Consider the following 144,179-nt stretch of genomic DNA (forward strand, 5'->3'; position numbering starts at 1 on the left):
AAGAATACCAGTTCTCTCAAGTATTTCTCAGAAGTGGACAGGTTTGTACAGTGGTGTGACAATAACTGTCTGACTCTAAATGAGAAAAAGACAGTTGAAATGATATTTGACCCTAGGTCTGTGTGGGACCACAGTCCAGAAGTAACAGGTGGTAATCCTATATCTCAAGTTTCTTCATTTAAATATCTAGGGGTCCATATAGTTAACACATTTAGCTGGTCTTCTCAGATTAATAGTTTAGCAGATTAATAATTGCAGCAGAGGTTGTATTTTTTGTGCCACCTTAAGGTATATGGGGTGAATCAGAAAATTATGTTTCTGTTTTACCAATCTGTTTTCGAAAGTTTGATAAGATATGGTATAATGGCATGGTATGGTAATCTTATCAGTCCAGTTAAAAAAGCTTAACCGCTTGGTACATTCTGCCTTAAAAATCATAGGCTGGAAAGAAAGCCGTTCCATTCAGTGGCTATATGAGCAATATACAGTGAGGCATGCTCATAAAATCATATCAGATCGGAACCATATCCTAAATAAAGAATACAGACTTTTATCTTCAGGTAGACGGGTCACTGTTCCATTATGTAAGGTGGACCGTTTCAAAAATTCATTTGTGCCAACCTCAGTCAGGCTTTTAAATAAGATTTCTTAAGAATTTTACATTTTATGTAACAGAATTTTATATGTGCACATATGTGCATGTATTTATATTTAAATACTATTTCTTAAGGTTTGGCACTATAAGTCCATGGGAGCTTGTACTGTATTTTGTATTTTTTAGATTGTGTGTAATGTACTAAAATTATATTGTTCTGTGTTAATATATTTTTTGTTATTTTATTTTATGTTGTTCATGTTGTATGTGTCTGCTGCCCATTTGGTGCTGTGCATTGAGTCCAAGACAAATTTCCCTATATGGGACAATAAACTATGTTCAGTTCACTTCAAAACCTGATTGAGATGCTGTGGCAGGACATTTAACGGGCAGTCCATGCTCGAAAACACTCCAATGTGGCTGAACTAAAGCAGTTCTGCAAAGAAGAGTGGGCTTAAATTCCCCCACAGCGTTGTGAAAGACTGATCTCCAGTGATCGGAAGCATTTGGTTGCAGTTGTTGCTGCTAAAGGTGCACAACAGCTATTAAATTTAAGGGGACAGTTAGTTTTTTACATGAGTGATATAGGTGTTGGATAACATTTTTCTGCAATAAAAACTGTTTAAGAGACTGTTGTGTGTGAAAATCCCAGGAGATCAGCAGTTACAGAAATACTCAAACCAGCCCGTCTGGCACCATCCATGCGATTATCTAATCAGCCAATCGTGTGGCAGCAGTGCAGTGCACAAAATCAAGCAGATATGTGTCAGGAGCTTCAGTTAATGTTCACATCAACCATCAGAATGGGGAAAAAATGTGATCTCAGTGATTTGGAGCGTGGCATGATTGTTGGTGCCAGATGGGCTGGTTTGAGTATTTCTGTAACTGCTGATCTCCTGGGATTTTCACACACAACAGTCTCTAGAATTTACTCAGAATGGTGCCAAAAACAAAAAACATCCAGTAAGCGGCAGTTTTGCGGATGGAAATGCCTTGTTGATGAGAGAGGTTAACAGATAATTGCCAGACTGGTTCGAATTGACAACGTCTACGGTAACTCAGATAACCGCTCTGTACAATTGTGGTGAGAAGAATATAATCTCAGAATGCTATTCTGTGATGCGGGTTGGCGCTGTTTTGGCGGCACGAGGTGGACCTACACAATATTAGGCAGGTGGTTTTAATGTTGTGGCTGATCAGTGTATAATGTCTAAATATATATATATATATCCAGTGCATAACTTGTGATAATATCTAGAAATTCCGTTTTTACAACATTGGCACATGGAAAACAGCCAGTGCATGAAGCACTGAAGCCATCTATTGGCCATAGTTGTCATTTCATGTAATCATTATTTTTATTCCAGCAGATTTCCCCAGAGACACATGCAATGCATTACATATTTTGATGTTTTGACAATCTTTCAATTTACTGAAATGAAGGTTTTTATAGAAGTGAAGATAACATAAAATGTGCTTATTTTATATGAATATGGAGTAGTTGAGTCATTTAGAGGTAAAGTCAAAAATATCATAAAATCACAAAAGAAATGCATAACAGTGCATAATAGTGTTTTTACATGATAGAAGTTGGTGTTATTACATTTGTTTCATAAAGATAAAAAGTTACATGTTTATTGTTTTCAGGAGAACAGTACAAGTTTGATTCTAAAACAAACAGCTAAAACAACAGGTTTAGAGAAACTAATCGAGTTATAGTTTGGGAAATGCTTCCAGTTCTACTTCATCAGAATTGTATTGAATTCATCAAAACTCTGTAATTTACATTACAAACATACATTGGCGGCCAAAAGTTTGGAATAATGTACAGATTTAGCTGTTTCAGAAGGAAATTGGTACTTTAATTCACCAAAGTGGCATTCAACTGATCACAAAGTATAGTCAGGACATTACTGATGTAAAAAAACAGCACCATCACTATTTGAAAAAAGTCATTTTTGATCTAATCTAGACAGGCCCCATTTCCAGCATCCATCACTCCAACACCTTATCCTTGAGTAATCATGCTAAATTGCTAATTTGACACTAGAAAATCACTTGCTATTATATCAAACACTGCTGAAAGCTATTTGGTTTGTTAAATGAAGCTTAACATTGTCTTTGTGTTTGTTTCTGTGTTGCCACAGTATGCAATAGACCGGCATGTCTTTAGGACAATATTAGGTCAAAAATGTCAAAAAAAGAAACTACTTTCTCTAGAAACTCATCTGTCAGTCATTGTTTTGAGGAATGAAGGTGCACACTACAGTCTTCAAAGACAAAGGACAACTGGCTCTAACAAGGACAGAAAGAGATGTGGAAGGCCAGATGTACAACTAAACAAGAGGATAAGTACATCAGAGTCTCTAGTTTGAGAAATAGACGCCTCACATGTCCTCAGATGACAGCTTCATTGAATTCTACCTGCTCAACACCAGTTTCATGTACAACAGTAAAGAGAAGACTCAGGGGTGCAGGCCTTATGGGAAGAATTGCAAAGAAAAAGCCACTTTTTCACAAAAAGAAAAGGTTAGAGTGGGCAAAGAAACACAGACATTGGACAACAGATAATAGGAAAAGAGTGTTATGGATCTTAACCCCATTGAGCTTTTGTGGGATCAGCTAGACTGTAAGGTGAGTGAGAAGTGCCCGACAAGACAGCCACATCTATGGCAAGTGCTACAGGAAGTGTGGGGTGAAATGTCACCTGAGTATCTGGACAAACTGACAGCTAGAATGCCAAGGATCTGTAAAGCTGTCATTGCTGTACGTGGAGGATTTTTTGATGAGAACTCTTTGAAGTAGTTTAAGAAGTTCTGAATATTTTTTTAAAATTGTAATAGTAATTTTTCATGTTATTAATGTCCTGACTATACATTGTGATCAGTTGAATGCCACTTTGGTGAATAAAAGTACCAATTTTTTTCCATAAGCGCAAAATCTGTACATTATTCCAAACTTTTGGCCGCCAGTGTAACTATAACGGATGTTCTTTCCATTTAATTTGTTTTGAATGTTGAAGAATGTTGTTTAATGTAATTCACAATGCGTGCTACAGTATATGGGCTACATACAGTATATGCATAGCCAACATATACCCACCCCACTTCTTGGCCATTTAAAACACAGATAAACTAAAGATATAAAGGTCATATTTATTGATTTTCTTTTTAGACTTAATGGAAATGAAAAAAGAAAATCAAGAACCAATTAAAGTGAAAGAGGGAAGTCACGAAGTGGAGGAGTAACATCAGGATCCTCATCATTTCATAACTGGAGAAACATCTTTTAGTTGCTCACAGACTAATTCCTCACTTACGTCCTCACAAAATAGAGCTCGAGACAAAACTCCTTTCACATACCATCAGTGTGGAATGAGTTTCATACAGAAAGTAAGTCTTAAGAGACACATAAGAAGTCACACTGGAGAGAAACCTTTCACATACACTCAGTGTGGAAAAAGTTTGCTTAATAGAGGACACATGAATGTGCACATGAGAAGTCACACTGGAGGAAAGCCTTTTGCATGTTCTCAGTGTGGGAAGAGTTTTGTGTGTAAAGGATCCCTTGACAAGCACATGTGATGCAAGTCAGAGTGGATAGTAACCTTATACATGTCATCAATGTGGAAAGAGTTTCAATCGGTCAGACACCCTAAAACAACATGAGAGATTGCATACTGGAGAGAAGCCATACCATTGCTCTTCATGTGAGAAAAGTTTCCGCCAATCAAAGTCTTTAAGAAATCACAGAAAAAGGTATACCAAGAGTTGTTTACTGAGCAAACTGCAGCTAATGAAATGTCATTGGCAAGACATTCAGAGAAACCCAAATGATAGCATTGCTCTTTTGAAAGAAATGCTATCTGAAAGGCTCAATTGCTACACTGCATTACCTGTATTGATGAATCAGCTGTCCTTATATGAATGGGGTGGTAGGAAATATAGCTGGGCAATATAGCAAAAACAAATAAAATTGTTCTGAAATTATTCAGAATTAAATCACATTCAAACTCTTTTTCTTTTTTTTTCTTTTTATTTATTTATTGCAATTTTGCTAATAACATTTAACAATAACATATATTGGAATACATTTCAAAAGTAACCCTCCCAACCCTGCATGTAGAGTTGAATGACATCTTCAAAAGATGGCTATATACTGTATATTAAAGCAATATCACACAAGCAAGAGTGCTGTATGTCCAGCTATCAGCACGGCTGTGATTCGGCCATGACGTTCTTGTCGTCGTCTTGTGTGTGATATTTTCTTACATTACAGATTCAGGATCTGCTGTTGCTAGTTTGAAAGATGCACCCAAACCTCCATTGCTATTTCAAAAACACATTTTAGAACTAGTAACGACAGCTTTTGCTATTAGCTATTTAGTTATTGGAGAAACAAAGACGTGTGTGTGAGAGAGAGAGAGAGAGAGAGAGACTGAGCTTGTGATTACCTTGAAGTGATGACCAGTAATGCTGCAGCTTTTAAAAAAATAAGCAAGATGGTGCCAGCATGTTGCACAGCAAGCCGTCTCATCCCATGTGTTTTAGCTGTCTTCTGTGTTTTTATGTTAATAGTGTGCTTGTTGACTCAGACTGTATCATCAGTATTAGTGTATGATCGCCAAACAATTTTAGACATTCAAGCCTCCATAAACTTTGTGTATTGTCAAAATGCTGATGGCCAAAATTTCACCTATTCCAAGCTCCTCTCGTCTATACCGATGGATCTACGTTGCTTGACTGCGGCACCCGTTATAAAAAGAAGCGGCACAAAAGACAGGAAAGCGTGAAATGCTCATTCTGACTGGCAGAATTACTCTTTGCCTCAGCGAACGTGGCTTTTACCCATGCTTCCGGAACAGTCTGCGCCAGTATTTCGGCGTTTTCCGAAAATAGCAGACAGAGTGGATGGACAGATTATCACTATCTAAGGGAGCTGGAGCTTTCATCATAAACACCAACACAGTCCTTGAACTCTACTACAGTTAAGGCTGCACTACTAAACATGAGATCAATAGCGAACAAAATGTTTATACTTCATGATTTTATTCTATCGCATGAACTGAACTTTTTATTTTTAACTGAGACATGGCTCGACCCTGCGGACACCTGCGTTCTTTCTGAACTATTGCCAAATAACTACAACATTTTTAATATCCCTAGAACTACTGGTCGGGGTGGGGGTGTAGCCACAATTCTTAAAGACTGTTTTAAATGCAGCCTACTCCCGGTGGAGAAATATTCAAGTTTTGAGTTTCAACAATTGGTTAAACTGGAAGCGACTCACACTGTATATTGTGCTCTTATCTATGGCCCACCCAAATATGATAAGGACTTTATACAGGACTTTTCAGATTTTCTTTCTTTCATTGTTCCCACCATTGATAATCCACTGATCATTGGGGAATTTAATATCCATGTATGTTGTCCATCTAAACCACTGGTAAGTCAGTTCTTTAAACTTATTGATTCTTTTAATTTAATACAGTCAGCCTGTGATGCCACACATAGGCATGGTCACACCCTTGACCTGATTTTATCCTTGGGTTTATCCATTAGTAATGTTTACAGAGGACAGTTATCTATCTGACCATATACATGTCTTTTTCAATGTTAAACGTCATCCTCTTACATTTAAAAGTTGACCTGCTGATTGTCATTTTCAACCTGTTAATGAGTCTATAGCAAATCTTTTTTGCTGAGGCTTATGTAGCATGCCAATTTTTCATTATTATTGAGGCCCTTAAGCCCTTCCTAGGCACAGAGAAGCTGACTGACCTTTTTAATTCTGTATGTCTGGACATTATAAATGATGTTGCTCCAATCAGACTTAAACGTCCCATATATTATTATTATTATTATTATTAATATTTAGACTTTTTTTATTTTATTTACTAATTTATTTACCTATATGAGCTTGAGCTTGAAAATGGACTTTTTTTACTTTTCTTTTAAATATTTTCTCAAATATTTAACCTATCCTCATAAATTATATTCCGTTTGAAAGCTTAAAGTCTCAAGAATCAAACTGTGCTGTCCGTTACAAAAAATTCAAACCAGATGAAATTACAAGTATAACCACTAGATGGCTACAGAGAGCTACTTATTCATCCCTGGTTGAAGAGAAGATGATTTCTAGATTTTGTCACAAGTTCTGCATTTAGATATTTAAACATTATCAAAGACTACTTTTGTCAAAGTTTAGCATTTTGTTTGATTTGAGGTTATTTTTGTCAGTTTTTGCATACCTGAAATTAGTAGAATAACAGGAAATATCCTAATTTATCCCTGGTTTTAAAAAGATGTGTGTGTGTGTGTATGTTTATGTGGTTTACGAGGACAATTTTTTAGGTTACAAACTGGTAATTACAAGGGTATTATGCTATAAATGTGGTTTATGAGGACATTTCTAGTGTCCCCATAATTCAAATCACTTAAAAAACATACTAAACTATGTTTTATTGAAAATGTTAAAATGCAGAATGTTTTTTGTGAGGGTTAGGTTTAGGGGTAGGGTTAGGGGATAGAATCTATAGTTCATACAGTATAAAAATCATTATGTCTATGGAGAGTCCTCATAATGATAGGTAGACCAACATGTGTGTGTGTGTGTGTGTGTTCAGCATTGTAGATGTGTTATGGTCTCACCAATTCATTCTGGTGTGTGTGTGTTCTGCATTGTAGCTGATTTTTTTTAAATATCATTTTATTGTTCTGTTTTATAGTCTGACCAGTTCAGTTTTGTGTGTGTTTGTGTTTTGCACACTTGATGTAGTCTCACCCCTTCATGTCTGTGTGTATTGTTTCTGCATTGTGGCTGTTTTTTAGATTTAATATAATAAATAATGAAAAAAATATATATATATGATTTTTCAATGTGATTTTTAGTGTTTCCCATTCATTTCCTCTGGCGGTCACTTTTGACTGGGGACAGTACAAGTGTAACTTTTTTTCTACCACTTAGACTGATCGAATCAACTCCTATTTCTTTGTGTGTGTTCAGATATCAAATGGACAAAAAGTCATCAAGTCTTGTACTCGTCAGATAAAGGAAACCAGTTTTATTTGATTACATTTTATTTGAAAAAAGAAACAAAATTGATTAAATTGTGACTAACATGTCGACAAACACACAGCTTCAGATGTCTCTCTCTCCCCGTCTGCCGCTGTCCTTAAATACTCCCACCGCCCTTCACTGGAACGCAGTGTAGCACACAGGTGGAACTGTGAATTCCCTGGCCTCGCTCTACCCAGACACCGATCGGCCCCGCCCTGCTCGCTACATACCCACATTGCCAAACATTTCTCAACGTCCTCAAACCATATTGAGACCACCCCAGGGGTGGTGGTTCGTTGTCTTCCTGAACACAAGAAAAGGATCGTTCAGGAAGAATTAGAGGTGATGCTTGAAATGGCCGTAATACGGGAGTCACACAGTGATTGGGCCAGCCTGGTAGTTCTGGTACTGCAGAGCGATGGCTTGGTGTGGAAAGTGAACTCAGTGTCCAAATTTGACGCTTATCCAATTCCGTAAATTGATGAGTTACTCGATCGGTTGGATGCGGCTCAATGCTGGACTTAACAAAGGGTTATTGGCAGATCCCTTTAACTCCAATATCCAGAGAAAAAATGGCTTTTTCCACACTGTTTGGATTACACCAATTCGTGACGCTTCCGTTCGGTTTGTTCAGAGCCCCGGCCATGTTCCAGCGCCTCATGGACAAGATCCTTTTCTCTGCCATCTAGATATACCATTGCATATCTAGACAAAATTATCATTTATTGTAATGACTGGCAGCAGCATATGCAACATCTGAGGGCTGTCCTGAGAGTGCTGCAACAGGTGGGACTCACGGCCAACCCGAAGAAGTGTGCAATTGGGCAGGTGGAATTTAGGTATCTGGGGATCCACCTGGGTCATGGGCAGGTGCATCCACAGGTTAACAAAACGGCAGCAATTGCAGCCTGCCCGATGCCCATGACCAAAAAGGAGGTAAGGCAGTTTTTGGGGTTGGCTGGCTAGTACCGGAGGTTTGTGCCTAGTTATTCTGCTGTCACCAGCCGCTGACTGACCTTACTAAAAAGGGGGCCCCCGATCCGGTCCAGTGGACAGAGTCATGCCAGCAGGCTTTCCTGAAGGTAAAGACTGCACTTTGTGGGGGGCTGCTTTTACATGCACCTGACTTCACTCTCCACTTTATTTTGCAGACTGGTGCATCTGATAGGGGGTTGGGGGCGGTGCTCTCGCAGTAAGTGGGAAGGGAGGAACGGCCAGTGCTGTTTAGTAGTCGCAAGTGACTCCACCGCATGAAGGATACTAATGCACGGATCAACCATTGGGATCTGGCTCTTCAGCCCTTTAAATTCGAGGTGGTCGACAGACCGGGGGTGCAGATGGTTGTGGCTGACTTTCTCTGCTGTATTCAGTGGTTAGTTAGCTTAGCTTACACACACCTAGCGTTTTGCTTCAGAAAACATTAATGAATTGTCTTTTACTTACATTTATGATGGCCGTATGTCCTTTTTTAAGATTCAGTGTTCTGTTCACCATTCACTTGGTGTGTAGTGACCTACAGAGCTGAAATATTCTTCTAAAAATCTTTTCATTTGTGTTCAGCAGAAGAAAGAAAGTCATACACATCTGGGATGGCATGAGGGTGAGTAAATGAGATCATTTTCATTTTGGGTGAACTATTCTTTTAAACTGTGCAAACAAACAAGACAATTTATTAAAAAAAAAATTAAGACTTAAAAATGCATAACTCCATTCAGGCTTCCTAAGCAACCAATTGGCCCGGTTGCTAGGGTGGGTAGAGTCACATTGGGTTAACCTCTTCGTGGTCACTATAATGTGGTTTTCGCTCTCGGTGGGTCGCGTGGTGAGTTGTGCATGTATGCCGTGGAGAATAGCGTGAAGCCTCCACACGTGCTAGGTCTCTGTGGTAACGCTCAACAAGCCACTTGATAAGATGCGCAGACTGACTGTCTCAGATGCGGAGGCAACTGAGATTCATCCTCTGCCACCCGGATTGAGGCGAGTCACTACGCCACCACGAGGACCTAGAGCGCATTTGGAATTGGGCATGCCAAATTGAAAAAAAAAAAAAAAAGACTTAAAAATGCAAAACTTTCAACTGTAGTTTATTAGCACAGGTATAACTGCTTCAGAAATACAAAAATGAAAGATTTTTTTTTAAATAGCCAAACACAACAATCACATGCACAAATTAATAATTAACTTTAATGAAATTCCAAGACTGTGTAAATTAAATTAAGTAATGTAAGGTAGATACAATTTACCAACCTGGTCTCACAGTAAAAACATGACTCATTTCTTCATTTTTGCAAAACTTGTTACATGTGTCTTCAGGTACAATTCGCTGCAGTTTCCAGATGAAATGAACACTAGAGGCGCTACAACAACTGTGTTTTATTCACTTTCACATAAATCACAAGTACAATGGCTGATTATGACTTTTCACTATATTACTCACACACTGCTATGTTATGATATCGACACACTTTTACTTTAACACATCATTTGAAAAACAATACATTTTAAAGCATGTATAACAGACCCTCATACATTTACAAACTTATTTCAATGTGGTTAGCTTGCTCAGTAGCTCATCTCATAGAGTGTTGGACTTGGGACTTGGGAGACCAGAGTTCAAGCCCAGCCAAGAATGCAAGGTAACACATAAGACGACATTGTCATAGAAGCAACACAAAATGACATTGTTGCTTCAGAAAATGTGCTTTTCATGTCTCTTATGCATTTTAAAACACTATCGGTTAGGTTTAGTCAGTGGTTGGGTAAGGATGACTTGTTCAGGGATGCAAACTACTCACCTTTCAGTAAAAGACACCATTCCTGAAGCTAATTTGCCCAGATTGTTTGGTAATATTTTCTACATTTTTCTAATTAAAATCACTTGAAAGGGTTACTTTAAGCTTAAACACTTAAAACAGTTTTAAATACAACAAAAAGCTTTAAATATAAGAAGCAATTCAAGTGAAAAGATACATCTGGAACATCTGCTGTGACTTTCTCACTTTTATCATCTCTCATTAGTTTGCATCTCTGCTTGTTAAACCTTCACTTATCTTTTTGAACACTAGTGGTTACGTGAAAGTTTTAGGTTAGGTTTAATCATTAAAACATCCATCTAACATTCACCTTAACTCTTCTGATTACATCAGAATTTCAGTTGCTTTTGGTGCCCCACGCTGGACATTTCACTGGGAAACTGCAACCAAATATGTTACACTGCATGTAATTTTGAATTGCAAACATGTTGCCATGGTCTTGTAAATTTCATGAGATCAAAATTTGCACTTATTGAGAACAGTGGCATATACTATTTGCACCCTGGTGTAAGTTGTGGCAGATACGATTTGCACAGCAGTGTATTATAGTGTATTCTAAAACAGTATATAATATAACAACACATTCAGTGCATTAAGGATGTGCCTGAAGCCAAATACCTTATTCGGAAAGGCACGAATAATGACTTCAAAATGAATAACGAATTCAACCGAATAATACAAAAAATATTAGGAAGACTGATCATCCAAAGAGCACAGGTATAAAGTGATACTTTAAATAAACACACCCAAAATTACAAAGCAATGATGAGTCCATGAAGCCAATATTACTACAGTGTAAACGTTATAAATGAAAATGCGCACGGTGTGATTTCAAGTTCATCGGATGGCCGCAGTCTCAACTCCGTTTCAGTCTACATTAATTGTGCGCGTCTCAGAAATCTAATCTTGTCAAGAGTAACATTAACTAAGATACTATATCATACACATTTTCCACTTCTTAAAATGTGTGTTAACACATTAACACCAACTGTTGCACAAAATTCACACGTAAGGATTCATAAACCAATCTGAGCGCAATGTTGAATTCCTGACGTGATGATTTTATAGCGGAGCTTGTCTGTCTCTTAAAGCTGACCACATTTATATCCACATCACCAATGAAGGTAATTGCATGATTTAGCCTTTATTCCCAAACAGTTAAAATGCTCCATAGAGGTTTAAATACTTGTAAATCTATTCAGAATATCCCTGCACACGGAGGATTGCAGAGAAAATAAAACATGCAAACTTTTCCCGCTTTTCTCTTCTAGAAATGTATAGAGACTCGCTCTTGCAATTTATTCCACTGCATTTAGCTAATTCTGCACATGTAATTTAACTAAATAATTATGTCCTTAACATTATGTTAAAATATGTGCACACAAAATAAGCTTCGAGTGTAGCCTATCATAAAACTTTCTGATATAAATTTACGGTGCTTTCACCTGTTTGTAGACTTAATTAATTTTTTCTCATTTCTTTTAATGTTTGTATTTGTATTTAATTGCATTTCACAATTGCTTGACACCTCATGCCTCCATAATAACATTGTTATACTTGCACACTGCACATAAACTTAAACATATACTTGCACATTGCAGACATGAACCAAAATTTAGTTTCAGCAAATGTCAAAAATACCAGGAGAAACCAAAGCTAAAAACACATCCGACAGTTAATGTAGCCTACATATCCAGCTTCATCTGGTGAAAAAATAAATAAATAAAAAATAAATAAATAAATAAATAAATAAATAAATAATAATAATAATAATAATATATATATATATATATATATATATATATATATATATATATATATATATATATATACAGGTGCATCTCAATAAATTAGAATGTCGTGGAAAAGTTCATTTATTTCAGTAATTCAACTCAAATTGTGAAACTCGTGTATTAAATAAATTCAATGCACACAGACTGAAGTAGTTTAAGTCTTTGGTTCTTTTAATTGTGATGATTTTGGCTCACATTTAACAAAAACCCACCAATTCACTATCTCAACAAATTAGAATATGGTGACATGCCAATCAGCTAATCAACTCAAAACACCTGCAAAGGTTTCCTGAGCCTTCAAAATGGTCTCTCAGTTTGGTTCACTAGGCTACACAATCATGGGGAAGACTGCTGATCTGACAGTTGTCCAGAAGACAATCATTGACACCCTTCACAAGGAGGGTAAGCCACAAACATTCATTGCCAAAGAAGCTGGCTGTTCACAGAGTGCTGTATCCAAGCATATTAACAGAAAGTTGAGTGGAAAGAAAAAGTGTGGAAGAAAAAGATGCACAACCAACCGAGAGAACCGCAGCCTTATGAGGATTGTCAAGAATAATCGATTCAAGAATTTGGGTGAACTTCACAAGGAATGGACTGAGGCTGGGGTCAAGGCATCAAGAGCCACCACACACAGACGTGTCAAGGAATTTGGCTACAGTTGTCGTATTCCTCTTGTTAAGCCACTCCTGAACCACAGACAACGTCAGAGGCGTCTTACCTGGGCTAAGGAGAAGAAGAACTGGACTGTTGCTCAGTGGTCCAAAGTCCTCTTTTCAGACGAGAGCAAGTTTTGTATTTCATTTGGAAACCAAGGTCCTAGAGTCTGGAGGAAGGGTGGAGAAGCTCATAGCCCAAGTTGCTTGAAGTCCAGTGTTAAGTTTCCACAGTCTGTGATGATTTGGGGTGCAATGTCATCTGCTGGTGTTGGTCCATTGTGTTTTTTGAAAACCAAAGTCACTGCACCCGTTTACCAAGAAATTTTGGAGCACTTCACGCTTCCTTCTGCTGACCAGCTTTTTAAAGATGCTGATTTCATTTTCCAGCAGGATTTGGCACCTGCCCACACTGCCAAAAGCACCAAAAGTTGGTTAAATGACCATGTTTGACCATGCTTGACTGGCCAGCAAACTCACCAGACCTGAACCCCATAGAGAATCTATGGGGTATTGTCAAGAGGAAAATGAGAAACAAGAGACCAAAAAATGCAGATGAGCTGAAGGCCACTGTCAAAGAAACCTGGGCTTCCATACCACCTCAGCAGTGCCACAAACTGATCACCTCCATGCCACGCCGAATTGAGGCAGTAATTAAAGCAAAAGGAGCCCCTACCAAGTATTGAGTACATATACAGTAAATGAACATACTTTCCAGAAGGCCAACAATTCACTAAAAATGTTTTTTTTTATTGATCTTATGATGTATTCTAATTTTTTGAGATAGTGAATTGGTGGGTTTTTGTTAAATGTGAGCCAAAATCATCACAATTAAAAGAACCAAAGACTTAAACTACTTCAGTCTGTGTGCATTGAATTTATTTAATACACGAGTTTCACAATTTGAGTTGAATTACTGAAATAAATGAACTTTTCCACGACATTCTAATTTATTGAGATGCACCTGTATATATCAATAATATGATTAAATAATAATTATTAATATTATTATAATTATTATTAATAATAATAATAATTAAATAGGCCTATCTGAGGCATATTTTATGTAGAGAAACTATAAATGTAAGAGAGTTACATTTTAAAATGAGTTTTGAGACACTTCCGGTTAAGCCACGCCCACATCCGGTTCTATCCGTCTACAGATAACTTTGTCATAGTAACAGATACAAATACAGAAACAGATAATGGCTTCGCTGCACACCCCTACAGTGCATGTAGTATTGCGACGGAACTTAAATACATCGCTGGCAGCGAGACGAAGCGCCCCTGATTTGTCACGTAAAGTTGTCTCGTTACTCCTAACTTTAAATGCAGAGAGCGGTTCTAGAAAGGTCTCACCCCCATGTGCGTATCATGATCCTCACTTTCTGTGAGTTTTCAAGCCACTGAAGAAAGCTGCCACCCACACTCCCTACCTTTATCAAACCTGCCCAACATTTAGTGAGCCCACGATCACGTGAGTACCTCATGTTTACTTTCAGTTATATCACACTCCCCTTAGACATTTTAGTTACACATTTTGTGTTCATTTTTATTTAAAAATAGAAAACCCTCCGATGGCGTACAGACACTGTCTGTCTTCACTTACATAGGATGAATATGGGGAGAAAAAATAAATTAGCAAAAGATGGATCTGAACCCTGGTTGGCCATACTGATAGCCACCTGTCTTACTACTGTCACCACACCACCTGTTAGGTCAACAGGAGTCTCATTTACATACTTATATCTTTATGCCTTTTTTTGAATGATTATATAATATTTTGTTGTTGTTGTTGTTGTTGTTGTTGTAGTTTTTAACTATTGGCATGCATATTGGCATGCTGTGCTATTTACACTTAGTGCATCTAATTATTTTGCCACACTGAACCTGTGGTATGGGGCCTCCTGGTGGTCACGGAGGCACTATGCAGTCACTTATGTCTCTTATATGGCAGGGCCGGCACTGCATGCACAATAAAGGCATCCTTTACAGAAGGCCATTTTACAGGCATAAATCACATCAAAACCAAAAAAGTATATTAAGGTGATAATGAAAGTACAAAATATGACAATAAACTGGTGTAACATACAGACACGTTTAGTTCACATTTGTTGGGAGTAAAATCAGATGATGAGGTTTAGTGTAAATCACTGCAACGAGCGACTATTGATGTTGTTATGGCATTTTTAGTTCATGTGAATGTTTGTATGGAAGTGTTGGTATTGGAGAGTTTTTAACCGGCTCTGCAACCCGTTCAGGACAGACAGATGATAAACTGATTGTCTTGCTGCTTCATATCTGATCATAAATGTTTAAGATGTTGCTGACTTTGCTATGTTAATGTAAAAACAACTTTGTAGATATCTGTCTGAAACCCTCCAAGATGTGGCGGTCCAGCTGCCTCTGCTGCTTCAGCCTCCTCTGTAGATGAATATCTGAAAAAGCCCACACCCTTTGGACAACCTGACGAGTCTTGATTGAGGGAAAGTCATACATGACAAGTCAAGTTTATTTCTTATTTGACTAGTCCATCACTAGTAAAACTCACCTGATCCAAGTTTATCGTTACACTTTCTCCAATGATAAAGGTTTTGATTGCCATCTTCTTTAATAAAAGAATCTCTGCCTTGGCTTTTGGTGAATTGGTACTACTGCATATATTGATATGGTCAGAATTAAAGGAATATTCTGGGTTCAATACAAGTTAAGCTCAATTGACAGCATTTGTTGAATAATGCTGATTACCACAAAAATTAATTTTGACTTGTCTGAACTTTGAGGGTTCAAAGGCAGAAATGTGAAGTTTATAATTTTATAAAAGCATTTACATTAACTCTTATGTTAAAGTCATGTAATATTTGAGCTGTTTAAATTGTTATTTTGACAGTCATTTTATGCTTTTAGGGTTTGTTGACATTACATCATCATAGCAACAAAGCTACAAAATTGACTATAGCTGTACAAGAAAAAAGGTTAATAAATGATGTTATTACACTAAAATTATGTTTACACGCATATAATTTATTTCTTGTGGCTATACTTTTGAAACAGTGAGTATTTTAACGTTCAAAAATTGGCCTCCATTCACTTCCATTATAAGTGTCTCTCTGTTACCCAGATTTTTGCTTTTTTTAAAGAAAAGGTGGGACGAGTCAAAATTATTTTTGTGGGAATCAATATAATGCCACAAATGGTGTCGAGCTCAACTTGTATTAAACCCAGAACATTCTTTTAAAGGAAAATTCGAACATTTGAAAATTCAGTCATTGTTTACTCACCCCTGTGTTGTTATAACCCTAAATTAATTTCTTTCTTTTTCTAAACACAAAGGGAGAAATTGTGAGAAAATATTGTGCTCAGTGATGTCATACAATGGCAGTTTATGGTGACCACCTCTTCAAGCATGAAAAGCACACTAAAGTATAATTCAGAGGTCTAATAAATTATTCCATGAGACTCACGATTTTTTGGAAAGCATATGATGAGGTATAATGAGAAACAAACCAAAATATAATGTACAGTTGCATCTCAATAAATTAGAATGTCGTGGAAAAGTTCATTTATTTCAGTAATTCAACTCAAATTGTGAAACTCGTGTATTAAATAAATTCAGTGCACACAGACTGAAGTAGTTTAAGTCTTTGGTTCTTTTAATTGTGATGATTTTGGCTCACATTTAACAAAAACCCACCAATTCACTATCTCAAAAAATTAGAATATGGTGTCATGCCAATCAGCTAATCAACTCAAAACACCTGCAAAGGTTTCCTGAACCTTCAAAATGGTCTCTCAGTTTGGTTCACTAGGCTACACAATCATGGGGAAGACTGCTGATCTGACAGTTGTCCAGAAGACAATCATTGACACCCTTCACAAGGAGGGTAAGCCACAAACATTCATTACCAAAGAAGCTGGCTGTTCACAGAGTGCTGTATCCAAGCATGTTAACAGAAAGTTGAGTGGAAGGAAAAAGTGTGGAAGAAAAAGATGCACAACCAACCGAGAGAACCGCAGCCTTATGAGGATTGTCAAGCAAAATCGATTCAAGAATTTGGGTGAACTTCACAAGGAATGGACTGAGGCTGGGGTCAAGGCATCAAGAGCCACCACACACAGACATGTCAAGGAATTTGGCTACAGTTGTCGTATTCCTCTTGTCAAGCCACTCCTGAACCACAGACAACGTCAGAGGCGTCTTACCTGGGCTAAGGAGAAGAAGAACTGGACTGTTGCCCGGTGTTCCAAAGTCCTCTTTTCAGATGAGAGCAAGTTTTGTATTTCATTTGGAAACCAAGGTCCTAGAGTCTGGAGGAAGGGTGGAGAAGCTCATAGCTCAAGTTGCTTGAAGTCCAGTGTTAAGTTTCCACAGTCTGTGATGATTTGGGGTGCAATGTCATCTGCTGGTGTTGGTCCATTGTGTTTTTTGAAAACCAAAGTCACTGCACCCGTTTACCAAGAAATTTTGGAGCACTTCAGGCTTCCTTCTGCTGACCAGCTTTTTAAAGATGCTGATTTCATTTTCCAGCAGGATTTGGCACCTGCCCACACTGCCAAAAGCACCAAAAGTTGGTTAAATGACCATGGTGTTGGTGTGCTTGACTGGCCAGCAAACTCACCAGACCTGAACCCCATAGAGAATCTATGGGGTATTGTCAAGAGGAAAATGAGAAACAAGAGACCAAAAAATGCAGATGAGCTGAAGGCCACTGTCAAAGAAACCTGGGCTTCCATACCACCTCAGCAGTGCCACAAACTGATCACCTCCATGCCACACCGAATTGAGGCAGTAATTAAAGCAAAAGGAGCCCCTACCAAGTATTGAGTACATATACAGTAAATGAACATACTTTCCAGAAGGCCAACAATTCACTAAAAATGATTTTTTTATTGGTCTTATGATGTATTCTAATTTTTTGAGATAGTGAATTGGTGGGTTTTTGTTAAATGTGAGCCAAAATCATCACAATTAAAAGAACCAAAGACTTAAACTACTTCAGTCTGTGTGCACTGAATTTATTTAATACACGAGTTTCACAATTTGAGTTGAATTACTGAAATAAATGAACTTTTCCACGACATTCTAATTTATTGAGATGCACCTGTATATGCAATATGTAATGTAATATGCACAAGAGCAGTATCTGTCGCAAGACAGGGTTTTCAAGCGAAAACTCATTTTGTATGTCTAAAAACAGGTCCACCTCAGCGATATTAACAACAAAACACAACACAGCTGCACAATGTTCTCAGTGAAACAGAGAGATAGACAGAGGAGGCTGAAGGCAGCCACAGTCATATCGTTTCCTACCCTGATGGCTATCGACACGCGATTAAAGGTATATTTAATATGTTAATCAGAGTTTTTGTCCTAACCAGCTGTGACAAGCGACAGTACATTCTGTCAATCGTTTGGTTTCTATTTTTGGCATCACGCCGGGATACCTTGCCTGCTGTGGACTGGCAATGGTCCATAAACTTTCTCATAACAATATACTGAAGCCAGTATCTCACTAGCCAGTTAAATCTCACTAACTACTTGATTTTGGCCAAGAATATTTTTGCTGAGGTATCGTTCTCTTCAATCAGAGGTCTGTCACAAATGCTCACCAGTTCATTCCCGCCTCCTCTGTTTCTCTGTTTGATTGAGTACTTTGTTTAAAAAAAAAATGAGGCTGGGCATAGCAATACACCTATTCTCAGACTACAAACTCAACAGACATATTTAGAAAGTTTGGTTCTCTGTTTTGTGTGCAGCTGTGTTGTGTTCTGTTGTTTCTGTCGCTATGGTGGTCCTGTTTTTAGATAAACAAAAAAGGTTTTTGCTTGAATGCCCCATTTCGCAACAGATACTGCTCTCGTGCAGTCTCATGAACGCGCAGAGGAAAGCAACGGTCAACAGCTTCCCCAAAATAATACATTCGATTTTGGTTTGTTTCTCACCGAACCTCATCGTATGCTTTCAGAACAATCATGAGTCTCATGGAATAATTTATTAGACTTCTGAATTATACTTTTGCATCCTTTTGAAGCTTGAAGATGTGGTCACCATAAAACTGTCGTTGTATGACATCACTGAGCACAATTTTTTTTCTAATTTTCTCCCTTTGTGTTTAGAAAAAGAAATAAATTCATGGGGTTATAACAACACAGGGGTGAGTAAACAATGACTGAATTTTCTTTTTTTGAGGGAACTAACCCTTTAATGAAAATATGCAGGTCTTTATCTAATGCGTCATGTGACATTGTAAGATGGATCATGTCATCGTCGGTGGACCGAATATTTTCTTTCTCACAACAAGCTTTGTAATAATATGAAGGTTTGCCTTTGAGGCAGGGGTAACTATTTTAAGAGAATTTGCCCAAGGGGCAAAATTACATAATAAGAATATTCTTAACATCTTAACAATCAACATTCTTAAGGTAAACAATTAAACTCACACAGATTATGAAAAAAAAATATATATATTTTTTTTTCAGTACACCTTAAAAATCAAACATTGTTTATGATTCAAATTTAAAATTTAGTAAAAAAAAAAACAAACAAAAAAAAAACATTAGGATTAAACAATATTCAACAATATAGATGAATATTTAACATAATTTTATAAAGATTTAATCAAATTTAATTGATGAGACCAAACTGAAATGTCTGGATGAAACTACCTGAAGCTGAATCCATACAGTCAGATATACTCCGGACGCACTACAAATCTAAATCTGTAGTCATCAGGACAGGGGTTCGGCAGGGCCATACTGCTGTTGTTTGAAATCACCGCCACATTATTCTTAAAATCTTGGACATGAAAGACATTGTTTTCATTTTTACAGCTGAGGATTAACCTGTTGTTAAAGCGAATAATGCTGGCATAATTGTACGGATTGTCATATGTGAGGAACCTTGCAACAGGGAGAGAATCACATCTAAAACCATTATTAGAGCATTCCTGACGGCTAAGAAAAACCTGTGCTTGCCACTGGACCTTTTGGTCTCTGAAAATAGCACTAGTGTGAATAGGAGTTGAGAATGTTCGGATTCTGTTATTTTGCCCGTAGTTGTTATGGTACCGGTAATTGACTATGGTGTCATTGATAGATACACTCCACTCATCTGCAGTGTAGATTCTGGGTAAATACTCATCACTGACGTTATTAATTTGCTTCCTGATCTTAGAGAAGGGAAGAGCATTAAACTGAAAGCCTTTGAGCATGCCAGTTAGGTACAGTTTCTCATGATTCTGATGGAGAATACTTGAGGTAAACTGCATGTCATAGAGTTTATCTACTGGGATCAACAGGAAGCGGATGTGATTCAGGAGACTGGCCTGTTGTTCTGGACTAACTGCATCGCCTTTGACTTGGATCCAGCTCTCCAGTGCTTCAAGAAGAAAAGCTTCATCCTTCACAACCAAATCTGAGCGCAACAGCAGAGCGTCCATCATGTGAAAGGAGAGGGTGCTCCATAACGGAGAACTTATGAGGAACTCACAGTTCCAGGAAAGGTACTGAAGGACATTCTCCTGCAGAACATGATCACCTGTGCGGACACCATATTCGTACATTGATAACTGGGTCTGGAAGCTGTTGTCTTCAGGAATAAGTAGAGTGAAGACCCTGCCAACATCCTCCATAAGCTTCTTCACTCCAAAGATATAAGCCAACTGATGGAGGCATTGAGCTGATGTGATGGAAACATCAACCTGCCGTGTATACAAATACCTGAGGAACAGTTGAGCAAACAGTTTAAATACTGTACTATCTAACACTGCTGTGAGAAAAAAAAAAAAGATACACAATTGAAGGGGAAAATCCATCAAGTATCTGGTAAAGTTACCTGAGAAAAGAAGAGACATATGGATGGCAAGTCTGGCTGACCTCCACTGTGAGGTTTCTGGAGTTGTTTGTTAGGTTTAGTTTTGAATAAAGCATGAGAATCAGCTTGTGTACACAAAACGTCAATTCTGCCTCTTCACTGAGGTCTCGTACATTAATGCTGAAATCACAACCATCTCCACTGTCAAACAGATCACCAAGATCATCAGACAAACCCAGACTGTTATCCACAGAGAACTGATGATCGCTGCTCATGTTTTTACCTACAAAGAAAGTTTAATAAAACACATTAAAAATAGAAATGATGTAGAAGAGTCGTTACCTTTAATTGCACTTTCATGTTTCTCCACAAGAAACGTGCATGATCACTTTAAGAACATGTGCCTGTTACATGAGTGAGTTATTTTGTTTAATTTTTGCAGAGCTGAGTATCATTCACGCTTACTACTTGAGAATATATCCTTTTTAGTAAAAGTTAGAAGTTCATAGTAGCTGCAGATAATGTTCAGTAGTATAGATGTCGTTTATACTACATCAAAGGTATACGCTGTACATTTGAGGGCCTCTGGTAGTTTAGACTCCACCAGCCACACCTGTCGTCTAGTTTGGGTGAAGAGCTCAAGAGCTTTCCCACTAATAAAACAAAGTAAGAGTTTCGCAAGACAGAGCACTGATGGTGGGTCCAAATTAAGCTTAGCTAAATCTATCTTAAATGTATCCTGCAGTGAGAAAACCACTGGTAATTAAAAATCTGCAGAAAAGACAATATAGCTCTAGACAATAGTATGTGCCACGCAGCTTGTGCACCTGTACATGTGCCGAATGCCATGTGTCCTAACTTAGTATTAATGCAAATGTGCCTTAACGGTGAACAAGAACGACTTCAATGAGAAAGATCCAGTAGATGGCTCACCAGTTTCACAGACAACTCCTGCATCCTCTTTATGTGTGCAGTCAGTAACACCCCAACCTTTGAGGCCACAATCAGACAATGAGTTCTCAGAGCCTTTACAGTTTATGTCATCCAGCCAAATTGGACCAGAGCCTAAAAAGGGAAAAGAAATCAGACTATTGTTCACAAAAACAAAGAGCAACTATCAGACTCTCTCCAACACACTGCAGAACTTGCCTTCACCATAATGTCCTCCAGTGGTGGCTGATATAGCTCCAGAAAAACCCAGCTGACGACACACCACCTGTGCCTCAGCCAGTTCCCATCCATCATCACACACTGAACCCCACTGTCCATCATGATACACCTCCACACGACCAGACGAAGGCACATTGCCCACCAATCTCACTCTGCCCTCCTGTGTAGGACGCTTTTGTTGGTCATCTGAAGCAATTGACAAAAAAGATGTTTATCCGAAGAGATGCTCAGAAGGCACATAAAACGTCTTAAAACCAGTAAAACTCAGCTAAAACATTCAATTTGTGTTTGGTCATAAAATTGCAATAGACCACTAAATGCTTAAGACTGAATTGTAAAACGGTAAACAGAGTCTATATGCTGAACATTAAACAAATATTGCCCTCCAAGACAATATTTAGTTAACAACACATATTCTCATAATTAAAGTTACCATCGAACTCAGGGCTTTTATACTATGATCTGTCCTGTGAGACATGTTTGGCTCAGCTAGACTCAGATTCAGAGAAAATGGAGCAAGACTATTTTGTATTCCACATAGGCTAGACAGTCAAAAAACAAAAACAAAAAAACGTTTCAGTCACACAAAAATGAAAATCATGTTATCATTTATGCTCCTTAATGTTGGGTTTAGAACTGAATTTCTACTAATTTTCCTACTATATTTTAAATATATATATATTTTTATCATAATTTTTAAAACCAACCAAGTGCAAATAGTTGCTTGCAGTGTAGAGCAGTTCTTATCAAATCTAAGTGCAGAGGTTTGTCGATATACTAACCAAACCTAGTCCAACGCTGTGCTGAAACATGAAGAAACAGCAGAGGCCATAAAAGATACATGATTCTGCTCATGCTGGAAAACTCAATACAGCAAACCAGTATTCAGTATAAAAGATGAAAAATCCTCACTGAAAGAATGACAAAACCTTTGCCTTTAAATATTTACCAAATCAGGTCAACCACTGCAAAACATCACACGGACCTTGCACTGTCCAATCACAGGGAAACCTGAAGTTTCATTTCAAGCAAAATCAAAATAAGGGAACTTGAATAGCTGACACATGCACATTTAAACAAAAAATGTCAGCATGTCTAGACTTGTGGCAAGCCACATGTCTTAGTAGACTCTGTGACAAGATCAAACGGGTGGTCAGGTCAAAGACAAGACTAAGACCAAGCTTACCAGATTATATACATAATAATATAAGATCAGTAATGTGCAGTCATTTTAATAGACGTAAACTGTCCGTATTCTATTCTTCTAATGCATTACATACAGCCTTTATACCAAATTCTTATGAATAGACTGTCTTCATTTATATCAATGTTGCTTGACAGGGAATGGAGTTTATAACAGGATGCTGATGGTGCAAAAACCGGAGAAAAACCTCTGAATTAAACTGCATATTACCCAGCCCATTAGTGCTTTGCATACACCTAGACTTTGCATATATGACAGATTGCATAGCGCTGCGCTTAAACCTTAGCGTTCTTAAAATAGGGTCTATAATCTTACAAAATAGTAACATTAGTCTATGTTTGGCTAAATGTAATAGAGGCATTAGAAAAGAACAAAAATTGCCAAAATACTGTAGGTTCACACTGTAGGGTCATTGTAAATTCTTCAATGGTAATCCTTTGTATTTTACCAATTTTAGCACTGGCAAAGTGTAAAATTCTGGTGGGTCAATACTTTGTTTACATTTACATTTATTCATTTGGCAGACGCTTTTATCCAAAGCGACTTACAAAAGAGGAAAACAAAAGTGAATCATCTTAAGGAGACATTGGTATGAAAAGTGCCATATTACAAAGTTTCACTAGCATCAGAATAGTAATCAAAACAGATTAAAGTGCAACAAGATTTTTTTTTTTTTTTAAGGGTTTGTTCAAATCCCAACCTCAAGTATGAGCAACAGTAAGTGATGCAAACACCATTAAACCTTTTATCATTGAGGCTGTAGAAAATACTTTTAAAGCATTTTACTTAGTGCCAGAATTCCATACAAAGAATCTTTCATTTAAAACAATTAACTGTTTCAAAGTTTTAAAAAAGCCCCATCCTGCTCTGGCTAAAAATGCATTAAAAGATAAACAAAAAGAACATTAACAAAGTAAAACATAATTTTTACTTGTAAAGATAAATATTATATAAGATGGGGAATTTTCTATTGGGTTTTTGAAATGGCAATTTTGGATTTATGAGTAATAAAGATGGTTAAAAATATAAATTTTTCTTGGGCACTCGGTTTGTGCACCATTTGATATGTGACTTGCTCTGCAGCTGCAGGAAAATGAGGCCATGTCTAGAAGGGAACCATCGATCAAAAATATCAAAATGTTTCTTGTAAAAGAAATTGTCAGAATACACAGTTATTTTTGAAATACCATGGGAAACATGCATTTTTAGCACCGCATGGTGTAGTTCAGGTATCTAAGCTAAGGGGGTTACACTAACCAACCAAATTCCTGACCCTTGATTAAGGCCTTGGCAGTAACGTAACAGTATAAATGTAAGTTTTAAAAAATGTTATTACCCATGTGTTTTGAAGTGATCCTTAATCAACCGTTATTTATTACTTTTACATTTTCATTTGAACTGATTCTAAATAAACAGAAAAATCAGGACAGAAACATACTCTTCTTGTCCCCCAAATACATAATTTAGCAAATGTCTTAAAAAGTGATTATGAATGCTGTCTACAAATACACTGATATGTATGTATGCAGCGTTTCTTGTTGAATGTGATTTCTTTTTTTTTTTTTTTTTTATAAAATCCCTATAACCATGATAAACACAGACTGATTCAAACAACTGGATAAAAAAACTTCAGGTACATCAATATTGTTCTTAAAAATAGTCTAGCAAATGTTTTCAGAAAACATTAAAAAAAACAATAAGTAACTCTGGTGCATCAATGGAAAATAATCATTCATAATTTTGTTACTGTTCAGATTTTGTATATTTCATATAGTTTTTTTTTAATGTATCTGATCTGTGTAGTTCATCATTTGGTTAAAAAACAAAACAAAAACACACATTATGAGAAATATGACATCGTCGAAAACACCTCAATAATTAGTGTAAAAGATATGTATGCAAATTATGTTGTGTTTTCTAATGTATATCACTTCAGTCTGTTATATTCATGACACATATGTACAGTACTGCCATGAGACCTCAAGCTGTTGGAGCAAAGGTCTTCGTTGAGAATGGCATTACAAAAAAAAATTTAGCTTCTGATAAAGGCTCTGACCAGTCTCTTAAACAAATGAAATCATGACAATCCAAAATCCTTTAGTCCAACCAACCAGAACCCAAGTTTACACAATGGCGGCCAACAGCCAGTTGACATTATTTGGAGTGTTAAAAAATGGTCAATTCTTCATCTAAATTATCAAAGAGACACCTTAATGTTCACATCTAGATGTGCATCATCTAAAAAAGGCATTAACCAGTTCTTGGCACGTATATGTCTCTGGCACTAAATGAACTCAAGTCCCTCATACTTCACGTCTCCAATCTTAGTTTCAGGAAGCAGAATTCGCCCATCCAGTGTGAAAACCACAATGTAAGTTGCAATTTTCCCAGCATCCTCCTCAGATTTGAGGGCAACAATAATCTGGTCATCTGTGTTTGGGACAAACTTGAAGGAGGAAAAGCCGTGGGTAGGATTCAGAGGTCCCACTTCTTTGGATTTGATGTCCTGGAAGTCCGGAGAGCAGCTGAGCATTATATTGGTGCCCCGCCGCTCATCCGCAGTCTCCTCGTACCGCTCGCTGCTAGCACGGCGTGGAAGGAAGAACCAGTGTTGCAGTGTGTCGCTCCAAGCTGCTGACTCATGTATGAGGTACCCTGAGATGGCCATAAAGAGGTAATTAACAGACATGAAGCATAATGCATCACCCGAAACCTGTCAAGAACATGTCCCAAAATTCACCCCAAAATCAAAAGAAATAATAAATTACATTTTGTATTAAGACAATAAAACTTATTTTTAGTGATATCATTATCAAGAAAATTAAGTATTATTCTCAAAAGTGATTCTTATTAGATTTCCATACTGTAATATAGTAATGAAATACTGAATAAAAAAAATAAAAAAAACTGTCAGGAGACAATAATTAAAAAATAAATAAAAAAAAACAGCATTAAGCCAATACAACAAATCCTGCCATGATGTTTTAATACTTTACTTTTTTTTTGTTGCATTATGGCAATGAGAATTAGATTTTTTTCCCCCCACATTGCAGTAACCAGGATTGGGGTGTACCTCACACAGACCAAAACACAAACAGAAATTCCGGCCCGGAACGGACATTTACATCACTGTAGAATATACTGGCTGTAGCATTGTTTTCAGAGAAGCCAGTTTTTCAACTTAGCATCTCTGATTCAACATAAATCTCTGATAACATATTATGATAATTTTATGCTTTAGTACAATTAATATATTACATATTGCACCTTTAAGCCACTTCTGACAAAATAATGGAGAACTTTGCACCTGTTTGCAGATGAGTAAAACCAAGTGCCAATACTCTTACTGGGATTTCACTCCTGTCTCTCATTTCACTTACTAATACATATTGGAAGTCAGTGAAATAATGACACTTACCGGGAGGACTAATGCCTGCAGCGCTGCGGAGAGAGTTGTATTTAGGCACCCAGTTCTGGTGCTGCACATCTCCGTGGAATCCCACCACTTTCACCCACTCGGGATTGTCATTGAGCACCTCTCCTGTGGTGGTGGTCCACTCCTTCCCCAAACCTCCCACATAGAGATGTTCGTCCTTCACAGCAAGCCACTCTGCCTTAAACCCTGAGAGAAAGAAAATGAGAGAACTAGGACTGAAAACCATGAGGTATTCTAGCTGTCCTTTTTTTTACAGAAAAGTGAGTGAGCTTTATATTTGGATAGATGTGAAATACATTTGGGAAATTGACATGTCTGGCGATGACAGTATAAACCTAATTTAAAACTATTTTAAACACCATTTTGCTAATTGACCCTTCGCTAACTATTCGCTACTGATGCGCGCACTGACAAGCTTTGCAGAACTTCCCACTGGAATGAATGGGAGATTGCTATGAACGGTGCGGTTTTGGGCATACTATTATCAGAAAATTGAATGGAATGAAGAGTGACGTTGTAAAACATTTTAATCTGAAGTTGATAAATTACACCATAATGTGATTCAAAACTGCGGAGACGTGAATCAGAATTGAGGCAAACGATTGTCACAGTCACTTGAAAAGAGAAAAGCGTCATTTGATAGCGCTTACACACCTGATGATATTAGTGTAAGTGAAAAGAATGGAACATAACGTCCCATAACACACTTACTATGATGCTGTTAACTCTTTAATTACTATTGCCTTTACTAAGATCGGAAACAATACATAAATGAATTAATGTACAGTTGTTAGCTTTAATTTTCAGCTCTAATCCAATAGGTGGCGCAATAACCAAATAATTTCAATTTGATCTCCTTTACAAATCCAAATGTCACTATTTTAGTCTATTTCGTTCGAACTTAAAGGTAAAAAAGACTGAGAGGTCTGCAACCCGACCCAAGTCCGACGGGACCCGAGAACCCGCTGGGTTTCGGGCCAGGTTCGGGTCTGTTTTTCAAGTAGGACTTTGGGTCGGGTTCGGAATGAACGAAAAAATAAACAGGCTTACCGAACTTGTTTCGCAAACGCACTCTCACTCACAGACACGCGTGAAGGGACGAGTTAGGGGCTGTTCACACCGAACGCGTTTTTGTGCCCATCTGTTCTGTTTTCCCATTGTTTAAAAACATGCTGGATGAATGTCTTTGACATATGCACCGCGTCTCGCTTTTTCTTCAGCGTCTCGTGCAGGACCAGCACTGTTTAAACACCATGTCAAGTTAAAAAGAACTTCAAATTGTCAAAAACGCATGTTGAGACACTTGCGCTCGGTTTCATTCTTTGTGCTGCGTCTAGATTGTTTTTAGCACAGTTGTCACAAAGATTCAACATTCTAAACAAGCTCAGGCTGCATAGAGGGGACTGTTGCATTGTTTCGTATTATTCCAGATTGTTCTGCACTAAGTGAAGTTTCAGCTTATAAACGGTAAGGAATGCTTTTTTCCCTTCTGCTGTACTGTTACGAATGTTTCCTGTATGCTTACATAAAATATAGCCTATTGCAACAGTACTTACTAGGAGAAGAAATTAGATAGTAAGCGATTTCGGGTCGGGTGCGGGCTTAAAATCTGACAGTATCGTTCGGGCCGGGTAGGGCCACAAGGTCTCATGTACGGGTCGGGTTCTGGTTTCATTTTAAGGCCCGTGCAGACCTTTATGCTGTAGTAACAATGTGAGTCAAGTCATCTGTTAGCTCAAGTCAGTGGAAATACTGGCCAGTTCTGAAAGAGGATCTGGTAATGGGAGTAGAGAAATGAACATTACACATATATAGCACTTTTCTGACACTACACTCAAAGCGCTTTTACACTGAACAGTGAACAGGTGAACAGGGGGCTCTCCTAAGTCAGGACCTCGGTTTTACTTCTCATCCAAAGGACGGTGCCTTTTTACAGTAAAGTGTCCCTGTCACTTTTACTGGGGTGTTAGGACCCACACAGACCGCAGGGTGAGCACCCCCTGCTGGCCTTACTAACACCTTCCGGCAGCAACCTTAGAATTCCCCAGGAGGTCTCCCATCCAGGTACTGACCAGACTCAAGCCAGCTTAGCTTCAGTGGGTAACCAGTCTAGAGCTACAGGGTGATATGGCTGCTGGGAACTAACCTTTTGAAACAGAGCCATCTCCATCTGGCAGTATGACCCAGGGCACTGCCTTCTGTCCTTCTATGTTATACACTACACCTGTACGATCATCCACACTGTACAGTTTCCCATTAAAGACCACTAATTCCGAGAGCTCCATGCCTCGACCCTTCTCTGCCAGGTGGCTTTCCAAGACCACCCTGTCCTGATCCCACTCAACCGCCACCATATCTCCACTCTCCGACACCAGAAGATAACCCTTCAGCATATAACTGAACCACGTCAGCTCCTTTTCACTGCGTGAGTTTGTGTCCAGGTCAGCAATGACCCCGATCCGGTAGCGCATGCCCTGGGTCGTGTGTTCTGGCGGACTGAGGGGGTACGTGTCATTGTAGTGATCCTCCGCTCGGATCTCTGGATGGTTCAACCTCAAGCCATGTCTGCCGTTGCGTTGAGGGTGGAAGGCTAGAAACTGCATGTAGATAAGGAGGATGAGGGTTAGCGCTGACGCGACCACGACGATGGCTTTCCATTTGATGCGGAAGCGGGGGTCCGTGGTGTTGGTCATGGAAGTGAGCATCGGGAGCCCTCCAACAGAGATGCGCAGAGAGTTCATAGGCTCATTTTGGTTAAGACGAGCATAGCCTGGAGAAACAGGCATGAGGGAGGGCACAGCAGCCACACCTGCACAGTGAACAGAGGGTTAGGTACATGCATGTAATTTTTTTGATGTTAAAATATTTTGTCCTATTTCAGCATATTATGTGGAGTCATCTTTTAGTAAACACTGGTGACATCAAAACATTGCTCTGTTATTTGAGCATCCACAGCAACATCAGCTAATCTAAAGCTGTGAGTTTGCGGGTGAACTATCTGTTTGTCCGTCCAGCGGAAGACAGGGAGATTGTTTGGGAACCTGTTTGAAAACAGTCATTTTTTAAAGTACTTTTTGGCCACTGTCTTCAATCCACGGTTCGAATGATTTATTGAAAAGAACGGACTCAAAAGAGCATTTTGCTCATAAATCAGACATCATTATGTCTTGCAAGCCAGTTTTACTCTAAACAAGAGCAACATCTAGCCAATGAAATATTTTATATCAGAGCATAGCCAGAAAAAGTTATATTCATTTTAGAAATGTCCAAGATGTCATTAATTTCCATGACTTTTCCATGCCTGGAAAACACAATTTTAAAATTCCCTGATATTTCCAGGTTTTCCATGACAGTGGGAACTAGGGTTGGGAATCGAGAACCATTTCTGTTTAAAAAAAACAGTTCAATTAAAAAAATAAAATAAAATACAAGAACCGTATGATTTCCGTGACTTCAGTTCCATTTACGGTTCCCAAACACACAATTTTCCACTGATGTAGACAGAACACCATAATAAAATACTCTGACAGTGTTCTTTTACTCTGTTTACTGAATACTGAATCTACACCGTGAAACATACAGCGCAACCGGTGTAGTCCAATCCCAGACGAATTACTCTAATGACCCGGTTCTTTTGAATGTACACAACGAAACATCCTAACAGACAAAAGTCTAACAAACTAAAGGCATTTATGATTTCTCCCAATCATTTTCCTAAAAGTGGCCCATCTTCTCCATTCTGTCTCTGGTCGCCACTTTGTGTTGCTGCTCATTTGCATTAAGGTAAACATTACTCAGTGTTGTGGCTTGATCTGCCCAAAGATGTTGCAAATCACTGCCAGTGTGAATTCAACCTTAAAAGGTTAGTTCACCCAAAAATGAAAATTCTGTCATCATTTACACACCTTCCTGTTGCTTCAAACCAGTTTGACTTTCTTTATTCTGTGGAATGTTGAAGAATGTTTCAGCTGTTTTTGTCCATACAATGAAAGTCAATGGGGTTGAATGTTGTTTTGGACCCCTTTGACTTTCATTGTATGGACAAAAACAGCTGAAACGTTCTTCAAAATATCTTCTTATGTGTTAAACAGAATAAAGAAAGTCATACAGGTTTGGAGTGAAATATTGGTTAGTAAAGGATAACAGAATTTTCATTTTTGGGTGAACTATTCCTTTAACCACCTTCTTGCAGTGCTGATTAACTTGTTTGACTTCTCTGCTCTACTATCAATTCCTCTCAATCTTTGTTCAGTTAATTAATTGAAACATTCCAGAACAAAGGTTTCACATTTACAGTTGAATATTATCCAAATTAAACACATTACTCCTCCTCATAAATTTGTAAATCTCAACGAACATTTATTATTGATTATATTCTCATATAACTAACCTTCCTAAACTAAAAAAAGATTTTTAAATGTAAACAAAATTAGACGCTCACATCAAAAACAAAAAAAGTGTTAAAAGAACATTCTGGTCCAATAAGACACTAAGCAATTTGGACTCAAGACACCAGACACTTACCAGCCTCTCTTCTGTATCTGAGTTGTCAGACTTTGACAGCATACATAGCAACACTTTTAGTATGAACAGTGTTGACGTGGAGGTAAGGAGTGGCTTAGTGACTTTAGAATAGGCAAATAGAATGAAAACAGGTATGGCTGGATATTGAACCTGCTTGGTGGTTTAAAACAATTGGTACTTAAATGAGTGGTTTTACAACTGGTTTTACTTTTGGACATCAAGTGGCGACCCAACACAGTAAAAAACTTCATCTGTACTTAATGTAGCATGGGTCGCATTTTCTTTTATCTTGCATTGTTTTGTTCATTTTCAAGTATAACAACAAAAAGATATAAAAAAAATTCTCTCTCCCCTTTTAAAATATGAGCCTAATATCATCCAGTTAAAGGGATAGTTCACCCAAAAATTACAGTTCTGTCATTATTTACTCACCCTCATGATATCCCAGATGTGTATGATTTTCTTTCTTCATCAGAACACATTTGAAGAAAATTAGAAAAATATCTTAGCTCAGTAGGTCCATAAAATGCAAGTGAATGGAGATTTCTCTGTTGAAGCTCCAATAATCACAGACAGTCAGCATAAATATCATCCATACGATTCCAGCAGTTAAATTAATGTCTTCTAACTTGTGTGAAAAAGATAAATATTTAAGCTTTTTTTTTAACTCTAAATCATGCTTCGGGTCAGCAGCGGTACACTCGTGTGACGTAATCACATTAGCATTTGAAACACACAAGAACTGAGGCACGTGCGTCACAGCTGTAAGAACAGCGCTGTTTACAAGTGAGAAGAAGGAACACTGTATAGAAGCTTTGTTGGTTTTGGTTTAGATCTGTATTTATCTGTTTCTTTACTCCCAATGGTGTGTTTGTGTACATATCCTGGATGTTTAAACCGAGTGGAGAATGTGAGATTACATCTGTATCCATGGCAACTTATCACAGTTCCTGTTGCTACTGTAAAATCGTGATAAACTTTAGTAGGGGATGATGGTGATGTGATGGGGCTGTGAACTGTTTAAGAGGTTTGACTTCCTCCATAGCACAAGATTCTCACTAGAATTCAAATGGGTCGCATCATTTTTGTGGTCTGTCCCACGATATCGAGGGAAGCCTGTGCGCCCGATGTGTGCGCTCCAGAGATACAGAGCAGAGAAGATCATTAGCGGGAGTGGTACCACAATGGCTCGCACAAAACATGCGTGAAAACCAGGGTTCAATTGCACTGCAAAAATATCACGTTGCCAAAGTTCCAAACTGGAGATTAACATTAAATTTTCCTCAAAATTTGGCTTAGGTGGCTGCCAAAACTTTTTCAATGGAGGGACAACCATGGCATTGTTTTTTCCCTGCTGTCCACGACCCTGTCTGAACAGATCTGTCTGACCCACATTTGGGTTGCAAATCCACCAGATGAGAAATAATAGTTAGCAGAATTAAGATAGTTTCTCATTTCAACAAAGATAAAATAACATCTTCTATTTGCAACTTAGAGGAATGGAACACTTTATTCTGCAATTAAACTGGCAAAACCTTCATTTTAATAACCAGAAATGGCATCGATTTGTGTTAAATATCGCACAAGTTCAATACACTATGAGCTGTTTAGGGCACTTATAAACCTTTGGCCGTGACTGCAGGCTAAAGGTTTGACCAAATTTCAAAATACGTATTTAAATTGCACATGATTACACTTCTGTTTCCTTTTCTTTGATAACTGAGCCACTGTTATCTCATTTCCAGTGACATGTCATTTATGCTCATGCTGGCCTGTGTCCATGTAGTCAGTGTTGGGTAAGTTACTCTAAATTGTAATTACATTATTGTACTAATTACTCTGTCTGAAAAGTAATTGCATTACTTATTACTAATTACTTTCTAAAACCCTTATCAACCTCGACCAGATGAAAAATACAAGGATAGACATGAAACTTTTCTTTTAATTCTTTCAGATAAATCATATAAAATCAAATAAATGATTCATGAACTGGCCAAAGAATTTGAAGGGGCGGCATTAAATTAGAAAACATATATTTTAACATTAGACGTTACATTTCTATAGTCTATACAGTATTTAATACAATAACATCAGAAGTAAATGTAATTACATTACTGAAAAATTAAGAGTAATCCCTTACTTTACTTTTTAAAAATGAAAAAGTAATTTAATTACAGAAATTAATTACTTAGTAATGCATTACACCCAACACTGTATGTAGTACAAAACTGTAATACATTTCTCTAGTCCAAAGTCCAAAAGAGCAAATGGCCAATGAACTCTCTGCGCTGTAGTTGGCATGTGCTTGACTGTCTGTTTGTTTGTTTTCTGTGTGTGTGTGTGTGTGTGTGTGTGTGTGTGTGTGTGTGAGTTGGTTTTTAGGTTACAAACTATATGAGGGTATTATGCTGTAAATGTCATTTATGAGGACACCCCCAGTGTCCCTGTAATTCAAACGGCTTAAAAAAATATACAAAAAAATGTATCTATAATAGCATGATCTATTATTTTTTTTAGTCCGATATATCGACTAATATTTGGCCATTCTGAGATGCTATTAGAAATGCTGGTGTAGATACGTCAACCTTTAACCTTTCAATGCTGCTCTGAACTTTCATTTCGTTGACCACGTGATGTAAACAATCACTACTGGACCAATCAGAGAGAGCTTGTGACTCTACGTGTATCCTCTTTCACTGCTCCAAACACACCACATAACACTAACATTGTTTTTATCTCTCTATCCTGTGAAATATTTGATCTTAAAGTGCTGGTTGTGGTTAAATAGTATGTTTCATATAAATCAAGCTCTCTACTGAGATCAGCATTCACTTCCTTTTACAATCTCACATATGCATCTATGAAATTATCGCATACACACGGAGAGCTATTGCTCTGAAATTTCGGTGAAATGTATTTTCACATATTCTTGTTTGTTTACCCACATTACAGTGTCATTGATCAGACATAGCTGGTTGCTGCATAAATAGGGCAGTTGTCTTGAACTCGACAGCTCAAGCGTTATTTACAGATGGCTCACCTTACGGTAGGGTGGAAGACAAGGTTAGAACTGATTCCGTGCTCTGCTGATGTTAAAATCGCGACTTTTTGATGTTATAAACTGTCATTCCTACAGACCCATTCAGGCAGCTCTGCGCATCCCGTTCACTTCAGCATTCGGGGGCGTGTCCGCGTGCCGGTAGAAACTGTTCTTCTTTACGCTCATACTTGCGTTGACTTTACGCATTCTTTATATTATTTAATGTAAAATCGCTGAGGGTACACAAAACAAACGCAGTTACAGAATGCAAAAGTACAAAATCATTACAAACAATGAAATAGTTCTGATAGCTTTAGAGTGGTTAGATGTAGTAAGTAACACGTTAGTGTTTCATTTAAAAATGACTGAATGGTATCCATACTACTTAAACCTTGTGAGTCCTCAGAGGTCCTTAGAGGACAAAAATGTCAAAACTGACATAAAAAATATTATATAATAATATTATTTTACACTTTCACTGACTTAGATGTTTTAACGAACATCAGTTCTGATCATAACTACCAAATATTCATTCATTGTCAGGATTTTAACCCTTTAAATGCCAGTTTGTTTACATAATGCCACTGTTGTTTTTTACATACAAATTTCTCAATACACATATACAAAACACACTCTGACATCCATACCAACACACCCACACAAGTTTAGCTGCATAATTTATTCGATTGGCCTGCAGTGCTCTATAATACAGCAAACAGAAAATAGGGGGAAAGCATGTATTTGCTCCATAGGATAAACAGTAGAAAAATGGTGCTATCTGGTGGAAAATATTAAACATTTAAATTTTGAAGCCAGGGCTGCAAAATGAAAGCATAATATCATAGAATTAATGATTTATGCTTAAATTTCACTGGGATCAAATATTGCATTTTTAATGGGTTTCAATGGGGACATTTTTGTCCTGAAGTTCCTGAGTGTAACTATTTTGTGTACACAGTTTATTACAGATGTATTATAGGAATGGAGGTTGAAATATCTAAATTCCCCCAAAAATACACACCTTTGACTAAATTTATGCCGTCGGCATTAACACTGCCAAAATTATCCAAAAAAACGAAAATGAAAAAGACAAAAATATCGCGAAGGTCGCACAAGGATTAAGTATATAAGTATGGTAGTATACTATTCTGAACTTAGCCACATTCATTATTTTTGCAATTCCGTTTGATTACACAGAAATCCCATGAGAAATATTGTGTATGTTTTTAACTTTTCTCTTGTATTTCAATGTTTGTTTTTTTTTTTTTTTTTTTTTTTATCATAATGGGTTAAAACTAAAGTTTTTACATGACCAACGTCCTAATATGCATACTTCCCTACTATATAGTATGCTAAAACAGTATGCCAATGGAGTAGCATGTCCGAGTCCTCAGTATACATAAAAGAGTGAGTGAGAAATACCCGGATAACCTCCTACTTCCAGTTTAAAGTGCGGAATGATTGGACACTAAATCCCTTAATCCCGCAGGAGTTGAGGAGACGTCACGCTTCAAACGTTGGATTTTGTTTTTTTAATCACAGAGAACAGAGTCGGGCAGCTCTTTTCAACTGTAAGTGCGATATATATTTGAAGAAAGTTGTTCCTTGTGCTTAAATGGTGCTTGTTTAACAAAAGCAGAGAGGATTCTTTCTGCGGTTGTTATTATATCATATATTCGGATAGCGGGACAGAACCCATGTTCCTGACGGAGTATGTTTGGGAATGTATTCATACATCTCACAGATTCATACCTAAAGAACATACTTTTTACCGGCCGAGAAGTGCGTCCTTCATCAAAAACAGTGCATACTTTGACAGTACGCAATATGTCAGACCCAACTATGATAAAGGAGTTCATATGTTTTAGCACTAGCATCTCCTGTAGCCACAACCAAATGAGCTGTGACCACTTTGCCATTTCCAACACCAAGAATATTTGCATATACCATAAGGGGGCGGAGCATGCTGAAAATGATAAATTACATGCAGTGGACAAAGTTTTTGTTGACTCCACCTCTTGAATTCTGTATTTAGACTTTGGTGTAAAATTGGATCTACCAGGACGTCTAACATTTTTATGATTTCCTTAACTAAACATTGAGTAACTGAACAACCATTTATGCAGTACGTTAAACATTTGTAACATGTACACAATATTTTCACCTGTTCATAGGCTACCCTGCTAGTTGGATGTTAATGGACATTTACATGATTTACCACTAAAATACAGAGCGTTAGTTTCCCTGTTTGAGCGAGCTCTTATTTTTTTTTTAAAGATAAGCCCAGTTCCTCACATTCTGACTAATTTCTCCTTTTGTGTTCCACAACACAAGGGCGAGTAAATGATGACAGGACTTTCTATTGCTACAATATACCAATGAAGCTATTCAGAAAGAGAATCTCTTGGTCTTTAAAGTTAGCCTTGTTGGTCATTTGTCTGTGCCGTTATTTTAACATCCGATTTCCAAAGGGATACAACAAGTCTTGGATATTTTTTAACATTCAATCAATCAAGGGTTTATTGGACAGTATTTTCTTACAAAAAAAGAGATTATTGCAATAACTGCTGTTTCAGGAACAGTTGCAAAAATAAAAGAACAGGGAAGCAAACCAATTATGTGCTTAGAACTGTGAAAGTGAAATAAAGGAAAGTTATCAGCCATCAACAAAACACAACCATATTAAAGAACAAAACAACTCTAATAATTACCGGCCAACTCAGATTCTTTCTTCAAATTTAGGGTACTGCAGAAGACAGTAAAAGTGGCCTAAAAAAAAGTCAGTGCAGAAATGCATTTACAGACAAAATCCTTGAAAATGTCAAGATACTAATTTCAATGGTAGGAGGTACAAATCTTGCAGAAATATTTGGCCTGACTTAAAAGAAAATCAAACATACATTTTCCAGCTGTAATTAAACAGCAACATTATATTTTATGATTGTTTAACATTTTGAAAATCAGGTGCTTCCAGTATACAATATTACACACTACACAATGTACACCATTGCCAAGCCTATTGTCACAAATGCAATAAAAGCATTAAACAGTAGTTTATTTGGTAGTTAACTTCTACCTCACAACATCAACCTAACTACTCATCAATGATGCATTCAGTGTGCAGTTATTAAACCCATTTGGCAATAGATTTAGTGCATAGAAATGTTCTTTTCCTTTTTATGGCAAACAAATTCAAAATATGGCGATGGTGTGAATTACTCTATTGTATTAATGTATTTGGCACATGGAGTCTGTTGACTATATTGTCTGTGTATCAGTAGTTTTGTTTTGATGTTTTTTCCCAACACTATAGTTTGGAAATCAACCTACTTTTAAGGAAACCAATTCATGTTAGTTCTGTAGTGATTGTTCAAAACATATTATATGATTGTGTATTTAGAGCATGAAATTGTTTGTCTTCTAAGAGTAAAACCATCTACAGCTGTTATTCAATCTATACAGTGGAACCCAATTTGGAATAAACCAACAATACCATTATTAAGATAATTCTGCAAACGTGCAAATGACTTTTGCACTTAGGGTCATGTTTAGCATTTACTGGAATCAACACAAAATAAAAATAAATAATGCTCTTTAAAACATGAAAATACACAAAGCATACCAAGTGTCAACCACAGGACACAATTTAAACTCTTATGGAAAAAAAATACAGTGGAGTTGAGCATATGAATCAGTCCACACAGGTGAGCTTTTCAGAATTGTGTTAAAATGCCTTCTTGACACTTGTTAGGTCACAAAACAGCCATCCCTTAGTAGGCAGGAGGCTGGTACCCTCCCTCTCCAGAAGATGTGGTTGAGAATGGGGACTGCTGGTAATTCTGTGGAGCACCGGGATATGCCGAAGGGTACGTGGAAGTGTGGTCACTTACTGGATCGGTGTAACCTGAATCAATACTGTCCAATCCTTGGCGGTATCGTTTCAAGGCAAACACGGTAAGCAGCGCCTTGAGAAAGAGGATGACATATGCTTCAGTTTATCAAATTGAACCAATACAAGGAGATAGGGGTGGATGATATGACTAAAATCATGCCGAGTAATTTTATATCACCATAACTATATATTAAGACATAAATATATTTCAGCTGGAGACAAAAAATTTTTTTATAAATTATATGGGTCAATGACATGACACTAATTTTTGGTCTGGATCTATAAACGTTTTTCAAAATTACACTAAAAATTAAATTCACACAAAACAATTACTTAAAACACCTCTACTTTCATGAACATGTTTTCAATTTCTGAAATTTCTAAACTTTGTTCAAAGTCGTCGTGATATTTTTTTCTGGTATTTTCCAGTCAGTGTAACCATCCAGAGTAAAATAAAATAAAAAAAGTCTAATTTAAACATGAAATTTGTATAAAAAAAAAAAAAAGAATAATAATTTTGCCGTAAGTAGTTTGGAATAATCTTTTACTAATATTTCGTAAAAAAAAAAAAAAAAATATCTGTGAAACATTTTTTGTTTTAAAATATTTGTATTATTTGAAAAGGTTTTGTCCACCAAAGTTAAAGTCAAGATGGTGTAACCAACAAAAGTAGTACACTCAAAAAATGTGAAAAAAAAAAAAGAAAAAAAAAAAAAAACATTTATTGAACTGTAGAATATTTTTACAAGTAATTTATTCATTCAGATTAAGTCAGTTTTATTGAGCCAACATAATTTACTTGGATTAGGTCAAATTAATGTACCTAACTTCATTAGGTTCATCAGACTTGATTTTGTAAGGTTTAAGTTAATTTTCTTATGTTGGACCGACTTAATTTTAGTAATCATTAGTGTATGTCAGGTGAGCAAGTGTAACTGGACAGTGAAACTGTTGCACTGTACATTTAATTGAAACTGTTTATAGAACTAAGCAACAATTAAAACAAGTATCACTTGGAAGTGAAAGTCCATCCTCAACGCAAGCACAAGCATCATTCTTCACCGCAATGGTAACCCCCAAACCTCCAGCCTAACAGAAAATCTTTTTAAATACCAATATAACAGAACATTAAACATTAACACCTCTTCCTATTCTCGTTTTGTTAACAAATGCACAAAATAACACGTAAGTTCAACACTTTTTCTATCACGTCCCATGCAAAACATGCTGGAAAATGGAAATCCCCTGCCCAGTTTCATCAATACTGCATTAACACCATAAAAAGTATTCATGTAATCCCAACTCAAATGGATTAAGTAAACTTCCATTTTACAAATTTAAATGGATAGAACACAATGAAGTCAAGTTTTGATAAAATGTTCTAGAATTGTGTTGCTTTAGTTCAAGTAAATTGAATAAGCAGCAAAAATCCTTTTTTTAATAGTGTAGCCATTGTTGTTTTTTGAAAAAAAAAAAAAGAAAAGAGGACCCCTTTACGCCTTCATGACTACATATTTACATAGTTTTAAAAATATATATAAGTAAATAGGATATATATAGATTTTTTTTCTCCCCTTTTCGGAATGCCCAATTCCCAATGCGCTCTAAGTCCTCGTGGTGGCGTAGTGACTCGTCTCAATCCGGAGGACGATTCTCAGTTTCCTCTGCATCTGAGACCGTCAATCCGCACATTTTATCACGTGGCTTGTTGGGCGCATTACAGCAGAGACATAGCACATGTGGAGGCTTCACACTATTCTCTGCGGCATCCATGCACAACTCACCACGCGCCCCACCGAGAGCGAGAACCACATTACAGCGACCATGTGACTCTTCTCTCCTTAGCAACCGGGCCAATTTGGTTGCTTAAGAGACCTGTCTGGAGTCACTCAGCACACATTGGATTCGAACTCGTGACTTTAGGGGTGGTAGTCAGAGTCTTTACTAGGTGAGCTACCCAGGCCCCAGAAAATAGGATATTTTTATGAAAGGCACATTTTGTTAATATCATATGGAGTAACCTTAAAGAGCACCTATTATGGTTTTTAAATGTGCCTAATTTTGTTTTAAAGGTCTCATACAATAGATTTACATGCATCCAAGGTCAAAAAACACTTTAATTTGCTCATAATTTAAATTGTAGCATTACCTTTTTTTTTCCCCAGTGTCAAAAACGATTCGTTCAATGATCCGTTCTGAAGGATTCATTCTAAACTCCTCCTTTCAGAGAACCTACTCTGCTCTGATTGGTCAGATGAACCGTTCTGTTGTGATTGGTCTACCGCTTAGTGTAGTGTTTGAGGGCGGGTCAAAGCTGTTCGCGAGCAGCCAATGAAGACCAGCGGCGGGTTTTTTGTTACCAAATTACGTAGGTTAGTACAGGAAGTAAGTCTGGAATTACTAATGACAGGTGTTCAGAATCGGTTCTTTCTTTTGGGAGTCAATAACTCCATTTGTCATGTACTTTAATTTTTGAAACTTTGCAGACTTTTTTACATTCACAAACAGCTATATAACGCACTACATGAAAGGTAATATTTGAAAAACCATAATAGGTGCTCTTTAAGAACTTTATTATATTTGTGACTCAAAATTAACAAAAATATCATAAATCAATATTTTAACAAATAAATTTTACTTGATGGTTACACCCCATTAAATATATATATATATATATATATATTTTTTTTTTTTTTACAAAATGATATAAATATATATAAACACCTATGACCATTTAATTAATGCTTACTTTTTTATCGTTGTCTGCATCCAGAATAAAATAAAAAAAATTACAAATGAAAGAGAAGGACTTTTTCTACATTTTAAACTTGCTGAATGCAAATATTAGTTAAAAACCCCCAACTGCTTCAAATAAACACATTAATTAAAAACAAAAGACTCAAAACAGTAACATATTATAAATATGACTGGATGAGTCACGTTCGAAATTATAGAAAAGACGAATTGCCTATTCGTACCTGTGATGGTGTGACCGCATGTCAGTTAAATTCTTTATTGATGTGCCAAGTTGTGACATTGCTTGTCAACCGTAAATAACCAACAGTTAAACCATATCTACACATGAAGCTGTTTACACCATGTATCAGGAGGTCTAATAAAGTGAGATTGTGCTCACCCAAGTGGCAATGGAGAAGAAGGAGAAGGCCACCACAGCTCGGGCCGCATCAGCAGGGATGCCCGCTGGATTGACCGTTTTTGACCACTGATTGGCTAGAACACAGAAACACACAAACCACAGGAATGTCCACGCTCCTAAAGAAGAGGGCAAGAGAAAGCAAAAGATTGAGAGTACATAAGTAACAAAGTGTAGCTCCAACATAAAACCTAGTGAGCCGCCTCATTTTACAGCATTTTAAGGCATCATATGCATGCTTGGCTTGATGCCCATTGGAGTGTCAGGATGTTCTCTTAGCAACATGCTATCAGCATACTCCATTGGAGTAAAAGATAGCATAGCAGAGAGAGCTATTTGTGTGATGCACAGGGTTGCTGCCTCTGTAGAACTTTCTGGATCACTCACTTGTGAGGTTCTGTGACAGTTATGATGCTGCCTTAGAAGGTTGCTGCCTATGTAGGCAGTAGGCAGAAAAGCAACTCACTAATGTTTTAGTACAGAGCCTTTATGTGGCTCCTAGACACTGAAGATGACAATGAATTAATAAAACGATGGATGAGAGATAAAGATAAATAAAATAACTATCCTTTAAAAATCTTACCAGAGAAAACAAGATCGCCCAGGACGATGTATTTCCTTTCGTTGGCATTGCTGATCTGGGGGAAATAGGCATCCAGGATAATAAAGATAACACAGGCCAGGAAGGCTAGAACTCCGATACTCACTCCATAGCTGCAAGCACTGTCACTCTGATTGAAAATGCATTTGGTGTCTTGTCCAGTGGATTCGTTGATGTAGCCTTCAGAAACGATGGTAGCAAACACTACTATGGAGAAGAGCTGTGATGGAAATTAATAGGGCTAAATTAAAATTAGGAATGAACAGAATCACAGATGAAATCACATACAGTACACCAAAGCAACAAACTGTTAAGAGCACTGCATTTAACATGTCAAAACTTTATGCTGAAGAGAACAATGTCATATGTTGAATAGAAGGTGTGACCCTCTCATAAGATGTTTACTTATTAAGAAAAGCAATTGTCAAAATCAGTAAAAGTAGGGTAAAAAAAAAATAAAAAAATAAATGTGGGTACAAGTAGGTGAGTTATATGGGCATCTACGTACACTAACTAAAGTCTCTGCCAAAATATGACACATTTAATTGTCCCAAAAAAGTATTTGGACACCTACGTCACACTTATATTAATGCTACTGCATTAAAGGAATAGTTCACCCATGATATACCAGATGTGTATGACTTTCTTTTTTCTACAGAACAAAAATTAAGATTTTTAGAAGAATATTTCAGCTCTGTAGGTCCATACAATGCAAATGAATAGTGACCAGAACTCAGAAGGCCCAAAAAGCACATAAAGTCAGCATAAAAGTAATCCATACAACTCCAGTGGTTTAATCCATGTCTTCAGAAGCGATATGATAGATGTGGGTGAGAAACAGATCAATATTTAAGTCTTTTTTTACTAGAAATTCTCCTTCCTGCCCAGCAGGTGGCGATATACACAAGGAATGTGATTCGCCAAAAACAAAAGAAGAGGAATGTGAAAGTGGAGATTTATAGTAAAAAATGACTTAAATATTGATCTGTTTCTCACACAAACCTATCATATTGCTTCTGAAGACATGGATTAAACCACTGACGTCTAATGGAATGCCTTTATGCTGCATGTATATGCTTTTTTGAGCTTCAAAGTTCTGGCCACCATTCGCTTGCATTGTATGGACCTACAGAGCTGAAATAATCTTCTAAAAATCTTTGTTTGTGTTGTGCAGAAGATAAAGAGCCATACACATCTGGGATAGCATGAGGGTGAGTAAATGATGAGAGAATTTTCATTTCTGGGTGAACTATCCCTTTAAATAGCAAAATATCAAACCAAATGGCATCTGCAAACAAAAGATGATCAACCTTTTCTCAGAACAAACTTCACTTTCATGAGCTATATTACAGGGACAATACAAGTCAAGCTTATATATACAGCATATGCGGCACAATGTTGATAACCACCATGGCCAGGTCTAAGGGGGCATTGCCCCCCCATAGATTTTCCTTGTGCCCCCTCCAGTCGGATGGAGAAACAACATAAAATACTCACGGTTTCAAAAATATAGGCACAAGACATCAAGACTATTCATGTTAACATGATTTTAGTGTGATAAAAACTTACCAGTATAAAGTTATATAAAGTTAGATAAGTTTGTTGATGACATTACAGCAGTAAAACCTGTAAAAGATTTTATTACACTAAAATCATGACAATATCATGGTTTTATGCCACTATAGCACTGTTAACATGAATAATGTTTACCTCTTGTGGCTATACTTTTGAAACGGTGTGTATTTTAGTGTTTATGGACTGGCTTATTCACTTTGATTGTCAGTGCCTTACTGTAAGCTCGATTTTTGCTTTTTTTTTTTTTTTTTTTTCAAGTAAAGGACGAGTTGAAATTATCTTTGGTGGTAATCAATAATATGCTACAAATGCTGTAGATTGCACTTAACCTGAACACGGAACATTCCTTTAAGCAATTGGTCTCTAGGTGATTTTTAGTGGATATCAGTTCCTCTTAGTTCAGACTAGCAGAGAAACCACAGGTGTTTCTTCACATGAATATGGACATATTCCACTGACATTTGACATAAAGTGTCACACACTGTTCAAAATGAAAAACAAAAGCAACTTAATTTAGTGAAATGTGTCACTTAAAAATTGTTCCACTATAATTAATGGCACTTTAGTTTAATATTTTGATAATGCAATAGGGTTGACAAACTTTTTGGACAACAAAAGCATGCCCTTCACTGTGGTAGATATGAATAACTATTTAGCTTGTGTATGACGTACTCGCAAAACTATCTGCATGAAATAAAGTATTAAAGCATGTGAGTAACTGACATCTGGATATACCCCTGCCCTGCTGACTAGTCAGATGACCAAAACCCCCACAAACTTTTTCATGTCTGTGCTTTTCAACTTTTGCATGTAGCTAGTAAAGCGCTTGTTTCACCCTAAATTCTTCTCTTCTACACCAGCACGGTTTCAGGCCAGCTGGAAATGCATAAACTGGCTCATCTGGTCAGAGCACTAGCTGGATTAGTTAACGATGACTGTGATCTCACCCAACTGAACAGGCGCAGTAAAGTCTGCGGCTGCTTTATAAAGCTCGAGAAATCAAAGGCTCCTCCGGCCAGCGATGCACCGTAAGCACTCGTCTCCATCTTCGGTGTTTCGTGCGACTCTTGCCCCTCTTCAGTCGTCAGATCTGCGGCAGAGGATCCAGCTTGAGCTCGGAAATGTGCTGTTCACTTATGCACTTGTTTCCTGAAAGTACCGCTGCACCACCCTTCAAGGAAGTACACGTCAGTCAGTAACGAACATTGCCACATGAGCGGCAGTGAGCGAGTCACTGGAATATAATTTACACATTAAACAGCTCATATTATACATCTGAAAATTACTCCATGTCAAGTTGCAGGGTTTTTGTTTTTCTTCTCGTAAATGTTTATCAAAACTTTGAAATATCACACATTTCAGAGGTCTTGGTGACTTTGATCTCGCTGTTAGAAAACATATTGCTATTCCAAAAAACCAAATGTGCTATTATTATTCTAGATTATACACGTGGAAAAATGTTTAATGCATAATGCATTCTATCTACAGTTGAAGTCAGAAGTTTACATACACCTTAGCCAAATACATATAAACTCAGTTTTTCACAATTCCCGACATTTAATCGTAGAAAACATTCCCTGTCTTAGGTCAGTTAGGATCACTATTTTAAGTATGTGAAATGTCAGAATAATAGTAGAGAGAATGATTTATTTCAGCTTTTATTTCTTTCATCACATTCCCAGTGGGTCAGAAGTTTACATACACTTTGTTAGTATTTGGTAGCATTGCCTTCAAATTGTTTAACTTGGGTCAAATGTTTCAGGTAGCCTTCCACAAGCTTCTCACAATAAGTTGCTGGAATTTTGCCCCATTTCTCCAGACAGAACTGGTGTAACCGAGTCAGGTTTGTAGGCCTCCTTGCTCACACATGCTTTTTCAGTTCTGCCCACAAATTTTATATCAGATTGAGGTCAGGGCTTTGTGATGACCACTCCAATACTTTGACTTTGTTGTCCTTAAGCCATTTTGCCACAACTTTGGAGGTATGCTTGAGGTCATTGTCCATTTGGAAGACCCATTTGCGACCGAGTTTTAACTTCATGGCTGATGTCTTGAGATGCTGCTTCAATATATCCACATAATTTTCCTTCCTCATGATGCCATCTATTTTGTAAAGTGCACCAGTCCCTCCTGTAGCAAAGCACCCCCACAACATGATGCTGCCACCCCCACGCTTCATGGTTGGGATGGTGTTCTTCGGCTTGCAAGCCTCACCCTTTTTCCTCCAAACATAATGATGGTCATTATGGCCATTTTGTTTCATCAGACCAGAGGACATTTCTCCAAAAAGTAAGATCTTTGTTCCCATGTGCAAACTGTAGTCTGGCTTTTTTATGGCGGTTTTGGAGCAGTGGCTACTTCCTTGCTGAGCAGCCTTTCAAGTTATGATGATATAGGACTCGTTTTACTGTGGATATAGATACTTGTCTACCTGTTTCCTCCAGCATCTTCACAAGGTCCTTTGCTGTTGTTCTGGGATTGATTTGCACTTTTCACACCAAACTATGTTCATCTCTAGGAGACAGATAGCGTCTCCTTCCTGAGCGGTATGATGGCTGCGTGGTCCCATGGTATTTATACTTGCGTACTATTGTTTTGTACAGATGAACATGGTACCTTCAGGCATTTGGAAATTGCTCCTAAGGATGAACCAGACTTGTGGAGGTCCACAATTTTTTTCTGAGGTCTTGGCTGATTTCTTTTGATTTTCCCATGATGTGAAGCAAAGAGGCACAGAGTTTGAAGGCAGGCCTTAAAATACATCCACAGGTACACCTCCAATTCAGTACAACTCCTATCAGAAGCTAATTGGCTAACTGCCTAAAGGCTTGACATCATTTTCTGGAATTTTCCAAGCTACTTAAAGGCACAGTTAATTTAGTGAATGTAAACTTTTGACCCACTGGAATTGTGATATAGTCAATTAAAAGTGAAACAATCTGCCTGTAAACAATTGTTGAAAAAATTACTTGTGTCATGTACAAAGTAGATGTCCTAAACAACTTGCCAAAACTATAGTTTGCTAATATGAAATCTGTGGAGTGGTTAAAAAAAAAGTTTTAATGACTTCAACCTAAGTGTATGTAAACTTCTGACTTCAACTGTATCTTGCATTCTTTCTTTTCTACCTATCTATCTATCTATCTATCTATCTATCTATCTATCTGTCTGTCTATCTGTCTGATTGTCAATAATCTATATATGTCTGTCTGTCAGTAATCTATATCTGTCTGTCTGTCTGCCTGTCAATAATCTATATCTGTCTGTCTGTCTGTCTGTCAATAATATATATCTGTCTGTCTGTCTGTCAGTAATCTATATCTGTCTGTCTGTCAATAATCTATATCTGTCTGTCTGTCTCTCTATCTGTCAGTCAATAATCTATATCTGTCTGACTGACTGACTCTCTGTCTGGCTGTCTCTGTCAATCTGAATATCTGTCTGTCTTTCTGTCTCTCTGTCTGTCTATTAATAATCTATATGTCTGTCTGTCTATCAATAATCTATATCTGTCTTTGTGACTGTCTGTCTGGCTGTCTCTGTCAGTCTGAATGTCTGTCTGTCTGTCTGTCTGTCTATCAATAATCGATGTATCTGTCTGTCTGTCTGTCAATAATATATGTATCTGTGTCTTTTTATCAATAATCTATATCTGTCTTTCTGTCTGTCTGTCTATCATCTATCTATCTATCTATCTGTCTGTCTGTCTGTCTGTCTATCTTTATATGTCTGTCTGTCAGTCTGTCTCTGTCAATCTGAATGTCGGTCTGTCTTTCTGTCTGTGTTTATCTACCTGTCTTTCTATCTATCAATCTATCTAGCTATCTATCTATCTAGCTATCCGTCCGTCCGTCAATAGGTCGGTCTGTCTGTCTATCTATCAATAATCTGTTTGTCTGTCTGATTGATATTGATATGGCCTCTATTCAAATATTGATAGCCTTGGGACCCTAGGCAGTAAAGAACATATTTTTGAGATATCTGGATCTGGAAGATGTGATAAGATCATTCTGTCACTGCTGGAAATGGGTCTAACCAGAAATGATTTTGTACTTACGCCAGAACAAACTTCATATGTCTGAACTGAATTCTAAACACTATTTACAAATACATGGCACAGCTATGGGAAAGAAATTTGCCCCAGCTTCTGCGGATATTTATATGGCAGACTGGGTGCAAACTGTCTTTCAGAAATGCCCTGTTTTTCCTGCCATATATTGTAGATATTTGGATTACATTTTTGGGTTTTGGACTTGTTCTGAGGGAGAGTTTTATACATTTGTAGAAATTTTAAATGCACTCATCCCAGATTCACTATCAAGTACAACCTGAAAAAAGAATGATTAGAATTTTTAGACACCCAATATTCTTTAAAGATGTGTTTGGGAGAATGAAAGGTTTGGGAACAAATGTGTTTTTTAAGTCTAATGACACACATGCACTTTTGCACAAAAAGAGTTTTCACCCTAAGCATACGTTTAAAGAGATTATTAAATCTCAGTTGATCAGATTTCACAGAATTTGTTCCCAACCAGAAGATGCTGAAGAGGCAACATCTGTACTTTTTAAAGCCATCAGACCATGAAATTTCTAAGGGGTATCAAAGTGGAGGTTCGTAGGGAGTTTAATGGAGACAGAAATTACATGAATGTCTCAAAGGATATTTATAAGAGAACATCTTCGATTCCATTGTTTAGTTTATTTTCACCAATGGCTGGGAAATTGAATTCAGTTGTTAAGACCCATTTTTAGCAGTTATAGGACAGACATGAAACTTTGAGACCCTTTAAAGGTGCACTCTGCAATTGTTCCCCATAAAAAAGTTTTACTCCTAAAGAAATAAATTTTAATTTTGAAACGTATTAAATCATGAGCACTCACATGAGATGAGGACTCTAGTCATATAAGTAACCTTATAAAAGCTGTTCTATTCTGCATGGGGGCTGCCATTTTAAAATCACATGACCAGCTGAATACTACTCACTTAATCCCAGATTTATGCTGATTAATGCTGCATCAATACCACTAGGTGTCACTGTAAGTCCAAGATAACAGGAACGAAAGTTACTGAGTGCACCTTTAAAGTTAAAGCAGCATTTTTAAGAAATTGTAATGTAAAATTAAAATTTGTATAATATTTTCAAATTTGTTTTTTTTTTTTGAAAATGTTACACTGTCTGGGCATTTTGTACATCAATTTTTGATAGATATAAGTGCCGGGTCTCTAAAGAACTGAATATGGAAGAGTGTTTGGGGAAATTACCATGCATTTAAGGGTTAAAACAACATATATATTTTAAATAAACTTTGAGTTGCAAGTCTAAAGATTTCAGATCTATCTATCTGTCTGTCTGTCTTTCTTTCTTTCTTTCTTTCTTTCTATCTGTCTGTCTGTCTGTCTGTCTGTCTGTATGTCTATCTGTCTGTCTGTATATCTGTCTATCTCTGTTTTTATCTTCAATCTATATTTTTCACTTTTTTCAACATTCAGAACAGGCTCTTTCAAGTCAAAATTTCTCTACAAACTTTATTTGTCTAGTTGATTTTTAAAACATTACATGGATTTGCACCAGACTACATTTCTGATCTCCTCTGGCAAATTATTGCTCCACGTACTCATCTATCTATCTATCTATCTATCTATCTATCTATCTATCTATCTATCTATCTATCTATCTATCTATCGATCTGTCTGTCTGTCTGTCTTTCTGTCTGTCTTTTCTATCTATCTGTCTGTCTTACTGTCTGTCTATCTATCTGTCTGTCTGTCTATCTATCTGTCTGTCTGTCTGTCTGCCTGTCTTACTGTCTGTCTATCTATCTATCTTTCTATCTTTCTATCTTTTCTATCTATCTATCTATCTATCTATCTATCTATCTATCTGTCTGTCTGTCTGTCATTTCTATCATATTTATCTGTCTGTCTGTCTTACTGTCTGTCTATCTATCTATCTATCTATCTGTCTGTCTGTCTGTCTGTCTTTCTGTCTGTCTGTCTTCCTTTTCTATCTATCTATCTGTCTGTCTGTCTGTCTGTCTTTTCTTTCTATCTATCTATCTATCTATCTATCTATCTATCTATCTATCTATCTATCTATCTATCTATCTATCTGTCTCTCTGTCTGTCTGTCTGTCTGTCTGTCTGTCTGTCTATCTATCCAAGTCCTGCACAGTTCAGCACACAGAGTCAGCAGTTATTTAATATTAAAAGTTAAATATTTTTGATTGAGCGACTCGCCCAGTATTGTGCAGTTAGACAGGATGTAGGCCTGATCTTCAGATCGCTCTGCACACAAAGACTTGCCCATGAGTTTGCACAGCTCTTAGATCTTACTCAACTGAACTATTGTTTCAGGGTTGCGTATGTAAACTCAAACTGTGACACTCATTCATTGAGATTTTTTAGATTGTCTGTCATAGCTTAGCATGTTTTCAATATCATCATAATGCAGTTTTTCGTAAAGTCCCAAACTATTATATACAATTTAAATTCAATACAGGTATTTCAAATGAGTAATGAAAGACATTGAGCCATTTAAGTAGAACAGACCCCAACATTGCTTTGTAACATAATTCCCTATTTCACTTAAACTGAAATTGCAGCACATGAAATGACTTTTCATTAACATGAATTAAAACTAGGCCAGCAGTATGTTTGGGTTTTTGGCAGCAATATGTTTGTTGTCTGTTTCAAAAATGTATTTAAAAGCTTTATTTATTTTACACGGTATGCTAAAAGATGGTCAGTCACTATACTCAACACCACAAAATGTTAAAATGTTGTAATTTGTTCACTGTCAAGTCATTCCAAAAGGAGATGTTGGGCAGAATGTTAAGGACTTACAGCCTCAGTCTCCATTCACATTCATTCATTCATTCATTCATTCATTCAAGACGCAATGAAAATGAATGGTGATTGACACTGTGAGTCCCTAACATTCTGCCCAACATCTCCTGTTGTGTTCAATGAAAGAAAGGAAGTCATATGAATTTGGGACTACACAAGGGGAGAAAATGTTGACATTTTGGATGAACTATACCTTTTAGCATTTTATAAATAAAATACAGTATATGAAATGGCATCCTGTGGATAGACATCTGAATGAGCAGTCAGACATCTACCTTTCCTATTTCTCCCTTGACCGTGCATAATAGGATGGAGAACACCATGGAGGTGGCTAGCCAACTATGGCAGCACAAATCTTGATGCTTACCCAAATTTGAGTGAGTCATCAAGCCCTTCATGTTCATGTCTGAAACTTCGCAATGATAGCCACTTCTTCTTTCTTCCTCCTGCATGGTGACTGTGGTTTGTAATTTTATTTGCCCTCTGTTAGCTGAAAAGTGTGTCTGCAACTTACAGCATGCTTGTTGCCACGTAGAAAACTTTGTAAATATTTTTTTTGGTTAGATCTGCACAGTGACCATTGTGTTTGAAACTCTGTAGAGCAACAGAAGTAAACGTGAGTATCGCTATTTGTTTGCACTATTTCTCAGTATGTTATTTATAGGATTCTACATGTTAGTACATCATTCATAAGAAGTATGGCAGTCTAGTGAATTTCCTGCTGAGTTTGTGGTGTTCTGATTCAAATTTGCATGTTTATATGCATGATTTTCTGAATAAGGTTCATATTCTGGTTAAACTTTTATTCTAAAAAAGATGTTTACATGTAAAATAGTTATTGGAATATTCCAATGTGTAATCAGCATATTCTGAATAAACTAATACATGCATGTTCTTTTCCTGCTATTATCTGCATTTTGGATACTTTGAACAGTAATTTAATCCTAGAATGCATATGTAATTTAAGCCCCCTTAAATGCACATGTGGGTCAAAAAAGACTCTTGAAATCTAGATGCTTATTGTTACTAAAACTATGTATTTTTCAAGGAAAATTAACTCATGTTAATGTTAAATTAATGATAATTTAAGTGTTTATTCAATTCTGAAGAGTTTCAGGAAATTGAAAGTTTATGAACTCCTTCATTCTAATTCATGTCTTTAACAGTTACACACACCAGCACAATGAATTTCAAAATGTTGTTCATGAGACTTTAATAGCTGTAGGTTACATGACATTTCTTTAATGTTTTAAAATGTTAGTTGAAAAAGTCTCCTCCTCTCTCCAAATATGTTTTTCTTCAATAGCTTGACTTCTCACAACTTTTCAAAAATTCTGATTAATACAGGCATATGCCTGCTGTCTTATTCAGATTTCTAGAAACCAGAATATCGGCTCAATCTGGTTGTGACAGTCAGGTTAATGTATTTACATGATGCTTACATAATCAGAATATGACCAAATTCTGATTAGTATAGAATATTCTTAATGTAAATTATTATCGGAAAATGCCTGCTGTTTTATTCAGATCTCTAGAAACCAGAATATTGGCTCAATATGGTTGTGACAATCAGGTTAATGTATTTACATGATGCTTACATAATCAGAATATACCAAATTCTGATTAGTATAGAATATTTTTAATGTAAATTAATATCGGAATATGCCTGCTGTTTTATTCAGATTTATGATTTATGAGTCTGCTTTCTATCTATATTTTTCAAATATTCTGTGAGTTTTTGAGTCATGGCCCATCAAAACATTTCCTGCTCTGATTCAACTCTAGGCTGCCTGGATGACCACTGCCCTGATCATGGAGACCATTCCCAGTGGAGATGGAGCCCAAGACGTGATTGAGCTGGAGGCTGTGAGGATACCGCACAGAGGAGTAAGATGTAGGTACACATCATACAGATAACACAGGTTTAGGTTTCTATGAATGCTCTAAATGAAGCCAGAGGGGGAAAATGGCTCTATTTTGCTTGTAGTTGATCTGACACATGAGAATCAAGAAGACCTGATTGAGGAACAGAGTTACCAGGAGACCAATCAAACAGATGCACTGTTGAGGAATCACTGGTCCACTTCAACCCAAAGGGTCCTTTCCTCCTTGCCTAGTCGCTCTATTGGTGAGAAATCATTTTGGTACTGTTTACAATGGATATCTGTGAGTTTTTATAACTATGGGTAACTACATCTCTTATTCTTAGGATGGAGTCAGACAGCTGTGCTCTCCCAACACCGGCGCCGATCCACCCAGAGACGCAGAAGAAGACCTTACAGCACTGTCTCCACCACACCCTGCACTACAGAGCAGGACACTTTTATAGGGCTGGAAGTCTGCTCCATTGATGGTTTGGGACAATACACTAAAACACTGACAATGCTATATGAATTGTGATTTCCTTAGACAAGACACAATCTCATGCACTTCTTCTACAGTTATATCGATGGTAGTGGGCAGTTATCATAGATACATGGGAAGTTTAGACAATAACATCAAGATTTTAGGTAAAAAATTATATGAATGTATAAGGGAAAGTTTATATATAGGGCCTGTCATTTCTTTAAGTTTTTTACAATTTTTATTCACCGTTTTGCCTTTACTAGTTCACCAGTGAATGTTTAATATTCCAGGTTTAATACAAATTCAGTCAACAGCTTTTGTTAAACAATATTGATTGCCACAAAAAATCATTTTGAATTCTTCCTTGTTCATTTAAAAAAAGGCAAAAATTGCGGTCACAGTAAGGCACTCACAATGGAAGTGAATGGGGACAGTCCTTAAAAGCTAAAATGCACACTGTTTCAAAAGTATTGACACAAGATGTAAACATTATACATGTTAACGTGATTTTAGTGTGATAATATCACTTAACATCCTTATCTGTGTAAAGTCCTATCCAATAGCGGTATTACAGGGTTTAGTTGTCATGACAACAAGGTTGTAATATTTGATATAACTTTACACAGATAAGTGGGGCTAAAATCGGGTAAAAACGCTAAAATCGGGTTTACATGTATAATTTTTACCTTTTGTGACAGTTCCTATGAAACTGTGTGTATTTTAGCATTTATGGACTGGCCCCATTCACTTCCATTGTAAGTGCCTTACTGTAACCATATTTTTTTTTATGAAGGAGGGATGAGTCGAAAATCTAAATTATTTTTTATTTTATTTTTATTTTTTTGTGGTAATCAACATTATGACACAAATGCTGTTAATTGAGGTTAACTTGTATTGAACCTGGAATGGTCCTATAGTGTGACAAATGCATGTTTAAAAGTACAAATATTCCATGTATTCTCTCAATAATATGAACTCATTAAAAGTTGCATGCATAAAAATTAGAAAAAGGCTGTTTAAATAGCTTTAGAAGTTTAGCAAGTATTTCATGTCAACGTCACACCACTCACTAATGAATCATTATGAGAGTGGCTTTGCATGTCTTTGTTTCTGTGTTTTGGTCATAGTGACTGGAATTGAAGAGTTTCTAAAGAACCTGCAGGGTTTGTCTGCTGGTGAATGTGTGCGTCTGTTGCGTGAAATGCCTCTTACTGTTTCTGAGAAGCGTCAACTGAGGTATAAAGTTCAACTTTAAATCTGTATACTGATGGAAGACTAATGGAAGACAGCTTGTATAATCTTTGTGTATCTTTGTGTCTCATTAGAGCTCTGGCTTCTCATGGGGAATCTGGACAGTCTCTCTCTGCTAACAGAGCTCTGTGCTACCATCAGTTTCAAGCTCGTGTCTTGAAGGTGAAACCATTTTACTCTGTGAACACCAAAATAAAGAGCTGTTGCATTAAAATAAACATTTTAAGTTGTAAAATAAGACCTGAAACTCTCAAAAAAAACTTCAAAATGTGGTAACACAGTTGCACTCAAAATGTGGGGCACTTTCAACAAGTTACGCTTTTGCAATATATATTTTTTTAGTTTGTTTGTTTCAATAAAATATTTTCCCATATATTTAAATTCTAATACTATTATTGTTTCTAAACAAAGTAATAAGACACCAATTTGTACCCTATTCATTGAAAGTGTAATTTATCAACATCTTAAAATTCTATTTTCTGGAGTGTTTATTATTGAAAATAATCCTTAAACCTGAATGCACCTGTTTTTGATGCATAGGGCCTGTGTGGTGGCTGGTTAGGTAGACTACAGCTGGGGCAGGGTGTGCTTAAAAGCATCAGTGCCCGCTTTGGCACCGGGGTCCTGTCCTATTTTATCTTCCTCAGAACTCTGTTACACTACAACATCCTCCTCTTCCTCATCAACAGTCTCTTTTTGCTCCTGCCACAAATTACAAATCCTCCTCGTTCAGAAGCCAGAAACACAGCTGCCCACACAGACCTCTGGCTGCTTACTGGGATGGTAAGGATTTTTATCAGGGCCATTGACAAGGGTGAACAACCTGAACCATTTTCCCTGCCCTGTGGTAAGGGGTCCCACAAACATTGTCTAAGGTAGGGTTTAATGGGGCTAAAGTTCCCCTAGGGTAAAAGGCACTTTTGATTTTATTTTCCCCCAGAACACTAAATTGAAACAAAATCTACCACAGCACTTTAATAAACACCAGTTTGTCACCATGCACAGCAAAACTTTTTATATTTTGATTTTGAGGTCATTTGATCTAACATTTAATAATGTATTATATAAAATGTTGCACATTTATGTTGCTAATGAGAATCCCTAAAATTATTACATTTATTTTGAGACAAAATACTTATTTGTCATTTTCAGTTTTGTTAAAGGTGATTAAATAAAAACAATTTATTACTCTCCAATAATTGAAAGGATAGTATTTGGGGTAAAAAGCCCCCTTGTTGCAGGGGCTAAAGCCCCCATTTTCTTGACTGGGGCGACTAGATTTGTCATGAAGAATGTTCAAAGTGGGCTCACATTGACGGATCCAATCACAATGGAGATTCATTTGTTTATAGAACACTTGAGATGTTATGAAATGCCAAACGTGTTTGAAATGAAAAGGAAATGGTCAACCCTTTTCTGAAGTGGTTATTTTGAATAAACATTATCTTAATTTGTATTTCAAAATAGCATCTGCTGTCTCAAATGTGTTTGAGGATAAGCATATTTTACTTAAGGGGTGCATTTAGTCCCATTGTACCATCCTATTCATTGAGCCCAGGGGAGGGAACATTTCAGGACAAAGAAAAAAATAAATAAATACATTCTTAATCAGTTTTTTACCTTCAAATCCTTAAAACAAAATGCATTTACTGGAAAAGCAAACTTGTGGTTGTAATCCTAAAAATAAGTATTGTACAAATAAGTACAAAGTTTTGTTAGATTTATGCTTAAAAAAAAAACAACTATTTTCCAATGTGGTATGAAAAATGTGCTTAAAAAAAAACAACTGAATTCAATACATATTCACTAAAAATAAGTTTTATTATCTTATGCAATTTGCTTTTCAATTAAATTTGTCTTGCTTTAAGGATGCATAATAAGTAATACTAATTAATAAAATGATTTTTTACAGTGTATTCTTTCTTCTTCAACAGGGTGTTCTCACAGACTCTGGCATGTTTTATGGTTACTATTCCAACTTCACAAGTGGAAACTGCAGAGCTGAAAATAAAATATGTCCCGAAAATTACAACATTCCACTGGCGTATATATTTACCATTGGAATAGGCCTGTTTGTCACCTGCGTAATGCTAGTGCACAGGTTTGTTTCTCTTTCTCTGTAATTTATAAAAATGGTAAATTCAGTTTTGCATCATCACGCCCTTTGACTGAATCAACTTTTGTTTCTCTCACAGCATGTCTAAATCATTCGGAAAGAGTTTCCACATATTCAAGTCTAATGGTTACCTTGCTTTGAAGGTGTTCTGCTCATGGGACTTTAAAATGAGCAGGACAAGATCTGTTAAACTGCAGTCAGTGAACATCTGCACTCAGCTGAAGGTTTGTAGAATTATGATATTATTCATGTTAGAAATATTTTACGCTGTTGAGCACCCATAATTGTACTACAATATGTGATACACAAGCATGCTAAAGTATTCTATAAGTTACAGGCACTTTTTTTGTCCCTTTTTTTGCCTTTTATGTATAGATTTGATCATTTCACTATTGTCCCAGACCTAAACATTTGGAAGTCCATCATAAAAATATTACTAACATTTTAAACTGTGATAATCTAAACAAAGAGTGAAACAAATATTAACTGTTTCAGTATTTATTGGATGAAAATTATATCAGTTGTGTCCCTCATTTATGCTCTCATTTCCATCACAACCACCAATTTTGCTCAACAAAATTAGTGTAAAAAACAAACAAACAAATATTAAATATGAGCAGAATATTTGTATTGTCCATTTTATTGTGAGTAAAGAAACTTTTTTTTTTATTAAGAAAATGTTTGCTAATTTTATGTTATGGTTGAGGTCACCACACTGATAGCTGGTGTGCAAAATATGCAGTAGGTCACATATCTAATGCAAATACATAGGATTTAAATAGCATATGAAAGTAACACATCTTTAGAGAAGAAAAGGGAAGTCAGTGAAGACGCGTGTTGTTGGTGGCGTCTTGCACTGTTATGCATGTTCAGATCACACCTAGAGCAACTGCAGGCTTGATTGATGGGTCAGTCTCTCAAAACCCAGGTCATATTTATAATCAAATTAAAATTAAATTAAATTATTTAGCAAATTAAATACAAATTATGTTATTGTTATGTATGTGCAGGAAGAACGCAACATTACATAACTACTTCGATTCCACATCTTTATTTGCTGAACACAGCTGAATCACAACTGAAACAAAAGAACATACAGAAAACATGTCCTCATGCTTCCAAGGGCATATCCATTCTCACTGTCTTTGTGGTTTCTTCTAACACTTATTTAGTATCACCTTTTGGCTTTAGATGGATATAAGAGAACAAGATGAAACATCCTTATTTTAACAAGATATCACTTGAAAAAAATTGTAAACATTGATGTAAATACACTACAGTTATGTATAAAGAAAATAGCATTTTAGGACCATTAAGAATTTTTTTTGCATTGTGACAAAACATTATTTTTATAACAATTATGATTACACTGTTGTCGTTACTCATTCACTGTAAAAAATGTTTTGTTGATTCAACTCATATTTAGTGCCTTTCTTGCATGGACTTTCTGACTGAATGTAAGTGTAAAAACGTCCTTTTGAGTGGAAATACGTCACATGGTCTTGCCAAGACTTGTCGGAAGTATGTCATGTGGAGAAGTCCCATGGTATGTCCTACCCAACGGTGGAGGAGTTTCTACAAACATGGTGACTGGGGCAGAGGGGCCTCTGCCCAAGGAAGATGCAGTTTAACAACAGGGAAACGATTTAGCGGAAGATATACGTCGCATGGGGTCACCTATGGGGAACCAACACATGCAGAGCACCCACCCCAGTACAGGGCTTAGTTTGCACATGTACTGAGTTGGCAGCGAGTTTCTCCGCAAACTCGTCTGCTACAGGGCTCGGAGGAATTCATTCAGGGAACACACTTTGTGAACACTGCTGGGAGTCAACAGCGCATGTCTTCAGCTCAGGGGAGGTGAAAGACGCTACACGCAAGCGATACACCTGCTTGTACCTGGCAAAACACGGGACAATAACCGGCTTAACCCGGATATTGTAGAACCTCGCAAAGGTGTTGGGTGTTGCCCAGTACGCTGCTCTGCAAATGTCTGTTAGACAGGTGCCACTGATCAAGGCCCAAGAGGCCGCCACACTCCTGGTAGAATGGAATTGTAGCCCTGCAGGGGGCGGCACATCCTGAGCGTGATATACCATTGCTATGGCATCAATGACCCAGTGGGCGATCCTCTGCTTGGAGACAGCGCTTCCTTTCCGCTGTCCACCAAAGCCGACAAAGAGCTGCTCAGAGACTCTAAAGCTCTGTGTGCGATCCAAATAGATGCGTAAAGTGCGCACTGGACACAGCAATGTCAGGGCTGGGTCTGCCTCCTCCTGAGGCAGCGCTTGCAGGTTCACCACCTGATCCCTAAATGGCGTCATGGGAACCTTGGGCACATAGCCTGGTCGGGGTTTCAGGATCACGTGAGACTAGCCCGGACCGAACTCCAGGCACATTTCGCTGACAGAGAACGCTTGCAGATCTCCTACCCTCTTGATGGAAGTGAGCGCAGTCAGGACGGCAGTCTTTAAAGAGAGTGTCTTAAGCTCAGCTGACTCCAGGGGCTCAAAGGGGGCTCCCCATAGACCCTAAAGAACTACAGAGAGGTCCCATGAGGGAATGAGGCGCGGTTTGGAGCGGTTCAACCTCCTGAAGCCTCTCAGGAACCTGAAGATCAGGCCGTGCTTCCCTAAGGACTTACCGTCCACTGTGTCGTGGTGTGCCGCTATAGCGGCTACATACACCTTCAAGGTGGAGGGGGATAGCCGCCCCTCCAACCTCTCCTGCAGGAAGGAAAGCACCTATCCGACTGTGCATCTCTAGGGTCTTCGCGTCAGGAAGAACACCACTTAGCGAACAGACGCCACTTCAAGGCATGCAGGTGCCTCATAGAGCGAGCACTAACCTGAGTGATCGTGTCTACCACCGTGGGTGGTAGGCCACTTAAGTCTTCTGCGTCCCGTCCAGGGGCCAGACATGGAGATTCCAGAGGTCTGGTCGCGGGTGCCAGATGGTGCCCCATCCCTAAGAAAGAAGGTCCTTCCTCAGGGGAATTTGCCAGGAGTGGGGGGCTGTTGCGAGGAGGGTGAGGTCCGAGAACCACATCTGGGTGGGCCAGTAGGGTGCTACTAGGACGACCTGCTCCTTGTCCTCCTTGACCTTGCACAGGGTCTGTGCAAGTAGGCTCACTGGGGGAAATGCATTTTGCGTAGTCCAGGGGGCCAGCTGTATGCCAGCGCATCTGTACCGAGAGGTGAGGGCGTACCAGAGTGGGCAGTGGGAGGATTCTTGGGAAGTGAACAGGTCTACCTCTGCCTACCCGAATCAACTCCAAATCAGCTGGACCACCTGAGGGTAACCTGTCATGACAGCGCATCCGCTGCAGTGTTGAGGTCGCCCGGGATGTGAGTGGCTCGCAGCGACTTGAGGTGCTGCTGACTCCAGAGGAGGAGACGGCAGGTGAGTTGTGACATACAACGGGAGCATAAACCGCCTTGACGGTAGATGTATGCCACCGTTGCCGTGTTGTCTGTCCGAACTAACACATGCTTGCCCTGGATCAACGGTCGAAACCTCCACAGGGTGAGCAGAATTGCCAACAACTCAAGGCAGTTGATGTGCCAACGTAGCCGTGGGCCCGTCCAGGAGCCGGCGGCTGTGTGCCCATTGCATACAGCACCCCAGCCCGTCTTGGAGGTGTCTGTCGTAACCATGACGCGCCTGGAGACCTGCTCTAGGGGAACGCCTGCCCGTAGAAATGTGAGGTCAGTCCAAGGGCTGAAGAGGCAGCGATAGACCAGCATGATGGCCACGCGATGTGGTGCCATGCCCATCTCGGGACTTGAGTCTGGAGCCAGTGCTTAAGCGGTCTCATATGCATCATCCTGAGCGAAGTGCCCACCACTGAGGTGAAAAACAGTTTCAGTGGAACCGCTGTCTTCTGTCTGAACGCCTCTAAACAGGTCAGCACCGACTTTGCGCGCTTGTTCATGAGGCGTGCTGTCATTGAGACTGAGTCCAAGCTGAGAAAAGAGATGCTCTGAACCGGGAGGAGCTTGCTCTTTTCCTAGTTGACCCGAAGCCCTAGTCGGCTGAGGTGTGAGAGCACCAGGTCCCTGTGCACACACAACATCCCGAGAGTGAGCTAGGATTAGCCAGTCGTCGAGATAGTTGAGGATGCGAATGCCCACTTCCCTTAACGAGCCAAGGACAGGCCGAAAGGGAGGACCTTGTACTGATACGCCCGACCCTCGAATGCAAACCGCAGGAAGGGTCTGTGTCGAGGTAGAATCGAGACATGGAAATACACGTCCTTCAGGTCTACTGCCGCAAACCAATCTTGATACCGGACGCTCGCTAGAATGCGTTTATGCGTCAGCATCTTGAACGGGAGTCTGTGTAAAGCCCGGTTCAGTACTCGCAGGTCCAAGATTGGCCGCAACCCACTGCCTTTCTTTGGTACAATGAAGTAGGGGCTGTAAAACCCCTTCTTCATCTCGGTTGGAGGGACAGGCTCTATCGCACCCTTCCGTAGGAGGGTGGCGATTTCTGCAAGCAAGGTAGCGGCATTCTCGCCCTTCACCGTGGTGAAGTGGATGCCGCTGAACCTGGGCGGATGCCTGGTGAACTCAATCGTGTGGACCAGCCATCACGACGGGTTGGAAAGCGCAAGCCATGCGTCCAAGCTCCGGGCGAGGGGGACCAAGGGGACAATCTCATCGGACGTACCAGTGGGTGGGGCCTTGCGGCGGGGCGGAGCCTGAGGTGCCACGTCGTGCCGTGGCCGTGCTGAGTTCAGGGACATCGAAGCACTTACCTGGCTCCTTGTGACCACCCCCGGAACAGCCTGGGATGGGGGAGGAAGAGGCTTGTCCTCGTAACCCTTTGGAGACCGTCACATCGGGGGCGGATTTTTGCCACAGCTGGGCGCGCAGGGGGGGCAGAACGCCGCTGGAGCGCCAAACCTGCCGAAATTGAATGGTGGACGGTGGTCGTGATGACGACCGTGCGCACCGGGTATGTGACCCAAGGAACAAGGAAATGATGAGCTCTTAACATCACCACACAACTATTAATAAACAGTAATGACAAAAACAACACACACACACAAATCTGCAAATAGCAAAAAATAAGCCTACAACACTAACCTAATTATTTATTCATGCTGCAATGCATGCTGGGAGCTGGCAAATCTTTGTTTGTTCAGACAACTTTGTTAAGTGAGTTGAGATGATAAATGCACTTGTTAATTCAACTTAAGTACAAGTGATAGAATCACAACTTAATATGTTAAGTTCACTGGACAATTTAGTTATGTCAACTCAAAAAAGCACCTTGATACAACTAGATGTATTTTGTACAGTGTTTCTGCAGTTCGGAAAAAAAACAACAACAATTACGTATTAAATTGTAAAGTGTTTTACATCATGGTAGTATTTGATGTGCTGTCTTTAATTTATGTTGCTTTGAAAAAACATTGTATTGCAGAATTTTCACTCTATTAGCCTACAGTAATGAGAATGTAATGAGAATCATTAGAGTAATACGAATTACAAAAAAATCACAAGTAAATTGTTTTTGAATTTGGAAAGGAAATGTTGGCATGAAAATAATGTCACGATTTAAAATGATATTAGGTGTCTTTAACTTAAATGTACTAAATTTAAATACATATAATACATTGCATGTACTGTGTAACTACATGTTGTTCTACAAAATTCTCACAAGATTCAGTGTCAATATCGGTTGATTTATAAAGCACAATTAAAAGCAACAACAATTGACCAATGTGCTGTACAACAACAATTAGAAAATAGAAATAGAAAAAGTATACAGTATAAGAATAGCTATTCAAGACAAAATAAATGACAGAATACATTAAACATCACAATATTTCTAGGACTGATTTTAAGCTATAGAGAAAAAAGATGACCTTTTACTTTGATTTGAAGTTGTGTACTGTTGAGGCAGTTCTAATTAAAACAGGTTGCCTATTCCAGAGCTTTGGGGCAGCTACCGCAAAAGCACGGTCACCTCTCAGTTTTAATGTAGACCTTGGAACAGTTAAAAGTCTCTGGTTAGTCTCACTGGATTGTGTCCAGACAATAGTTCAGATGGCACTAATCATTTTAAGGGTTTGAAAACAAAGAGTAAAAATGTAAAATAAATTCTGTAAAGAATCGGTAACCAGTGCAGAGAAACTAAAATAGGGGTAATGTGTTCATGTTTGTGTACACATGTCAAAAACCTGTCAGCAGCATTCTTAACCATTTACAACCTTGCAAGAGATGATTGACCGATTCCCATGCATAGAGAATTATAGTAGTCAAGTCTAGATGGAATAAAGGCATGAATCACGCTTTCAGAATCCTTGAATGCAAGGAAAGCTGAGGGCATTTCCTTGGTTACCCACACATTGCTCTAGACGTGAGATGAGAACACCATGGTCTACTGTGTCAAATGCAGCACTCCGATCGCAAGAATTGCAGAATCACCTGGATCAACAGTTAATACCATATCATTAAAAACTTTCAAATGTGCAGACTCGGTACTATGATGTTCTCTAAAACCTGACTGAAATACTTCAAAAATATTATTTTCGTCTGAAAAACTCTGTAGTTGATGAAGGACTATTTTCTCAAGAATTTTAGAAAAGAGAGGTTAGAAATAGGTATAAAATGAGACATGACTGTAAGGTCTAGATTACACTTTTAAGAAGGGGTTGTACAGTGGCATGTTTAATATAATCCCTGTCGAGGAGTCAAGTGATGCCATGCGAGGATCGGACATGTGAATGGCAAGCTCTGTGCACTTGGCTAGCTTTAACACTTTTAATGACATAAACCGGTGAGATTCGATACACTCTGTTCCATAACTGTTCTAGGAGGACAATATGTCAAAGAATTCAAAATCCTTGGGCTCTGGAGACATTAAAAGACACTTACGTGCTCAAGCTGATACCCCCGAGCAGGCCGCGAACCTGGGAGTTGATTTAGTCAGAGAAGTGCAGGAAATGCGGCGAGAGATGCTGAGCATTTCGGCAATGCTGACGAAGGTCGTTGCCGACTTGGAGGATCTTGCTGTGATATGTCGATCGATCACTGCCATGGAGGCGAAGTTCTCTGAGGTGGTTACAAGAATGGGGGATGTCAAGAAACGGATCGATTATCTGGAGTCATTGGAGAGGGAATTATCTGCTAATCCGCTAGTGATCAAGGTGGATTTGGGGCTTGTCTGGGAGAAGTTGGAGGACATGGAGAACCATAGCCAGCGGAATGACATCCGTATTGTCAGAATTCCTGAGGCCAAAGAGGGTCAGGATATGGTGAAATTCCTGGATGGCTCCTTCCGAATCGGCTCGACATATCAGGCCATAAGCTGGAAATTGATCGAGCTCACAGGGTTTCTTCTTGGCAAGCCGCGGGGGGAGACAGGCCCCGATCAATTCTGGACAAATTTCTGAGATCATCCGATAAAGATCTTGTGTACACGAGGCGAGGAGTAAAGGCAGGCTTTCTTGGAAAAACCACAGCTTTAACTTGTTCCCAGACTTTGCGAATTCGCCAAGAGAGAAACGTGATCAATTCAAGGAATGCAAGAAACTTTTACATCAACGGAATGTCGCTTTTGCACTGATATTCCCGGCCAAATTGAGAATAAATGCTAAGGATGGCCATAAAACATTCATGTGCCCACAGCAAGCGAAAATATTTTCGACTAACTGATTAAGTAAAGTTATAACATCTCTTATACATATAGATCAGGTGGGGTTTATTTAGGGCTGTAACTCTTCTGATAACATTAGGCGCTTCATTAATGTCATGTGGGCAGTGGCGAATGATCAGACTCTGGTCAGTGCCATTTCACTTGATGCCAAAAGGTGTTTGATATGGTTGAATGGGATTATCTTTTTAAGATTTATGAAATGTATGGGTTCGGGATTACTTTTATTGGGTGGATTAAGTTACTTTATAGACAGCAGCAGTACAAACAAATGGATACATTTCAGATTAATTTACTCTGGATATGGGCACCCGGTAGGGTTGCCTTCTTTCCCCATTATTGTTCTGTCTTGCCCTGGAACCAATGGCAGATGCGATAAGAAACGAGGATGATTTTACAGGGGTGATGGCGGGAGGTGTGTTGCATAAGCTTTTGCTTCACGCAGATGTTATTTTATTATTCGTCTCCGACCCCACTAGATCTATGTCTTGCCTTCACAGAATTATTCATTCCTTTTCTAAGTTCTCAGGATACAGAGTTAATTGGTCTAAATCTGAAGCTTTGGCTCTGACAGCGTACTGCCCGTTAACGGCTTTTCAGCTGGGTGCCTTCCAGTGTCCCAAACTGGGCATGAAGTATTTGGGTATTTTATTCCCAGCAAATTTGTGTGATTTATTTAGAGTTAATTTTGACCCTTTAATAAAAAGGTTTTGAGCGATGTGGGCGGGTGGGCTTCATTACATTAATCTATGATTGGGAAGGTTAATGTTATTAAAATGAATTGTATTCCAAAATTCAACTACCTGCTACAATCTCTCCCTATAGATGTCCCCCTCTCTTATTTCAAACAATCTGATAGCACAGCAAAGTCCTTCATTTGGAATGGGAAATATCCCAGATTACATTTCAGTAAGTTACATAGGCCAATTGACAAAGGTGGGCTAGGCCTACCTAAGATTTTGTTTTATTATTTTGCATTCGGTCTCAGACATTTGGCTCATTGGTCACTCCCACCTGAGAGAGCCCCTCCCTGGTTTTGTATTGAACAGGAAGTTCTTGTCCCTATTTCGCCATTACAAAGCCTTTCTATCAAACTAACCAGAACAGTTCAGTTAGACCCTGTTATCTTGCATTTCCACTCGGTATGGACAAAAGTGTCCAGAGTGTTTAATTTGGACATATAGCTGAACCCCAAATTATGTATTAATAAGTCCCCTTTCTGCTGGACAGAGTGGATTGTGAGGGAGGTTAATACGCTCGGTGACCTATATGAGAGTGTTGAGATCCTTTGAAAATATGGTTCAACATTTTGGGATTCCCAGGTCTCAGTTCTTTAGGTATTTACAGCTGCACCACCTGCTCTGTTCTATTTTCGGGAGTAGCATTCACCCCTCTAAAGTGGCAGATACTCTGGGAGTGGTGATTACTGCTTTTGGAAAATGTCATGAGGCATCAGTGTATTACTCCCTGCTAATTCAGAGTCTGGGGGACGGAGCTTCAGCTTCTCTCAAGAGATTATGCAAGAAAGATTTAAACTTGGTATTGAAGGAAGGAGTGTGGGCTAGGATTCTAAAGAACGTCAAGTCTACATCTAGAGATGCAAAGGGGTGCCTTATGCAATTTAAGATTTTACATCGATTCTATTGGACCCCCTCTAGATTGTATAGGCTTGGTCTTAAAGACACACCCACCTGCTGGTGATGCGAATCAGAAGATGGTGACACAGCCCATGTTTTTTGGTGGTGTGTTAAGATCCAAGATTTTTGGTTGAAATTTCAGAGTTTTATGTGTGACGTATTGGGCACTCAAATTAAATTTTGCCCCAGACTCTGTACTTTAGGTGATGGGGTGGTCATTAATATAGGGGATAAGTACATAAAGAACTGGGTCCTCATTTCGAGAGTGGTGCACGGAGATGGGCAGGGTAGTGGCATTTGAGGAGATGTCGTATAGAAAGCTGGACAATCTGGGGTTATATGATAGAAAATTGGACAGATATTTGGCCTTTATGGAAGGCTCTTGGGGAGGGCAGTGGAGAGGGATCTCTAGTTTTAAATGTGTGTGTGAAATTGTATTGTTTTTGTAAGTATACTTTGTTTTGTGTGTGTGTGTGTGTGTGTGTGTGTGTGTGTGTTCTGTTATGTTTATTTAATTTGTTGAATGGAATCAATAAAAATTGTTAATATATATATATATATATATATACATATATATATATAATTCCTGTCACAAGACACTTATTAATAATTAGTAAGATACTGGATCCAACAGTGTTAAAAACATGTTTAAGAAGACGAGAGAGAATAACTTAGAGGGGAGAACCAGTAGGCTTAGCTGACCAGCAATGTCTTATAAAACAGAAAATTAAGTGCAAATAGAAGGGACAGATGGATCATAAGCAGAGGAAATTATATTCAATCTAATATCCCCTATCTTGTCAACAAAGAAATACAGGAAACTTTCACAGATAGATGAAGATACAGCTGGTTAAACACTAACAGAAGGATTCACAACAGAGTTTATAGTAGTGAAAAGCATTCTAGGTCTATGACAGTTTTCTTCAGTGATATCAGAGAAATATTTGGACTTGGCTGCTCTCACAGCTCTCTGAAATTGAGATGTTTTAAGTGTCCCTTAAAACATCATAAGAAACCGGAAGCATATCTTTTTTCCATTTTCTTTCAACTCTTCTGCAGGTCTGCCTGAGAGCAGGAGTGGTATAATTTAGCCAGGGCACAGACTTGGGTTTAGGATGTTTAGTCTTCAGCGGAGCAACAGAATCTAGAATGTTAGTACAGATAGAATTAAACAAAGTGAGGTGCTCCTCCGCACTCAAGGCATGGAGAGAGTAATTAAGAGTTTGAAAAACCTCATTAAAGCTGCAGAAAAATCACCACTAGTGGTTGATCTAATCATGCGAGACCAATGATCAGGCATGTAAAGTTTGTGTCCTTGTAAATGAGTGGGTCCTTTGACCATTTAAACTTAGTCAAATGAGTCAGTAAGACTAATAAGTTCTTTGGCCAAAGAATATGATGGACAGCAGACATGGATATTAAAATCCAAAAGAATTACAGATCTATCAAAATTAGGGATGATTCCCCCTAAAAAGTCTGAAAACTTATAAATGAAGTCTTTGTGGAATTTTGGTGGTCGATATACCACTCCAATCACCAACGGGTTTCCCAGTTCCTGTAGACACAGTTGGAGTTCAAAACTAGAATAGGCATCAGTCATTAAAGTCCAGCAACAGAAAGTGCTTTTTAAAGATAGATGCCTGCCCTCCACCTCGACCGAAAGTTCGAGGTGAGTTAAAAAATTTGCAGTCAGAAGGCACAAGTTCAGAAAATGGGCTTAAGTCCCCAGCATTAAAACAAGTTTCAGTCACAAATAAGAAATCCAAGTGATGAGCGGTGAGAAAATCATTGAGAATAAACGTCTTGTTTAGCAACAATCTAGTTTTAATCAGAGCCATCCTGATCCGCAGCAAGTCATAAGTAGGCTGTGATGCATGGCACAGCGAACGAAGATGGCAAAAACACACTCCACCTCGGAGTAGACGAGGCAATCAATGCAAAGGGAGTTTAACTGGTCAGCAGACATATCACCCTATAGCTCTAGACTGGTTATCCACTGAAGCTAAACAGGGATGAGCCTGGCTAGTACCTGGATGTGAGACCTCCTGGAGAAAACTAAGTTTGCTGCTGGAAGAGGTGTTAGTGAGGCCTGTGTGGGTCCTAACACCCCAGTATAGTGATGGGTACACTATAATGTAAAAAGGCACTGTCTTTCGGATGAGACAACAAACCGAGGTCCTGACTCTCTGTTGTAATTAAAAATCCCAGGACAATTATCGAAAAGAGTAGGGGTGTAACACCAGTGTCCTGGCCAAATTCCCACATTGGCCCTTATTAATCATGGCCTCCTAATAATCCTCATCCATTAATTGGCTGTATCACTCTACACTCTCCTCTCCACCATCAGCTGGTGTGTGGTGAGTGTACTGGCATCTCATTATCCAAGTGGATGCTGCACATTGGTGGTAGTTGAGGAGAGTCTTCTCAACTCTTCTTTAGGAGATTTTGGTCTTTTCCCATTCAAGTAGATAGGAGCTGCACTGGCATGACTGGAAATAGCCTCCCGAGAGCGTTCCAAACATGGCAGAGACTGGACTGACTTGCTAGAAAGACTTAGGTCTTTCTTCCACCGCTCTGCTCGTCACTGCCATAGCGTGAGCCAATGGGTGTCGAGTGACAAACACGTTTGAAGAGCTCAACAGAGATACTGTATACTGTATGCTCACGGTTGCCATGAACAGTAATAACAGGAAAAATATAAAGATCTATCCTGCAAAAATGAAGTGGAGACATATTCTTCCAAAGGAATAATTATTAGTGATTTGTGTAACTAACCTAAAAATAACTCTTAAAAGAGAGGGGAATCAGAGATTAATGATTTCCCATTAAAGCACTTTTGGAGCCAGAATTTTATATATTTTGGACATATTATTTTGAGGGTAGTGTGTGTGTGTGTGTGTGTGTGTGTGTGTGTCAGTAGCCAGTGTATCATGATGACTTTATTTTATAGTGACAACAGAACAGATCATATCTTCTTTCTATATATGACATGCTGAAATTTCACAAAATAAATTGTAATTGTACATTGTTATTTTTTAGAGTTATTTTTTTTTTAAAGTGTGCGGCCCTCAAGGCCTAAGGAATTCCTGTCCCCCAGCTTTCTAAAGTTGAGTACCCCTGATCTAAGCCATCTTGGATTTGTTAAAAACCAATATGTAAAAAACAAAAAAATATAACTTTAACTTTAACCATCTGTTAGCACGCTCCCAGAAAAAAGATACAATGCCATCACTTGTACCCTTGTTTTGAGTCCATAATTGTAGCCTTAAGGAGACAAAAAGGTACATTATTTTGTTCCCAGATGAACAAAACATAAAAAATGAACCGTGGTACACAATAGGTCCTTACAGGGAACAATTATGTACTCAAAACAAGTTATACATTTTAACTAGAGTACAGAAAAGTTCCCCTTAATGGTACCACCCCAATGACGGCCCTTGTAGCTTAAAAAGTACCTTTTTTTTTCGGAGAGTGCAGGGATTGCTTTTTATTATCATTGTCATTTTTTCAATGTTAAAATATTTTCTCCTGTCCCATTTTTATGTGGAGAGACAACTATAAGTAAGAAATATGCAGGTTCACATCCTGCCAATTCCGTTTGGTGCAACTATATTTATGCAGAAATTACCCACTTACGGTCTCTGTGTTACTTTCTTTGTGTTTTAGGAGATGCTTTCAGACCTTAGCTGCAGTAAGCAGAAGAGAAACGTGAGGTCAACATTGGGCTGGTTAGCTATACGTGCACTTGTATGGTCCATCTGCCTACTTAGCATAGCTATGTGCTTGCTGACTGTTAACCACATCCATCAAAACATTGACCTGGTCAGACTCAAATATTTTCATCATTATGGACACTGAGCAAAGGCTTATTTTCAGATCTGTGTCTGTTTAAGTCTGTAGTGCTCTGTGCAGGCAGCAGAAGGCTTATCAGTAAAGCACCAACACAATTAGTGGTGCTACAGACCAATCACGTCCTGTTCGGTGCACACAGCAGAGTCACTTCTGCAGCCTCGTTACATACAAACAGCTTCATGCATCTGCAAACTGTATTGGTTGGTTGTCCATTTTCTTCATGTTTCTTAATGACATATTAAACTCCAAATCTTGAAAATATTGTTTCGAGGACTGCTTACTGACTATTTGGCCAAAAGTATGTAGTAGCCTAAACCCATATGTTGAGATTTAAATTTCAAAACCATAACAATTAATAGGAAGTTGGTCTTCCATAAAGGGATAGTTCACACAAAAATGTTAATTCTTTCATCATTTACTCACCCTCATGCTATCCCAGATTTGACTTTCTTTCTTCTGCAGAACACAAATTAAGATTTTTAGAAGAATATCTCAGGTCTATACAATACAAGTGAATGGTGATCAGACCTTTGTAGCTCCAAAAATCACATTAAGGAAATCGTCATGGTTACTTGCATAACCTCTGTTCCCTGATGGAGGGAACGAGACGTTGTGTCGATGTAGTGACACTAGGGGTCACTCTTGGGAGCCTGAGACACCTCTGGTCTTTGATAAAAGGCCAATGAAAATTGGCGAGTGGTATTTGCATGCCACTCCCCTGAACATACGGGTATAAAAGGAGCTGGTATACAACCACTCATTCAGGTTTTATGCTGAGGAGCCGAGACAAGGTCCGGCCATTTCAGCGGGTAGTTCAGCGTTGTGGCAGGAGGGACACAACGTCTCTTTCCCTCCTTCAGGGAATGGAGGTTACGCAAGTAACCATGTCGTTACCTATCTGTCACTCACTCGACGTTGTGTCGATGTAGTGACACTTGGGGTCCCTATACAAAACGCCGCAACTGGCTGAACTGTGTTACGTGAACCAGCGGTGTGTGATTGCCAGACAACTGTGTGCCTCATAGCCAGTGCACCAGGCTGACACGTAACCAGGAAGTCAACCAGGGAACATAGTTTGTGAACACTACTGGGAGTTAATGGCGCATGTCTTCAGCTCAGAGGAGGTGAAAGGCGCTATGTGCAAGTGATACACCCGGCCGGCTATCCCAGGCTTATCCACTTGTATTGCATGCCACTACCCGGGATGAAACCGGTTCCACCCGGAGGTTGTAGAACCTCGCAAAGGTGTTGGGTGTTGCCTAGCCTGCTGCTCTGCAAATGTCTGTTAGAGAGGCACCCCTGGCCAGGGCCCAGGAGGCCGCTATACCCCTGGTAGAATGGGCTCGTAGCCCTACGGGGGGCAGCGAGTCCTGGGCATGATATGCCATAGCTATGGCGTCAATGAGCCAGTGGGCGATCCTCTGCTTGGAGAAATCGCTTCCTTTCCGCTGTGCACCAAAGCAGACAAAGAGCTGCTCAGAGATCCTAAAGCTCTGCGTGTGATCCAAATAGATGCGTAAAGCATGCACTGGACACAGCAACGACAGGGCTGGGTCTGCCTCCTCCTGGGGCAGCGCTCGCAGGTTCACCACTTGGTCCCTAAAAGGGGTCATGGGATCCTTGGGCACATATCCCGGTCTGGGTCTCAAGATCACGTGAGAGTAGCCCGGACCGAACTCCAGGCACATTTCGCTGACAGAGAACGCTTGCAGGTCTCCTACCCTCTTTATGGATGTGAGCGCAGTCAGGGGGGCAGTCTTCAAGGAGAGTTCCTTAAGCTCAGCTGACTGCAAAGGCTCAAAGGGGGCTCTCTATAGACCCTGAAGAACTACAGAGAGGTCCCATGAGGGGACGAGGCACGGTCTGGAGGGGTTCAACCTCCGGGTGCCTCTCAGGAACATGATGATCAGGTTGTGCTTCCCTAAGGACTTACCGTCCACTGTGTCGTGGTGTGCTGCTATAGCGGCTACGTACACCTTCAAGGTGGAAGGGGACAGCTGCCCTTCTGATCTCTCCTGCAGGAAGGAAAGCACCGATCCGGCTGCGCATCACTGGGGGTCTTCGCATCGGGAAGTACACCACTTAGCGAACAGACGCCACTTAAAGGCATACAGGTGCCTCGTAGAGGGGGCCCTAGCCTGAGTGATCATGTCTACCACCGCAGGTCTTCCGCGTCCCATCCAGGGGCCAGACATGGAGATTCCAGAGGTCTGGTCATGGGTGCCAGATGGTGCCCCATCCCTGAGAAAGAAGGTCCTTCCTCAGGGGAATTCGCCGGGGGGGGGGGGGGGCTGTCGCGAGGAGCGTGAGGTCTGAGAACCATGACTGGGTGGGCCAGTAGGGTGCTACCAGGACGACCTGCTTCTCGTCCCCCTTGACCTTGCACAGATTCTGTGCAAGTAGGCTCACTGGGGGAAACGCATATTTGTGCAGGCCGGGGGGCCAGCTGTGTGCCAGCGCGTCTATGCCGAGGGGTGCCTCGGTCAGGGTGTACCAGAACGGGCAGTGGGAGGATTCTTGGGAGGCGAACAAGTCTACCTGTGCTTGTCCGAATCGACTCCAAATCAGCTGTACCACATGAGGGTGGAGTCTCCACTCTCTCCTGAGGGTAACCTGCCATGACAGCGCATCCGCTGCAGTGTTGAGGTCGCCCGGGATGTGAGTGGCTCGCAGCGACTTGAAGTGCTGCTGACTCCAAAGGAGGAGACGGCAGGCGAGTTGTGACATAAAACAAGAGTGCAGACCGCCTTGGCGGTTGATATATGCTACCGTTGCCATGTTGTCTGTCCGAACTAACATGTTCTTGCCCTGGATCAACGGCCGGAACCTCCGCAGGGCAAGCAGAATTGCCAGCAACTCGAGGCAGTTGATGTGCCAACGCAGCCGTGGGCCTGTCCATAAGCCGGCAGCTGCGTGCCCATTGCAAACAGCACCCCAGCCCATTTTGGAGGCGTCTGTCGTGACCACGACGTGCCTGGAGACCTGATCTAGTGGAACACCTGCCCGTAGAAACGAGAGGTCGGTCTAAGGGCTGAAGAGACAGTGACAGACCGGCGTGTTGGCCACGCGATGTGTCCCGTGGCGCCATGCCCATCTCGGGACTCGAGTCTGAAGCCAGTGCTGAAGCGGTCTCATATGCATCAACCCGAGTGGGGTGGCCACCGCTGAGGATGCCATATGCCCCATGAGCCTCTGAAAGAGTTTCAGTGGAACTGCTGTTTTCTCTTTGAAAGCCTTCAAACAGGTCAGCACCGACTGTGCACGCTCGTTCGTGAGGCGCACTGTCAATGAGACTGAATCCAACTCCAAACCGAGAAAAGAGATGCTCTGAACCGTGAGGAGCTTGCTCTTTTCCCAGTTGACCCGAAGCCCTAATCGGCTGAGGTGCGAGAGCACAAGTCCCTGTGTGCACACAACATGTCCTGAGAGTGAGAGGATTAGCCAATCGCCAAGATAGTTGAGAATGCGAATGCCCATCTCCCTTAACGGGGCAAGAGCTGCCTCTGCGGCCTTCGTGAAGATGCGAGGGGACAAGGACAGGCCGAAAGGGAGGACCTTGTACTGATATGCCTGGTCCTCGAATGCAAACCGGAGGAAGCGTCTGTGTAGAGGTAGAATTGAGACGTGAAAGTACGCGTCCTTCAGGTCTACCGCCGCGAACCAATGTTGATGCCTGACGCTCGCCAGAATGCGTTTTTGCATCAGCATCTTGAACGGGAGTCTGTGTAAAGCCCAGTTCAGTACTCGCAGGTCCAAGATTGGCCGCAACCCACCGCCTTTTTTCGGTACGATGAAGTAGGGGCTGTAAAACCCCTTCTTCATCTCAGTCGGAGGGACAGGCTCTATCGCACCGTTCCGTAGGAGGGTGGTGATCTCCGCACGCAAGGTAGCAGCATTTCTGTCCTTCACAAAGGTGAAGTGGATACCGCTGAACCTGGGCGGACGCCTGGCGAACTGAGTCACGTAATCGAGTTGGACATTCTGTACCAGCCATCGCGACGGATTGGAAAGCGCAAGCCACGCATCCAAGTTGGGCCAACGTTGTCGGACGTACCGGCATCTCTCCATTATGGCATATTTTAGTCCTCAAGTTGTGTTATGGTTAAAAGCCTCTTCTCTGAATTTGTAGTGGCCCCCCTCCATCTGGGTATCCACAGTCAGTGTGGCTGGTACCTCCGCAATCCCATCTGGGGTGGGAGCCATGTCTTCAGAGAGCTGGACTGTTATCCTTGGTTGCAATTGTGGGTCATGAAAATTCAGTATTTGTTAAGAGTTATTTCACCGTGGGTCACTGCAGCTGGTGTGGCCAGTACCGCTGCTACCAGGGGGAGTCCACTCACTGCATGTAATTATACATGTGGCTTCTAACCTTAAAGCTCATGGATTTGGGAAATAGCAATGGGCTAGGATGAAGTGAGGTGCAGCTATTTCTTCCAAAAAGTGTCTGGAGGCCATAGTGGTTCAAACAGAACTCTATTTACGATTATCCCTTCCAATCTGTACTCCTTAGGTGTATGTGAATGTGTGGTATGTATGTAAAATTACAAGGTGTTAATATGTTAATATTAATGTTAATATGTTATTTTTAACAGATGTTATTTATTTATTTATTTATTTTTCTTTCCTCTTTCAGTTTTTTCAAAGATGGTGCAAATAGTACAATAAACAAATCAGTATACAAAACAACCAGACAAACAAAAACAATAACAGAATAGAGAGACAAAGAAAGAGAGTGAAGAAGAGTAGAAAAAAATTTGCAGAGACAAGGAATCCTCCTCCGGCGATAATGGGTGGTGAAGACGGGCGTAAGATGAACTAGGAGGTAAACACACTTTAAACATTTAACACATAGCTCAACATTGAGACTATCACACTGAACATCACATTGAACGATCCAACGTCGGACATGACACACAAGGGGATTTAAATAAGCAGGGAAACAAACAAGGGGCAGGTGCCACTTGCAGCTGAAGGTTGTCATGATTCCCATGGAAACAATCAGGGTTCCCATGGAAACGCTGATTCTGTGTGCCAGCGCCACCTGAAACACATAAGGGCAAAACGTATACACGCTTTGACCAAAACAGACAGGGAACGATGATGCCACGGTCCTCGTCAGAAAACAACCCAACCTGACAGGGTGACAGGACCATGACATCACCGGAGAGCGCACGGCGGTAACTCACGCATGGCGGTAACTCATGCATGGCGGTCCCTAACAACCGGACCCGTGCAGTCACACAAAGAGGTTACACAAAACACAAGGCAGGCCGATACTGTCACGGTCCTGTCAGGCAGAAACCCAACCTGACAAGGTGACAGGACCGTGACACTGAGTGTGGTGAAGAGAAAGCCTTTCAAGCCTATCAAATGCCTTTTCTGCATCAAGAGATACAATTAGAAATGGTGTTTTTTTTTTTGTGTTGGTTGAGTTGTTATAATAATTAACTATGTTGATTAACCTTCTAGTGTTTTCTGAGGAATGTCTCCCTTTTATGAAACCTGTTTGATTGGGGTGTATAAGAGTTGCGATTACAGATTCCAGTCTACTTGCCAGGGCTTTGCTTATGATTTTTAAGTCTACATTAATTAGTGCTATCGGATGGAAGTTGGAGCATTGAGTAAGATCTTTGTTTGGTTATGGGGTAAGGGAAATGTAGAAAGTATTCATATGATGAGGTATGTTTCCTGTTTCATAAATTTCACAAATAACTTTGAAGGGATCTTTGTCTGTAGAACTCTGGATAACCATCTGGGCCAGGTGATTTGTTATTTGGCATGCAGTGAAATGCTTTGGTGATTTCCTGTATGGACAAAGGTATTTTTTCAATGTTCTGATTGCTCTTTTGATACTTGGGGTAAGGAGACATTCCTCAAATATTTTGCTTCTTTCAATGATGCATTCTGGTCAGTGGTATAGAGATGTGAGTAGTATGATCTAAACAAATCATTCATTTCAGATGGATTTTGAGTTATATTGCCTGATCAATCCATAATTGATGTAATAGTTGATTTTTCAGTTTGCTGCTTTAGTTGGTTTGCCAAGTATTTGCCAGTTTTATCTCCAAATTCAAATTTCTGTTCTCTGTGTTTGAGAAGTATTAGCTCGTTTTTATTTTGTTTAATATATTATTCAGTTCTTGTTTAGTTCTCAGGAGTTCCTTAGTGATTGATTCTGTAGGCCCCTGAGCAGTCAGATGATCCAATCCCTTCACCTCATCCTGTAAGAGTTTTTCTCTTGCTGACTGCTCTTTCTTTTTATATGAGCAATATGAAATAATTTTGCCTCTCATAACAGCTTTAGCGGTTTCCCATAGTGTGCATGCAGATATTCCTTCAGTGCTAATTACTCTCGACAAAGAATGTCCATTCCTTTATAAAAAAGTTGAGAAAATCTATGTCCTTAAGCATTGAGGTATTAAATCGCCATCTAGGAGGTGGATGTGGCTGGTGCTCTGCTAGAAAAGTGATGCTGATGGGGGCATGGTCAGAAACAGTGATAGCATGAATAATTGGGTCAACGATTTTATGTGTTATAGAATTGTTTGTCAAAAAATAATCTATACGGAAATAGGATTTGTGATGCGGGGAATAGTATGAATAGTCATTACTGTTAGGATTCTTAAGCCTCCAGATGTCTGTCAGTCCATAATCTGACATAATAATTCTTAATAAGGGATGAAGAATGGTTTATTTTGCCCATGTCTTCAGACATGATATGATAGGTGTGGGTGAGAAACAGATCAAAATGTAAGTCCTTTTTTTTACTCTAAATCTCCAATTACATTTTTACATCTGAAAGTCACATGTGGTGCCTGTTTAGTTTCACTTTCACAGTTAAAGTGGAGATTTAGAGTAAAAAAGGACTTAAGTATTGTTCTGTTTCTCACCCACACCTAATATATCACTTCAGAAGATATGGATTTAGACACTGGAGTTTTAGATTTCTTTTATGTGATTTTTGGAGCTACAAAGGTCTGATCACCATTCACTTGCACCGTATGGACCAACAGAGCTTAAATATATATATATTTTTAGAAATCTTTGTTTGTGTTCTGCTGAAGAAAGAAAGTCATAGACATCTGGGATGGCATAAGGGTGAGTAAATGATGAGAGAATTTTCACTTTTGGGTGAACTATCCCTTTAACAGCCAGTCAAGTTCTTCCATACGAACGGCACAATAAGAATATAATTTTTATATTTTAAAAATAGGCAATAACAGTAGACATAGACAAGTGTATAGTACAAAGCTGTTGACTTTTTTAAGAAAAATGGAATGCCATACCTTCCACACCAGCCTTTGCACCACACATTTCTTTATGGACCTCACTTTGTGCACAGGAGCATTGTCATGCTGGAACAGAAAACAGCACTACCCAAACTGTTGGAAGCACGTAGTTCTGTAGAATGTTACAGTATGTTTTAGCATTATTTTTTTTGTCTTCATCAGAAGTTAAGTGGCAAATCCATTCATTAGAATGAAATGTCTGCATACTACACTGTGAAAAAACAAACATTTCTGTTGAAAGCTTTTAGAAAGTAAATTAAATGTTAAGTAATAGTAATGTGATTATTTGATAAAGTAATTAGTAAAGTAATCTGATTTCTATTTTAGAGAAGTAATAAGTAATTTGTTTTGAGTTACTTTTTGAGTAACTCGCCCATTACTGGTCTAGGTGTATGCTGTAACATTGCAAATTTTACTGAAATGCTTTGATGGCTCATTCACAAGAAACAGCACCATTTGCTTCCCCATGACTTCCACATTAATCCAGATAAATTTGAAAACAGAGTTTCCATTTTTGAAATGCACTCCGTCCACACTGCCATTTTCAAATGTTTTCCAAAAGTTGCTCGTCCAAACTCAAACGTCTAAAAATGCTCAAATCCCCTTACTGTGCATGCGAAACATTTTTTAGAAGCGTGGTGTGTCTTTTCCATGTACGGTCTGAAATGGAATTGTCCTCATGTTTCACTGCCGGACAACAATTCCAAGTAAACTTCCTTCACCTTTGGAGGAATGCAATGTGAATGTTGTACAAAGTAAGATTTATTTTTAACAACGCTATCAAAGTAGATAGCAGACACAACAGTGCCGCTAAAACATGGGTTGAATGAATCACATGACTTTGTCACGACAACAAATATGTCACCATTTTTTTAATATCTCCGTTTTCCCAGTCCACACTACAAGACAAAGACAGCATTTTCAAATGATCTGTCTCAGTGTGTACGGAAGGCCAAAAGGTAGAGAAAAAGATGCATTTTCACACAAAGTATGGACGTGGCCTTACTAATTAAGCCTAATTAACAGGAAACCTCACAGATACTGATCCTAGTCACGTTATTTGATTAATTTAACTAGGTTTAGTCTGAAATACAAATGAAAATTTTATATGAACAAATCTTTGATTGTTTTTCATTAGAATATCACCAAATTTGCATTATATAAAATAGAACTTGTATTTATTTCTACATACACTTTGCTTTTATTGAAATTAAAATATCAGCTTTATGCATGTTCTTAACAAATGTCTTTGTCCCTTGCTTTGTCCTTTTCAACCTTGTTATGCTGTGAAACGTCTCCCTTTTACAAATGAAAAACAAAATTCCAGGCACCTTTTCCTGAAAATAAGCCTTCTCTGATCTGCCAAAGTGTTTGTGAATACATTATTTGAAATAATATACATTGTACTGTATTTGCATGCCTGTATCCCATGTTAAGAAAGTTGATTCTGTGAATTTGCTGCTGATGCCCCTGGTCGTGTCTTGCATCAGCCATCTACTGCCTGGTTTCTTCAACATCTTATCTAGGGCGGAGCATTACGAGTCACCGAATGTTCACATTTATGTCTCCATCATAAGGTCAGCAAAGGCCCTTTACACTACAACACTATGTACCATATTTCATACCTTATTCACTTCCTGTCTAACTCCCCAGCATGCAGCAGGAAACAGCATGTGTCATTTGATCACTTTATATTGCTGCTCAATCAAGCATGACTTGTTTAAGTATTTAAACATTTGAAAATGCATTTCATACTGACACTGACTTGAATACACCTTTTTTTATGATGAACAGGTTTTCAAATTCTGCATTTTGGTCATTTTTGTGGTTCTTAATGTCAAAAATGTCAAAGCTACACCACCATGCTACAGAAGTTTGGCATAATCTTTTAGTATTATTTGATTAAAAGAATAAAAACTAGTGAAGCAACTAGTGTGATGTGACCAACATGAAGGAAGCCATTATGTTGGCAAGAAAAGTATAAAACAGGAAATGTTGTCTCCGAGGTGACCCTTGTACACCCTCAGGACTGTTTGTAAAGGTCAATAATTCTCTTAAAATATATACACAAAATTATATTTTCAGGCTGTCAAATGGTATAACCAAAGATTATAACCCACTTAATGTGATATAATTTTTGTTAGAATGAAATACTAATTTAAATAAAAACATAGATGAAATTTAAAATAATTTCTTCTATCACAGCCTAATATGCAGAGACAACTGCAAGTAAGCCATTCTTAGATTGATTTCCTCAAAAACTGTGAACACTGTGTCTCTGTGGCGCTATATAAATTGCAGTTTGTTTTGAGTGACCCATTCAGCTCGACACAACAACATTGTCTTGACCAATGGCGTGGGTTTGAGGCATCTGTTTGATCGACCAAAGCTGTTTGAAAACAAAGTTCCGTTCAGTGGCGCTGGTGGTGCAGATATCACACAATTCAGCTTTAAATACATTATACACTGAATTTGAGGTCTTTTTGTTTTATACCCATAATGAAGTCTTATGTTTTCTTATGTTAGAATTTGCTAAAAACTGCTGATTTTGCAGTAGAGGTGCCCTAATAATTATGAGTAATTTGCAAATACTGTGCACATATACCTGAACATTTCCTAGTAATACTTGGCATGGTTCATAATAGTGAGTTCCAGATAAGTTTGTTAAGATAATAATAGACTGTCATCACTTGAGTCACATATCATTTTTGTTTCATCCTCTTTCACAGGAACTTGTTGTTGAAGGGTTGCATTTTAATTCTGTTGTGTTCCCACTGGCTGAGGATGATTGCTGCCCAGCAGGAAGCACAAAATAAACAGGTGATAAGTGATCTTTCTGAATCCAGTAACACAATATTGTTATCGGTGCTGCACATGAAAATCATGGCAGTTAGTGGCAGTTGATCAAGCTGTCAATCCCAGCCATTAGGATGCATGTGAATGATCATTTTGTTTGGATGTATTTTCTTTCTATGATCTTTTAGATGATTATTATACATGTAAATTGAGGGTTTGTTTACAATATAAATGTTTTCAATTGTGTTTACTTGCAGTGCTGGGAGACATTTGTTGGTCAAGAGCTTTATAGGCTGGTTTTGATGGATCTCATATTTGCGATGCTTTACATTGTCTTTGGAGAGTTTCTGTGGGGGTGAGTTCATGTGATTCTGTATGATGACAGTGACTAATGTTCACCGGGGTTTGTTGACACTTTCTGTCCCCTCAGGCTGTGTACACAAAATATGTCATTGAGAAGAAGGAAACTAGTGTTTGACATTTCACGAAATGTTCTGGAGCTCATCTATGGTCAAATGCTTGTGTGGTAATGTCATTTCCCCCTGCTAATCATGAAGAAACATTTAATCCCCACTTGAGCTGTTGTTCAGGTAGTTTCTTTCGAACAGTCTTTTCTTTGTTTTCTTTGCAGGCTCGGTGTTCTGTTTGCTCCGATGCTGCCTGCAGTACAAACTGGGAAACTGTTTCTCCTGTTCTACATGAAAAAGGTGAAGGGATAGTTCACCCAAAAAGGAAAAGTCTGTTACCATTTATTCACCCTCATGTCATTCTAAACTCGTTTGATTTTAATCATGTTAGGCAGAATGTTACTGACAGCGCCAGTCACCATTCACTTTCATTGTATGGACACCCCCATGAATGTTTTTTGTTGTTGTTGTTGTTGTTTTTGCCCCATAATGGGCTTGTGGGGGTCCCTTAACTTTTACACTCCCCCTGGCAGAAGCGAACCTGTTTGTACGATATTGCTTCTGAATAATATCACAACTGCATTGAAGTGGAGAGGCGATGTAGAGAGATTGATGCTTGTAGATGTGATCTCGTGATTGGCACACCTTTTTGCACTGAAATAGTTTAGTACAGATTAATAATTTGACAGCTTTAGAATCATCAGAATATCCACTGTTCAGTGAGGGCTTATTCTGCTCTCACCCCCTCAATAGACAAGTTTGGTGACGAACTTCCAAGCACCCAGGAAGCACTGGAGAGCGACACAGATGAGCACCCTCTTCATCACCCTCCTGTTCTTCCCCTCATTCATTGGGCCCCTGGCATGTGTCATATATACAGTGTGGAGGTATGATAAGAATATTTACATTCACTCTCTTCACGACACTGCCTATGGAGGGCCAAATCTGCCAAAATCAATGCGAAATAAAATAAAACTAAATAAAATAATTTTCCACTATACACTCTGACTGTGAATGTGAAAGCCACACCCCCTTATTATCATATAAGGACAAATAAAATATTTAAATAAATAGACAGAATAAATATACATGGAAATAAATCAATGAAAGAATAAATACAGACATACATACTGTATACGTAAGTACATTTAAATAAAAAGGTATTACAATAATAAGTAGTTTAACTTTTGTTTTGATTGAATGACATGATATAAATAAATGATAAATAAATAGTTAGTTAACACAAATTAAATGCAAACTGCATCTGAGTTCAGCACACAAAACTAATCATTTCCATCAAATTGTATATTATAATGCGATTGTGATTTGTTAAATGGTTCTCTTAGGATCGAGCCGTCGCCAGAGTGCGGGCCATTGAGGAACCTCTACAACATACTCCTCTCAGGCGAACAGTGGATCAGGGTCCTGGAAAATTCGAACTCCAGTATGGCCTGGCTGAGCTGGGCATACACAAACCTGGTGGACAACCCTTTATTCCTTTTCATTATCACAGGCCTGTTACTGTGAGTATTTTTTGCTTGTGGGTTTGGTGGGCACAATACCCACCAAAATGTTGTTGTTCGTTTTTTTGGCGTGATTTGGTAACACTCTAGAATAAGGTTCTATATGTTGACATTTGATAATACATTAGGGATCATGAACGAACAATGAACAATATTTTTGTTCAACATTAAGTTGATGTTAATTTCTAACCATTTTCATTTATAGTTTATGTTAGTTTATAATGCACTTCCCTAAATGAACATATACATCTTTGGTATGTAACGGTTCAAATTTCTGACGGGCTTTATTGTATCGCGGTTTTAGGGTCACAGTTTTGGTATGGTTTGGTACTTGATACATTCAGGAAAAAGATACTGCTCCCAAATCCAAAATGAGAATACGATTTACTTGGTAACAATCACTAAAACAGGTTTCCTTAACTTAAAATGTATTCTAATTTAATTTTTAATAATGAACAATTTAATTAAAAAACACTTGCATTATTATGCTAAATACATCAACATTTCAAACTGAACATATATTCAACATTTGGTAGCATCACTATAGGAAGAATATACTGCTGCTAAAATGAATACAAGAAGGGATGTCGTAACATGGCTTGAGTATTTTAATTATAATCTGAAATACCAAATCTTCATCAAAGGAGTTGGGCTACATACTGTATATTTGGTTATGAACATCCTCAGCACTTTAGTTTTTGTTTTGTGTCAGTCCCAATAAAAACAGAAGGAAGTGGGAGCTGTTTCGGCACCACCTGCACTTCTCTGCGCACGCTATCTATCCCAGGGTAATGTCTGTGGCTTATCTTCGCTGCTTACCATTTTCAACTACACACCAACACATGTAGAAAGTTGTCCCACTTGAGACACAGGCAAAGCATATCAACATACATAGGCTACAGAGCAACAGAATCATAAAGGTGCATTAGCAGAGGTTGTAACTGTGCCTGTCTGTTTGATTCTGTGTTTTCTTCACCAAACCATTAAAGGAATAGTTTAATAGTTTTAATAGTTTTTGTGCTGGCGGAACCAGCACAAAAAGAAACAAAGAAGGCACCCATACTACTATGGGACTAATAACCAGATAGTATAACAGTCTCAATATTAGATTGTTTTCTTAGGAAAATCGACATCCGAAGAATATCGATTTTCGGGAAAAAACAATGAATGAAGGCTTGAATCCGAGCACTGACATCCCGTCAGCATGACACAGGTGTATGCAAAACAAACCAAAACACTTCTCTTTGTAATATAACAAAGTTTATTTATGCAGTAATATCAATTAATAATTAATACAATGCAGTCAATAAACTTCCGACTTACAACTACAAACTAAACAGTGATATGATTAGATATGGAAACCAAAATAATCCTATAACACATGAGGGTGTGTGTGTGTGTGAGAGCGATTGTGTGTGCGTAAGGAGGAACACGCACAAAATGGCGGACGTGACTCTCGTGGAGAGTATGTCACGCGAGACTTCCGGCCAGAGAATATGGCCACGAATGTGGGCGGAGAGAAACCAGTCAATGGCGTCTACCAGTTACCGCGTGTATCCGCTTGTACGATAGCTTAGGGACAAAGCTGAGCTTTATCACAAAGTTATCTACTAGCCAAAAATGTGTGCGAGAACGTTTGTGAGGGGTCGCGTGTGTGTGTGTGGTTAGTACGAGAGAGAGAGAGAATTAAGTGACAGCCCCAAAGCCGGTTTCGCGATCGTGGGAGAGAAAGCAGCTGTTAGTTTATCACTCAGAGACGTGGTGGATGGCTTGTAAACCGTCGAGAGTCTTTGATTCTTTAATGGATAAACTCAGTGTGCCGGTCTCACCCGCAATGGCGGAAATGCACAACAGTCCAATGTGGTTGGACTACAATACAGCAAATCAAATTTGTGATAATTAATACCCTGAGTATTAATAATGAGCGGACATGGCGGTCCGTAAACTGTACAAGCAAAAACCTTGATACACAAGAATAACACACTATAATATTCTGTCTCTGCCCAGACGTAAACCTCTTACTTGAATCGCATGAGGACACAGGTAGAATGCGTTTTCCTCCGTCCTTTAACTCAGACTCGGTTCCTCGAGGCTTGGGTGATGACGGGAGGCCATTTCCTCGCTCTGTCGGTGGGCGGTACGGCTGCTGATTCTCAGCGGGCTGGCGGAGAAATCAGCGACGTCGACTTGATTGAAGATGGAAGAGAAATCTTTTATCTCTTCACTTCTGCAGGCAAACGGATGAAGATGCAGATTGCTCGGCGGTCTCCTTCGGATCCGTTAGAGTGTTCGGTGGAACACAGAGTAATCTCAACTCGTCCAGCGAGATGGAGATTGTATGGCCACAGTTTCAAGTCAGACATTACTTCCTTGTGCCACGAGACTACACCTGAGAGCAGCGATGAGCTGCGTCTACGCACGGCGAGCAAAGTTGCTGGAAGCAAATCCCGGAAGCATCTCAGAGGTATTTCTACTCCTGATGATGTCATGGTTGAGGTGCGTTCTGTCGTGTGCCTCATCCAATAAGAGTTGAGAGTTCGATCCTTTAGTGAGCAAGGCTTCATGGGATTTGTAGTCTGTTTTGGACTCCCTTTGTTTGATTTTGGCGCGATTTTTATCAGTAAGATTTATGACTTGATATGGGGCCTGAGTTAGGTTTTACAACTGTGTTAGGCCTACCTTTGTCTTCTATCTGAATACATGAGGCCCAACATTAGTATCTATTCTCAGTTTGGCCGGAAACATCAGTGCAAAAGCGACCTTCTGTTGATGTCTTCTTCTAAAAATCTTAATTTGTGTTCCGCTGAAGAAAGACAGTCATACACATCTGGGATGGCATCAGGGTAAGTGAAGAATGAGAGAATTTTCATTTTTGGGTGAACTATTCCTTTAAGGCCGAAACCTACTGTGCATGAACACAGACGTGAGCACTTGGCCAATGCATTGCCAATGCGCTGTTGATCTGGTTGAAAATAGATAATGTGCTCTCTTGCATTACTGTGACGGGAACAAACCTCAGTACTCTTGGAGATGATTGAGTTACCTTCAAAAGTCTGTGCCATTTAACTGAATTGTTATCAAGAACCGTTACACCTTAACAACTTTTAATGTTAAAAATCTATAATTAGGCCTATGTGTACAAATCAACAACCAAGATTAATAAATGCTGTAAAAGTATTGTTCATTGTTGTTTCATGTTAACTATTATATTAACTAATGTTAATGTATACAGCCTTATTATAGAGAGAAACAGGTGATTCCTCTTTAATTGTCCTCTCTGTCTATTTCCAGAATCTTTATATACATACACACACATGTTTTGGATGGCCAAAAAAAAGTTATTTCAAAGTTGCAGGAACAAATAAACAATGTGAGTATTATTATTTTCTTTAAATGAGTAAAATCCTTTGCACTCTTGGAGGCAAAACTATTTATTTATTGTTTTACCCAGATTATGAATGTGTAATGCATCTGGATATCTGGATTTATAACTGGATTTGTATATTTTCTGAAAAAAATGTGAGTGGTGCTTGCCATGATGCTGGGGTGTTGTAGGTTGTTGCCAGGAAGTCGCTATGTGGTTGCTAAGATGTTCTGAGTGATTTCTAGGCTGTTACCTACTGGCTCAAGTCAAAAGCGCTCACCCCACATCTTTATGATATTCTGATCTTTGGATATTGCTCAAGTCCATGTTTTTTTCACCTATGTGTTTATTGCAATAGCACACCTTATGTCAATGAGCTGCATTATTTGAGTTATCATTAATGTAGGTATAGCATAAATGGTTTGGGACAAGTTACAGAATTAATTCTTATGCTTAGGCATTTGTTCAGATAGACAAAAGATAAAAGCAATAATGATGTTTGCCTTAGTAATTGCCACAGTAACCTTATAATTATGAAATTTGGTTTTCACCCCATTCTTGGATGCATTAATGGATACATTTCTCCTCAAATCACAAATCACTCTCCTAGGAGGGTGAAGATAAGAAGTTCCTTATAGCTAAGCTGCAGGCACTCAATGAGCAGGGTGGTCATGTGTTATAACTCAAAGCATTCAGGTGAGATTTTCTTTGTAATCCTCTGAATTCTTGTCAGCACATTCCTTTGTCCATTCTGGATGTTTGGTTTTTTTATTTGAGACACAGATCAATTGAAATTTCACGTTGTTGTTTTCCTTCTTCTGAACAGTGTTGTGTGTTTCCGTGACATTGTCAGCTAATGATTGCTTTGTAGAGATATAAGGAAGGCTGGATTCTACAGAACATTTGCAACAAAACCTAATCCAGGAAACATGAGACCTGCAAAACCAGTGCATGGCAAATAAACTAGGATTAGAGCTGCTTGTTGGACTCAAATTACACTTGACCTTTGTTGTGTCCTTGTTGTGTAATCATGTAAAAAATATTTTTAAATATGTTTTTTTTTTATGCCTCAGTTACTTTCTGGTTATACTGTATGTTTTTATTTTTTTTGTTGTTGTCTTGTATCAGTTCTTTTATGTTGCATCTCAACTGCAACATTTTGGTATCTTTGAGGAAATGATGGTCATTTTAAATACAGTTTTAAATGTAATTTAAAGTAATTTAGCATTTCCCATGACATGTTAAAGCGATTCAATTAAGTTTATCGCTTTGCTGTTATTTGGAGGTTTAAGATGTACAAATAAATGCACATTTTAAAACATTTAATGTTGTAAAAGACCAATATTTCTGAATACTTGCTGAATTTGTTGGTGAATGCCAATCATGGCATTCTGCTGTCAAATATTTTTGTATTAAGACAACTGAAGTTTAGAATTTACCTTTGTCTCAGGCAACCAGTTTCCTTAGGACATTATCCTAATGTAACGTCATTATATAATCCCTTATTTGTTGTTGGTGCTGTATTTTATAGTCACTAGAGACAATATGGTCATATGTAATACAAGAACAATGCAGTGCATAAAGTTTTGGTTTCCAAACTCTCATTCAAACCTGTCAGATTTAATTCTGAAGAATGTTGGTCACATGGTGACCAAAGCTAAGAATGTCTGAGCAGAAATGCATTCTATGAGGGAGGATCTTACTTAACTTGACCTGATATCTACTTTATAAAAGAGGTGTTTTTGCTTGTGTTCTCAATATCACGCCATATCAACTACAGGATCTGTCATTCGGTAACCCAAAGGAAGGTACGTGCGGCATGTATTTCTTTTCTTCTTGTACATTAGCTTTATCTTCTTGCATCATTACTTTAAACTATTCTGCATTGCTTAAAGATTAGATTAATGGGTTATCCCTACCGGTTTTGTATAATTGCTTGTTTTATGGTACATCAGCACATAAGCTTGGAATTGTTGTTCTACTGATTATTTATAGATACTATGTTTGTATATCAATGGAATCCACACACTCCTTATACATTCGACTCCCAAAAGAATATGAGGGATCTATTCAGGAATTTGGAGAATGGGTAAACTGTTGTTATATGATGTTGTTTATTCTGTAATATTTGTGTGATGCTAAGAGTATGAGATTTACAACATAGATGTTTTCCTGTTGATCTTTTTCACAGGACCATGGGATTGTTGTGATAAACCTAATTCCATGTTTGACAGAGACTGGACTTCGGTCCTACTTCCAAAGGTTTGGGACAATTACAGAATGTGTTGTAAGTGCTTTTATATTGGATACATTTAAAGAAGGGTAGAACAGCACACATCTCAAACTTCTCATTGGTGGCTTATGTTGTGAATCACTATATTGTGAACATGAATTCGAGCTCTAGCAATGGTGTTTATCCAATAAACATTCAGACACTCATGATTTAATGACCTGCGACAAGAATATGAGTTTTCACATTATACCAACACAGCTGGTATTAATCAACATCACTGTAAAATGTGCTATCGTACATCTTCATTGTAGATGTTGAAAAGTACAGTGCTATTATAGAGAACTATGGAAGCTGGATCCTGTCACGGAATAAAAAAAATTAAAAAAAATCCTTTTACAGCGTAAAATCAGTAGTGCAGCAAGCATACGCAGCGTCTTGTTCTCTCCTTTCAGGGAAAGTCATAACCAGAGTGTTCTCTTTGTAGTCAGTCACTTCAACACTACGTTAGTTGTTGACACTTTGTGGAATCTATACCATTGCGCCATGCTACTGAGTACACACACTTCTCGCACTACTAGCCAAGAGGATAGAATACTGCAGACATGATCTGCAGAATCATACAGGTCCATTATTGGAGGTTGTAACTGTGCCTGTCTGTTTGATGCTGTATTTTCTTTCTGTTTTCGATCACCATACAAGTGCAGCACTTTTAAAGGGCAGAGCATGTGCAATTTCTGTGCCTTGTCTGAATCAAAGGGAGGAGGAGAAAAAGCATTCAAGGTTAGGCACATAAGAAACTTTAGGAACATAACCACGCCTAGGCTTGCCTTAGACAAACCAGGCCCAAATAGCAGACACATGCTTCACTGAAGCCAGAGCGAGTAACAATGTGGTGTTCAAAGAAAGTGCTAAGTCCTAGACTGGGACAGTAGCAGGACGACTGGGTCTGAGCCGACTCGCTCCACTTTATAATCAAAGGGTGCTTGCCCACAGATAAACTGCCCAACGGGGCATGGTTTGCCGCTATGGCATTGACATAGGCTTTGAGCGTGGATGGAGAAAGTCCTGCATCCAACCGCTTTTGTAAGAAGTGCAGCACTGTATGTAGTGAAATCAGCAAACATAAAAGGCATATAGCTGCCTTGTTGAAGGGGCTCTGGCCTGTAATATGGTATTGAGCACCGGCTGTGACAACCAGATTGTGTCAGATGAGCCCCGTTTAGAGGCCAGACATCAAGTCTTCACAGCTCCAGCTGGGGATGCCAGATCGTGACTCAGATCAGACTGTGAACCTGCACAACTGTCCAAAAAGCTCTCAGAGCCATGAGGAATGCAAGCAGTTCCAGGTGATTTATGTCCACATTGTTTGAGCACCTTGCCCAGGTCCCAAAAACCAGACGACCATCGCACAGAGCTTCTCAGCCTGTGTTGGATGCGTCTGTCGTGACAACTCTGCGTCTGGCCACTTGGCCGAGTGCTATGCCCTTCTCACGCCCTTGTTCATTGATCAGACTTGCCAACATGGCCATCAACTCGGATTTCATACCAAGAAGGAAACTTGCCACCACACTTTTGAGGCCAAAGTGTTCCAGACACTGTATGTAAGCAATAGATGCCTGTGCTTGCACCTTTGTTCCTCTGACTGTGCTAAAAACAACCAATCGTTGAGGTAGTTTAATACATGGACACCACAGCCCCAGCAGAGTTACTGCCGCATCAACACATTTCATTTACGTGCAGGGAGAAAAAGACAAGCAGAAGTTCTTTGAGCTGGTATGCAGTCCCCTGGAAGGCAATCCTCAAAACGGCCTGTGACGAGGGGCGATCTGCACATGAAGGAATGCGTCAGTCAGATCGGTTGACACTAATTCTGTTGAATCATCTTGAATGGAATCTTGCTGAGTGTTTGATTCAAGCATCTCAAGTCCAGTATGGCCATAGCACACCATCCTTCCTGGCGCTAGCAGAATGTAGCAGCTGTGGTAGCTTTTCTGTACAACATGAAAAATGCATGCTACATATCGCATCTTTGGCTAGGAGGGATTGTACCTCTGAGCGCAAAATCTGCACATTCTGCACTGTGACGTTGGAGTAGAGGATGCCGTATAGCGAGATGGATGCCTTATGACTGAAGCCCATAGTCATGAGTAGTTTTGTGTCTCATGCAACTTCAACGGAATTCGAGAACTTCATTGGAATGTGACAATCATGGCACAGAGCCAACCGCAACACAAACAGTGAACACACTGTAACCGTGTTCTCATTCCCACCTCGTTTACAGCAGAGAAGCGAGTGAGCTACTAAGCGACATGAAGGTGCCTAAAATCTTAGTGTTGCGACATGGCAGTCTTCTAGCATGGCATCAACAACAGTAAAAACAGGCAGCGAAGTGACCACAAACTGTGCCACAAACTTGTTCCCGGCTACAGTGGTACGCTTGCACACATTTGCAGATGCTATCTTTCACTCACTTCTTTGAATGGATGTGACATAAAAGGCACAGCACTTACAATTTTGTGAAACATTTGAGAAGTAATTACATTAATATACTCCGATCCTAAACATATCGAGACCAAAACAGTGTTCTTTCATTTAGTTCTTGTATGAGATGTGAAAGGCACAGCAGTGAGCAGCTGATGCTTGGTGGTTTTCACAGGTGCACTAGAAATGGCTGACCCACTGGCCAGTGAATGACTACTGAACTAGGGAGCTGACTGAGACAAGCCACTAGTATTTGTGATGGACTAGTCAAATGTGAAATAAAATTCCCTTGTCATGTGTGACTTTCCCTTAATGAACAGATCAAGACTGACAAGACATCAGGTTGGCCAAAGGGTGTGGGCTTTTTCAGATATTCATCTACAGAGGAGGCTGAAGCACCAGAGGCAGCTGGACCGCCACATCTTGGAGGGTTTCAGACAGATATCTACAGAGTTGTAATACCAAAGGTGAGTCAAACTACTGTTTTTGCCCTAACATCTTAAACATTTATGATCAGATATGAAGCAGCAAGACAATCAGTTTATCGTCTGTCTGTCCTGAACAGGTTGCAGAGGCAGATAAAAACTCTCCAATACCAACACTTCCATACAAACATTCACATGAACTAGGAATGGCGTACAAACACATCAACAGTCGCTGGCTGCAGTGATTTACACTAAACCTCATCCTCTGATTTTACTCCCAACAAATGTGAACTAAATGTGTCTGTATGTTACACCAGTTTATTGTCAAATTTTATACTTTCATTATCACCTTCATACTACTTTTTGATGTGATTTTATGTTTATAAAATGTTCTACTGTTAAGAATGCCTTTATTAATGTCTTTAAATGCTGCATAAATTAATTCTCAAAGCAGTTCTCATTGATTTACAAGGTATATTTCATTACTTTTATTTATTTCCTTAATTTGCCCATTAATGTAACTATTGAGGTTACACAGGAGATTCCACATACTGTCCAGATGATGGCAGGGTTTTATTAATGAGTTATTTTCAAAAAATGTTGACAATTCAAAATATTTCCATAAAACCTGAGAGTATAAATGTTTTAATATCTTTATATTATTTTTATTCATAAAAGACAATTTGACTGTTGTTCTTTATTTTTTTTACTATTTAATTTTGTTGCACGAATGAAGGGTTTTAACACCAGTAACAAATTCTCTTAAAAGTTTAATTTTCTAAGATGGTGTCAATAGCTTCACAAAACATACACTACTGATTAGACTGAAAAAATAAATAATACCATTGAATTATTCTTTTTTATCTTTCACATAAACATTAAACAATGTAACACCAAGGACAAATTTAAATGAATCATGTGAAAAAAAAAAAAAAAAAAAAAAAACTTTTTCAACATCTTAGGGAAATCAGTATATTGCACATTTGAGCAGCCTCTTATTCCTCTGAACTTTGATCTGGAAAGTTCTTTTCCAAAACTTTCTGTATTTTAAAAATACACATTTTTTTTTTTTAAATTGATAACACCAATGACATAATATCAAGGGACATTCTTTTTTAATTATTACAATTTTTATTTTTTGCTTTTTTTCCCCACACTTGTTAGGTCTTTCACTAATGCTTTTGTAGGGGAATATAGATAGACCCACTAGAGAGAACAGTATGAACAATGATGACCAGGAGTAAAAGTTGAGTTTCAATCAGTTTCAATCAGAGAGTTTACTGAAGACAAAGTTCTCATAATTTCCAAAAGGCTAAAGACAGAAACTGAAATTGAGTTTCGGGAGAGGGAGAGCCACATGCATCTGCCATGTGTGTATTTGTGTTTGTGTCTTTTTTTTTTTTTTTTTTTTTTTTAACAATCAAAGTAATATTTTAATAGGAACTTATACAAAAAGACACAAAAACAAATACATAAACTGCAGCTGCGTGTGGCTCTCCCTCTCCCGAACTGCTGCATTCTGCTGCACTTATCCCTCTCCTCGGCTGATTAGCCCGATTGGGGGCCGGGTGTGCGTAGTCATGGCCCAGCCCCGCCCTCCTCCTTCTCACAAGGATCTTAACTCAAACTAATTTGGATTGACATCATCTCTCACAAGTACAGGTTTTCTGATAGGTGAACAGTACAGATAATTCTAGGAACATCCAAACACAGTGTTCTATTCAACTACGTGAATACAATCATTCAAAAGATTATATTTTAAACACAGGTTGAGTCAAGTTGGTCAACAGATACAGGTCAGAGGTCAGTCATAGATTGAGAGGTCTTCTCTCCTTTTAGGTTTAAAGGCAGAAATGTGAAGCTTATAATTTTATAAAAGCACTTGCATTAATTCTTCTGTTAAAACTCATGTATTATTTGAGCTGTAATGTTGTTTAAATTATAATTTTTTACAGTCGTTTTAGGGTTTGTTGACATTACATCATCATGGTAACCAAGTTGTAAATGACATGACGACTCTTGTTTTTCCCTAACGAATGTGTGTGTGTGTGTGTAATGCGTATTGTGTATAGTATGTGTGTCCACTTGTGTGGGAATGTGTGTGTGTGTGTGTACAAGTGCAGGAGACAAGTGTGTGTGTGTGTGTGTGTGTGTGTGTGTGTGTGTGTGTGTGTGTGTGTGAGGAGGAGAGTGCTTCCCAAAGTTGTGTTGATCAAGTGTATCAACTGTAGCTTTGATACTGTTCAAGTTCGAAAACATCACTTTAGAACTAGCAACGGAGTAATGAAGTAACAAGGTAGTGCGCACGTGTGTGTGTATGAGAGAGAGAGAGAGAAACTGAGAGAGATCGCGTTTGGAATTCCGTAAGGAATAATTGACTCCGGCCTGTTGAATTATTGAAAAATAATGCACACCCGAGGTAGTAATGCACCTTGGGTGTGCATTATTTTTCAATAATTCAATGGGCCGGAGTCAATTATTCCGCTTATACCATGGTTACCACAGCATAATACATTGTTCAATGTTTTATCTCAAGACATTTTCAGTTTTCATCCCTAAAATGCTCTTGTGATTGGAACCATTTTTCTTCCACCACGGATTCAGTGTCTTGCTTTGATACAGTCCGAGCCTTCGTTGCTAATTCGTAAATGTCACTTTAGAACTAGCAACGGAGGATAGCGAAGCTTATGCTGCTTTACTGGAGCACATACTGGAGTAACAAGCAATGTAATGTGATTGTAAGTGTGTGTGTGCGTTTGTGCGTGTGAGTTTGTGCATGTGTGTGAGAGTTTGTGTGTGAGTTTGTTTCTGAGTTACCGAAAGAGAGAAACTCATAAACTGAAATAGATCACTTCTGGGATTACCTTTTTTGGTTGTAGCTCTCGTCAGAAGTAACCGCTTCAAAATCGCCAAGATGTAAGTTTAAGCACTTCTCAGCAGCAGCGAGTGTTGCCATTTTGTATATAGCTTCTCCGTTGTAAACCTTAACAACAGATTTCAACCCCACTGCACTGCAGCGCGAGGGTGCTTCCCACAGATATTTTAGATAATATAGAAACTGTTGTATTGATCAAGTGTATCTAGCTTTGATATAGCTCAAGCCTTCGTTGCTAATTCGACTTCGAAAAGTCACTTAAGAACTAGCAACGGAGGATGTGCTGCTTTTCGGCATTGGAGTAACAAGTTAGTGCGAGCGTTCGTGTGTGTGTGTATGCGCGTATGTGTAAATGTAGGATATTAAAGACATTGTTTGACGTTCTTAACCAGTGTCTTTGTTTAATTATTGTACAGTGTGTGTGTGGGTAAGATGAGAGAGAGAGAGGGAGCCCAAGGACGCTTTTTGGAATTGAAATACATTTAGGATATTATAGACACTTTTTGTCATTCTTATCCAATGTACTTAACTACTGTCTTTGTTTTGATTGGTTATTTTGTTGTGGTAGCCTGTAGGGCTCTTTGAAATAACTGAAATAATTTGGCGAAGTGATATGGAACCGTTATGTGGTCAAGACCTGGAACTACTGTCATGTGTATTCTGTTGATTCATGTCTTTTATTTTGAAATGTTTAGTTCCTGTTTCCCTTGTCATGTGATTTCTGTTTTCCCTCCATGTTCATGTGTCATGTTTTCATTGGTTTATTGTTTAATTAGCTTGTTATGAGTTCTGTTTGTTCATTGGTTTATGTTCCCCCATGTCCATGTATTTAAGCCTCATGTTTTCCATTGTGTAGTTGTCAAGTATTGAATGTGAATGTGTATGTGAATGTTGTTTTGTTGTCAAGTCAAGCCAAGCCAAGCCAAGCCAAGCCATGCCATAGTCAAGTCTAGTTTATGTCAAGTTCATGTTTTTGTTAAATCACGTTTATAGTTAGGGTTACTGGTTATCACGTTTATAAATAAACTGCACTTGGGTTCTTCATCTTCACGTCTTCATCATTGCTATCATTGTCAGCAGCCTACAACGTTACAACTACTTCATAGCCGTGCGTTTACTGGAAATTAATTGCACACCTTAGAACATCTGTCAACCAATCAGAATCAAGCATTCAACAGACCCTTGGTATAATTTTCAATAATTCAACGGTCCATCGTCAATTATACCTTACATATTTTATTTCCAACTGTCAGAAAAGTGTGTGTGGAGTTCAGCTTTGGAGTGAGTACAGTTTAGACCTGTGATCCGAAGATGCAGAAGATTGACTGATTGTTCAGAATGATGACTATGTGACTGTGGTCTGAGAAAGGTAACTGTGCCATCACTATGAAGAAGTTGAAGCTTTTTTATTTTTATATCTATGATAGTGTAGTCCACTGTGCTGCTGTCTAGAGAGGAGCAGAAGGAAAATAAGCACAAGGAATCACGCTTTGTTCTGCCATTAAAGGGATAGTTTACCCAAAAATTCTCTCATAATTTACTCACCCTCATGCCATCCCAGATGTGTATGACTTTCTTTCTTTAGCTGAACACAAACAAATTATTTCTAAAGGAATATTTTTAGCTCTGTAGGTCCATACAATGCAAGTGAATGGTGACCAGATCTTTGTATCTACAAAAATTACATAAAGGATACATAAAAGTAATCCATACGACTCCAGTGTTTAAATCCATGTCTTCAGAAGCAATGTGATTGGTGTAATTAAGAAACAAATCAATATTTAAGAAATTTTTTACCCTAAATCTCCACTTTAAATTTCACTTTCAGATGTGAAAGTGAAACTAAACAGGCACCACATGTGACTTTCAGATGAGCGAATTCAAGTGTCTTTACAAATATTTATTTTGTTAGTGATAGTATGTTGTGTGCACACAAAAATGACCTGAACGGTGATTGAGGGTTAAGATGAAGTGACTGATTAATGGCACTTTATTGGTATTCACCTCTCATTTACCAAAAGACCTCAACCTTTCCATCATAACATTTGTTGAAAGAATCAGATGAGAAATATTGTCTTCCCCCAAAATTTGAGACACACTGATACTTAATGATCAAGTGAAGAAAGACAGTCATTTACAATCTCTTAACCTCCTGAGACGTCCACATGACTGTGTGCATTTTCCATTTTCCTTTTTGATTTGTAACTAGTAGCACCTAGTAATTTTTTATTTTTTTTTTATCCCCTTTTCTACCAATCTGGAATGCCCAATTCTCACTACTTAGTAGATCCTCGTGGTGGTGCGGTTACTCACCTCAATCTGGGTGGCAGAGGACAAGCCTCAGTTGCCTCCGCTTCTGAGACCGTCAATCCGCGCATCTTATCACGTGGCTCACTGTGCATGACACCACGGAGACTCCGCATGTGGTGGCTCATGCTACTCTCCACGATCCACGCACAATTTACCACACGCCCCACTGAGAGTGAGAACCACTAGTCACGACCACGAGGAGGTTACTCCATGTGACCCTACCCTCCCTAGCAACCGGGCCAATTTGGTTGCTTAGGAGACCTGGCTGGAGTCACTCAGCACCCCTGGATTCGAACTCGAAACTCCAGGGGTAATAGTAAGCGTCAATATTCGCTGAGCTACCCAGGCCCTCCAGCAGCTAGTAATTGTGAAATTTTAAGTAATTTCAAGCTATAGAAAGTCAGACGTTATAAACATTACAGCTGATTTTCTGTAAAGCTGAATAAATTATTCTTATTTAAAGTAATGGCCAGCATCATCCAATCACTGACAACCATGTTAAAATAAATTTTTGCATTATAAAATTCTGAATCTATGTACTGATTTTCAATGTCCCATGTCTGCCAAATATTTTGAGTGGTCCAAACATCATCTGCAGCCTGAAACTGAACTTTTGGTTGGATTTTAGGAGTGAATGCATTTAGCTGCATAGAAAGCTATAAGATGCACCTTTGCTCCCTATTTAGTAATGACTTAACCTCCAGTGTGCTGTCTGTCTTCACTGGTCTCAGAACAGTTTGAAATGCACATTATTTTCATCCTAACTCCGGATACAACCTCTGAAAGCAAAATTTTCCAGCTTTTGGATACGTCCATTGACTTTTAATATGAAAATGCACAGTGAATGTCCGATTTTTATGGAAAGTTGCTCAATAAATCAAGCATAGCCTATAGCGAAGCCAGAATGTAATGTCCACATATGTGGATGCAGGGGCCACCATCTGCAGTTTTATGATTGATCCAGAGTCCCTTTATCTTTTTGTACTGCTGAGCCTTCACTATCAAAAGTGCATCAGACCTCTCAGGAGCAGATTCTGCAACAGCAGCAAGACAGATTTAATTGCCAGTTAGGAGCAATGCAGAGCAGCACATAGAAAAGGTTGGGAGGCTAGACAATAATGTCAAGAGCAATGATGAATTGCGACTCTCAACAGAGGAACAGCTGATGGAGTATTGGATTTGTTTATTATATAATCAAAGACATGATGAGCTCAGAGCAGTGTATGAAGAAGAAATTCTATAGATACATGGTCTCCATTGATTTCATATTTTATTACTTGAAATTAATGGCTTATTCTTTCAGTTGAAATGTTTTTGTTATGAACACATTTTTATTAGGAGTTTCTTGTTATTTTACCCACTAGTGTAACAATTAAGATTACACAGGATTTCACATACTGTCCAGATGATGGCAGTGTTTTTATAATCAATCACTCCATCAGGATCATTCCTCTGGTCTTTTGAACTCTATTAAAAATCAATCAATCAATCAGTCTGTCTGTCTGTCTGTCTGTCTGTCTGTCTGTCTGTCTGTCTGTCTGTCTTTATATCATGTAAACATATATAAAAACATACTTTTTTATGCTTATATTTAAAATGTTTGGGAGTCTTTAACATTCTGTCTTTGTAACAAAACACGTGTATTGAAGTGCATGACTGAGCTCTCTTTACTCTGCACATATGAATAGTCTACACAGTAGCGCATTGTGAGTTTGTGTAAATTGGTAAATAAAGCATCGCTGGCTGTTAATATTTAATCATTAGGATTAAGTGTGTGTCTGCAATAGAATGGCTGATTATGAGAGCTTTTTTATAACATTAACATATTTCAGCGAGTACATGATGTGTAATTTCTTATGTAAATAAATATCTGCAGTTCCGTAAAGATTTTTCCAAAAACTCGAAACCGTTGCAGTTCTGTTGTGTTGCGCGAGAGGGCAGCAACGCCCCAGTCGATATCGCCATTCAGACAACGTAGAAGACAACTCAACCAATGACATTACAGGAGCCTTTATGACGCAACGTGACAGAATGGCGTGCGCGGGAGATGAAGTCGCGTTTAAAAAGGTATGTTTAAAATAATTTATATTAACCTCTTTAACATATAATTCATAGCATGATTGGCAGTTGAGGATTTTCGGATAATTAGCGTTTTTTTTTTAGATACTTGCGCCTTTGCAATTGCGCTTATTTTTAACGACTAACAATCATATAATTTTTTTTAGGAAACTATCAGCAAACTGTTGACACTGTTTTTCAGGGAGGACAAAACCAAAGGTGAGACAGTTTATTTTATAAATTGTCACTAATTGTGGAATGTTAACAATTATATTTTTAAAGGTTTCATTTGCGTATTCGTAGTCTCTCGGTCATACCAGCAGTCATAAACACTGAGACATGTTGGCAATGATATTTGTAGTAAACCATAGTAACCGCAAAATTAACCATGGTTACTATATGGATACAGTATTTTGTATGAAAACCATGGTTTCAGAAAAAAAAAAAAAAAAACAACAGTCATGGTTACTACAATATTACTACAGTAAAACCATAGTAAACCAATGATACTTGTAGTAAAACCATAATAAACCCCAAATTTATGATTTTTATTACCATAGTTATCACTTTCCTGTATAACTATGGTTTTACTGTGAATATCATGGTTAAAATATCGTTACTGTAGTAAAACTATGGTAAATTAATTGCCCAACTATTTCAATTAACACAATTAACCCTTGTCTGACCTTCATGACATTTTTGTCTTTTTCATTTGAGTTTTTTCGATCATTTTGGTATGTTAATGCCAACAGCATAAATTTTGCCAAATGTGTGTTTTTATGGGAATTTTGATATTTCAACCTCAGTTACTATAATACATTTATAATACACTGTGTACACAAAATAGTTACACTCAGAACCTTCAGGACAAAAATTTCTCCATCGAAACCCATTAAAATTACAATATTTGATCCCAGTGCCATTTAAGCATAAATCATGAATTCTATGATATTATGCTTTCTTTCTGGAGCCCTGAATTCAAAATGTAAATGTTTAATATTTTCCACCAGATGGCGCCATTTTTATCATGTTTAGCCTATGGAGCAAATACATGCTTTTTTCCTATTTTCTGTTTGCTGTATTTTAGAGCACTGCAGGCCAACTGAATAACTTATGCAGCTAAAATTGTGTGTGTGTGTTGGTATGGACGTCAGAGTGTGTTTTGTATGTGTGTATTAAGAAATGTGTGTGTAAAAAAAACAACAGTGGAATTATGTAAACAAACTGGCATTTAAAGGGTTAAAATCCTGAAAATGAATAAATATTTGGTAGTTATGATCAGGACTGATGTTGGTTAAAAAAATATATATAAGTCAGTGAAAGTGGAAAATAGTATTAATATATATATTATTGTTATGCCAGTTTTTTGATGCGGACATTTTTGTCCTCTAAGGACCTCCTGAGTAACTTTTTTTTTTTTAATTGACGTACAAGGGTTAAATTCCTGCCCTGTTCTCTAAGGGGCTCCGAAGTTAGTTATAACCAAGTTACGAACTTGGTAAAAAATTAAACGGCACTGTGAAAGACCCCAGTGTCCAATAATTACATTTATTATTAATCACAATACATGATAATATTTTGTGCCACCCAATACAGTTCATATAGTTCATCCTAACTGTTGGCTGCCAAGCAATTAACACTCAAAGATGAATGATTGGCGCATTAATATTCTTTATAATTCAACTGATGCACTGCAGGTTTGTCGTGCAGAACATCTCATCGGATTAAGAGCCGGAACTATATATTTCATAATTTTAAATTTAGACTCTAGCACACCTTTCTTATAACTCTCATGACAGGATGAATGTTTTCTATGAGCGTTAATATTTCTGGAATGCTTAAAATCCCCTCAGAGGTCATATGTCTAAAGGAGCAAGTTCAGATGAACTGTCTTCAAATTTAATCTAGTATTATCAACAAATCAAAAAGATTAACAGCCTCCAATACTGACAGAAAGCGCAACACACCCAGCATTCTTTGAAGAAGAGTGCTTAAAATCAGTGTTGAAATCATGCAGCTGTACAACATTTACTAGTTTCACCCTGTTTCCCTTCCACAGCGAGTAGTGATGCTGTCCTGCTCATGGCTGAGATGCTGAAAGTGTTTGTCGAAGGTAAAACAAATGTTGCCTCATTCTATTTGATAAACGTTCATCTGGAAAATCACTGCTACGTTCTGTCTTGAGCAGTTTACATACAACATACAGGTGCATCTCAATAAATTAGAATGTCGTGGAAAAGTTCATTTATTTCAGTAGTTCAACTCAAATTGTGAAACTCGTGTATTAAATAAATTCAATGCACACAGACTGAAGTAGTTTAAGTCTTGGTTCTTTTAATTGTCATGATTTTGGCTCACATTTAACAAAAACCCACCAATTCACTATCTCAAAAAATTAGAATACATCATAAGACCAATAAAAAAAACATTTTTAGTGAATTGTTGGCCTTCTGGAAAGTATGTTCATTTACTGTTTATGTACTCAATACTTGGTAGGGGCTCCTTTTGCTTTAATTACTGCCTCAATTCGGTGTGGCATGGAGGTGATCAGTTTGTGGCACTGCTGAGGTGGTATGGAAGCCCAGGTTTCTTTGACAGTGGCCTTCAGCTCATCTGCATTTTTTGGTCTCTTGTTTCTCATTTTCCTCTTGACAATACCCCATAGATTCTCTATGGGGTTCAGGTCTGGTGAGTTTGCTGGCCAGTCAAGAACACCAACACCATGGTCATTTAACCAACTTTTGGTGCTTTTGGCAGTGTGGGCAGGTGCCAAATCCTGCTGAAAAATGAAATCAGCATCTTTAAAAAGCTGGTCAGCAGAAGGAAGCCTGAAGTGCTCCAAAATTTCTTGGTAAACGGGTGCAGTGACTTTGGTTTTCAAAAAACACAATGGACCAACACCAGCAGATGACATTGCACCCCAAATCATCACAGACTGTGGAAACTTAACACTGGACTTCAAGCAACTTGGGCTATGAGCTTCTCTACCCTTCCTCCAGACTCTAGGACCTTGGTTTCCAAATGAAATACAAAACTTGCTCTCATCTGAAAAGAGGACTTTGGACCACTGGGCAACAGTCCAGTTCTTCTTCTCCTTAGCCCAGGTAAGACGCCTCTGACGTTGTCTATGGTTCAGGAGTGGCTTAACAAGAAGAATACGACAACTGTAGCCAAATTCCTTGACACGTCTGTGTGTGGTGGCTCTTGATACCTTGACCCCAGCCTCAGTCCTTGTGACGTTCACCCAAATTCTTGAATCGATTTTGCTTGACAATCCTCATAAAGCTGCGGTTCTCTCGGTTGGTTGTGCATCTTTTTCTTCCACACTTTTCCCTTCCACTCAACTTTCTGTTAACATGCTTGGATACAGCACTCTGTGAACTGCCAAAGAAGCTGGCTATGAATGTTTGTGGCTTACCCTCCTTGTGAAGGGTGTCAGTGATTGCAGATTGTGTAGCCTAGTGAACCAAACTGAGAGACCATTTTGAAGGCTCAGGAAAAATTTGCAGGTGTTTTGAGTTGATTAGCTGATTGGCATGTCACCATATTCTAATTTTTTGAGAGAGTGAATTGGTGGGTTTTTGTTAAATGTGAGCCAAAATCATCACAATTAAAAGAACCAAAGACTTAAACTACTTCAGTCTGTGTGCATTGAATTTATTTAATACACGAGTTTCACAATTTGAGTTGAATTACTGAAATAAATGAACTTTTCCACGACATTCTAATTTATTGAGATGCACCTGTACCCCAAATAATATGTTCTAGTTTGTATAATTGCTAACCCCCGTGGGGACCCAGGGTAGAATATGTCCCTGGCACCCCCTTGCTGATCGTAAGAGGCGACAAATTGGGCAACTTCTTTGCCGTAAATTGCAACCCATGTCTGGGGTGGACGAGAACCTGGTATTTGAGGAATGTGTATGCTGCGGCTGACTCAGATCCAACACAATACTTTGGCTTTGAATTCACATAGACGGGAGGTTGGAAGGACCCGGTCCAATCAATCGGCTAGTCAAGATGTACCTGAAAGTGCATTGGCTTAGGGTCAATTGAGTAAAATATGCTGGCAAATGTACCGATAAAGGCATTTTATCACCCATCATTGAACAGCAGCAAAGGAGTTATATGCACTAGAGAGTTACACAACATGGACAAGGCTGGAATAGCATCAGAATTAACTCAACAAGGTGTAATGAATGTCAAGAGGATCACAATCAAAAAAGAAGAACAGATAATTAAGACAGGCACTTACATTATAACCTTTAATAAATCCCAACCTCCGGAGAGGATCCAAAATGGATATGTGAGTGTACCGGTCAATATTTTTATTCCAAACCCATTGAGATGCTACAACTGTCAAAAATTTGTCCACGGTTCTGCTTTCTGCAAAAGAAAAGCAATCTGCTGCAACTGTGGAGAAGGACATGAACCAGGGTGTTCAAGACTGATCAAATCAGCAGCAGCTGTTCAGCTAATCACCCAGCCTCAACAAAAGAATGTCCGATTTGGATAAAGGAAAAAGAAATTCAAAGAATAAAATGTGTTGAAAGGATCAGCTATGTTGAAGCATGAAAAAAAGTTGAGGAGACCCCATCCTTTAACCTGAGGAAAACATATGCTTCTGTGGTGAAACCAACCATGAGCACCACTGATTGCCAGACTGATTTGACCTGGGTGAACAGTGAGAAACCACAAAATGTCAGCAACAGAACTTCCGAGCCAATGAAAAAGAAGAATCAAGGAACACAAAGTCAAATAATGACAAATCAAACCCAAGCCAAGCAAGACGAAAGATCATCAAATGAGCACAATCAGTCCTCGAGAGGGAAAAAGATGCAACAAAATCGAATCAAGAAAGAAAAACACACAAAACTGAATGTTTAAAGAATTACGATTCTGAAATAACAGAGACTACAAATTCCCGAAGTCGAAGCTTGTCTCCAAAATGCAAAGGTAAAGGGCAGATACTTGTCTTACCTACTTGAAAATGAGGAATCATATAATTCAGTGGAACTGTCGAGAATTTAAGGCAAACTTTTCAGAACTGAAGCAACTAGCAGCTATTTTGAATCCCATTGCCTTCTGCCTCCAGGAAACCCATCTAACAATAGATAGACAACTGACACTGAAAAAGTATAATATCTATAACACTTTTGGCAAAAATATACAACGTCCATCTGGTGGATCAACTATATTAGTAAGACACGACATAATCCACAGCCACATACCAGTAAATACAAACCTGCAAGCGGTAGCTGTACATCTAACTCTTCATAAAACCATAACTATGTGCTCTATTTATATACCCCCTGATGCCTCGGTGACAATACAAGAACTAAACAAAATGGTAGAAAAGTTACCATACATATTAATGGGTGACTTTTATAGCCACAGCACATTATGGGGAGGTAAACATACAAATACCAAAGGCAGAAGAATAGAGGAGTACATTTACAATAATAATTTGTGCTTACTAAATGATGGTTCAAGCACATATTTGCATCCAGGATATGGAACATATTCCGCTATTGATTTAACTTTGTGTGAATCTGAAATAATAATTGACTTTTCATGGCAAGTATGGAAGGATCTCTGTGGAAGTGATCATTACCCACTGATTATAACATCTACTGAAGAAGATATACAACAAGACACTTCTAGATGGCAATTGAAAAAAGCTAATTGGTATAATTTCCAAAAACTTTGTTATGAGAAGTTCAACATAGACTGGCAAGAATATCAAGATCCGATAAATAAATTCACTGATATACTGATTGAAATAGCAGAAAAAAACTGTGCCAAAAACATCAACAAAGTCATGCCATCGGAGAAACCCTTGGTTTAAAGAAGACTGTAAAAAGGCTATTGCTGATTGGAAGAAGGCAGAAAGAACCTTTAATAAACATCCAACAACCAAAAACCTCATCAGATTGAAAATTTATAGAGCACAAGCACGAAGAATTATTAACGAAACCAAGACAACTCCAAACAAAGAGTTGGAAAAAAACATATCGAGTTTAACGTCACAGACACCAACAAAGAAAGTATGGGATATGATACGAAAGATGAAATATAAGGAAGGATTCATCGTCAATAGCATTTGCAAATCAGGAAAAATACCAGCTAACTGGAAAGAAGCAACCGTTATACCAATACCTAAACCAGGAAAAGACCATACTGATCCAAACAATTATCGCCCAATAGCCTTAACCAGCTGCCTATGCAAAACCATGGAACGAATAATCAATGATCGGCTGGTGTGGATTTTGGAAAAAGACCAAAAGATCAGTAAATATGTGGATTTAGATGAGGAAAAAGTACTCTTGATCACCTTATAAGATTAGAATCTTTTATATTGGATGGTTTTATTAAAAAAGAACATGTAGTAGCTGTATTTTTGGATTTAGAAAAAGCTTATGATATTACGTGGAGGTATGGCATTCTAAAGGATTCTAAAAAAATGTATCTAAGAGTTTTTCGTGTTTGAGTAAGAAATGTGCTATCTGAATTTGCATGTACAAGAATCAGGAGTGTCCCAAGGAATTATACTTTCAGTAACACTTTTCAGCATTAAAATTAATGGGATTGTAAGTGTTATGGGGCTTAATATATTCCGTAGCCTATATGTAGATGATGTGTGCATTTGTTATAAAGGCAAATAAATGAACGTAATTGAGAGACAAATACAAATATATATATAAATAAAATGGATTTACATTTTCTAAATCGAAAACTGTATGTATGCATTTTTGTATTTTGCGATCTATGCACCTCGAGCCAGAACTCTTTTTGGAAAGTGAACCTATAAAAGTCATAAAAGAGACAAAATTCCTAGGACTTTTGATAATAAACTATCCTTCATCCCTAATATCAAAATGCTGCGGAATAGATGCTTCAAAGCAATGGATATTATAAAAGTGCTAGCAAGGATCAAATGGGGTGCAGATTGTGAAGTACACTTGAGACTCTATAGGACACTTGTTCGATCAAAAATGGACTATGGGAGCGCAGTTTATGGATCTACCAGGAAAGCATATATTACAATGTTGGATACAGTACATCATATAGGATTGAGACTTGCACTAGGAGCATTTAGGACCTCTCCAATCCACAGCTTGTATACAGAAGCAAGAGAACCATCACTATATAACAGAAGGCTGAAACTGGCCCTTAACTATGCAGTTAAACTAAAAGCTAATGAAAGTAACCCAGCATATCCTTCAGTCTTTCATCCTCAACATTCACACCTGTATGAAGCCAGACCCAGGTACATCAGTCCTTTTGGAATTCGCACAAAACCACACTTGGAGAACATGGACATTAATCTGGATATCCTAACATCGACACATCTGTGCCCTATACTACCCTGGAATATAAAAAAAAACAACTATCATGATGAACCTGGCTCAGTATACTAAAAAGATAAATCATCCAAATGTCTACCAGGAGAAATTCCTGGACATAAGATGCAGCTTACCATCTCATGAACCAGTGTACACAGATGGATCAAAGTCAGACAATCATGTATCTGTAGCAGTAGTGATTGGCCCAAAATGTTTTGGCAAGTGTATTCCTGGACAAAGTTACATTTTCACAGCAGAAGCTTGTGCATTATTACTAGCTTTAGAACAAATCGAAAAGGAACAACAACGTCACTTTCTAATTTGTACAGATTCTAAATCTTGCCTGCAAGCACTCGAAGCTCTGAAAACAGAACACCCTACAATTATTAAACAGGAAAAGTGGACTAGATTTCAATATGTCTTTTGTTGGATGCCAGGCCATATGGGATTGTCTGGCAATGAACAGGCAGATAAAGCGGCTAAGGAAGCACTTCAGTTGGACATGACAGAATGTAATATACCAGCATCTGACGTTAAACTCATATTGAATCTGTACATTCACAGCAAATGGAATTAATGCATATATAACAAACTACATGAAGTGAACCCAGTACTAAATCAAGGAGTTTATTATCTCCTCTTTGAAAATAGATATGACCAGGTTGTATATACGAGATATTGAACTGGTCACTCAAGACTCACTCATTCATACTTATTGAAAGGGGAAGAGAAACCGGTTTGTGATCTATGTAAGAATTTCTTGAGCGTAAAACATATTTTGATAGAATGTCCATATCTAAATGATATTAGACAATGGTTTTATTCAGAAAATATATTGATGGACATTTTCAAAAAGGTCTTAAAAGGAATTTTTAGAATTCCTATCACATATTAAACTGAAAAACTCTATACAATTTGTATTGTTATATATGTGGATTTTTGTATCTGTCAAACTATTGTAAACATTGTTTAATTTGATTACTGTTGTCTTTGCCATGAATATAGCCATTGCTGCTGATATGCATCAAAAATAGAAATAAATAAATAAATGTATAATTGCTAATGTTTCAGTACCTATCCATCATATGACCTAGGATGACTTGCATGTAATTTCATCATTGTAAAGTGTGTCCTGGTTCTTTCTTTCAATGCAATTAATATGATGTCCTAATGCTTTAGAGGCGGCACGCAGAACAGTTAAACAGGCTGACAGTGAGGACTGTGACACCGTTGATATTGAGCACTTTGAAAAGGTTCTGCCACAGTTGGTGAGTTGAATGTTGTTTGTGAGTTTTTCAAAAATTGAGTTCGGTCTTATTTAGTACTCTTAAAAAAATTAAATAAAAACTCTCCACAGCAACACTAATTGTTTTCAGTTTCCTAGCTTTATTATTTTACAAAGTATGTGGTAATGGAGAGCATTTTTCGAAACGCTCCGCTTTCGGTGGAGGAAAATATGTTCTTGGATGAGATATGTAAATGTAGCAAAATCAATGCTTTCTCCTGTACTTTTTCCTGTGTTAAATTATTGATTTGATTCATATTAATGTTTTGCAAAACCTTTTTTGAAAAATGCGGCTCAGTGCTCTAAATGTTTTTACTTAACTGAGTTTCTGTGTTTTTATGAAAATTAGTATGCCAAATATAATTTTTGTTTGCTATCAGTCAGCAATGCATAATTCTGCATGTTTTGCAACAACTACCAAAGTTTTTCCTCTAAGTAATGTATAATTTCATTTGCAGCTTCTTGATTTTTAATTTTTGCTGTGGAGCCAGAAGATGGCGATGTTACCTAGCTCTTTGGATCACAAACAACCTGGATTTCAGTTCATCTCCTTTGCAGCTCCTTGTCTTGACTGTGTATAAGTATTTCATGAATGACTAGTAATAAATAAATAAAATCAATTCTAATTGTTATTAGTTATTTTTCTTGTTGTGATCTTGTTATCATCAGTCTTTCATGTTGTTTAGTAGTTTAACTGCATCAGTGCTCTGTGAAGACTGGACGGTAGGAATGCCTGCTGGTTACCAGCAGTGTTATTGCCTCCCAGGAAAGAGGTCTCGACTCTCACCCTGTCGTGGCTCTGTAGGCCACCTGTGCTCCGCTCAGCAGCAGGTGCTTCCAGCATGCTTCGCCCCGCTCCCCCATCAAAGCCTCTTGAAGCAGTTGGAATTGATTAAAGTAATAAGGGAGGCAGCAAAGCTCCTTAGATGATGACAAGTGGCAGGAAAAAGGAGCACCCCCCTCCGGCCACTTTGAAGTTCCCCTTTCCCCTCGCTGTCCTGCAATGTGGAATAGTTGAAGGTGTCACGGAGGTGAGAGGACACAGGGTGGAATGTGTGCGCGGAGTGTCAGACTGGAAAAATTACTGCGACCACACGCGTAGTTGTTCGGTTTTAGTGGAAGCATAACAAAACAAATTGGAACAGAAGAACATAATTTTGAGGGTAAATAAGACGTTCAGTCGCGCAAGGGGGGCTCGCCGTCTTTCATCATGGCAGAGAGAAAATCTTTCGCTCTGATAATTGTGCCCTTGGAGTCCGTTTAACCTGTGGCCAGTAAGTTTCCAGTAGTGGAGCTAGAAAGGGATTGCTCGCTTGGGTTTATTATTGGGTAAACAGAGTACATGGCAAGCACTATTGTTAAGGGCTTGGGGATTTAAGGATAACTGCAATACATATTGCTTGTTGTGTACCAGCCCATTTGCTTTAATCTTGCTGAAGTATTTTTGTCTTGTTTTCCAGTAAAAAAGAAACTCTAAACATCCTTTAAGGGTTAGTTCACCCAAAAATGAAAATTCTCTCATTATTTACTCACCCTCATGATATCCCAGGTTTTGAACACATTTGAAGAAAAATAGAAAAATATCTCAGCTCAGTAGGTCCTTAAAATGCAAGTGAATGTAGATTTCTCTTTTGAAGCTCCAAAAATAACAGACAATCAGAATAAACGTCATCCATACGACTCCAGCAGTTAAATTAATGTCTTCTAAAGCGATACGATCACTTTTGGTGTGAAAAAAAAATAAAATTTATTTAAGTACTTTTTAACTATAAGCCATCACTTCCATTCAGCAGTCTATACGCATTCACGAGAGCGCTGAATTTTTGGTGCAAAAAAATAAATATTTAAGTACTTTTTAAATATAATCCTTCGGTTCCGGTAAGCTTCGCGAGAGGGTGGAGTTCACGCAGTCTCTTGTTTGACGTATTCACGTTGGCATATTATGGACATTATCTAACGGTCTATACAAAATACAATACAAAAATTATTATCAAGAATACGATTTTTGCCCTAATATCAAAGATCTTACTGTGGTGGCTCAGCGGTTAAGGCTCTGGGTTACTGATCAGAAGGTCAGGGGTTCAAGCCCCAGCACCACCAAGATGCCACTGTTGGGCCCTTGAGCAAGGCCCTTGACCCTATCTGCTCCAGGGGTGCCGCATCATGGCTGACCCTGCACTCTGACCCCAGCCTAGCTGGGATATGTGAAAAAAAAAAAGAATTTCACTGTATATATGTATAATGTGTGATGAATAAATACAATTATTAAATTGTAAAATGCTAGAAATAGCATTTTATCTTAGCGTAAAGCTGACAATTTACACAAGGTTTATTTCTATTTCTTCTGCTCCAAACTTACTTCAAACTTACTTCTCTGTCTGCTCGTATGAATGTAACACATCATAAGAAAGTGTTTCACCACTGTTCAAATGCATTTTGGATCGCATCATTTATATGTCTAAATGTTTTCCATCTGAAAGCACTAAATATTAAATGAAACAAATGACAATAAAATGCAAAGTAATCTCTTCAGTAATCAAAATACTTTTTGAATGTAACTGTATTCTAATTACCAATGATTTAAATTGTAACTGTAGTGGAATACAGTTACTTATATTTTGTATTTTAAATATGTAATCCCGTTACATGTATTCCCTTACTCCCCAACCCTGCCGATGGTGTAAGAACTTAATTCAATGGAGGACTGTTTTTTCCCCATTGTTTTAAGCACAAAGTTCACTAAATTGTGTCAGATTTCTCTGAAAACAAGACCTAATATTTTGTCATTTTTCTTGTCAAGTAAATGTATCTTGTTTAAGGATGTTCAGATATTTTTACTGAAAAAAAATATATTGATTGAGAACTATTTTTGCAGTGCACAGCCATTGTCAAGTAATGTCAAGTAAATCTTAAGAAGTCATGGAAATGTATATATTGAATATACATTTTTCCAATGCTCAAAATATTTCATCCACTTGAATTTGCTTTTTGTGAGTACTAGCCTTATTAAAAAAAAAAAAAACTTACCCAGAAAATACAAAAGCGTGGAAAAGTTTGAAAAGAAATTCCAAAATGAACAGAAAATCATTTTTACAAATGTGTGGGAACCCTGTTCTCATGAAAATGGTTTCCTAAAATGTGTAAATATTGCCCCATTGCAGTTCACTTGGCATATTATTTAATATTTTGTGTTCGGTAAAAGGATGTTATTTCTTTATTAAATCAAATTTGTGTCTAGGAATGCATTCTTACAAAGAGCATTTCTGCTTTTACCCCCCTATTTAGTGCTTTTATTGGACTTGAACCCCCTCAGTCATCCCCCCAACCAGTGGAAGAACTTGACCTTTTTTTGCATTGTGTTCTGACACACATTTTGGAGGTTTTGTCCGAACAAAGTATGAAAGAAACCACAAGAGCAAATGAATGTGATCTCTGTATGTCTTATTTTACTCTTAAAGAAACTGTCAATTTAATAGCAAAAACATCTATATTAAACTACACTGAATAGTGCTGTCTCTTAAGAACAGCCATTTATCTAATTAGTCTGAGAGTCAGAGTATTAATTATGCAGAATTAAAATACCGATAATTTCCAGCCATTTGCAATCTTGACAATAAGGATTTTTTTTTTTTTTTTTTTATGTTAAGAAGAACCTAAATTCATTTTGATATCACTTTCTATGCCATGGCATGTTGGAGCGTACTTCTAGGTCAATTTTGGATTGACCATCATTGTAACTCCTTATGCATCTCAGTGGAACAAATTACCTCTGAAGGCGGCGTTATTAAACATTCGAAAGCAGTTAAGACAAGAATGGAGGGGTGGGTTGAAAAGAGTAATGAGTTAAAGCTTTTCTTGATCCTACATTAAAGGCGTGTCAACAGCCATTCCAGATGCTTTGGAGAAGCTCTGGAGCGCTGAGCACTTTCCCCGTGAGACAGAGACTGATCCGTCTCCAATTCGGCAGCAGAGTTTGGACGAACCTGCACAAATAAGTCAGTAATCAGGGCTGTAGCTTGTGAGGATGATCTCTGCTGATGTTGCAGAGTTAACACATTGAGGCACTCTTGAATGGTCTACAAAGATGAACCACATCCAAACTGAGAAAGGAACCAGGACATATCAAACAAGACCACAATATAACTTCTGAAATGCACACAGTACATGTGTTGTAAATGATAGTATGTCCATGTATGGTGTGTGTATGCACTCCGACCATTTGTAAAGAGCTGTAGTATGTGTTTTGTTGCTGGCTGACTTCACACTTTGAAACAGTTGAGTCGGCATAGAGCATAAACAGGTGCTATGATACTGATGTCATTAAGAGATTTTGTTTTATGTCATCTCATTTTCTTTACTTATCCTGGCTATACAGTATTAGGCAGCATGTCTATGTCATTAAATATTTAACAGTCCAATCCAAGAAGTGTTGTATTTGTCAGTTGGAACTGAACACATGAGCTGGCAATAATTTACACGAGAAGGTGAAATAGGTTGGGCAGTTTAGGTGCCCCATAAAACTTGCAGTGTGTACATAAAAAGACATATGTTTTGCTGTTAAATTTCCATTGCTCATAGAATTTGTCAGTCAAATTGAAGATCGTATTCCCAGTGTAGAACGCAGCATGGTCAAAGATCGGGCACCGAATCTAATAGACGAGCTTGAAAAAAACGTTGTACAAATAAAATTTAAAGCCAAAGTGTGACATTTACACACCACTAGTCTCACCAAGTGAAACTGCAAACATTTTCTTATTACTACCCTGTCTGCTATTGGTCAGATAAACAGATCAGACAGTCCTGCCCCAAACTTGCACCATTGTTCAAGCCAATGTTGTGATGTCGGGCTGCTCAAACAAACAGATCAATGTTTCTATAGCCCCACAGTAGCCGGGTTTCCATCCACGTATTTTTATGTACATTTTTAGATATTGCATAAAAATGCTGGATAGAAACACCAAGATGCAAATAAAATCTCCAAATAACATTTAAAAAATGTATATGCTCGCTTGAGGTAGATAAATGTATTATTCGGTAAAAAGACATGCACATAATCTATGATGGAAACACTATAAGGAAGGTTACGTTGGCTGAAATGCATCAGTGTGCAGTTACTGATTTTTTACTTTTTTAAGTGTCAATGTGACAAGCCAAATATAACTTTTTTTTTTTTTTTTACACCATAAAAAGTGCCTTGGATTATTATTGCTAATGATGGAAACACATTTATCAAATATATTTCTATAGAATATAAAGTAATATAGGTGTGCATCAAAAAAATTCATGTTACGTTGCCTGAACAAGCCATGTGAATACATAATTCGCTCAGAGAATATAATGAATATCATCACATATCATCTCAAATGTTGCTCTGGTTATTCTGAAATGCCAAAGCCTGCCATCAAAATGATTGGCTACTGTTACCTATTAGAACTGTCTAACACGTTTTCGCTCCCAGACATAAGGCATCCGCCGCTGAACGCTAGCAAACATGAAGTTCAGAGCATTTTGTCTGCACGCTCTAAACCGCAAGTAATTGATTACATTTAATAAAAGAGCCACAGTGGCTTCAACTTCCATTTTCATTTCTATTTTGCGCCAATTTCCGCAGAAGTGATGATTTTGTTATCTTAGATGGAATGGAAACACTGATTTACTCACAGATTGTTTTTGTGATATTCCAGTTTTGCGTGTAAATTCGTAACTTGGATGGACACATGACAACTGTTTCAACTTTTTGGAGGAATCGAACCACAATGGCTTACTTGTTCAAAATTTTCAAGTATTTTATTATTGAAACAATTGCAACTTCTCTTCTTTAAAGAAAATTAGCAAAGACCTACATAAAGTGTGGCCTGGACAGATCTAGTGCTGTTCATCACTGGTTGTCTTTGTGACATGAACGGGGCCCACAAGCGGCTTGACCTGGCCTCTCAGGGGCCTTCCTCTAAAGACTGGCTCGGAGTCCAGGGCTCTTTGCTGGGATCACTCCTAAGTGCTTTTGGCGCTTGGCTGTTTGTCTGTGGCTGAGGTTGGACTGCTGCTGTGCTCTGCCTATTGGCTGGTGCTCTTCAAGCCACGGGGGTCGGAAAAGACTCTTCCGGAACAAGCGAGGTGGATGATGGGGTCACTGACCTTGGTGGTGCAGAAGGGTGAACAATTAGGCTGCAGACTGGGCTATTTCTGGAGCCACTCTGCACCTTTCCTTTGCTGGTAACCACCATGCAGGTCCTACTAGATGCCCAAGGCGCATGCAGTAACAACGAGGTAATCCCCTTACATAACACTAGCCTGTAAATGCCTGAAAGTCTTTCAATTAGTTTTGGGGAGGACTCTAAAAATAAAAGTTGCATTTTCTTATGTGACGTCAAAAGGTTAGGAATGACTGGGGCGTTGGGTAACCCAAATTAAAAGTGACTTCTTGACTGGAGGTTAGCAGAGCACTCTATTTTTAGGTCTTTCAAGTTTGAAAACACCACTGCAGAGGCCCTGGATTTCCTCGTCTGAAGCTTAGTAGACCTAGTGCACCGTAATGTCATGCACTCCAGATCACGCAACGACTTGGTGATATTTGAAAAGTAACAACTAATGACTGAAATCTCTTTAGGAGCCCGTAGGGTGCTTGTGGTGAACACAGTATGGTGACACACCTTAGTTAGACCTCATCTGCTAGAAGAAAATTTAGCAGGATTGTATGAGCAAGTGTTTGCTTGTAACTCTCTTGGCATTCTTTCAAGTGAGGTGTGGTAATAATTGTAAATGAAAAAATCTTAACTGCTTCTGTTCCTGGTTTTGGATCCTTGAAGTTTAGGATCCAAAGCTTGCACTGAATGTTGCTTAGACAGGGATTACTTGCGCCTTGCAACAAATTAATCTGCCTGCTGAGCTCAAATGGCACTGGCTGCCAAACTGCTTTATATATTTATGAATCTGAAATGACGACCATAAAAACTTGGATCTTTTGAATGTCTCAGCTGTGAAATACTGGGCATTGTGAACGCTTTATAGATGAATTAATGTTAGTGAGTAATGTTTTGCCTTGTTTTGGTTAGTTAGTGCACCTTTTGCGTAATTACATTGTGTTGAATTTAAAACCTCAAGATTTGTATTATTTTCGAAATGCATAAAACCTCAAACAAATTGCAATGTTGGATTAGAAGGAAAAATCGAAGAGCTTAAAAGCAAGGCCTCTTTTTTTTGTTTATGGCAAGAGACCAAGGAGACGCTATTCAAACTGATTTTACGTCTCTGTGGCAGGAAATCTAATAAAACAAAGAGTGAGCGGCAGAGGTGATTTACCAACCTGTCTTGACATCAGAGCCGAAATAAAGCAGAGCTGTTGGAAACCGGTTGGTCTGAGGGAGGAAGAGGGTAGAGCTATTACTCACATGGCACATTCGACAGGCCCACAGAGCAGTCAAACACATGGCAATCCCATCCACTCTGGGATCAGCGATTGTTGAACAAATGCCCACTACTTGGGCTGGATGGTAGATTTTGCTATATCGTTTATAATGCGGTAGATATATTTATGTGACTCTGTGGAAAAGACAGCTTTACATTATTTACTTGCAAGCGTGTGAAAATACCGAGCAAAACGTGCCCCAAACAAGTAAGAACTTTTTTATTATGGTTTGTAAATGCTGGCTTCAAGTGCCTGGAAAGCTCCTACATCCGAGTTGCGCATTCATTTAAACTATATTTAATGCATTCAAGTCGGATACAAAATACGGAAGAAGCTAACTACAGCAAATACTCAATAAACAACAGCAGAAGCTATTTTTTTTCTTCTGTTGTATCGGTGAATATGCATAAGTGAATACACCTGAATAACTTTTACACCATCTATATAATTTATTAATGTTATATAACAAACTATTAATTCATTTGCATAAAACAAACCACTATGGTTGAGTCATTAGCTTTACATTCGTTGACTATAATATCTGTTTTCATTGTTAGTATATTGCTATTATAACAAATTAATATTATTGAAATAATTTAGCAAAATCATTGCTTTCTATCATCTTTCATGACAACACACCCCTTCCAACACAACCATAGGCAACTATGGTATCATCTAGAATTCCGAATTTCTTACGTATAAATACGATTGTGGTTGGTCATTTATGTGCTCGGAACTGGCAATTACGATATTTCCTACACTACCTGTAGGCTACATAAGCACATGAAGCACTTGTTCACAGTAGCCATTCAACAATGCAACCTGCCGCATAAATGCACAATTCAACAGGGGTCACAGGTGTGCATATATCAGCTATTTTGCTAAATATTCTTACCTTTTTCATTAGTGTCCATCAATTATTAAACAATAAGATATAATTATTAGGGCTGTTAATTGATTGAAATTTGTAATACAAATTAATTGCATAACATGCCACATAATTAGCTGAATTAATCGCATATTAATTGCATATCAATATTTGCTGAGAAAGGCCACTAAATAAAGATAATTCAATATAAATAATTCTAAAAATTATAAATACAAAATATATCATATTATAATTCAGATTGAAATATATGCCATTATTGTGGTGCAATATATTATTGGTGTTTGAAGTCAATATACTATTGTTTGTTTGATTCCCATATCATTGAATATAAGCCTGCAGTTCACAGCAGTCCATTTTGCAATTAAATTTGTCAATCTGTGGACTTGTTCAGGACGTGCTCTTGCATTGTGTCTGCGCTATTTAATTGTCGGTCTATGAACGTGTCAGGCAGACACTTTTGAAGCATCTCACTGGTTTTCAGTGTTATAAACGCCATGCTGGGAACACCAACTTCGAACAGTTAAGTAAAATGTACTTATTTTATTTACCAGTGAAATTTACTCAAATTAGCATATAAACATGATGACACATTGTAAAGATAACAAACCAATCATAAATAATATTTATTATAAGCTAGTTTGAAAGTAAAATGTACTTGATATTTGTAAGTTAATGCTTTAATTTATTAAACGTAGAAAGAACTTAATCTTTTATGCTATATTTAATTCACCACAAAATCAATTTTTCAGTGTAGGCAAAGTGAAGTAGTTAAGAGTGCCTATAACCTTTTGTGTACAGGCCCCGTCCTCCCTCATACTTGGCCTCCTCCTTGATCTGAGTGTTCTACTCCTTCCCAGACATGAAAAGTAAAGCCACTCCAAAAACAGCACCAGTGCAGATCAAATCTCAATGAGCTGTAATTTAAAAAAACAGCCCGCTGGAAAAACAGCAATAAATTTGCAAAGCCTTCAAAGGAGCCGCCTGTGCATTTACCTTTTTGTACATAAAACAAAAGGACTTTAGCTACTGGCTATGAAGAACATCTCGCAACATACTGGGACAAAGAGCAGGACAGGAGAGACACTATGAATTGGCCTGATGGGGGGCTTTTACTGTCGATCTGGGGAGCTGTCCAACACACAGACGCTCTCTGTGGGCCAGATGGTGTTACTCAAGTGTGGATCAGTGAAGTCATGCTGATGAGAAATTGAGAGATACCCAACAGCCATCTTTACCTGTCAGGATTGGGGAAGTACTTCAAAACTGTAGCTTCCCAAACTACAGAATAATGTAAAGTAGTTACCGGTACTGTCAAACTACTCTTTTAAAAAAGAGTTTGGCTACACTTCAAGCTACTAACAAAAATAGCTAACTATATTAATGCTACTTAAGGGAGAAATATGTTTCCAACGCTCTATTGAATAGTTTGCTAAATATTTCGCTACACAAAAGAAGGCGTAAATTGATGTGCAGCGACATCACATTCCTACATATGACAGAGACATACTGCTTGTGCAGTGTGACAAAAAAAATTGCATTTTATACAGATCAAAATTTAAAGTCCTTTTTTGCTACAAATATCCACTTTCACATTCTTCTTTTGTTTTTGGCAATTCACATTCTTCCTGCATATCGCCACCTACTGGGCAGGGATGAGAACTGATAGTAAAAAGGACTTAAATATTGATCTGTTTCTCACCCACACCCATCATATCGCTTCTGAAGATGTAGTTTTAACCACTGGAGTCTTATGGATTACATTTATGATGCCTTTATGTGCATATTGGATCTTCAAAGTTTTGGTCACCATTCACTTGCATTGTGGCGACCAACAGAGCTAAAATATATTCGTCTAAAAATCTTCATTTGTGTTCAGCAGAATAAGTCATACACATCTGAGATGACATGAGGGTGAGTAAATAATGAGGGAATTTTCATTTTTGGGTGAACTATTCCTTTAATGGTTTGGTGAACTATCCCTTTAAGTATCATAACCATCACTGCCATTATTGTTCTTATTTTCAACTTTCAACTTTCAATTTTTTTTTTTTTTTTTTTTTTTTTTACAGAGATTAATCAAAAACTCCTATTTTTGAGAGCCTGTTTGGGTCATTGTTGGCATTGTAGTGCACTGAAACTTTGGTCAACCCCAAATCTGGATGGGCATAAAAAGGTCCGTAGTTTGATGGACTTGCTCAGCCTCCACAGCTCAATGCTCAGAGTTCCTGTGCTAGGGTCATAGCTCATTGGATGACAGGGGCACTAATTTAAGGGAAAAATTTGGCCCTTTCTTTCCGAGCAGTCGGTCATAGATGCAGGAAATTGTACTCCCATTGATATCCTCTCAGCAGTTCCTTGCCAAACAAAGGTGAAGAAACACTAATTTCCAGGAGAGCAAGAGGGTTCACCAGATACATTACACTCATTTCCAAGGGAACCTCCAAACCACCATGACATGGATGAGTAGGGCTTTGGGCTATGGAGGAAAAAAAGAGGACTTGTTTAAATAACCTCATGTCCCATGCATGCTAATGTTCAAGCACTTTGATACAGAGCCTAGATCACAGCCACTGTTCCACTACTTGTGTTTTAAGGCAGGTTCACACTGCCCCAACAAACAGTAACATGTAAAATGCTCATGTGCAGAGACATGAGCACTTGTACAAATTTACCTGGGATAGGAGATCAAATAATTTTTTTGTTTGTTTGTTTAAATCCATGTTTCATAAAGGTATGTCATAAAATGCTGTTTTAAAAGGGTTGTACAAATATATTGCACATCACTGTATCCGACTGACTGGACAGTATAGTGCTGTAGTGAACATAACATGCACAGCTGCATATATTGCTGAATATGAACATATGAACTTTTTATGCTCTTTGAAGTTCTCACAGTGCAGTGTTGCTGAAACACACCAAAAGAACATTTACACCACTTTTTGAGGTAAGAAATTTGAATTCTTGCTGACTTTTGTGGCTTTATATCGTCTTCCTTAATCTCTCTTGATTGTGGAAATATTGCTACAATATTTAAAGGAAGTCAAGGCCCCTTAAAACAATGTCATCTGAGGAGTACCGCCCTTCTATGCATCCGTGTTATTTAATGGAGAAACAAGACCTGTCCACCTACAGCTGAATAAACTATTTAAGTTGATCATATACGGAAAAAGACATGATCGCAAAGACAGGAAAACCTAAAATGTGGTAATGGAAGAAGAGATAGATAAACAGTGTTTGATGTCTCACAGATCATAAAAACTTATAACAAAGTTCAGTTTCTGTATGCCCTGATCTCCTCTCTTTCATAAAATCTCTTTATTGATAGATTTGACAGCACACAGCAGTTGAACACAAAAGGAGATATTCTGTAGAATGTCCAGAATGCTATTTTTCGTAACGGGGAATGGAACTGTCCAAAAATGACCCTAAAAAAATGTATTTGCTTGTGCAGTCAAATCGCGTGTGCATGTCATAGACGTATTGCAGTTGATTAACTAAGAAAAACTGCGGAAATAACCAAACGCAGGACCGCATTATCACACCCTGAACATACAAATGAGTCTTCCCGCAAACATACATACATTGACGTTCGTGGGAAGAGCCGTATGTAAATACGTTTAACGGTAGATGTTGGCTGCGTCCGAAACCAAACGTCTTGTTGCCTCGCTGCCCTATCAGTCAATGACTCAACAGACAGCATTTGAGTAGGAAGGTACCTCCAGAAACTAGTTAAGGACAAGCTATGGAGGCAGCATAATGTCACATCGTTGCTAGGACACCAGCAACTGATTATCAACATCTGGTGTCCACTAAAGGTCACGCATCTGTTCATTCAGTCCAACCGAACCATAATGGTCTAATAATCTAGAACAAAATCAGCAGAGTTTTGCCGATAACCAAGTGCATATTTTATAACTGCAATACTATTTTCTCGCTAGATAATTTAATCAAAAGTTGGAAAAAGTGGAAAAATCATACATTTATACACAAATTTGCTATCAACCGCCTCTTCAGCCACCATTTTTTTCTTCAGCTCATCCACCATGGATTCGGGAGCACAGGATTGTGGGATTTCATAAGCAGCGAAGTATACTTATATACTGCCTTCAAAAATGGATCAGATGAAGGTATCTCAGTAGACAGGATGTGACACAAACATTAGATTCGGATATGCCTTCATCTCTTCCCACCTCCATATACAGCCTCCGAAGGCAGCATTTCCCTGGTTTCAGACGCATCCGTTGATATAAACACGTTGACAGTGCGTAACCGCGAAACCCATATGTGTAGCGCATGGTCATGCAAATGCAAATTCATTAAGCAAAAATAAATCTCAGTGGACATTGTTTGTATATCAGCTCTGACATTTTTTGTGCATGCTATCAAGTTTGCACATGTTTTTATACATGCAAACCTTTATTAAATCAGGGTCTTCGATTATAGTGCATGTGTTGTGTGGATAGATTACTGTTTTGGTAATTTTATTGTTTTTTTTTTTTTTTTTGGTCATTTTTGGAGCTTGGCAGCTACAGTCATTGTACAGACAAGAGCAGCTTGGTCATTGTACCTAACAGCTCATTTTGTGTTTCACATAAGAAAGAAAACCATATAGATTTGGAGTGACACGAAGGTGAGCAGATGATGATAAAATGTTTTCCTTTTTGACCACATACAAATGTTCTGACTGAAATTCTGACCGTATACTCTTAGCACATATTCACTACCTCAGTTTGCAGCTTATCTCTAGTGGTCTTAGATGATGCAGTCTTCCATATGTGGAGAAATACAGAATGTATAATAGCAGACACTAAGGGAACTGCAGGAACGTCATACTTTGATCTGCTAATTACTGTGGAAAATTACCTGGCAGACCACAGGCCTTTTTATTTAAATGCATTAGCAGACTTTTCCACTTTAAAAGGGGCCTTTATTGAACCATAAATCTTTAAAAACACCATAAGTGGTATAGGTTTGTGTACTGTTGAGTTGCCAAACTATTAGTCATTTTTATGTAATGCACAACTGGATGTGCACCACAGAAGACAATGTAAGTTGGCAGCAGTTTTTGCATTTGAAGGGAATCAGAAGGTGTCTAACCTTACTCTCTTTGTAGTTCTCAGAGTTGTTGTTTTAAAAGGATAATGTAATGATTACAACAAATATTGTTGGGTACAATCTTCCTTTAGAATGCAAATTCAAATTAATGGTTAACGGTCATCTTTATTTCCCAGTCTTTGAAATCCTCCCTAAGAGATCATATCTGCACCTTGGTGATGACTTTAATTGTCGTACAACACTGAGTAACCAGCACTATAAACTGGCTATTGATGGTTGCAGGTTTAATGAGATTGTCACTAAAGGTTGCCAGCTCCCCAAAGGCAGCTTCCTCAATCCAGCTCCCCAGGCAAGTGGAGACCTACTATGGGGGTTTTAGGGGCACTAGTCCTGAGCCCCATGATGGGGCTGCAAGGGCACAGGACGCAAACATAAAGGCATCTAATACAGGGCACACCACATTCTACTGTGGGAGAGGTCATGAACATTGTACCAAAGAACAACACTAAGACTTGCAAAGAGGCCAGTGCCTCTCCAATCACCATCTGCGATTCTTTCATATCACCTGCTTTTGTGTAGGAATGCATTTGTGTATGCGCCTACATATACAAACAGACCACTCACTCCCACTCACATACAAAGACAAGCACTAAACAAAGAACATAAAATAACAAAGGCATCATGCGAGCCCCCTGTCAGATTTAAGATGGGACACATAGTTTAGTCTCACGTGGAGTCCTCCGCCCCCCGAGGCCTGTTGGTATTGCTTTGATTCTTTATTTCGCACCGTGTCCTCTCTTGTTTCTTAACCAGCACCCCCTGCCTTTAAGTCCAGCTGATGGGAGACTCTTTTGTCCAGTAGCACCCTGGCAACAACATCAAAGGATTCAGGGTACAACTGAAGTTCCTCCAAAAACAAAACACATTAAAATATAAAATAGAGTTCTCAAAGAGGTTGCTGGAAAGAAGACCAGCCAGGAGTGGAAGAAAGATCTGTGATTTACTGGTTTAACACTTGCAGACTCAATGGATAACAGTCAGCATCATTACATTAATAAGCAAATTAAGGAGGAGCTTCAGTAGGTCACATAGTTTAATGATGATCAAAGTACCATCTACAGTTGAAGTCAGAAGTTTACATACACTTAGGTTGAAGTGATTAAAACTCATTTTTTAACCACTCCACAGATTTCATATTAGCAAACTATAGTTTGGGACATCTACTTTGTGCATGACACGAGTAATTTTTCCAACAATTGTTTACAGGCAGATTGTTTCACTTTTAAGTGACTATATCACAATTCCAATGGGTCAGAAGTTTACATACACTAAGTTAACTGTGCATTTAAGCAGCTTGGAAAATTTCAGAAAATGATGTCAAGCTTTTAGACAATTAGTTTCTGATAGGAGGTGTACTGAATTGGAGGTGTAACTGTGGATGTGTTTTAAGGCCTACCTTCAAACTCAGTGCCTCTTTGCTTGACATCATGGGAAAATCAAAAGAAATCAGCCAAGACCTCAGAAAACAAATTGTGGACCTCCACAATCTGGTTCATCCTTGGGAGCAATTTCCAGATGCCTGAAGGTACCACGTTCATCTGTACAAACAATAGTATGCAAGTATAAACACCATGGTACCACACAGCCATCATACCACTCAGGAGATGCATTCTGTCTCCTAGAGATGAACATAGTTTGGTGTGAAAAATGCAAATCAATCCCAGAACAACAGCAAAGGACCTTGTGAAGATGCTGGAGGAAACAGGTAGACAAGTATCTATATCCACAGTACTGAAAAAGTGTGTGCAAGCAAGGAGGCCTACAAACCCGACTCCGTTACACCAGTTCTGTTTGGAGGAATGGGGCAAAATTCCAGCAATTTATTGTGAGAAGCTTGTGGAAGGCTATCCAAAACGTTTGACCCAAGTTAACCGATATAAAGGCAATGCTACCAAATCCTAACAAAGTGTATGTAAACTTCTGACCCACTGGGAATGTGATGAAAGAAATGAAAGCTGAAATAAATAATTCTCTCTACTATTATTCTGACATTTCACATTCTTAAAATACAGCAGTGATCCTAACTGACCTAAGACACAGAATGTTTTCTATGATTAAATGTCAGGAATTGTAAAAAATTGAGTTTAAATGTATTTGGCTAAGGTGTATGTAAACTTCTGGCTTCAACTGTAAATCAATATTTTAATCTTTAAAAATCTTGCCTTGTACCACATTTATGACACACACAGAGATATTTTATGTTTGCTTGCAGCTGGAGGATAGCACACTTGAAACCACATAAAGAAAAAAAGGAGTGACAAGGAAAAGAATAAACTGCATACAAACTAGGTTTGGAAACTGATAACTGGTTCTTATTTGGAACAGTTGCATTAAAAAAAAAAAAAACACTGCAACCATATGATTTTAAAAACTTTTTGCTCCATTAAAGGTATCTGAAGGTCCATTTTTCCACCGATGCAGATGGAACACTAAACTAAAATATTTTTTTCACATTGCGTTACTCAGCAGCAGCGCTTCTCTGCCACTGAATCTACAGCATTACACAGCGTGGCCAGAGTAGTACGATTCCTGAACAAATGGCTCCTGAGACTTAAAATAAAACATTGCAGTTACTGACTGGTTGTTCATATGACAATGTGTAGTTAAAGACGGGCCTACACGTTATGAGTTTGGTTGTGATCAGTGGAATTTTACTAGAAAAAAGTAAATGAATGAATGAAATATGTTAGCACATTTTTGTTTTAGAATTTTTTAAGTAATATATAGTTACAGTAGGACTAATTATTGGATTGCATTTATGCTTCTGAAAGAATCTTTTAAAAGTCTTAATTTTCTTAAAAACATTCTTATTTTAAAAGTCTTTTATAATTTGGCAACAGACCACTGAGGGCAGTAAATGGAAAAAAAAATAAAAAAAAATAAAAATTGTTTCCAAATATTTCTTCCACAAAGTAATAATTGTTAATGGAACAATTAAGGAATTGGAATCATAAAATTCCTTACTATACCCATCCTTGGTGCAAAATTAATTGATTCTTGTGAATATTTTGAATGTGCTGAAGTATAGTCGAGATTTGAGAGCTAGGAAGGATGGCAAAATTCTCAGTGAATAACAACTTACATTTTTGTCAGTTGTTCACACAAAGCTATCAAATGCACAAATTTATGATACTTTTTTGTACTTTTTGTAGCTTGACTACCCCAGTTTCAAGACACTTTTACTGTATTGCAAAAAACTATAAAAGTTCTGCTAAACATGTCCTTTTTAATACATAGAAGAAAGAATGTCAACCAGGCTTGTAACAACAATAGAAAGTACATGATGTCAGATTTTTCATTTTGAGCTATCCCTTTAATTACAATCAGCAAATTTATCCTTACAAAAATTGAGAGTTCACTGCAAATTTGCCGCAAATTCACCACAGATAATTTTCACATGCAAATGAGCTTTGCGCCAAAGGTTTGCCGGAGGTTTATCACTACCGGAGAAGAGCTGCAAACTTCTGGCCAACATTTGCAGCGAATCACAAGCTCATTTGCATGTGAAAATAACGAGTGGCAAATTTGCGGCAAGTTTGCGGTTAGTTTAGATTTTTTGAAGGGTTACCACTTCAGATTTGAATTAATCTTTCAAGGAATCCTCTGTGTCTGTAAGAATTGCATTCATCCTTGTGAAAGACAGCCTTGTCTGTTGTTTGCCCATAGGGCTGGCTGCCCGCTCTAATGCTGGCACCAGGTTGCCTACCAATGTTGTGCAAGCCCTCTATTCAGTCCAACGACAGAGACGCTCTTCCATCCGGGCCAAGCTTGTAATTAAAAGTCCAGACCTCAAAGAGCACAACATTTCAATCTTAATGGTAGGCTTCTTTCCAAGGCCCTAGTTTAATACTAACACAGCACCCATAAACCAGTGATGTGGACAGAAAGGAAGAAAGATATTAAGACTACAAAGTGCTTGCGTCCCATCTCGGATTAGAGGTTCGCTGTTCCTTTGTAGTACTAAGTGGTAGATGCATACCAACAAAAGTAATAAGTTAATTTGAGTCTCTCTTATTGTCTTGTCCTTTGCTCTATATTAAGACTGCACAACAATGTTCAAAAGCAGCGGCAGGAAAATGTCTGAAAGCCGTGGGGAGAAAATTAATGCATTTCATGTTTAGAGAGCGTGTTGTGCGATTAAGGGAAGCCCACATCAAATGGTGCGGCTTTAGAAAACCACCACTTGAAAAACAAGACGCTGCTTCTTTGTGGAACTGTGGAGAAAAGAGGAGGTGTTTTAGAGAGGACCAAGCCCATGTTAACAATTTCGTGGAGCGATATGAGTCAGGAAATATATACAAAACACAGACTTGTTGAATAAAGAGTAGACATGCAATTGGCCATTTGCTTAAGGAGTTAACTGAGTGTAATAAAGCTATTAGCAACTTCAAATGCTTGGAGCTCCAAAAATTTCAACCAATTGTACGGTGTTGCAGGATCATAATACACACAATTCTGGGCTCTTTAAAGGCACCTGTGGTTGAAACAAAAAAATTGCAAGTAACTTGAAGCTACATCAGGGGTTCCCAAACTTCTGTCAGCTGAGCCCATATGACCTAACTTATTGAAGTACCCTAAAAGACAGAAGCCTGAAATTTCCCACCAAATCGAAGCCTCTAAATGTAAAATCCTTACTGTAGGCAAGAATATGGTTTTGAACACAGATTTTTGTGTACTGGCTGCATAATGTATATGTACAGTATATTGCTATACCTACACTTTTGCAAAATGATTTTTACATGGCTGGTTGTATGTATCACGGCGGTTTTCTGATGAAATGAACACACTAGAGGCGCTACAACAACAATGACTTTTATTCACTTTCACACAGAGCATGAGTACAATGGCAGATTATCAGTTCTGTTCCTCACACAATGCTATCTTATGACATTTAAACACTAAATTGCATGGTAGCTCAACTACCGGTAGCAGTAGCGTTGCACTTGTGATGCAGAGGACCAGGGTACGAGTCCTGAGGAGCACGCAAGTTGGCACATGAGCCAAAAGTATCAAAGAAGCACCAGAAAAAGATGTGGCTGTTTCAGCTTATGTGTTTTTCATCTCACATTTGCTTATATGGAGAGGTGGGTAGAGTAGCCAAAAACTGTACTCAAGTAAAAGTACAATTACTTTAAAAAAATAATTACTCAAGTAGAAGTAAAAGTACTAACATAAATAATTACTTGAGTAAGAGTAAGAAAGTATCCAATTAAAAGAGTACTCAAGTAGTGAGTAACTCGTTACTTTCACAAATGACATAATAGACCTTTACTCCCCTATATTCCATTACATAATACACATTGAACATGTATTACAGAATATTATTATTTTTAATGGAAATTCTGTCATCATTCAACATCATGTTGTTCCAAACCCGTATGACATTCTTTCTTCCATGCAACACCATAAGGAGATATTAGACAGAATGTTTTTTCTCCATATTTTGAAAGTGAATGGTGACCGAGACTGTCAGTCCCTAACATTCTGTCTAACATATTTTGTGTTCCACATAATACAAAGCATCACACTGGTTTGGAAAAACATGAGAGTAGGGAGATTATGTCAGAATATTAAATTATGGCTATCACTTTAAAGAGCTAGTTTACCCAAAAATGAAAATTCTCTTCTCATTTACTCACCCTCATGCCATCCCAGATGTGTATTACTTCCTTTCTTCTGCAGAACACAATTTAAGATTTTTAGAAGAATATTTTAGCTCTGTAGGCCAACATTTTGATGCTCCAAAAAGCACATAAAGGCAGTATAAAAGTAATCCATAAGACTCCAGAGTTTAAATCCATATCTTCAGAAGTGATAGGATAGGTGTGGGTGAGAAACAGATCAATATTTGTCATTTTTTGCTAGACAGCAGGGGGCGATATGCAGAGAAGAATGTGAATCACCAAAAACACAAGAAGAAGAATGTGAAGGTGATCTGTTTCTCATTGTGAGAAATATAGATTTGCTCTCAGTTTCAGGCCTACTTTTTCATTTTGGGCCTCCATTGTCACTAGTCTTGACACATAGCACTTGTTTTTCTGTTCCTTCTGCTCTCCTTATCTGAAGCTCAAGGATTTCTTAAGCTTGTCTTTTAGTACAAACTGGTATAAACTGGTATTCTGATAGCGAAGAATTTAGACTGGCACACAGATAGAGATGTCTGTTATTGACTCTTCCCTTGCAAGCATATTCCTGAGCAAAAGGACAACGGAGAGTGCTGGGGGCGAAAAGGTCGAACTACATAGATTATAGGATTATATAATCTAACACTCATAAAAACCTATCACATCGCTTCTGAAGATACTGATTTAACCACTGGAGTCTTATGGATTACTTTTATGCTGACTTATGTTTGTTTGTTTAGCTTTAAAATGTTGCCACCCATTCACTTGCATTGTATGGACCTACATAGTTGAGAAATTCTTCTAAAAATCTTCATTTGAGTTCAGCAGATGAAAGAAAGTCATACACATCTGGGGTGGCATGAGGGTGAGTAAATAATGAGAATTTTAATTTTTGTTATTTAGCTCATGTCAGATCTGGATGAATTTGTCAATAAGAAGAGAGGTTTGGAAACATTTCTAGTAATTATTATAATGAAAACGTGAAAATGTCTCACGAGGACATTATATATATAATGCTGAAATATAAACCAAAGCAAGATCATGTTTTAGTAATGCCTTCTTTCGCTATTTCATAGCTTTTAAAGTCCTGTGTGGATTCTTTTTTCAGTGTAGTTACAGTCTTCAGTGTCGAAAGAATTTAGATCATTAGCTCTGTACAGCAGTACCGCCACTCTCTAAATGCAGAGTACGCAGCCTAGTGCGTATGGCACCAACCCAGGTCGTGGAACACTCTACAGTGCACTTTTTCGGGTGTCTGCCATTTTGTAGAAGTGTCTGAATTCTGAGTGAGCCACTCGTTTCCTACTTTTGTTCACTCATTCTTACCCACAATGCACTCTAAATTCGAGTATACATTTGATGTATACTCGGCAATGATTAATTGCCCATAATCCACCATGGGGAAGACGTACCAGCTGGGAGTTTACTGCTTCCTTCACTCCTGATTTATTTCTTGCTGAATGTATTAAATAACTTTTTGACAAATCATTACTTGATTAAAATAACATAATAACATAGAGAGGCAAAACATACAGATACATTTTAAAATGTACTCTTTATTTGATAAAATGTGTTTACTCTTTATATTAACACAGTATATATTAAAAAATGGCAATCAGAATGAAGATTGATTGTAATTAAAAATGTACTTAAAAATTTCATATGTGATGTTGTTTCTGCAACAACCCCATTGCTCCAACACTCGGTGTATAGTCAGCGTCCGAATCACTCAACTCATTTAGTTCACTCACTGCTGAGATATAGTGCACTAACTGCCATTCACTATATAGGAAATAGTGAACGAGTGAACGATTTCTGACACAGCCACTCTTCACCATACGATCGCCTCGCGCCCGCACATCTCACACATGCGCCCTGTGCACCTCGCTGTGCACTCGCAGAAATGCTGTCTGTTTGCGCTCCAGTTGTCGATCGCACGCATGGCAGAGCAATATGAATTTATTTACACTTAACTTGGATGTTTACATGGATTTATACAGTTAATCCGCCTGAAGTAGCTACGATAGTTTCCAGTACCCCCGCGAGGGTGGACAATGCTGGACGTGGGACAAAGTGCACTGATATATTGCTGCACTGATTTAAAAATGTACACTTAAAAACTGATGTCATAAGAGCCCAGTTACATTATCACCCTGAAAATGACCATCACATGACACAGAAAAGCCCGCGTTAGGATTAGAGCCAAAACTTACCTCAGCATGCTGCCGGAGTTGGAGCTGTGATTTTAATCTTGAAATATCCACTTGTCTTGGTGTTAAATGAAGGCATTGCATGACGAAACTATTATTTATTTCACTATGCAGAGCGAAGAAATGTTTCACTTTGAAGAGTTTGATGCTGCAGCAGTGATAGCTTGAGTGACAGTCTGTGACAGCAGCGTGCGCAGCTGTGTGAACTTCCCCTCTCATAAAAGTCCCATTTAATAATCTCTCAATAAATTACACTTAATTAAAATTAAACCCAGTAATTTAACGACAGGAACGCCACCAATTGTAAAGAAGTAAAAGTTAAAAAAATTAATTAGAAATTTACTTGAATGAGAGTAAAAAGTACCCACTTTTAAACCTACTCTAAAAGTAATTTTTTTTCAAAATGTTACTCAAGTAAATGTAACAGAGTAGATGTAGCGTGTTACTACCCACCTCTGCTTATATGACACAATCGGTTAGGTTTAAGGTTTAGGGTAGGGAGGTCAGTTTTGTACATTTAAAACTTGATAGAGCATTAACCCTAAAAATCTCATCTGTGTAAGAGAAAATGTAACTCTCTATTAGCGCCACACAGTGGTCATTTCACCTCAGAACTGCTGTGATAGTGATACGTGTAAGGAAACACATAATGTCATTTTGCAAAAATGTCGCCACAGTTATTTTCATGAGATCAGGCTGATGCTACGAGCATTTTTTTTTTTGGGACAGCTGACAATTTTTTTGTCATCGTACAATGTGAATTTGCATCATTCTATAGCTACTTCACTAAATCCTGTGGTAAGATAAGGACAGGTCCAGTATTTCTTTCTCTCACTACAATATTGTAGCCACATGTGTTAGGTTGTTTACTTTTACTTGTTTTTGACTGGAGGAATTTCGTGAATCAGTCCACAACTTAGCCTAAATTATTAACATGCTGTTTGTTCCCTAATACACATGTACACACTTATAGTGGCCTCCCTGTGGGCCTTTAGGTAAGGGAATGGCAAGTTTATTTTTAGAGGCCCAATCATGTAAATCTACTCTTTAAACAATACACTTTAAACTTCAGGATCATGTCAACCACATCTGAAAAGAAGCCAGGTCAGCAAAGGTTGCACAGAGGATTTAGATCATGATGAAGCTTAAAGAAATAGAGGCGGATGGGAAGAGAGAAATTTTGAAAGGGAAAGGGGAGGGGAGAATGGAAAAGATAGGGCTTGAAAGAGGAGGAGTTGGGAGTACTGAGGTTTGGAGAAACTGGCCTCCAGATTGCATCGTTGAACAAATAAACAACTACTTAATGGTCTCTTTAAAATCAAGCTGTAGTGAAGGTAAAGGAAGGTTTTTGTTTTTTTGGGAAACCCTAATTTCATCTATAAGGGGGTATTACTTGAAGCAAGAGCTGACACACCAGACCACTTTTATTTGAAAAAATAAAAAATCTGCCTGACTATCAAAAAAAGTAGCAAACATAACTGAACAAGGGTAACTAAATGTAGAGGACAACATTAACAACACTGTAGAGCGACTTAACAACAATAATGACTGTGCAAAATAAAGTATAATGTGTTGCTGGATCAACCAGAAGCATCTTTTGTTAGTCCTTAAAACATCAAGTACCATAGATAAATAATAGGGCTGTCAATAGTTTACAGTTTGTAATCAAGTTAATTATAGGATGTGCTGATTAATTCATAGAGTTATATCAGTATTTGCTAAAAAAAAAAAGACCGCCAAATAAAGATAATGTATAATGATTTAAATAATTATAAAAAATAATATAAAATATAGCTGCAAGCAGCAATTACGGGGCCAAGCACACCGATGGGAAACATTTAGATCTATGTCAAATGAAAAGTTGGTTGAAACTTTGAAAAATGTTCTTGAGATCCCTGCTTTCCTTTGTGCTCCGTCTAGCTGTTGATAGGCTCCTTATTTTTTTATTTATTTTTTTTTGCTGCATGCTCTCATTGGTTTGACGACGTACATACTCATTACTGTTTATGGTACAGACTCAAGTTGCGCTGACTGCTCCCTGTTGACTGCAGGATGAAAAAAACATCAAGGCTTCTACTACAGATTTTATGTATGGTCACATTATTTTTCAAAAAGTTAATCACAATAAATGAATGCGTTAAATCAACAGCCCTAGTAAGATCAAGGCCTAAGTCCAAACATAATCCTATTCCTAACCAATACCTACCCCTAAATTCAGAGATAAATGATAGGTTGTTAAAAATGTTATGCAAGACACAACCACAACCCTATGCCTTACACTAACCCTTAAATATAATTGGCTGTTAAGAATGTTGTTCCAGGACTAATAAGGATGTGGATCAAGCAACACATCCTAATTGGCAGAGGGAAATAATAGTTTTTGATAATAATGTTGACCCAATCACAGAACTTACCTTAACCAATAACTTCCCCCTAAAATCAGAAGTAAATACAATGTATTAGACCCAAGACCAAATCCCAATCCTGAAATCTAATTGGTTGATAGGAATGTCAACAAGGATGCTGATCCTGGGACATGTCCTACACTGCAAAATAATGGAAAGCGTCTAGGGACAGTGTCATGCTCAGAGATCCACTTTGAGGAAAGTAATTATTCTGAATGGTGGGAGATAAGCCTAAGCAAAGAGACAACAGACAACAGTTCGGTCATGTTGGCCACATCTGTGAATGTCTTTCGGTCACTTTTTTCACCTTTGTCCTCTAGTTATCTCATCACCGCCCAAAGCCTGAATGAGGATCTCATTGGACAAAGCAGATAAGTGTGTTCTATTCTTGGCCATGTTGATCACAGCTCTCTCGATTATCTGCTTCTCTGATATCAAATGTTGATGAGGTCACTGGCATGGCAAATGAGCATAATCCACATTCCCTTTGAGCACCTCGCGGGAAGAGAGCATCAGTCAGGTTTCCAGACCTCTTTACTTTGTCTCAGGGAAAATTCAATTTCAAAGGATGTGGCTGTGCACCTTTTTATTGAATTGTTGTAAATCCATACTCACAAGAGATAATTTCCTGTGAGTAACCTTCATGTTCCAAAGTTCAGAGAAAGTCAGGCTCATGGTTTTGGAATGTGGTGAACAGGAGTTGGCCTTAAATTGTCTTCATTGTACATCTGTCAATCCCATTCATATTAAATGAGTCTAATCACTAGAGGTGGGAATCATAAGGAATTAAATTATTCTGGTTCCAATTCTGATTCCTCTTAACAAGTCAGGTTCCTTAACTTACTGTCATATCAGTAACCATCCAGAAATTACACTGAATAATTGGTTAGTTTCAAGTCATACATGACGAAATGCATGATTAACAGTTCAGAAAATTTTTGATTCATTAAAAAAAAAACTGCCTGATAAGAGTGATTAGTTCAGAAATCGGACTACACTGGCCGCAATATGTGTTTCGTGCTGTAGATTCAAAAGAACCAGCTCATAAGAGTCATTTGTTGGGGAATCGAATTACTGTACATTGGTGGCACTGTATATTTGACCTGCAGATTCAAAAGAATCAAATCATAAGAGTCATTAATTCAGGAATCGAACTATACTGGTCACAATGTATGTTTTGCGATATAGATTCAAAAGAATCAACTCATAATAGTAATTCGTCCAAGAATCGGACTATATTGGTCACACTGTATGTTTCGGACTGTAGATTCAAAAGAACCAAATCATAAGAGTCATTAATTCAGGAATTGGACTACACTGGTCACACTGTATGTTTTGCGTTGTAGATTCAAAAGAATCAACTCATAATAGTAATTCGTTCAGGAATAGGACTATATTGGTCACACTGTATGTTTTGCACTGTAGATTCAAAAGAACCGGCTCCACGAGAAGAGGTGTGCACTGCGTTTTAAAGACAGCGGTGATGAAGCATTATCCCCATCAGGTGTGCTTCATTCACCGCTGACCAAACGAGGCTTCGTTTGGCTCTCCCGCCCAACTCCCGTCGTGAGCCTGGCTGAAGGATGGCCCTAAGAGGCGGGGCGATGATGACGAGTCAGAGAGGTGGATCATTACACCACACTGGTCACAATGTATGTTTTGCGTTGTAGATTCAAAAGAACTGACTCATAAGAGTCATTAATTCAGGAATCGAACTATACTGGTCACAATGTATGTTTTGCGATATAGATTCAAAAGAACCGACTCATAAGAGTCATTAATTCAGGAATCGAACTATACTGGTCACAATGTATGTTTTGCGATATAGATTCAAAAGAACCGACTCATAAGAGTCATTAATTCAGGAATCAAACTATACTGGTCACAATGTATGTTTTGCGATATAGATTCAAAAGAACCGGCTCATAAGAGTCATTCATTTGGGAATCGGACTACAATGTTTGCAATGTATGTTTCAGGCTGCAGATTCAAAAGAACTGGCGCATAAGAATAATTTGTTCAGGAAACCAACTACACCGGTCACGCTGTATTCCACGCTGTACTACTAATTACCCTACTAATCAACACTCCTTTTCTATTCAATGCATATTCATTAAATCTTTTTAGAACATGTCAGCTGTCTCTAAAACTCTGCAGCACAGGTGAATTATTCATCTATTTGTTTCAGAATAAAAGGTATAGTTCACCCAAAAAATAAACTTCATTCATGTTGTTCCAGACCCATATGATTTTTTCTTTCTTCTGTGGGGCACAAAAGGACATGTTAGGCATTTTTTAGAACTGCCCCTTTAGAAGAACTGTAAAAGTTTAAACATTGTCACGACTTGGAAGTATTTAAAAAAACATAAACCATGATGAAAAAGAAGTTTACACACGCCATTGCTTATGTGTGAACGCTTACGTAAACCTCTTTCCTTTCAAGAGATCAAAACTAAACTCAAAGCCATAATGGACAATTTGAAAGTGGCCTTGCAAAGTGCTATCTGCCTTTCTTGAATCAAATGCTAACTCTGCCGATGAGTGACACTTCCCATGTCACGCAAATGGATCCAATTAATGTTCACAGAGGAATTAAACAGGCTCTCACGAAGACCACCCACATAGAGAGCAGCAACATGACACTGACAGCCTGCTACGGCCCATACAGAAACACTCTTGGGATGGAGGATTTTCATACATGGCTTTGATGTCTCCAGGCTTTGTTTGTATTTGTCAATCGAGGAATTACTGTGCAGAATGACAGAAAAGCCTTTGCATTATCTGTGTTTTATAAGCTTTCATTCATGTATTGCCTTGTGTGTCCAGTTGCAGAGGATGTCATTATGTGTATTCTTCACATGTAAGGGCTCAAAGAGGAAAGACATACAAATGCAAGTAAACAGGCACTTCTGGTGACTAATGATCCTGATAATGACAAGAGAACAGACGGAGGAATGCTGGTCTAAAAATAGCATCAAAACTTTTTCCATCCCTGTTTCCTATTCCGAGCTCTCCCTTGAAGGGAGGTAAACAGTGCTGGCATGGTTTAAAGAGGCATGTTCAAGCGGAAAATCAGGTCCCCTCCCACTTATCATCGCAGTATCTATTATACCTTCAGGAGGTCTATAGGCACAACAAGTGTGCATTACCAACATCACTGCAATGCTTTCCACTTACCCATGGAACAGACATCAAGTACATGTTCTGAAAGATTCATTTAGCTTACGTACTGTATCAGTACGTAACGGAGTTTCCGCTAAGTCAGCGCGTCCAGGAATGATACATTTTGCAGGGCGGAAAAACGATCCTCTCATTTCTGTTTATTTTGTGCTGTAACATTGACGGATAATTCCAAATGCTAGCATTTTGACGGATAAAAATAACAAAGACAAAAATATTTAACCATGTCCCTTACAAAAATTGAGAGTTCAAATTCGCCACAGATAATTTTCACATGCACATGAGTTTTGTGGAAAACTTGCGGCAAATTGTCCATTGTTGCCAAAGGTTTGCCGGAGGTTCATCACTACCGGTGAAGACCTGCACACTTCTGGTAAACATTTGTGGCGAATTACAAGCTCATTTGCTTGTGAAAATAACAAGCAGAATATCTGCAGAAAATTTGTGGCAAGTTTGCGGCTAGTTTAGATTTTTTGAAAGGGCTATTGTAAAATAATGCAAATGTAACCAACATACTATACTTCTTTCCAAACAAAGAAGTGATGTACCATTATTACTTTCATTATCAGCAGTGCAATAATGTAACACATTACTTTTTAAGGCCATTACTCCTGGCCTTAAGAGACGCCTTAGCGACTGAGGCCATGGCTTTTATAGCCTCCTTGCTAGCACATCTGTCTCCCATGCCGGGAATCCCCGGTTCGAATACCACTCAGAGTGGGTCGAGTAGGACCGGTGACACTGGTGCCATGACCCGGATGAGTGTAATGTTAGCCAGCTAGTACGTGATAGCTGTGCTGTGTGTAAACCTCACTCTCCTGGCCTTAAGAGACGCACTAGCGCCTGAGGCCATGGCTTTTATAGCCTCCTTGCTAGCGTGTCCCACTTGGGGCGTGGCGGTTAGGACCGGTGCCATTTATAATTTTATAAAAGCACTTACATTCATTTTTCTGTTAAAACATTTGTATCAGTTGAGCTGTAAAGTAGTTTGAATTGTCATTTTTACAGTCGTTTTAGGGTTTACGGCGTTCGGCCGTCATGGCAATGAAGTTGTAAAACTGGATATGACATTACACAGAAAGGTTAGTAAATGATCACACTAAAATCATGTTAACACACATATTGTTTATGTCTTTCTTTTGAAACAGTATTTTAACGTTTACGGATTGGAGAAGGCAGGACAAACGGTTTCGATTGAACTTGTATTGAACACCGAAAAATCCTTTAACTTTGTTTTGCCAAGTGTGAGTCATTGTAGTCCTAAACATGGACTTGGACTCATATTATATAGGTCTAAACTAAACGCATCAAAGCATGAATAACGTGCTATACATGTTGGCTGGATTACGCTGTAAAATCTAAGCAAGTCCTAGGTAAAACGCTGGCTGTAAATGAATATTTTTAAATGCAGGTGACTATTGATGCAGGCTACTTTTACAACTGGAGTCTACTCTCTGTAGGCGCGAATTAGGACTTTTGTTGGAAAGTTAATCTTCTGTGGCAGCCAAGCGCTGTCCTCATTGGGATGGGATTGGATTACTGTTAATATTTTCACTGAACATTGTGAACATTTGAACTGTCAAAAACTGGCATTTACTGGCAGAAACCATGTACTGTATATAACCCATTTTTCATCATTATGCCAAACAACCTAACAGGAATTAGTACTAATGTTCTAGGTTGGCACTAATCATCTACATTTAGTGTCATAATCAGACATTTAACTGTCATTGGACATTTAGAACAGCTGCTGTTGAAGTAATCAGCAGGATTGGATCATACCCAGATAAATAGAAAACATTACATACCTGGTAATGCTTAAAAGATCTCAGACATGTTCTCTTTCTATTTCTATGATGGATGCGAGTATTTAGAGTTGGACAAACCATTTTTCCAGTGTGAATAAAGCCTTCAGAATTATCCAGAGGGATGTGATGGCTTCTTAAACTATTGGGCGCAAAATACTGATTTCTCATATTAATTATACATCATAAGCTCCTTTGAAGATGTATGAAAATCATTCCTCATTAAGAAGACAGAATGTCTGGTGGACAAAAACAAGACGAGAAAAAAAGGAGACATTCACTCAGATAAAACTAGTGTTTTTAGAAAATCAGTGGGTCCTGTCCTTTTGTATCATTATTATTTCTCAGCTTAATTTTTCAAGCAAAACATCAGGCTCTGACGTCAGTGTATCATTGTCATTTCAAACATACCCTTGAAAGCAGCACACAAGTTGTGATTGAACTCAGAAAGCTGTCCTGCAGCATTACTTTGAGGTAGAATCCACAGAACCACAGCTAATGCCTTGATGTTCCCTGGTCTGAACTACTGTCAACAGATTTTCACTCAGCAAAATACTTGAATACGACTGTCATTCCAGATTCTCTCTCAGCAGAAGCTTGGGTAGGGTAGCCTTCTATTGACAAATTAGATAAGATTAAAGCAACAACAAAAGAAACAAATGTGGGCAGAGAACAAAGACAAGCAAAGAAACAGAGAAAGTCTGAAGAGAGCTACCTAAAGGCCAAAGTATACTTTGGTTGTCCACGCTGCTGATCGAAACTTGCACAGTATGCATGACGCAAACTTTGTTATCAGCACAGTTTGTGCGGACTGTCCGCATGCGGCCGATATTTCCAGATTTTCAGTCATAGTGTGCATGTGATTTGCTGCAAATGTTTTCCAGAAGTTTACAGCTCTTCACCGGTAGTGATGAACCTCCAGCAAACCATTGGCAACAACGGACAATTTGCTGCAAGTTTGCTGCAAAGCTCATTTGCATGTGAAAATGATCTGTGGCGAATTGGCAGCAAGTTTGCAGTGAACTCTCAATTTTTGTAAGGGAGGTATAGCCGAGCCTTTAACATCTGAACAAAATTTTGCCTTTGCCTTGAAGCCTAGGACCATCTTTAGGGTCAGTCAGATGGGGTCTCTTTGGAGAAGTAACTGTTCATAATAAGAGACAACAAAGAGACATGACATGAGGGGCAAGGGTAAAAGAACAGAGCATGTGGCTGATTGATTCAAGAGTAGAGAGACACAAAGGACAAAAGAGTTGAAAGGATCCACTGCCTGCTTCCTTTGCTTTATGTTGGAAGCCGTTTTCAGGAGAACTTGGTCTGGAGATTCTCCTTTCATCCCTCACCACAAGCTGAAGAGACATATAAAAAAGTTTGCTCCAAAGTTGCAATAGTTGTTTTTAATTCGACCAAAACCATTGTCAAAGGCCTAATTACAGAAGAGTGCGTGACCCAGCCCTTTTTCAAAAAGCCTGTACAGTAAGTTTGATCTTTTGTGTCCTTCATCCTGTTTTTTTTTTTTTTCTTCATCTAGTGTGTTATAAAGAATGCCATTGACTCACTTGTGGTTTACATTTAGTCAAAGTGTGTCTCCTTCTGCACCCTCATGTTTCCACCCTTTTCCTGGCTTTGATCATCATGGAGACTAAACTTTCTGTTCCATGGACAATCCTTCTCCACTCATGCACCAAGTGTCCACTGTGGACCAATATTTCAAACACTTGCTCTGAGTAATGTGTTTTATTTCTGCCTTATGTACAGGTAGAGTTTTGGCTAGGTGTATTTGTACAAATCTGAAAATTGAGAAGAAACTACTGGAATAAATGTACTGAAAATATCTACTTCTATATTTTAAGTTCTTCCATTTCAGACACAACACTTCCAACTCCTTCTCTACTGTCCCCCACCAGAACATACTTCCATACCTCACTAGGCTTATTGCAACCACCTCTTGATCCCCTTCCCTCTACTTCTAGAAATATCCTCTGATCTGCTGTCTCACCTTCATCTACTATTAGAGTTGTCCCAACAGCATTTAAGGTAACTCCAATTCTCAAGAATCTCAATGTAGACTGCACAGATGTCAAAAGCCTACTACTCACTAGGGGTTGCATAGACTAGTTGATTATTCAACAACTAAATTAGATGACATCGTCAGCTTGAAGTCAACTAGTCCCTCACCACGTGATTTATAAAATGCGTCTGTAAGAAATACAGTGGGTTTGAAGCCTTGTGGTTCTGACTCAAATATAGGCTGTGATGTTCTGTCAGACTCACATTAAAACACGGACATACAAAATGTTCTTCAGAACTGGTGTTTGTTTACTGTGTTGCTCTGCTCTACAACGAAACACATTAATGCATCAATGTATCAACAACAGGATGCACGATATAGGAAATGAGAAGCTTCCACAGTCTAGCTGGCTATCTAATGCCTAATGATATATAGCTACGTATAAATACTAGGGCTGTCGATTTAACGCATTAATTTAATGCAGTTAATCATATAAAAATTATGCATTAAAAAATGAACGCAATTAATCATGCCAACTGGCGCGTACGTAAATTCCATAATAAAAGAACTGATTTTCCTACCACATGAGCAGTTAAAGCTGGAAGTGCATCTGTTTTTACAAGCCGTGTCAACAGGTGGCAGTGCACCTCAACAAACCTCACAAGCAGCACAGCCATAGAATGAGAACTGTTCACAGTGGAAGCACAACAGGTGGGTGAAGCACAACAGAATCTCGAGACTTGGTTTTCAAAGTTTCCATTACTTTTAACTCAAAACAGTGTCCTAAAAATTTGGTGCTTATGATGCTGAATGCCAGTGAGACGCTCCAAAAGCGTCCATCTGAGGCACGCACATGTACAAAGAGTGACAATTAAAAATAATGCAGATGGAACACAAGAACGCGTACTGTGAGAACTGGACACATTGACGAACTCAATGCAAAACAGACTGCTGTCAACTAAAGGCTTGTTCAATAATATGAGAATAAAACAAATAACATATTGAGTCTTTAAGCCACTTTTTGATTGTCTAATCAATGCTTTATTCATCTGCCACAATAATGCAATTTATTTCTAACTGAATTTCAATTCGTAATATATATTTTAATAAATATTTGAATTATTATGCATTATATAAATTTTCTTTATTTGGGGGCCTTTCTCAGCAAATAATGATGTATGTAATTAATTCGATTACAAATTTGAATTGATAGACAGCTCTAAAAAATACATATAATTAGCTAAAACCCATTATATTGTAGCGAACGTAGATCTATCTATTGTGTACTGTAGGATTGTATGTGTAAGGGAGTGGAATTTGTGCGGGTGTGTGGTGGTTTAGAGGTGGAATGACATCACAACTAGTCGAATTGGACTCAATTAATGGACTTGACTAGTTGACTTTTAAAAATCAGTAGTTGTGCAATCCCTACTACTCACCTACTCTATTTCATAACCAAAACCATGAAAAGATCCATTTCTATGTATATCTGAACCTTTCTTACACACAATAATTGTGACCTTTATCAACCAGACTTCAGACTCTGGCTACTCAGCCAGAACAACTCTATACTAATTATCACTGATCTACATCTGATCTGCACAGTTGCAGAGCAAGTCACATCCTGATCATACTTTCTTGGTTGGAAACCTATCTGGATAGTAGGCCTAGCCAAGAAAGGCCCACTCTCCTCACTCTTTACCCTCAACTCTGGGTATACCACAGGGATCAGTGCTAGGACCTTTGCTGTACTCCATTTACACCTAGGGGTTAAACTGGGATTTTTGGAGGCGGGGGAACCCTAAAATCGGGTGGTGGATACCAGTAGATGTTAGAAACAGGGATGCAGCAGGTTGTATATTTTGCAATTTTTATGTAACAGAGAGGACCATAGAGAAATAGAAAAGAGGAGCTTGCATCTTTAGTTTTTTCTTGTTTTTAATCAAAGGTGGATAAAATGCCATTATGGACCATTCCGGATCATATGGCTTCTATGCATCTACAATGTCATCAAGGATCTCTGCATGCCTCTGGGATGTCTACCCATCTCTCCTCCTACTTGTGGCCTAGATCTCACCTCAATTCTATTTCCATCTCCATGGATGATTACACAGTTGATGTCTAAAACACTTAGAATTCACTAAACAATTGCACCACCTTTGAGCGTGGCATTTCAGTGCAAAAACCTGTGTTTTATTCACTAACCACCAGCTATCTAGTTTAAGCAAGCACAAACAGCACTGAAATAGACTGACCAGCATAGCCATGCTTTTCACCAGCAAAATATAGCTGGTGAAGCTGGTTGACCAGCATAATCTTTCTGATGAAGCTGGTTAAGCTAGTTTAAACGATTACTTTGTCGCACTTTTGATGTGTCACTTTGTAAGTAATTTTTGGTAATGTTATGTAGTGAAATGTAATTACAATTTTCATTACTTCATAAAGATACTCAAGCATGGGAGCAAAAACTATACTAAGGTATTTTTATCTGTTGTCAATTAACTTGTGAAAGCACAATCAAATAGCTGTCCTTGTTTCCCACTTTCAGAAGACCTTGCAAAAACTGCAGCATTCCGACTTACACCAACCTGCTAAATAAGGCAGGCCTTCCATGTTGGAATGCCTTTACAATACGTCAACTCGGCCAGTGTTTATGTGAGAATGTGGATAAATGTTGAATGACTCCTTTTACCATTAACAGCAACTGATCTGTTCAGATTCAACACTACTGATGGGATCTAGTAAACTGAATCCAAATTTGGCAGAATGCATAGATAAGTAATCTGTTGTGTCGGACTTACAGGCATGCTGGGGCTTTGGCAGACCGAGGAGCTTAGACCTCATTGTGGAAGATTCTAATAAACCCCAACCGCTACAAGATTGAGCAATGGACAAAGACATCAAAGTCTAGTAGAATTACACAGGCTGTTTGATCTCTTTCTGTTTTCCCTCTCTTTTTAACATCACTCTGTACTGTTTACACTCTGCTCTTCATTATGCTCCTCATCCATCAGACTCATTCAGACTCCATTGGCGACAAGAACATCACTTTAACGATGATGTTGGAAAGCCTAAGCTCTGGTTTCTAAGCATTGGGCAATATTTGTATCTATGCTACCAAATGCAAGTCTCATGAGACCGAAGGATTTTAGAAAGTCATAATTCACTACTTTTCAGCTTGCTCTTTCGCTAAAACATTCATTTTGTAAGGAATAGGGCCATCGCTAGTACAGAGCGGGGCCTATGGTGATGTTGAAATCACGAGGCCTCTTGCCGTCAGACAGGGTTGGAAGGGGAGGGGTGCAGAGCGTTCCTGTCCCCATCACTAGTGTTCGCGGGGCGGGGCCCCCTGCGATATCGATCTCATTGATGGTAGCAATCTCCGGGGGGACAGGATCGGTTGCACCGGGGGTGGAGTTGGTAGAACCTAGAACCATTCGCCACTGGGCCCCCCGAGGAGCGGAGCTTGGTGCAACCTCACCGGTTGCACCATCCTAAGGATGGCCCTGGAGGAGAACATAATAGGTGGTAATTTGACAAATGGGAATGATATGGACTAAAAGGCCTTTACAATTATGCCCACTCTCTATCTTATACACATAACCATAAAAGGTCAGTTAATAAAACATTGGATAACCACACATTACAAATAAAAGTGAGGTTTTGGCCACTGCACAATGGTTTTTAAGGTTTTTAAAGATTGTACCACATTGTGGAAATAAGTAAAGCTTGGGTGTTGGTGAGGATGCATTTATCAAACGTTTGCTTGATGGCCTTGAAGTCTGGAGACTCTGGCAACTTTGGGACAGCTCATACACAACCTCTGCCAGCCTGAGTGGGTGCTAGTGAGGGAAGCCATCACAGGCATGTAGTTCAATCATTTTCCTTGGCTACAGCTCTTCTCTTCTTCTGAAAAACATTTGATCTCCGTTTTGAGTGGGAAAAGCCACAATCGCTTCACCTTAGTGGAGTCTTATACCATCTGGGAGTAATAAGTGTTTCAAAGCGTGTGTAAGTGTTTTTGTGTACTTAATGTTTGTGTAAATGTTTGTCAACTTTCTTTCTAAGGTATTGTACTGTGTGTGTGTGTGTGTGTGTGTGTGTGGTTCAGTGAGACAGAGACACTTGTGCCTGTGGCATCAGGGAGAGCTCGTGACTGTGCCTGTTTAACTCTGCTAACAGAACAACCATCCTCAAATGCAATCACGCAAGCCACAGATGGCCCACAGAACACAGACAACCACACAGAAACTAACAAGGAACCATAATAATCCAAAGCATAGACACATAAACCATAGAGAATACCAACTCTGTAAAAACACTGCTGCCTCAAAACAGAACTATTGCATTATTTATACAGCACCTCCAACCTGTTTTGAAGAGGCGGAAAAAGTCCTCGAATCTGGATCTGAATAATCACCTATGACAGAAGGCGTACCTGCTGTGCAACTGATGACCTCTGAACATGTAAATAAAAATTCAGTGATGAAATATTGAGGGGTCAGTCTCAGGAAACTGTGCCTGAAAATGTTTACACCATTCCATTTGAAAAGGTTACTGATTTCAAGAAATCATATTTCCCCATCTCAGTCTCAGCCACACAACCGCAGGTCCTGAGATTCACATTGATTTGGTGCCAAACTGAGGCCTTGCAATATGTGTAATTGATCACCCGTCTTCAATTTCTGAGCAGGGGGGTTAATGTTTAGCTTCAGCAGTTATATTACATTATTGTATCAAACGAGTAAAGCATTGATTCGACAATAGAAAAAGTGGTTTAGAAATCAAAATATTGTTTGTCTTATCATCGAACATAATGTAAGCCGATCACTGGCCTACTGTTCGAGGCAGAACTGGCTGTTCTCACAGGATGTGTTCTTGCGTCTGTCTGTGCTATTTCCACTGGTCTATCTACACAAGCATCTGACGGACGCTTTTGGAGAGTCTTACTGTGGTTGTGTTGTGTTTCACTGGTTTTCAGCTTTTGGAGCATAAACGCTGCATTTTTAGGACACAGTGTCAAGTTAAATGCAGTTTGAAACATTGAAAAACACATCTCGAGACCCCTGCATTTGGGGTTGTTCTTTTATGGATGTCTTTAAATGCAAGAACTATAATCGACTATACTCTTTTTGTGCTGCTTGCTTTCTGTAAGTGTGGTTTGTTGCCTGTATAGCTGGGGCTGCGCTGACCGACCCCTGCTGCTGGATTTTTCAAACAGTTTCATTAATTGTGTACAATTTAACACTATTTTTTTAATATGATTAATTGCACTGAATTAACACGTTAAATTGGCAGCATTGCAAATATTTCATTATATTATTGTAAATGTTTTGCCAGTGACCTTTTTTCTTTCTTTTTGGAGGGTTCTTAAAGTGTGTATACCTTGTTTACCATCAACCAGCATTGTGAAGATGTAATTTTCCTGTGGAACATTCATGGCTCAGGTGACTGGCTAAAAAAATAATAATAATTGTATCCAAAACTGACATTGAGATGAATGGGAATGCTAATGGATATAGCTCTATGTACACTGGTGGTATTATAGACTTGTTCGAGTGTGACTGACATAGCAAGTGAAGTATGTAATCACAATATCAGGGACTCTCACCTTAAAAAAAAAATCTGATCACAAGTGGTCACAGAAGATGCATCTGAGATGCATTAACCTTAAAAAACATTGTACATTTCATGTTTCACATTTTTTCACATTGAACACATTGTACATTTCGCCACATCTAGCTGCAAACTTTTAATTCCTTTGATGCACATTTGTTTTCCGCATAAACCTTTGGGGTCATTCACACTGTTTTTGCATCCATCCACGCTGTTTGTCAAGTGTTTATCTATGTAAACTTTAATGATGTCCAGTTCGTGAATTAATAGTTTTTTTGAACCAGTTCTTTTTAGTGAACGAGTTGAACCAGTTCACCAAATCAGACTAAATCATTTGAAACAGTTCACGTCTAGAGTCAACACTGATCCACAAGTTGGTCTATCTTAACCTGTTTCTCAGACGTGCATGACACTCCAACTCGAAATGAGCTGATAACCGGGAGTAATATCATCCTAGAACTGGTGATAACTCTTCTTTGCAATGAACCGCTCCAACTAGTTCACAAATCGGACTGATCGCTCCGCTCGCAACATTTCTCGAGTCAACAGTAAAATGAGTCGCTCGTAATAGTTCTCGAGTCAACAGTACACTGAACTGAGAATGGCCTCTTTCAGATATGTGTCCGACATACTTGAGGACATTACGATGAGCTTGTGACATTGAGCATGCATGTGATTAAGGGGCGAAATGTATGTTTCTGGTGTATTTTGCTGAACAACAGAAAGTATAACAAATAAAACATACTGGAAATATGTTTATGACTTGATTGTATTACTGTTTTATCAATGTATGAAGATGATCCCGTCACAACAGTCCTCAAGTCAACAGTACACTGATACGGGGAGATGCTTTAGATTAGATGATTGTTCAAAATAGTCTATTGAATATCAGGAATGTATCATATGTAAACCCTGATATTACACCGCATCAATTTTTCTTTAATAGCTGTGCACACAGCATATACATATCGATGGATGGTCCTTATACTAAGACTGAAAGTTCCCCCACTACTTAGTGCAGGTTGCCAGCTTGAACAGGGCCATGACGATTCGCATTCGGGTCGGAACCGGAGGCAACCTGCGATAGGCGCAACATCAGGACCAATATTACAGTCCTATCAGAAGGGCAACTGCTCCCTTTTGATTGCAATTCCTCTTCTTCTGATTGCATTTATCTGTGAAATTAAAATGACAGTAAGCTGGCTAATTTAAATTAATTGCCTCAATACTCTCCCCATTTTACCAAAACTTCGGAGGAAAAAACATTAGGGACATCTGGGAGGTGAAAGGTACACAATTAGCGATTAACACTCATTTCTGTATGGAAACGGCTTAAGAGCAGATTTCTTTTGCGATAAACAAATCGTTTTTTTAGGCATGACATCATCACGTACACCATTTTTATCGATAAAAGGTAATTTGAATGGAAACGGCAGAAGACGGCAAATTTCGCAATTTCTTTTTAATGCATTTTCACTTTGTCGTTAACAAAACAGCATGAAAAGTGGATGGAAACTAGGCTAGTGATACGGGGACAGCAGCTCTCGAGTCAAAACTGTACATTGAGTCACGCACAGCAGTTCACGAGTCAACAGTACACTGATCCGGGGACAGCAGAACTGCTGATCAGTGAGCTGCTGAAGAGCATGCGTGAACCGAGGACTTGAATGATAACAATATGTTATAAAAGGGGGTTTATTTTTTAAATTGGCAATTTGTTTCTTCATTTCTTAACTTTAATTTATAATGTGCATCGGCCTGCTAGTGGCCCACCTCTCCCGATGGCCAATCAGACCCTGTGTCTGTACCACAAAATGTGTTTGAAAACTGTATTTAGGGTTAGTTTTTTTTTTTATCCTTATCCCAAGTATGAGTAATAGTGATGCCCGACTTAGCATGCACTAATAATATCTTTCTCAACCACACTTTAGAAAGAGGACATATCTCAGTCCCTAACTAGAGAATAAACTGCATTAACACTAGATCTCTCGCAAAAAGATTATCACATTTATAATTATTTCAAGGTCTTTATTCATTTATATCTGCATTCCTATCAGTCTGCCTGCAGACCTTTATCATATGAGATGCTGCCTGTGGCATCAGAAGAGCATATAATCTTCCCAAGTTGGTTCCTTTGCTTTGATAAAACTAACACTCCTTGAAAATCAATGGAGTGACTCTGGAGAGTCAGAGGTCAGAGCGAGTGCTCTGGTGTTGCTGCAGTCGCAGTGGTGTGATGGGAGCAGGCTCTGGCCAGCATGTAATGTGGCCCCTCACTTCAAAGGGCTCAAGGAAAATACATAAATACAGAGCCATTAGGCGGATTGTTTTCTTAACTTAACATTTCAAATAACATCGACCATGATCATGTGTTGAATCTCCGCTCTACGTTGCCTATGGTAATGCTGTTTTTGTTCAAGTGTTGGGGCAGTCCATGTTACTGCTGTCGGAGGATCACTGACATCCTCACAAAAGCGCCGAAAGAAGA

General features: G+C 38.5%; 6 protein-coding genes across 10 annotated transcripts; 3 read left to right on the forward strand and 3 right to left on the reverse strand.

Moving 5' to 3' along the window:
- Nucleotides 1-19,363: 19,363 nt before the first annotated feature.
- On the reverse strand, nt 19,364-22,848 carry LOC127450335 (galectin-3-binding protein A-like). Its single transcript, XM_051714371.1, has 5 exons — nt 22,682-22,848; nt 21,879-22,085; nt 21,663-21,794; nt 20,751-21,012; nt 19,364-20,635 (listed from the first exon to the last, which is right to left on the reverse strand). Exons 1-5 carry the CDS (start codon nt 22,752-22,754, stop codon nt 19,603-19,605), a joined length of 1,707 nt encoding a protein of 568 aa, XP_051570331.1. The 5' UTR covers nt 22,755-22,848; the 3' UTR covers nt 19,364-19,602.
- Nucleotides 22,849-24,651: 1,803 nt separating this feature from the next.
- On the reverse strand, nt 24,652-34,238 carry cant1a (calcium activated nucleotidase 1a). 3 transcript variants are annotated; one of them, XM_051714450.1, is made up of 5 exons: nt 34,104-34,203; nt 31,496-31,529; nt 28,686-29,348; nt 26,522-26,725; nt 24,652-25,758 (listed from the first exon to the last, which is right to left on the reverse strand). In XM_051714450.1, exons 3-5 carry the CDS (start codon nt 29,323-29,325, stop codon nt 25,388-25,390), a joined length of 1,215 nt encoding a protein of 404 aa, XP_051570410.1. In that variant the 5' UTR covers nt 29,326-29,348; nt 31,496-31,529; nt 34,104-34,203; the 3' UTR covers nt 24,652-25,387. The 3 variants fall into 3 exon arrangements, with proteins under 3 accessions (XP_051570410.1, XP_051570409.1, XP_051570408.1); XM_051714449.1 differs by lacking the exon at nt 31,496-31,529 and having other exon boundaries at nt 34,104-34,238; XM_051714448.1 differs by lacking the exons at nt 31,496-31,529; nt 34,104-34,203 and adding an exon at nt 31,064-31,147.
- Nucleotides 34,239-36,593: 2,355 nt separating this feature from the next.
- Nucleotides 36,594-44,496, reverse strand: syngr2a (synaptogyrin 2a). Its single transcript, XM_051714510.1, has 4 exons — nt 44,273-44,496; nt 41,733-41,970; nt 41,132-41,268; nt 36,594-38,068 (listed from the first exon to the last, which is right to left on the reverse strand). Exons 1-4 carry the CDS (start codon nt 44,369-44,371, stop codon nt 37,874-37,876), a joined length of 669 nt encoding a protein of 222 aa, XP_051570470.1. The 5' UTR covers nt 44,372-44,496; the 3' UTR covers nt 36,594-37,873.
- Nucleotides 44,497-50,617: 6,121 nt separating this feature from the next.
- Nucleotides 50,618-85,739, forward strand: LOC127450326 (transmembrane channel-like protein 6). 2 transcript variants are annotated; one of them, XM_051714337.1, is made up of 21 exons: nt 50,618-50,634; nt 50,737-50,788; nt 51,958-52,066; nt 52,160-52,300; nt 52,382-52,525; nt 53,646-53,754; nt 53,844-53,931; nt 54,310-54,552; nt 55,704-55,870; nt 55,965-56,109; nt 68,854-69,009; nt 77,766-77,905; nt 79,058-79,148; nt 79,382-79,479; nt 79,555-79,650; nt 79,756-79,831; nt 80,285-80,418; nt 80,878-81,054; nt 84,346-84,424; nt 85,029-85,114; nt 85,245-85,739. In XM_051714337.1, exons 3-20 carry the CDS (start codon nt 51,967-51,969, stop codon nt 85,098-85,100), a joined length of 2,256 nt encoding a protein of 751 aa, XP_051570297.1. In that variant the 5' UTR covers nt 50,618-50,634; nt 50,737-50,788; nt 51,958-51,966; the 3' UTR covers nt 85,101-85,114; nt 85,245-85,739. The 2 variants fall into 2 exon arrangements, with proteins under 2 accessions (XP_051570297.1, XP_051570298.1); XM_051714338.1 differs by lacking the exon at nt 50,618-50,634 and having other exon boundaries at nt 50,641-50,788; nt 85,290-85,739.
- A 142-nt stretch (nt 85,740-85,881) lies between these two features.
- On the forward strand, nt 85,882-90,850 carry LOC127450422 (heterogeneous nuclear ribonucleoproteins A1 homolog). 2 transcript variants are annotated; one of them, XM_051714533.1, is made up of 5 exons: nt 85,882-86,226; nt 86,414-86,507; nt 86,610-86,705; nt 89,453-89,599; nt 89,698-90,850. In XM_051714533.1, exons 2-5 carry the CDS (start codon nt 86,433-86,435, stop codon nt 89,800-89,802), a joined length of 423 nt encoding a protein of 140 aa, XP_051570493.1. In that variant the 5' UTR covers nt 85,882-86,226; nt 86,414-86,432; the 3' UTR covers nt 89,803-90,850. The 2 variants fall into 2 exon arrangements, with proteins under 2 accessions (XP_051570493.1, XP_051570494.1); XM_051714534.1 differs by having other exon boundaries at nt 86,610-86,680; nt 89,698-90,478.
- A 5,861-nt stretch (nt 90,851-96,711) lies between these two features.
- cenpx (centromere protein X) lies at nt 96,712-106,063 on the forward strand. The gene is made up of 5 exons (XM_051714545.1): nt 96,712-96,809; nt 96,968-97,019; nt 98,860-98,913; nt 105,326-105,414; nt 105,890-106,063. Exons 1-5 carry the CDS (start codon nt 96,756-96,758, stop codon nt 105,902-105,904), a joined length of 264 nt encoding a protein of 87 aa, XP_051570505.1. The 5' UTR covers nt 96,712-96,755; the 3' UTR covers nt 105,905-106,063.
- The last annotated feature ends 38,116 nt before the right edge of the window (nt 106,064-144,179 follow it).

The sequence above is a fragment of the Myxocyprinus asiaticus genome, chromosome 13 (assembly GCF_019703515.2).
Source record: "Myxocyprinus asiaticus isolate MX2 ecotype Aquarium Trade chromosome 13, UBuf_Myxa_2, whole genome shotgun sequence".
In the NCBI taxonomy this organism is placed as follows: domain Eukaryota; kingdom Metazoa; phylum Chordata; class Actinopteri; order Cypriniformes; family Catostomidae; genus Myxocyprinus; species Myxocyprinus asiaticus.

Coding starts and splice junctions, on each gene's coding strand:
- LOC127450335 (XM_051714371.1), bottom strand. CDS start 22,754: ATGAGCAGAATCATGTATCTTTTATGGCCTCTGCTGTTTCTTCATGTT. Junction 21,795..21,878: donor TGGAGGACATTATGGTGAAG/GCAAGTTCTGCA, acceptor TTCCCTTTTTAG/GCTCTGGTCCAATTTGGCTG. Junction 20,636..20,750: donor TATGTCTCTTCTTTTCTCAG/GTAACTTTACCA, acceptor ACTGTTCCTCAG/GTATTTGTATACACGGCAGG.
- cant1a (XM_051714449.1), bottom strand. CDS start 29,325: ATGCCTGTTTCTCCAGGCTATGCTCGTCTTAACCAAAATGAGCCTATG. Junction 26,726..28,685: donor AGATGGCTCTGTTTCAAAAG/GTTAGTTCCCAG, acceptor TCTTTCTCTCAG/GGTTTAAGGCAGAGTGGCTT. Junction 25,759..26,521: donor TGCAGGCATTAGTCCTCCCG/GTAAGTGTCATT, acceptor TGGCCATCTCAG/GGTACCTCATACATGAGTCA.
- syngr2a (XM_051714510.1), bottom strand. CDS start 44,371: ATGGAGACGAGTGCTTACGGTGCATCGCTGGCCGGAGGAGCCTTTGAT. Junction 41,269..41,732: donor GGGCGATCTTGTTTTCTCTG/GTAAGATTTTTA, acceptor CCTCTTCTTTAG/GAGCGTGGACATTCCTGTGG. Junction 38,069..41,131: donor TCTTCTCCATTGCCACTTGG/GTGAGCACAATC, acceptor CTCTTTCTCAAG/GCGCTGCTTACCGTGTTTGC.
- LOC127450326 (XM_051714337.1), top strand. CDS start 51,967: ATGACCACTGCCCTGATCATGGAGACCATTCCCAGTGGAGATGGAGCC. Junction 52,301..52,381: donor CTTGCCTAGTCGCTCTATTG/GTGAGAAATCAT, acceptor TCTTATTCTTAG/GATGGAGTCAGACAGCTGTG. Junction 56,110..68,853: donor ACATCTGCACTCAGCTGAAG/GTTTGTAGAATT, acceptor TTTGTGTTTTAG/GAGATGCTTTCAGACCTTAG.
- LOC127450422 (XM_051714533.1), top strand. CDS start 86,433: ATGGAATCCACACACTCCTTATACATTCGACTCCCAAAAGAATATGAG. Junction 86,508..86,609: donor TTCAGGAATTTGGAGAATGG/GTAAACTGTTGT, acceptor TCTTTTTCACAG/GACCATGGGATTGTTGTGAT. Junction 86,706..89,452: donor GGACAATTACAGAATGTGTT/GTAAGTGCTTTT, acceptor CTTAATGAACAG/ATCAAGACTGACAAGACATC.
- cenpx (XM_051714545.1), top strand. CDS start 96,756: ATGACGCAACGTGACAGAATGGCGTGCGCGGGAGATGAAGTCGCGTTT. Junction 96,810..96,967: donor ATGAAGTCGCGTTTAAAAAG/GTATGTTTAAAA, acceptor AATTTTTTTTAG/GAAACTATCAGCAAACTGTT. Junction 98,914..105,325: donor GCTGAAAGTGTTTGTCGAAG/GTAAAACAAATG, acceptor CTAATGCTTTAG/AGGCGGCACGCAGAACAGTT.